Below are 120,825 nucleotides of genomic sequence, written 5' to 3'. Positions count from 1 at the left end.
ATTTCAAGATCTCCCTAGGCTTCTTTGGTTACCATTTGATGTAAAAATATTGATTGCTGGCTAGCTTTATTAATAAATTGAATATTAATTATCCAGAAACTCTATCTCTCAGGGTTTTCATTCATCTCATCTTGAAGATACTTTCATGTGTTTTTTTAAATTAGTTTTTTTATTTTTTTCTGGTTATATATGGATATTAACTTTTTAAGTACATTTTTTAAAAAATGAATCATGCTGGGAGAGAAAAATTAGAACAAAAGGGAAAAACTACAAGAGAGAGAAAAAAAAAAGTTAACATAGCATATGTTGATTTACACTCTATCTCCATAAATCTCTTTCTGGAGGCAGATGGCATTTTCTATAAAAAGTTTATTGGGATTGCCTTGGATCACTGAACTCCTGAGAAGAACCAAGTCTTTCATATTTGATCATCACACAATCTTGCTGTTACTATATACAATGTATTCCTGGTTCTGTTTTTTTTGCTCAGCATCAGTTCATGTAAATTTTTCCAGGCCTTTCTAAAATCAGCTTGTTCATCATTTTTTATAGAATATTTTGTTACTTTCATATATCATAACTTATTCAGCCATTCCCCAATTGATAGTCAGAAGATGCTTTCATGTTGTCAAAACTAGAAAGATAGAACAATTGTCTGTGGGTTTAGAAATAGCTATTTTTATTATTCCCAATGAGGAAATAATCTTTTTTTGCCCTCTACAACTTCTGAGCTAATTTATAAAAATGCTAGCACAGGTTTCTGGGCAGGTGTTCCTAGACTGGGGCTAATAATAATAGAGTTTATAGTAGAAAGAATGAGGGGAATGAAAGAGTCTGGTGAGATTTCTTTATGACTAAACACCATCACCCTTGGAAGTCTGGTTTCCTAAGTGGCAGCTTTTTTTTTTTCCTGGGTTTATTCTTCTGGGTTTTGTGTGGCCTTGGGGAGAGTCTTATGCAATGGGTTGTGCTACAAGCTTCTTGTGGTCTGGAGTGAAAGTCTACACCAATATTATTGACCAGCAATGACAAAATTCAGAGAGAATTTGTACTTAAAAACATATTTTTGAGTTCTTCTGTACTGTTTTCAGGTATACCTGTACCTGAGGCAATAAGACCCTTTGCAATCAAAGGTTATAGAACCTTTGCATTTTTTATAACAATCCAGTGAAGTAACTAGAGCACATATTATATTTATTTTATTATCTACATTATCCTTATTTTATGAAGAAACAGAGCCCTTTAAAGATTCAATAGTGCACTTATAGTTTTAAGGCTTTTAAATATTAAAGTTTATACTCTTGTTACTCATCCTTCAGTCTCAGGAGTTCAGAGCTAGTTCTAGTATTCTATTTCATTACTTAACTTTCTTAAGCATCAGTTTATATGCTTATGAAATTGGGATAAAACCACTAACCTTACTTACCTCATAAGGTTGTTGTGAGGATCAAATTAAATTTGTATGAATGACCTTGCTATTCAAATGTATTATTATTATTTTTTACTCCAAACTGCTTTAAATTCCAAAATTACATCCCCTAATCAAATCCCCTGCTCTCTCAGGGATGCTGGACTTATTTGATGTCAATAGGAGAGCAAACCCATTAAACTAATTTGTGCAAATTTATAAATGAGTGAAAACTCATTGTAAATTATGCAGGAATGGCAACAATTTGTGCATAGCTACAAGAATTCAGGACAAAAGTCACTCTATTCCTCCCCTTCAGGACAGCTAGTAAAGTTCTAGGGTAATCTGCCTGGCCTTGGAACTAACAGTCTGGGATTTCATAGGAACTTAAAAGAATTTATTCATGTCGATCTAAATATTTAGTGGTCATTGGACAATTCCCATAGAAAAAGAAATGAAGATGTCAAAAAGATAGATTTAACCCAAGGGACTGCTATACTTGTGGGCTCTGACTCACCAAAAAAGATGAAAATAACTCGAGTCTGTAAGTAAGCATAAAACAATAAAAAACATTTGCCTTTGCTTAATAAACAGCATAGCAGTAATTCAGTAGAGAAGTAGCAAATAGAAACTCAGTAGAGAAAACAACCTAGCCTATCATATCAGTATCTCCATGGAGGAACATATAAAATTAAAAATAAAGAAAGAAAAATATTATTTAGCATTTATTATGTGACAAAGACTATGAAAAAGTGAAGAATGCTTAAAAAAAAAAACAAAAAAAAACAACACTCTTTCCTTGTCCTCTGAGACTACCTGTATCCAATTTGTAAAAATGTCTGCATAGGTATCTGGGCTAACATTTCTATATTGGGTCTTAGGCTAGAAAGTTTATTGTATTAATAGTAGAAAATGAGGGAGAATTAAAGAGTCATTTGAGATTTCTTTATGACCAAACACCATCCCTGTTGGAAGTCTGTTTTACTGAGTGGTATCCTTTTTCTGTGTTTGTTCTTTTGTGTTTTTATGGCCATGAATCTCAGCAATCAAAGAATGTATATTTTAATAAGGGGAGATAACATATGAAGAGGAAAGGTGAACGAGATGAGGTGAGATCTTTCAAGACAGTTGTGAAAATCCAGTAAGGCTTCATCTACTTCAGAATTTGAGTAGGCCTGAAGGACTTTAAGCATTAAGTCAAGGGCATACTTAAGCCCCCTCCCTGCTATCCTCCTGAAGGCATACTTAAGGCCCCTTCTTGTTATCCTCCCTATTTCAGTCAAATATGGGCAACTATGTACTTATTGGTCAAGTTCAATTTCTTGGGTAGTTCCTGTGTTTAGAATATAAGATCCTCAGCCAATAAGGATTAGAGTCAGTGGTGGGAGGGGGTATTTGAGTTAGGGATAAAAAGTGTTGACCTTGCCCCCAGAGTGCCTCCTCCCTTCAACTGTCTGCTTGATGGATGGGACAGCCCGATTCTTGCAAGAACATATAATAAACTTTGCTTTGCTTCTAGATATCTCTCCAGCTATTTTTATTAAATGCTGTCTGAACCACACAAAGGTGATCAGGGAAGGTACTTTCACTTGGAAAGTTATAGGGATAATGAGTGGAGTCATACAGTAGAGTGACAGAACCTTGCCAGTAGCATTGGTGATATTGATTAATTTATAGTTTGAAGAAGATATAAAGGATATCTTTGGTGTCTGGAATGCAACCTTAGGAGCGTCTGCCCAATATATGTACATTGTCTAAACTTCTATTTATGATTTCTATCCCTGCAGATCTTGGCTTGGTAAAAAGCTGCCTCAATGCCTCCCTATAACTTCAAAGAAAAATTTTGGCACTTTCTTTACATATTTACTGTTTATTTATATCAAGTTATTTGTACATAGATTGTATCCCTTCCTTCTGTCTCTCAACTGTAATAGATCTTTTTTTTTTTTTGCCTCTTCATGAGATGTGATTTACCCCATTTTAACTCCAGTTTCCTCTTCTTCCAGTAGAATTCCCTTTCCTCCTCTTTTTTATATCATCACAATAAAATTGAATTATATCTGCACCCTCTAAGTATACCCATAACAGAGATACATATCTCAAGAGTTAAACATATCATCCCATATAGGAATATATGCTTTTTAACTTTTAAAAGAAAATTATTTTTTCCTTTTCTTTTTACTTTTTTATGCTTCTCTTGAGTTCTGTATTTGAAGATAAAATTTTCTGTTCAGTTCTGGTCTTTTTTTTTTTTTTTTTTATCAGAAATGAATGAAATCCACCTGTTTCATTGAATGCCCATCTTTTCCCCTGAAAGATGTTTAATTTTGCTGGATAGTTGATTCTTGACTGTAACCCAAGTTCCTTGTTGCAATATCAAATTTTAGGCCTTTTGATCCTTTACAATGGAAGCTGCTAGGTCCTGAATAATCCTGATTGTGGCTCCTTGATATTTGGTTGCTTGCAATATTTTCTCTTTGATTTGATAATTCTGTAATTTAGCTATGATGTTCCTTGGACTTTCCATGTTGGCATCTCTTTCAGCAGATGATTGGTGAATTCTTTCGATGGCTATTTTACCCTCTGGTTATAGGACATCAGGGCAGTTTTCCTTGATGATTTCCTGAAAGATAATAGCTAGACTTTTTTCATTATGGTTTTCAGGAAGTCCAATATTTCTTAGATTATCTTTCCTAGATATATTTTCCAGGTCAGTTTTTTTTTTCCAATGAGGTATTTTACATTTTCTTCTATTGTTTCATTTTTTTGGTTTTGTTTGACTGATTCTTGAAGTCTCATTGAGTCATTCATTTCCATTTGTTCAATTCTAATTTTTAGTGAATTATTTTCTTCAGTTAGCTTTCTTATCTCCTTTTGCATTTGGTCAACTGAATTTTTAAATGAGGTGTTTTGTTCATTTGATTTTTTTTCTATTTCACAAGTTCTGTTTTTCAAGGAGCTATATGCTTTTTCCATTTTGTCAAATCTATTTTGTAAGGAGTTATATGATTTTTCCATTTCACTAAATCTATTTTTTAAGGAGTTTTGTTCAGATAATTTCTGTTTTTCCTTTTCCAAACTCTGTTGCAAAGTTCTTATTTCCTTTCCCCATTTCTCTTCTAACTCTCTTTCAAGATCCTTTTGAATTCTTCAAAGAGAGCCTGGTGAGATAGACACCAACTTATATCATCCTTTGGGCTTCATCTGGAGATGATTTACCTTTAGAATCCTCAAGGTTTGAGAGCAGTTTTTCTCTTTCTTCATAAAAGCTATTTTTGGTAAGAGTTCTTTTTTTTTTTTTTTTTTTTTTTTTTTTTTTGCCAGTTGTTTTTTTAAGGTTGAGGTCTGCTCTTAGGGAAAAGAGCAGATTGTCCCAAGTTTCCTCTACAGAGGACAGCAGTTTTAGGTTGCCCTGGAGCCCACCCAGACTTCCAGTGTTGAGTGGACTGGCCAGGTCCTGCCTTATTCTAGAATTTAGAAGCTCACTATTTGCCTTTTATATTTGTGGTGGATATCTCACAGCTAATCTGTTGATCCACTGGCTTATAAGCAGAACAGAGTAGCCAATGCTCATGTATTTTGGCTAAAAGAATCCCAGTACACTCCCCAGCCCTGGGTCCCTGCACTGCACCTGCAATTGGCCGCCTACCCCCCCCTTCCTCCACCTTTTCTGAAATTCTTCCAAAATATCTTCTTCTGGAAATTTGTTACATTCCAAATATTTGTGGATTCTGTCACTCCAACCAGTTCAGAGGCTTGATCTGTTATTGATCTGAGGGACACCATGAAGAACTCAAATAAAGACCTGTTTACTTTCTGCCATCTTGGCTCTGTCCCTCTTCCTTTTTTGAATAATGTGAAAATGGAAGGAAATGCTAAATTTCCTCTAAGTTTAATGAAGAGAGATGTAAATTTTTTCCTGTTCAAATTCACAGACCCTCTAAAACTGATCAGGTCCCTGGCCCCAAGTTAAGAACTCCTACCTTATCCAATTTCTGTTTTTCATGGCTTCTTTTTCTCTACTCTGAACTCACACATTTTCTAACAGCTGTGAAACTGGGGGATAGAGGTAAAAGAGCAGTAGAATTTTCTTTTAGTTTTTGTTTTTTGTTTTCTTGGTGGAGCCATCACCGTGAAAACTATATTCACATTCTTTCTTTGCTCATTTTTAATGCAGTCTGTTCTTCTTAATGAATAAATAAGAACACAAGAATTTTTCAAAATGTGTCATCTCTTTCTAGTTGACTTCACTTCAAAGGGGGAAAGTAAAATCATCAAGGAAATAGCAACAAAAGATATTTTGAAATGGGAGAAGGAAAAAGGCTTTGCACATTAATGATATTTTTTTGTCATAAGCTTACTAGCCATTCAGAAATAGAAATAACCAAATGTACCTACAAAAATAAAGCCTTTAATCTCATATAAATCCTGTGGAAACATACTCACTTTACCTTTAAGAAATATTAAGAAAGCACTTTAAAATTATCTTGATCTGAAGACTGATAAAAACCTTTATAAATCTTTAACTATCAATTCTGAAACAGTCTTCTGCTCCCCTTTCTCCAAATCAAGTACAGAAAGGATTCATCCTTTGATGTAAATAGGGTGGTGGCCAACTAAGAACAATCAAAGGACCAGGGACCTTGGTTTGATCTACCTGAAAGAATGAGAGTAATAAATCATGTTTTTTACCATTTCCTGAAGGGACTGGGATATTAATCAAAAGCAACAGGGTTTTTTTTTTTTTTTTTTTTTTTTACTACTTCATGTCACCATTAAATGATAAGTTTCTTGAAAGCAGGGATTACTCTTTGTCTTTGTTTTTATTCCCATGGTTTAGCATAGTGCCTGGCACATAGTAGCCATTTAATAAATGTTAATTGACTGACTGACTTGTGACCAGCTGCAGGAAAGCCAAAAAATGGTCAAGGAGGAGTCAGGTGGTTTAGGAGGATGATCCCCCAAGGATATTTTTAGAGATCAAAGGACTCTTTTCAATTAGGTAAAGGAGAATGTTAATCCTGAACTGTGACATATTGTGAGATTTCCTTGTTCTTTGTTTAAGATTCTATAAATGTTACTTCAGAAGTGTCTATTAGAGACTGACAGAAGGCATGAGGAGACTCTGCAAGTTTGGAAATTTCTCTCCAGGCAGAAAATGCTTGAATTTGGAGGAATGTCAAATTAATTAAAATTGTTTCACGCAGGATTGTGGCTGAAACACAGACCACTGTATTAAATCCATAGCATTTAGCATCAACACAACTATCAGAAATGTGTTTTCTTTTAAATTTTTTATGATGAATTTATTAAACATCAACAAGTATAAGTATTTTCATAGAATAGAAAAAAGCAGACTGTATATGAAACATATATAGTTTGTTTTAAAGTATAGAATATATTTAAAAGATTTATGCCAGCTCTGCCCTACTTGCCTCTCTTCTCATCTGAACTTCATTCTATTGAGAAAATGCCACAAAGTTGACAAAGTTCAGATCACTGAATGCTAAAAAGTTTTTTTTTTTTTTTTTTTTTAAGCAAACCCATGGCTTTGGGAAAGTAAAGGGAATCACATTACCATCTTCAGGTTTTCTCTATTCCTTTTCAAGGTGATTGGAGGTGACATTAACTTTGGCTTTCTTTTTCTTTTACTATATACAACATAAATATAATTATGTTTATATTATGTCATAATTAAACATTAGCTAATAACATATTATGATAAATATAATGTTGACATTCATCATGTAGTCAATGGTATTGCTGTAGATAGTACTGGTTCTGCTAATAGAATGAGAGAAACAGTTAAAATCATTATGGCAGCAAAGAGCTTATTTTCTGAATCTTCTGAAAGAGCATTAAGCCAAGTGATTGTGATAAAACTGTAGTTATTTGATGCTCAACTTAATTCTTAATACTTATAACTTTTTTAAAACTGAAATTTCAGTAGTAATTTTTATTTTCTTTGAAGCTAAATTGCCCATTTAAGTTGATTTCTGAGTATTTCCAGAGAGGAAAAGAGTTAAAATATATGTGTGTTTATATATGTTATATATACACACAAATAAAACATGTACATATACATACATTAGAATAGTCCATACATATATACATGTTTCTATCTCTACTAGTATATTAACAATTTTTAAACTGCATGACCCTGGGCAAGTCACTGAACCCCAATTGCTTCAGCCAAAAAAAAAAATTATTAAAGAAGGAAACTGATGAAAAAAATAATGAAACAAAATGAAATTCTTTATAGCATTTTAAATTTAATTATTAGTGTTTTTCCATTATAGTACTGTGGCCTAGTGAGTGATTTTTTGGTTAGTCTGCCTGCCACAAGTCTCTCCATTTCATCTTCCATTTAGCTGCCAAAGTGATGTTCTCAAAATTCAGATCTGATCTCATCATTCCTCTGTTCAACAGCAGTTCCCTGTTATCACATTTAGAATCAAATAACTGGTTTTGGCTCCTAGAACTGGAAGGGAAACCCTCTAGTTCTGTATAAGAGAAAATTGAGGTGGGGGGGTGGGGTGTTGCCCAGCATCATACAGCTTATAAAGAACCAGAAATGATAGTCTTTGTAATTTTTGCAATTTTTCATTTATTTCAATGAATTGAATTTCATTTCTTTCTCCTATGAAAGTGTAAAAATAGATACTATGTTTTCAAACTACATTAAAAATTGCAGGGAATGTTTGTTGTGGTTTGGAGAAAGTAGAAAAAATTAATTACTAGAAGCTATGCATCATAAATCTAAATTTGCACAGCTGTCTCCCAATTCATTGAGAAGGAAAGCAGGAGAAAAAAATGTTTAAAGCATCCTAAAACAGTTTCACAAGAGTCTGAATTTTCTGCCTTGTTTGAAAATAGTAATAGTAATAGTAATATAGTATTACTATTACTATAGTAATACAATAGTATTACTATTAATAACATATATATATTATAATAGTAATAAAGTAATAGTAAAATAGAAGTAATTTATTTAGATGTAACAGGTGATGATTGATAGGAATAGTTATGATCCATTTAGTATTATTTAATATATTTTTAAGAAAATCTGCAAGTCAGCTGATTTATCAAGCAACCTGCAAATTGTAAAGTGCTCCACTAAGTGAGTTAAAGGCCAATATAAAGAAACCATTAGCCTTGGCCTTAGGAGGCTTACTATTTAGCAGAGGCGATAAGTTGATATAAATAGCTATGGTACCAATTAAACAATGATAAATGCCTGAAATTAATATACTGTATAATCTTAGAATTGAGAGAGACCTGAAAACTCATATACTCCAGCATACCTTCCATAACAGAATCGTCTCTGCAGTATCTCTTTCTCTTTTTCTCCATTTCTCTCTCTACATATAGATATAGATATAGATATACGTGTGTTGACTTTTTTGGTTAGTGAACTTTCTTTGGATCTCTCTTAGCATTTTCTACCTTGTATTTTAATTACACAAGTTGTATTTTCCCAATAAATTTTATATTCCTTAGAGATGAATGTTTTTCATCTTGATATCTCGAGGGCTTCACCTAGCTCCTTGCAAATAGCACATATTTAATAAATGTTTAGAAATTGAATCTAGCTAAATTAATAAATTTAGGAGGTGGTAAGCTGTTTAGTTTGCCTAGATCATCCCATTCGTAAAAGAAGTTATATTAGGTCAAAGTAGAAAAGTAGGTTGCAGGCATATTTGGGAGCATGGAATACGAGATTAAGAAGTTGGGATTCTATCTGATAAGCCAAAGAGAATTTAGGAGTGAAGTGATCAGAGCTTCCCATTCATAAAATTTCTTAATAATGTAGGCTTTCTGTCAATGGAGTTCTGTCTTGTGAAGCAGTGAGTTCCCCATTACTGGAAGTTTTCAAACAAAAGTTGGTCGCTCATATATTAGAGATATTAAACAGAACATTCCTGCATCAAGAGGGCCAAAATGGTTTGTATAGTACAGGACTTAAACTTTTTCCATGTGTGACCTCTTTTCAAAAAATTTTTATATAGGCATATAAAATATAAACCCCCATTCAATTATGTGACTCCATGTGAGGTTGTGACCCATAGTCTAAGAAGCTTTGGTTTAATGCATTTGGACTTAAGTCAGCTTTGTCCTAAATACTGCATCTAATTGTATTACTGTAATGTAATTACTAATTGTATGACCCTGGGCACATCTCCCAATTTCTCTTAGCTACAGTTGCCTCCTCTGAAAGAAGGGGATAGTATAGGTTTTTGAGGTACCTCCAAGATTTAAATACAGGATACCTTCAAAATTTTAACACAGTTTTAAGCTTTAGTAGCTTAATTAAGATTTAGTAATTTAACATAAACAGTTGGGATATCTTCTGTGTGGTCTTAGAAGTTCAGACTGGATGGTGTTTTAGATTCCTTCCAAGTTAAAGATTGTACAATGTCCTAAGATTACTTTGAAAGTTATATGTAGAATAGAACAGAGACTGGAGGCCAAGAAATCTGTTAGGAAATCCAGCTGAGATATAATGAAATAAGGTGGTTGCAGTAGGAATGAAAGTGGAGGAAAGATGCAAAATATATTGTGGAATTATGGTAAATTACATGCCAAATGATTGGATATGGGGGAAGGAAGGTGGAAAAGATGGCTCCAGGGTTTCAAGCTCCAGAGATAGACTGTGCTATTAATAGAAACAGGGAAACCAAGAAAAGGAATGAAAGCCCCCAGAGGGAATGACCAGGAGTTTAATTTTAACCATGTGGAGTTTAAGGTACTGTTGGACATATCTGTGGAGATATCTGTAGGTCATTTCAACTTATTCAGTCTTTAATTGAGAAGTGGTCAGGTTTTGAAATAGCAATTGTGCATATGGAGGACATAAGTGAAATTCTGAGAAGTTTGGAAATTGCCAAAGAAAAATATAGAGAAGGAACAGACAGAGCTTAAGAGAAGTCTTGACTAACATCAACATTTAGGATGTAGGGGGAAGAAGAGGTACCAATAAAACAGTAGTCTATTTAAAACCCAGAAAGGGAACAAGAAATGTACAACTATAAAATATATTTCTGTAAAAACAATCACTTTTTAGCAGAGCTATAGCTTAGGGCAACAGGATTTTTGCCATAGGGCACCAAATTTAAAGTCCTGATAACACTTGCAGTCTTTCAGCAGTACTTTAGCCCCAAGTTTTATTGTTGGTCTTCAGTGATATCTGATTTTTTTATGATCCCATTTTGGGTTTTTCTCCTCAAAGATAAGGGAGTAGCTTGTCATGTCCTTCAGTAGCTCATTTTTACTCATTTTATGAGCAAACTTAGATTACAGGGTAAAGTGACTTGCCTAAATTCAAAAAGCTAGTAAATATTTGAGGCCAAATTTGAACTCTGGCCTAGCACATCTAGGTTAAAAGCACATCAAGAATAATTAAAACAGGAAACCACCAGATGATAGGTTTGGGCGAGTTTCTTTCCTTTCTGAATCTGTTCTTTCTATTCTCTTCCCAATGAAAAGGAGTTTTTATCTTCTAATCTTGTCTCCTTCCCTTCACTGAAGATATTTTTACTCTTTTTCCCCCAAGTACAGTTTATGGTCCTCAACACAAGTGCAAACATTCCTAGTTATAATTCTGCTTGTCAGCAAACTCAAATCCTCATTAACAATCAATCAATTAATATTGTGATGCCCTTTATGTGCCAGAGGCAATGGTGGGAGCTGGGGACACAAATACAAAAGGGAGATGATCCCTGCTCTCAAAGTCTTTACATTCTACTGGAATAATTTGTTTTAAGATCACTGTCCTATTATTTTTTTTTTTCCATTTTTCCTTTTGGAAGCAATTGGAATGAAAGGATTTGAGCTACATTTGAACTCATGGGCTGGTGCTCCATCTGCTATACCATTTAGCTGCCCCTTGGTTTTTTTCTTGATTCAAAACACCAAATATGAAGAGTATTCTTCATGAGCAAGAACAATTTGTTGATCATGAATATCAATTGATTAATTATAGTACAATTTATCTGTTTTTAGTATGATCTTAAACATCTGAGTTATGTTGGGGAACAACATATGTGACATTTATGTGGCAAATGATCCAGTTCTTGGAAATCCATTTAGTTTATTGAGCTTTTACCAAACATACACATATACACACACAGACAGACACAGACACACATACACATATATATGTGTGTATGTATATATATATATATATATATATATATATATATATACATACAGATATAAATAAAATTCTGTTTCTGTCTTTAACAGAATTTACAGTTATGTCATAATAATCTGTATGTGGTTCCATAAGGTCCAAAGGTTATTACCCAGCAGATTACTTTAGCAAAGCAATTTATATTTGAAAAAACCCTATCCCATCTGTTTCTACAGTCCAATGTCCATGTTACATAATAGAATGAAGTAGAAATAACACCACAGCAAAGGGCTTCTGGGCAGTGGAAGATGTAAGCCAGTACCTGGAGGCCTGCCAGTGCCATCAAATATTTATAGCTGGTATGACATTCTGTTAGAAGGAGACAAGAGGAGACTTGCATGCTGAGCCATAACAACCTCCCCTAGACTTTGTATTCTAGGTTAGGACCACTGGGAAAGGACCTTGGAAGGAAAGCAAAAGTATAGTTTAAGTGTTCACAATATTATAGACAATAAATGAAAAACAATAAATTAATTAGACAATAAGTAATATAAATTTAAAATGAGAAAGAGAACCTTGGAAAGGAAGCAAAGATATAGTTTAAGTGCTCACAATATTATAGATAATAAATGAAAAGAATAAATTAATTAGACAATAAGTCAAATAAATTTAAAAAGTGAAAGGGAATAAGCATGTATGTGACATCTACTATGTGCTAAATACTTTTTTTTACAAATGTCTCATTTGTTACAAGAGTCACATTTAAAATTTCCATTAATTTTATATTACTAAAGCTTTCTACAGGGTGTTTCCCATACATAAAAATTTTCTTTTTCCTACCACCTCTTGGAACCCTTCAACTACCTTCAAGTACCACCTCTTTCTAGAAGTCTTTCTGGATATCAGAAAGGGGGGGAAGACAAAAAAGGAGGGAAAGGAAGTAGATGGAGAAAAAGGGGAAAGGAGAAGAAGAGAAGGAAAGAGCAGGAGGAAAGAAAAAGAAAAGAAGGATGGGGAAGAGAGAGACTGAAAATGGTGCAGGAAAAAAAATGAGGAGAGAAAAAGGGGGGGGAAGAGAGGAAGGGAGGAGAATAGGGATAAAAAGGGGAGGGGAAAGGGAGAGATTGGAAAGAGAAGGGTATAAAGAGGAGAGGAGAAGCAGAGAAACCCATTTAGTGGGTATGTCATTTCTCAAAAAGCAATGTTTACTTTTTCATCTTACCACTAATTCTAAAAAGGAAAAAGCCTTGGGAGCAGAAGAGAAATAGAAAGTGTCTTATGTGGGAGAAGGAAATGACTTTGGTGACCTTCATATCAGAATCATTTTGCTAACTGGAAAAATATTGAATAGAATGAAGTGCTTTGCCAGCAGGGCTGTATAATAAACAATAGTTGAAGTTCACTTAGTCCTTCAAGGTTTGCACAGAACTTTACATAATTATCTCAGGGCTTTTCACATAGTAAATTCTTAATACTCATTCATCCATCCATCCATATCATTTGAGCCTCATTAATAACCTTGGCGACACCAGTGTTAGTTCTTCCCCCATTTTAGAGATGAGGAAATGGAAGCTGCAGGAGGATAAATAATTTACTGAGGGAAGCACAGCCAGTCAGTGTCTAAGAGGGGATGAATCAAACCTAAATTCCTCACTCCAAGACTAGCACTTGAGACATTCCTGACAACTCGCTTCTGGGGTAAGATATTTTATCACAATGGGTGATGCACTTGGGCAGGGCAATGGATATTGAGCACTGAGCCTGGAGTCAGGTTGGAGTTCAAATTTGGCCTTAAACATTTCCTGGGTGACCTTAAGTAAGTCACTCAACTGCTTTCTGCCTCTTTATTTTATAGATGAGGAGAAGTGAAAGTAAGATGCTGGTCCAGGCTGTAAGCAGAAGAGATGGAATTCAAATCCAGGGCACTTCACTAACAAAGCCAGCCTTATTCCACTTCACCATTTTCCTAAATTGCATGCATCAGGGAAGGCACTATGGAGTCAGGGCATAGACACTAAGATTTTTGTAAAAAGTAAGGATCATTAGAAGCAGAGATGAGTAGGAAATGAATTCTGGGCATTGAGAATGGATTGTGCAAATATCAGGAGGCTGGAGATTCTATGTCAATTTTGGGGAATAGCTACTATTTAGGTTTGGCTGAAAAATAATGACCACATCCAGAATTTTTATAGAATGATATGGTTTGCAAATCACTTTACAAATATCATCTCTTTTCATCTTGTAGTATGTATGACGAAGAGTACGAAGGGAAAGGTAGAAAAACACTGTATTGATCTTGAATTCTTTTTGGGATTTATATTTTGTAGTCAATAGAATTATGGGAGGCTTTCAAAAAGGAGAGTGACTTGGACAGACCTGTGCCTTAGGAAGATTATTTTGGCATCTGTGCGGAGGATGGATTGAAAAGGGGAAAGTTTGGAAGTGAGGAGATGAATTAGGAGACTATTATAGTTAGGTGAGAAGTGATAAAATGGGAAGCTATTGAGTGGATGATATAAAAGGAAGGTAATGTAAGAGATATTGGTGAAATAGAATACATCAGAATTGACAACAGATTGTGTGTTGGGAGGTAGGGGATAAAGGGTAGGGGAGAATCAAGGATGAGTCTGGTGGTACAAAGTGGAAGTGGGCTACTCGAAAAGATGGAAAGCCTTCAATAAAAAGAGGAACATTTAACTTAAGGGGCAGATTTAGATGATGAATTCTGTTTTGCGTATATAACGGGGAACCTGGCCAGTGGGAGGCTCCACCATGCACAGCATGTTCTGTCTGCTGCCAGCCCATTTTGAAGAGGCTGAGAATCCTATTTCTGGAAAAGCATAATGAGAAAATAGAAGGCCCTGCTTCCCAATTTAGAACAGGCACAGGTGTTCTGATCGCTTCTGCTCCCTTTAATGTGTAAAGAAGTCTTTTGATTGGCTGCTGAATGAGAAGGAAGCTGGCATTTGGAAGGTACTAACAGCCAGAGCTTCTCTCGCTGGCTTCCATGGAGAAAAGATGCTGGAAGCCTCTGTGTGAGGAGAGGACTTGGACCTTTCATTTACCCACCTGGGCTTCTGAAATATAGCCAACAAAAACTGGTCTCGGTTCTTGCCTTTTTGCATTGGTCTTTTCTTCTAATAGGCCAGAGACAACCTTGTGAGCCTCGAAAAGGCAAGAGATGAGCAGAGAGCTAGGAGCTAAAGTCCATGGCAGATTTCTCTGACAGTCTCTAGAAGCCCTGAGGATCAAAGTCCTAAGCAATCTGTCTGGCCTGCCATAGAAGTGGATCAGAGGCATCCAAGAGGGTGTAATAAATTCATTGGCTCTGTCACATTTTCACATCATCTTGGCAGAGAAATCATTTAAACTCTGAGCTTACTTTCTTCAGAAATCAAAATTGTAGAGAGGGGAATGTGCCTTGACTTGGAGGAAAATAGTTATACCTCTGTTCTTGTTATAATTTCTTAGGAAATATCCCTTTGAATTAACTAATTTAAGGAAATGGTTGAACAATAAATCTCTGTTGGTTAAGAGTGGGGAGAACACACTGGAATGAATGTTTGACTTAATGACATCAGAGAGAATCACTCTGGCCCCTCAGGAGTTCCTATGGAGCCATGAGAAGGGAATGTCATCTTGCTTGGGGGGTGGGAAGGAAAGGACCTGAGACCTGGAGTTGGGATCAAGATTCTGGAATTTATAAAGGCAACAAATGTGTTGAGTTTGAGCCACTGATGAGGTATTTAAGCAGTCATCCAGCAGGCAGGCAAGTTGACAGTGTTAGACTGGATTGGAAGAGATGCTGGTCCTGGATATAGCTGGGGAGTATTTCTTCATGGGTTTAAAGGACATCATGTGGAAGAATGATTAGATGGACAGCATTATATAGCCAATCATGGTCTTGTTGAATAAATTGTTTTCCCGATTCTGATCATTATTCCCTCCATCAATTTATACCACTTTCCCAAGGTTTCTTCGAAACTGTCCCTTTCATCATTTCTTATGGTAAAAAAAGAGTGCACAAAAAGAGTGCTATATCATAACTGTTTCAGGCATTCTCCAATATGTAGAAATTCCAGGCAATTCCTACTATAAGTAAGCTGCTAAAAACACATTTATACATATTTTTCCCCACTCTTTCTTGATTTTTTTTAAAGAGTATAGGCCCAGTAGTGGGATTGAGTCAGAAAAGGATGTCAATTTTAACACTTTTTGGGGCATAGTTCCAAATTAATTTCTGGAACGATAGGACCAATTCAGAATTTGCCCAACAGTAGAAGTGCCTGTTTTCCTGCAGTTCCTTCATCAACTTTTTTTGTCTTCTTTACTAATCTGAAGAGTATAAGGCAGAACCACAATTTGTTTTTTTTTTCCTTTGTGAAAATCAAATTAACTAATAGTTTTTTCTAAAACAACTTTTACTATATCAATGGGCTTTTTTGTTCAAATTTTGTTAATCTCTTGCTTGATTTTCAGAATTTCTATGTTGATATTTATTAAAGTTTAAAATTTTTTTGGTTAGTTTTGTTTTTAGTTGCCTGCTCAATTCATTGATGTATTTGGAACAACAATAACACAAGTGTTTAGTGATATCAGTTTTCCCCTAACAATTGCTTTTGTTGCATCATCAATGTTAGCAGGTTGTCTCGTTGTTGCTCTTTTGATGAAGTTATCTATTGTTTCTGTTTTGATTTTTGATCTAATTATTCTTAAAAAATCAATTTTGTTTCCAATTAATTTTTTAGAATTATATATATTTTTAAATTAGGAATAATTCTGCCTTCCCTCTTTCCCACCAAAATTCTCTTTCCTCATTGAAAATAAAAAAAAAAACCCAACTATTTTATCAACATGTATCATTGAACAAAAAAAAAAATTCACATTGACCAAATCCAAAAAAAAATATTCTTCTCATTTTATGCTTGTGAATTTTTTTACTTCTCTATCAGGAAGTGGATGGAGCATGTGCATATTTCATCCTTCGTCCTTTGCAATGGTGGTAGTCATTCCATTTTTAGCAGCCTCTAATACTTTCAAAATTGTTTGTCTTTACCACATTATTATTATTATTAGATAAATTATTCTACTGGTTCTATTCACTTTACTATGCATCAGTTCATATATTTATCTGAAATGATCCCCATCACTTCTTATAGCATAATAGTATTATATACTGTAAATTGTTCAGCCATTTCCCACATTTTTGGGTACCCACTCAGATTCTCATTCTTTGCTGCATCATAAAGAATTGTACATATTTTTGTACATCTTTAAAGTTTATTTTGCTAAAGATTACTTCCTACCTACGTCTACTGTCTCTCTAATGCTCCTTTCTCCCCTTTCCCTACTATTTCCCAATCTATATGGATGTTCTTCTCTCCTTTGACCAGTTCAGATGAGGGTGACTGTTAAATGTCAGTTGCTTCCTCTTTGTCATCTCTTCCTTCTTGTTTATATGGACTTTTCTTTGTCTTCTTTTTGTTTATATAGACTTCTACTTGCACACCTTAATCATGTGGGGGTAATTTTCATTAATCATCCTTTCTCTTCCTCACTCCCCTGAGGTATTCCTTTTCCTTTCTTTTCAAGTTTTCTCTTAAGACCATCAAGACACAATGGAACCAGTCCCAAGTCTTTCTAATTAGAACTCTTCTGTTATCTTTTAAAAAATTATTTATTAATTGTTGACATTTAACTTATAAAATCTTGATTTCCATTTTTTTCTCCCTTCCTCCTCTCTCCAATATAGCAATCAATCTGACATAGGCTATACATGTATTATCGTATTAAATATATTTCCACATTAGTCATTTTGTGAAAAAGGAATCAGAACAAAGAAAAAAGTAGGAGAAAGAAAAAAAACAAAACAACAAAAGTGAAAATAGTATGCATTCAGACTCCATAGTTCCTTCTCTGCATGTGGACAGCATTTTGCATGAGTCTTTAGAATTGTCCAAGATTGCTATCATTCTATGCTTTTTGATGATATAGTTCAGAAGGGTCACATGTATTATCTCCCCATTTTAGAATGGAAGCAATTCTTTGTTTAATCCTTCATTATTTTAAGTTTACTTTTTAATGTTGCTCTTAATATTTGCATTTCAGATATTCTTCAGAGCTTCTATACATTTATGGTTTTTTTCATTAAGAATGTTTGGAAATCCTCTAATTTTTTTCCATTTTCTCCCCTTTAGGATCATATTTAGTTTTGCTGGATGAGGTAATCTTGGCTGTTAATCTATGCATTTTGCTTTCTGGAATACTGTGTTTTAAGTTCCCTCTTTCTTTATAGTAGTAGCTACTAAGTCATGTGTGATACTAAATATAGTTCTTTAGTACATTAATTCTTCATTTCTGACAACTTGTCATTTTCTTTGACCTGAAAGCTCTGGATGTTATTCCTGGGAGTTTTCATTTTGAGGTTTCTTTCTATAGGTGACTGGATTTTATTTCTACTTCTCAATTTGGTTCTAACAGATGTAGACAGTTTTCTTTTAAGATTTCTTAAAATATATGTAGGTTTTTTTTTTTTAGTCTTGTCTCTCGGGTAGTCCAATGATTTAAAATTTTTGCCCTTATGATGTTTTCCAGGTTAGTTGTTTTTGATATACTTTATATTTTCTTCTCCTTTTGTCTAGTCTCCTGACTTTGTTTTTTAATATTTCATGTTGTCTTTTAGAATCATTGGCTTCTATTTACTTCATTGTAATTTTCAGGTCTAGGTACTATGGTGAATAGAGCAGTGGGCTTGGCACCAGGAAGACATCATATTCATGAGTTCAGTGTGGCCCAACATACTTACTACCTTTGTGACCCTGGGCAATTCCCTTCACCTTGTTTGATTCTATTTTCTCACCTGTAAAATAAGTTGGAGAAGAAAATGGAGGACTATTCCAATATTTTTCAAAGAAAACCCCAAAATAGGGTCACAAAAAGTTGGATATGACTGAAACAACTCAACAATAATATAAAAATTTTCAGAGCATTTGTTTTTGTCAAATTGTCTGTTGTACCAAGATAATCTCCTTTTCCAAATTTGTCTTCCATAGCTTTCATTTCAATTCCAGTGTTTTTCTTTAGTGTTTTCATTTTATTTGTAGAAGCATTTTTATTCTGTGAAATTGATCATTGATTGATTAGTAAAGAATTTTATTAATCACAACAGTAATCATTATAAGCAATTTTAAAAGGCTTTGCTCCAGAACTATTTTATATAGGCCTTGGTAGTGTGATACTTGATAAATTATGCATATAAATTTGAGCAGTATAATACTTGACAGGAGAGTATATATGTAATTTAAGAGTGAACCTAACTCTTGAAGTGATTTAATCTGGTCATGGGATGTTTTGCTTTGGATTTCTTTAGTACAAAGGAGGGTGGAGTTAGGGACTTTCCAAGTAGCTGATTAATTCTGTGTTCTTGTTACCATTGGCTCTGGAGGACTCCTTTTGCAAGTCAGTGTAATTATGGACCAATCACTGTCTTAGGTTAGTTGGCACCAGTCTGACATTATGTAAGGAACTTCTGTAACCAGACTACATAAAAGAAAGTTCTCATTAGTTGGGTGGGTCTTTGATTACTAAGAGATCATTGCCCTCAATTATTGGTAATTGCTAGACTTATTAGATTATGTTCTGACTTTTGTGCCTCAGTTTCCCTTAATCTCAGATTTATCATAACAATTGTAAAAAAAAAATCCAAAATACTCTTAACTTCATCTCTTCCTGGAATTCTGTAGAGTTTCCAGCATTGATGAAATCTAGGTTTAGGCTGAAGGCTGTGCGAGTAGGGAGGAGAAGAAGTAATTATAAACAATGTGCTATAAATCTATTACCAGATTATAAATTCATTAGCAGATTGGGAGTGTAGAGACAAATAGTCTTTTATATATTTGAAGATTATTGTTGAATTATCCTTCATCCTTTTCAAAATTACTTAATTTCAGTTCTTTTCATCTTATAGACCTATTTTTCCTACCTCTCCTTTTTCCTTTCCTTTCAGCCTTACTAATTTGATTAAGAAGAGTAACTTAGTTTATGATGATCTTAGTTTTTCTCCTAATCAAAGTCATTGAGAAGTATTAGGCTGACATTAGGCTGTCAAAGCCAAACAAATAACATATGATTTTCCTCATTAGATTATTCCCCATTAGATGGCTGAATAAGCTATAGTATATGAAAGTAACAGAATATTATAGTTCTATAAAAAATGATGGACAAACTAACTTTAGAAAGGCCTGGAAAGATTTACATGAACTGAGGTTGAGCAAAACAAGCAGAACCAGGGGTATATTGTACACAGTAACAGTAAGATTGCATGATCAGCTATGAAAAACTTGCCTCTTCTCAGTGGTTTAGTGATCCAAGGCAATCTCAATAAACTTTGGATAGAAAATGCCATCTGCATTCAGAAAAAGAATGATGGAGATTGAATATAAATTAATATAGGCTATGTAAACTTTTTTTTTTCTATCCCATGGTTTTTCCTTCTTGTTCTTATTTCTTTCCAAACATGATTCATAAAGCAATACATATCGAAAAAATAAAATTGGGGGGGAAGATTATTTCTCATTAAACTGACTTTTGCTTCCCTACTCCCTTTTTGTATCTTTCTCTTTTTTATTTATTTATTTTTTTAAATAGCCTTTAATTTACAGGTTATATGTATGGGTAACTTTACAGCATTGACAATTGCCAAACCTCTTGTTCCAATTTTTCCCCTCCTTCCTCCCATTACCTCCCCCAGTGGCAGGATGACCAGTAGATGTTAAATACATTAAAATATGAATTAGTGTATCTTTAACTCTTAGCAAAAGTGTCCAGGGATATTATTTGACATAATTATGAATAATAAATATTAAGTATCTATTGTGTTTTATTTATATAGAAGGTGGTGCTTAAGATTCATTTTAAAGGAAGGGAACTTTTGAAGGGAAAAAGAAGGACATGCTAAGCATGTGTTAAGGACCATGCCTAAGTGAAGGGACAGGTCAATTCTCCTACAGTCTCCACAGCTGTGGATCATAGCATCTGAAGGAGTTGCAAAGCAGCTTTTACTGATGCAGATGTTGCTTGTGGACTGGACAGCCTCTCAGTCTCCTTGTATCATCATCATCATCCCCTCACAGGAAGAGATCTGATTTAGAGGTCTGAGTTAGACCTCCAGCAGCCACTGGCAGGTGGCTCCAGTATCTCAACAGGTATGTGGGGCGATCAGTACAAAGACAAGGAGGTGGGGAATGGGATGTATGTGGGGAGGGGTAGCTTATCTGAAACTTGAAGTATGGGAAGCATGTTCTGACAATGCTAGGAAGATAGAGCTGGGTCACGTTGTCTAGGGTTTTCAAAGCTGAACAGAGGAATTTGTTTGATCCTAGAGGCAATAAGAAAACCTGATCCAGTAGGGGAGTCACATGGTCAAATCTGTGCTTAAGCCAAATATCTGGCAGCAGTGTGAAGGATGGACTCAAGGTGGAAAGACCAACGGATCAGGAGGGTGTGAAACTAAACTAGATGAGAGGTGATGAGGACCTGAGCTAGAGGGGCAGCTGTGACTCCATGGCAGATATAGATCTTGTGAAGGCCCTGTCCCAGCCAGGTGTCCACAATAATGCAGAGATGATGAGCCTGAGATGGGGGAGGCTATAGATGCTATAGGAATAGAATGGGATAAAAAGCAGGGGTAGTCATCACTGATCTCAAAGTAAAAGTTAAAATAGTCAATCAAAGGAGAAAAATGGGGAGGTTATATGTCAGCCATATTCATGTTGTTTCAAACTATTCAAAATAACTAGTTAATATAAGGTTGAAGTTTTGCTGTGACATAGGAAATGATAAGTTGGTGGATTTAGAAAAATGTGGAAAGACTTGGGGCTAGGAAGGAAGATGTTATCTACCAGAGAAATAGAGGACAAATTAGTACAATCTTACATACATGCATATGAAGGTATATCTGTATGATTATATATATAGTATGTGTGCATAGGCATATCTATAAATACATGTATGTTGGAATCTTTAGAAAGTGTTAAGACATTGGAGTTGATAGAGACAATAGTTATCTGGTTTGGCATGGTTCAGTGTGATTGATTTGATCTTAGAAAGAGATATTTTGGGCCAGAACTTGAAACAAGGTACTAAGTGGAACTTATGGAAACAATGTTTGTGTTCACATCTTTAGAGAGCTCATAAGTATCTAAGTACTCAATGGAGTTCACACGTTTGGGAGAGTTCAGGGTTAGGGTTTTGCACTCTGGGAGATAACCCAGAATCCCTCTCCCTCCAGAAGGCAGAGTTAACCTTTGGGAGATCACATATATAAAGGGAGCTCTTGGAGCTTGGGGACTTACTGGAGGTACTTACTTGAGTTGGGGAGAACAGATTTTTTTAACCCAACGGACCAGTGTCCAGTGCAAACAGCTCCAATATAATTACCAGATGATAAAGAGAAAGACCTCAAAACAAAGGAGAAGATTCAAGAAACATTTGACACTGAAGGAGCATGGCTGACGACTGTTAAATAACTTTAAAATCTTCATGAATCATTGGATTTCTAACACAAGAAGAGACTGTTTCAAGTTCTTCAAAACAAAGAAGATTCAAGAAACATCTGATACTGAAAGAACGTGGCTGATAATGAGACTGTTAAAATAACTTTAAAATCTATTATTGGATTCTTGGCACATTAATGGACAATGGATTTCTTTGGGACTATTTCTAGAACTTACGGACATGTACAAATTCTCATGTTGATTCATGTTATTTGTTACATTGCTACTACACTGTGTTATATTGATGGACAATAGGTTCCTTTTGGACTATTTTTAGGACTTATGGACATGTATAATGTTGTATATGAAAAAAAAGCAAAAAGTACATAGCAGAGAACAAAGAAAATTTACAAGGAAGCAAAGAAAAGATGGACAGTTTGGAATACATATTCTATTATGATATACACTTTCTTGAAATGGAAATTTACTGTTACAGGTTTTGAATCCCCTCATGTTGTTGTACACATGATGTTTTTTCCTGTTTTATTCTATTTTGTCTTTGTTTCAAATAATTTTTAAAAAAAGAAATGGGATGTGATAGTCATAAGATTAAAGTTTGTGATGCAACACATATTTATCCAGGAGAATAATAGAAACACCATTACTATCCAGTAACATTTGCCTTCAGACTTGTATTTCTTAGCTTTTCCTGGAAACCAGTATGAAGAAAGAATGCCTGACTTGAAACTCAGTCATTTTATCTATCTATCTATCCCTCCCTCCATCTATCTATTTTCTTTCTTTCTTTCCATCTATCTATCTAGTTGTTATTTAATAGTAAAGATGTGTCTAAGTTTTTCCTGACCCTAAGGACTATAGTGTCTATGGGGTTTTCTTGGCAAAGATACTGGAGTGATTTGCTATTTCTTTCTCCAGCTCATGTTATAGATGTGGAAACTGAGGCAAACAGGGTTAAATGACTTGTCCAGAACCATAATGCTAGTTAGTGTCTGAAGACAGATTTAAAGGAAGGTCTTCCTAACCCCAGGCCCAGACTCTATCCCCTAAGCCACCTAGCTGCCTGCGTGTGTGTATGTGTGTGTGTATATGCATAAATATTTGATTTTTTTTTCATTTGATTATAAGGTTCATATGTCCTAATATAGTCACATATATTAGGTTTTGGTGAAGGTTTCCCTATATAGTTGAAAAAAAGTTATATTCCTTTCTATTTCCATTCAGTTTTCTTCAGAGGTCTATTATATCTAGCTTTTCAACTATTCTTTAATTTCTTTTTTAAGTTTTTATTATCATAGCTTTTTATTTACAAGATATATGCATGGGTAATTTTTCAGCAATGACCCTTGCAAAACCTTCTGTTCCAACTTTTCCCCTCCTTCCCCCCACCCCCTCCCCTAGATGGCAGGTAGACCAGTACATGTTAAATATGTTTAACCTCTTTCTTATTTATTTTATGTATAGGTTTATCTAACTCTTAGAGGGGGAAGTTAGAGTCACTCCATAGTTTTACTATCTATTTCCTTTGTATGTCATTTAACTATCTTCAGGTCTTAATCACTGAATGCCATGGCATTGTCTCAAACTGAGAACTGTTAAAAGACTTACAAAATGCCAAGGTCTCCCACTGTATCCAGGATCATCTCCAGTGGTCCTGATCTATAAATCACTGGATGCAGATGGCTCTGGAGGAGAGAGGCAGGTGACTTTGCAGAGAAACCTTTTGCTCATTTCAGTCCCTCTTGCCACAGCATCACCTTCCTGATCTCATGGTCCTCTTTCAGAATGAGGGACAAACAACAAACATATACATCATACACACATATGCAGACATATATCTATCCAATCATTTAGCCTGCTTAAGTCTCCTTTGTAAAATGAGATCATATAGAATTTGCTAATCCACATTCTATGCTTTTACATCCACTGAAAACTTTTCTTGGTCTAAAAAGCAAGACGCTAAACTAAAGAGTGAAGAGGAACAGAACAACTGTTAAATTTCAAGCCTATAGGTTTATGAAAGGACCTTTGGCAGTAAATAATATTGCAGATGAGTAAGAGTTTCTCTGTACTGCTGGTTGGAAAATACGGAGGATCCTAAAGTCTTGGAATAATTTTTTTGCTTTCATAACTTGAAATAGATGACCATTAATTAGTGCTACCTTCTAATAGTTCCTTTTCAATCATACTCGAGCCATTTAGAGCCACAATCGGGAGTGTACTGGAGCCAGCCCCAATCAACTCCTGACATTGTATGAGCATTAGCACTTTGAAAACTTGGCAAATGCTATAAATCAGGGCTTGGTTTAGGGTTTTTTTTTTTTTTTTTAATGGACTTAAGAAAGTATTGGAGAAAATGTTAATGTGCATACTGTCATTGGATCCCTGTAATATTCTGAGATTATATTCTTTGCTCTACAGTTTTTTTTTAATCAGGAAAATGAGAGCTGGTGATCTTTCAGGTCTCTTCTACCTTTAACCTTCTATGATTTTTTTTTTTTTTTTAACTTTTTCTAAATAACCGTTTAGGTAGCCAAGAGATTAATAGCTAGGCATTATGGAAACAGTCCTGGGTTTTTAAGTGAGAGAACCTGATTCAAATTCAATTTGCTGGCCTTAACTCTGCAACTAAGAACTTAGTTCCTCTGAGTGAATTATAAGGGGCAGAGAGGAAAGGGAGGTAAGAAAGCATTTTTGCAAACAGTAAAGTGGGATCTGGTCAGTATTTTGATCTTGCTAAGGGCAATGGGAAATCCATGTGCAGTACAGTTGACAGGTCAAGCATTGAATTAAGAAAAAAAAAAAAAAAGAAAAAGAAAACATAGAAACAAGACAAACGAAAACAGACCAGCCAGATATGAGGCAGAGAGTAGGTGACTTGGAGTTCAGAAATCACGAGTTCAAAATTAGCCTCAGACATTACTGGATCAGTATGATTGACTCATTCTTAACTTGTTTCCTCTTCTGTTGAAATAAGGATAATAATAGCACCCAACCCGACAGGGTTGTGAGGATAAATTGAGATAACAGCTCTATTATCCTGGTTATTATATGTATTATAGTGGATAGTAGTTTGGGGGTCAGAACATCCCAGCTCTCTTTCTTTGTAGAAGGATTAACTGTGGAACATTGGGATGGATAATCTGCTCTCTCCCACCTGGCCATAACCCATCTAGAGAATTGTATTCAGTTCTTCAAGGGGAAATTAAGAAGCATCTATTAGGGAGTTAATATGCCAGGCACTATGCTAAACCCGGGGATAAAAACAAAAGCGAAAACCAGTCCCAGCTCTAAAAGAGTTGAATGCGAACAACTACGGGCAATATTTGAGGTTAAATTGGGGGTAGTGTCAGAGGGAAGATCCCGGCATTAAGCGGGTCTGGGGAAAGCTTTTGGCAGAAGGAGACTTGAAGGAAGCCAGGCTTTAGCTAAGAGCTAGAGTAGAGAACGTCCATCGCGGTGATGAAGCCAGAGAGCTTAAGGTTTCGGAATAAGGTGAAGAAGTTGGGACGTTTGGCTTGGAGGAAAAAAAAAAAGAATTTGGCTCCGTTTGGCCCCAGAAAGCAGAACTAGGTACAATGGGTGAAAGTCGGAGTACTTTTCAATTGGAGAAAACATTCCGAGACAAACGAGCTACTCTAAAGTGGAACGGGCGGCCCCGGGGAGAGGGACTCGCTTTTCCTCAGCGCTTACTAGGTGCCAGGCAAGGCTGACAGAGGGTTGCCCTCCCTGGAAATCTGAGGGCGGGTTGCGGGATGGAGGCTGGGGGACTCGGACCACGCGATGCCCAGCATCGGACAGTTTCGAGATTCCGGGACTTCGGGATCCAGTCTCCGGACTCCTCCTCCGGGAAACAAACAAATGACCCAGCAGATCCCAACACGCCCCCCCGCCCCCGCCCCCGCCCGGGCAGGCTCGGCTCGGGGCATCTCGCCTCCCCCTGAAGCCACCTAGGGAGCCGCCTTCCCCAGGAGTCTGGCTCAGCCTCCCACGCATCGCGGCCCGCTCCGACCGTGCCCATGCAGCGGCCGGGGGCAGCCCGGGCGCCGAGAGGAAAAAGGGAGGACCTTAGCTGTGCGACCCCGGCGGGTCCCCCCTAGCCAGGGTCCGCATCTGTTAAATGGGTTCAGTCCAGTGCCTGGAGGCTGCCGCGTCTCCTAGGAGCTCCCGGGGCAGGCCGTCACTCCCTCCCAGCCTCACCAAGCGGCCCCTCCGCCCCGCCGGCTCCCGCCTTCCCTTCTGCGGGTCCCCTGTGCAGCTGGGTTTTACAGCAGTGAGGACAGCGGCAGCCCAGGGGCAGAGGCGGAGGGGAGGAGGAGGGGGCGGAGCCGGAGCTCGGCGCTCTCTTGACGGACAGCTCTCCTGACCAAGCGCTTTCCCCAGCTCCTCCCCGTCGTCCCGGGCCTCCACCAATGAGAGCGCTGGGAAGGCGGGATTTCCTCCTCCCGGCCTTGCTGTCGTCTCTTCTTTGGCTTCCCCACCGTTGGGCCCGCAGAGCGAGCTCCGGGGTCATGGATGCCGCTTAGGATCTCCTGACGCGACTGAGTAGGGATTAGGGACGAATTCGCTCTTGGCCAGGACGGTTCAGCCGCCCAGTCCCGGCCCCTCCTCCCTCAGGTGAGAGCCGCGCCTCGGCGGGGGCCTACACCGTCCGCTCGTCAGTCCGTCCGCCTGTCCTGTCGCTCATCCCGGGAGCGTGGGTTCCCCGCTCCCTTCCCCACCCCCCCTTCACTTCCCGGGGCGGGGCAGGCTGCGGAAGCCTTTGCGGGAACTGATCCCCGCCACGACCCGTCCGTCGGACCTCGCTTCCGCCCTTCCCCCCACCGATTTTTTTAAAGGGCGGAGGGGGTGTCCTAAAGTTTTAATTTGTTTGGGTTCCTTCTGCTCCGCCCTCGAGACGGCTGAGGGCCGCGGGGTGGGAGAAGGCGGCCGGGGACGCCCCTGACCTGCGTGACATTGTCTCTCCCCCACCCCCTCCGCGTCTGCTCGCCGTGGAGGCGAGGAACCCCGCGGGAAGAGGCGCGCTCTCCCCGCTCTCTGGTTCCCGGGAGGGGAGGAGAGGGGAGCGGAGCATCCTCCTGCTTCCGCCCCAGGCTTGGGCCTCTCCTCTCCGAGCAGAGGGGAGCGGAGCATCCTCCTGCTTCCGCCCCAGGGGGGGGGGGGCCTGGAGGCTCCCGCACACCTGCGATGCGCATAGAATCGGTCCTGCTCCGTGCGGTCTCCTCCTTCAGTGTTCCAGCCTTGGGGGCCGACAGCCGCCCCCTGTCGGGGGGTTTCCCCATCTCCGGCTGGAGTCCCGGAGCCGGGACGCACCGGTGGGGAGTGTGCCGGCCCCCGCCACCCGGACAAGGAGTGACCTTGGCTGAGCCTCGCTTTCCTCATCTGTAAAATGGAAAGCTTGGGGGAAATGGACCGTGGCTTAGCCTCAAATTGGAGAGGTTTGGGGGGGGCGCTGCCGAATGCCCGGTTCGAAACGGCTTTGAGTCCTCGGCTTTCGGGGCAGTCCCTTGGCTCTGCCCTGGGCCCTCTGAAGACTGGGGCTGGCCTGGGATGAGGACGTGGGCGGTGGCAGCTCCGAGACCCAAGCCTGGGGGCTACGGGGCGACTGTGCTTTACAGATGGTGGAAAAAAGTGGAGATTCTGGGCCCCTCGTCCCCTTAGCTTTCCAGTCTCCGGGCGGTCAGTCCAGTTGGTGCTGGCTCTTTGCTGGCTGCCCTCAAGTTCCCAGTAAGAGACACACCCACAGCCAGCGGCCCGGAGAAGGTCCTTGCTAAGTAGGTGTGGATTGGATAGTAATAAGGTTTACTTGGAAATAAAGTGAGTGCAGCCAGTTCCCACCCTAGCAAGGTGTTATGTCACATGGCATCGTGACGTGAGACGCTACAGAATGGTATTGTTTGGGAAGAGTTAGACGCTCCAGGAGGGCTAGAATTATTGTTTAGGAAAATCAATGTTTCTTAAGTATGTTTTATAGGACAGGAGCCATAATGGGCATGAGGGGTTCAATGAGAAAATAAAACATTCCCTTCTTGGGGAGAGTCTGTTTTTTTTTTTGAGACCACATAGACATAAATGAGTAATTACTTTCTCTTTGTAGGGAAGATGCTAGCAATTGGGTAGATCAAACTTTTTGTAGAAGATAATTTGAGCATAATTTTAAGGGGAAAACGAGTTTCTAAGACTTGGTTTGCATTCCACTCATGCAGAACTGTACACCTATAGAAAAGATGATGAAAAATTGTATATGACCCGTATACTAAAGGGAGGCTGGTTTGGTTTTATTGAAGGTATTTGAAATAGTCATAGATGATAAAGTTGAAAAGGCCAATTGAATCAGTGATATAGTACTGCTATATTGTACTGAATATCCTATGTGTTCTACTACTGAGAAAGAAATGGACATTTAGTAACCTGGATATTTAGTGCAGATGAGATTCGTGGGTTTTCTTGTATTTCCATTTTAGGTTTACTGTTTTTCCAATCTAGAAATCCTGACTCATCATTTTGAAAATGTGTGCATTTAGTCACAAGGAAGACTGGATTTGGGAGCCGGACAGGGAGTGGGAGAGGGAGAATGCTACAAGATTAGTGTAAATCTGTTGCTACTACTGGAAATGAAATCCAATTCTAGTTTTCTGCTGAGGGAAGGGAGGAGGGATTAGCCACATTTTCCTATTGCTGGGAAGCTGACTTTTTAGTTTTCTTTATTCATGCAGTCATTAGACTTTTAATAGTTAGATGTTCATGGGATAAGGTCACAGGATTTAATTCAGCAAATAATTAAGTGCTTGCCATCTTCATAATTGTATTCTAGGTATTGGATGGAGACAAATAGAAAAAGCTATTTGGTGATGTGAAAAGAGTGCTGCAGTACTTGGGTTTAAAAGGCTTAGTTTAAACACTGGCTCTACCACTTATGTTTCTGATTAAAATTTTAGAAAGTCTTATTGAAAGGATTTTAATGAATGTGTAAAACAAGAAGTCAGTGTGGCTGTATTTTTTAAACTTTAATTTTTTTCTTATCCTGAACTTAAAAGCTCCCACTTCATGGTATTTATTATCATAAAACAAGACATAGTATTACCCATGAAACTAAAGAGAATAATATATAGCTTGTTCTATTAAAGCATATATTCTGTCTGTTCAGCACATTAAGTGCCAACAACTGTCCCCTTGTCAGCATTCCTTTGGACATTCTTTTCTGTGCATATTAAAAATTGCTTCATTCATGTGCTTTTTCCCTCCCCATCACTGGCTCTCATCAAACATTTGTTAAGCATTATTATATGCTAGGTGCTGTGCTAAGCACTGAGAATGCCAGTATGAGCCAAAAGGTTGTTAAGGGGCAGGGGGTTTGCCACTCACCATTAGGAGTTAACAAGAAAAGGAAGCTGAAAAAGGGAAGGAAGAGGCATGTTGGAGAAAGCACTGACTCCATCCTTCTGAAAAATGATGACTGGTCAGTGGAAGCCCTGGGAGGAACTGCCCAATGAGAGGGAACAGCTTAGGTAATTCCTAGGTGGGGATTCCATTGCCAGAGTGGTTTTTCGGGATGAAGAGATTTCTGGGACATGGTGAAGAACCTTGCAGAGAAAGGAGCCCAAGTCATTCCCTCCTCATCCTATATAGAGTCCTGCACAGCTGCATCAGGAGGCCCATCTGGAGACGAGGTCACCATGGTCCCCCCCTTCCTTGTAGTTCACATTCGTCTAACCCTTCAAGTCCTTTCTTCAGTATGATCAATAAATAGGGTACCACTAGCACTTCTCAGATTTTCACCTTGATGTTAAGGTGCTGCCCCAAAGTGCTGAGGAAAGGTCTACAGGCAGATGTCTTCTTGTGGCCAGTCCTCCTCCATCATATAGTAAGGCTGGGAGTCTAGCACCTATAGAACATCCTAACTCTCTTATAACAAGTTTGCATAATCACACACACAGACACAGTCCCAAATACATCCACAAATCAATCTTGTCTAAAAATGTATCTGATTCTATACCTCTAATCCATCACTTTTCTGTCGAGGTAGAAACAATACTTTATTCTACCCGTCTTTTGGAATGGTGGTTGGTCATTGCATTTATTCTTTTTTTTTTTTTTTTTTTTAAATTTAATAGCCTTTTATTTACAGGTTATATGCATGGGTAACTTTACAGCATTAACAATTGCCAAACCTCTTGTTCCAATTTTTCACCTCTTACCCCCCACCCTCTCCCCTAGATGGCAGGATGACCAGTAGATGTTAAATACATTAAAATATAAATTAGATACACAATAAGTATACATGACCAAAACTTCCTTGTAGTTCACATTCGTCTAACCCTTCAAGTCCTTTCTTCAGTGTGATCAATAAATAGGGTACCACTAGCACTTCTCAGATTTTCACCTTGATGTTAAGGTGCTGCCCCAAAGTGCTGAGGAAAGGTCTACAGGCAGATGTCTTCTTGTGGCCAGTCCTCCTCCATCATATAGTAAGGCTGGGAGTCTAGCACCTATAGAACATCCTAACTCTCTTATAACAAGTTTGCATAATCACACACACAGACACAGTCCCAAATACATCCACAAATCAATCTTGTCTAAAAATGTATCTGATTCTATACCTCTAATCCATCACTTTTCTGTCGAGGTAGAAACAATACTTTATTCTACCCGTCTTTTGGAATGGTGGTTGGTCATTGCATTTATTCTTTTTTTTTTTTTTTTTTTTAAATTTAATAGCCTTTTATTTACAGGTTATATGCATGGGTAACTTTACAGCATTAACAATTGCCAAACCTCTTGTTCCAATTTTTCACCTCTTACCCCCCACCCTCTCCCCTAGATGGCAGGATGACCAGTAGATGTTAAATACATTAAAATATAAATTAGATACACAATAAGTATACATGACCAAAACGTTATTTTGCTGTAGAAAAAGAATCAGACTCTAAAATATTGTACAATTAGCTTGTGAAGGAAATCAAAGCATTTATTCTTTTAAAGTCTTTCTTTGTAATATTGTATTAAATCATCATCTGAGTAGGAAGTAGGACGAATTGGATGGTAATTTGACTAAAAGAAGCTTAAAGTTTGGAGCAGCTAGTTGGCACAGTGGATAGAGCACCTGCCCTGGAGGAGCTGAGTTCAAATCCCATAACACTTTTGGTTGTGTGATCCTGAGCAAGTCACTTAATTCCAAGTGCCTCGCAAAACAAAACAAACTCCCCCAAAACAGCTTTTATGTATTTACATCCTAGTTATTATTCTGTATTTTACTAATAACAGGGATGGGATAATTTCATCCTTCTTAAATTCAGTTAAATTGTCACAATTGTTAAACACTTATCTTTCTCTGCATATTTTTATATTAGTGAAATAACATGATATAAGTTGATTAGTTTTTGTACAGAGGACCATAAACATAGTTAATGAATTTGAAGATATTTGAATGTTTATTTATCATTGGTAGGAATAACTCATCTTTAGCATATATATATATGTGTGCATCGCTAAATACATATGATTTACGTATTTTATTGGCATATTGATTTTTACAGCACAATCATTTCCCAATTATCTGATCTCTTTTTCTAGTAGTAATGTCAGAGTAATTGTAAAGATGTTTTGTTATCTAATAGAACATAAAACTTCCAAAATGGTTATTAATTTTTAAATATTAAGACTCAGAATTTCATTATCAGATAGGTTAGTAATATAGAATATTAAGAAGTTATTGGTTGTTTAAAAGCATGTATTTAGATGAAGGTAGGAATGTGACTCTCAGCCTAGTTTTGTATTTGTAAATCTGAAGGTATATTTTTAAAAAGCTTAATGCATTAAGTTCTGAAAGACACCATTATATTTTTTGCATATAATAAATTATTAATTTTATTATTGAAATAAGGATAATTTGTTTAGGTTTTAGAATGCCTTATAGAATTAAATTTATTTCTTGTTCTCTGTACCCATACTGATTGGTGGAGATTCCCTAGAAGGGAGTCCTTTATAGGAGAAGCTTGATTATTGCTAGGGATACTTAACTGATTGTATTGATTTTTGGAATATCATTTTGTTACAATTACCATGAATCATCTGATTATTACATGTCTATGTAGAGAAGTGAATGTAGATTACAAAAAATTTTTTCTCAAACCAGGACCATAACTATTCTGATCAAGATACAAATGTAATATTGTTTGTTAAATGTATTGTGTACTTTTTCCTTTAATATCACAATTCAGCTAAGTACAAATCAATAAAAATTAAAACTCTTTGGTATGGTACTGGTTTAATATAAATTGGTTCATTAATACAATAGATTACACAACACATGGAAGAAATGAACAAAGCACTGATGTTCAGTAAAGCTAAAGAGGAGGCCAACTGTGATGAGAACTCCCAGCCTGACAAAAGCTGCTGTGAAAATTTTAAAGTGTTGACAGAAATGAGGTGCAAACCAACAGTTTTGTATATAAAATTAAAAGTTGTTGCACAAACAAAACTAATGCAGTTACAATTAGAATGATAAACAGTTAATTGGAAAAAGAATCTTTGCAGAGAATTCTCTAATGAAGTTGTCATTTACCACATGTAAGAAAATGATTCAGTTTTATAGCAAGAAATCCAGACTATCACTATATTAAAAAAAAAATGTTCCAAATCATTAACAATAGAAAAGTGAACATGGAAAAAACTTTAAGGTTTCCTCTTATACTCATCAGTATGGTAAAGAAGATAAAGGAGAAAACTTTGGGAAAATAAACATATTTATACGTGGTGGAGCTGTGAATTAATTGGTTCAAGCATTTTTGAAAGTGGTTTGGAGTAATATCCAAAAAGTCACCAACTCTGCATACCTTCTGATCCACTGAGAATCCATCAAGAATCCAAGAATCTGCATACCTTCTGATCCACTGAAAATCCAACAAGAAAAAAGAAAGGAAAAAAATCCATATGTCCAAAAATTGTTGTAGTAGCAAAGAACTGGAAACTGGGGGAAGGGGAAGGTACCCATCAGTTGGAGAATAATAGCTAAATAAATTATGATATGTGAAATAGAGTAGAACAGAACACTATTGTGGTATAAGAAATGAAGAGAACTCTTTCTGTTTTTCAATAGGAAGGGGACCTTTGAGGAAAAGTAGATGTTAGGGATAGACTTTTTCCCCTCTTCTGCCAAAGAAAAAATAAAATAAGAGAATAGAAGGAAGTCCAGCAATAAGATAAGCAAGACAACTTTGAAAATTACATGTTGAATTTATTGTATTTTAAAAAGTAAGCTCTACATGAAAGAAATTTGTAGTTTTAGGTACAATCACAGTGTTTTGGAAATGTTAATTTTATTTGGTGATTAATTACACAAGAATTACACAAACTGTTAGCTGTTTAGATGTTTTTGTTTTTGACAGGCACTGACACTCCTTGGATAAAGATGGATAAGTTATTAATAGTGGATGGGGAATTGGAATGCGCCTTTGTTGAGGAACAGGTCAGTTCACCGAGAACCTCCACAGATGTGGATCATAGTGTCTGAAGGAGTTGCAAGGTAGCCTTTGCCTGATACAGATGTTGTGGACTGGAATGAGATAAATTGGAGGCATAGGGAAGAGGAAAGAGGTCAGCCAATGCAACAGCATCTCAGTGGGGAGGTCAGGGAACAGCAACTGCCTCTCTGTCTCCTTGTATCATTCTCTCACAAGAGGAGATCTATTCTGCGTTGGATCTCCAGCAGCCATTGTCAGGTGTTTCCCGTGTATTCGAACACTCCTTGTTCAAAATGACCATTTCCAGGTCCCTCCCTCCCACTTTAATCACCCAATAATTTTTCCTCTTTTACTATTCTCTGTACAATTCACATCTTCCCACTTAATCAGAATCCTAGTAGTTGTCCATATATTTCCATAACACTGCCTTTCTTTCTTTAATGCATCATTTCTTGGCTCATAATATTTCTCTCCTTCCTAACTTCTGCCCTAATACCATGGGACTTCAGCCTACGTTTGACATTCCCTGAAACCCTCTAATTGTTTAGTTCTTCCACCTACTCATTTTTCATTCTCTAACTCTCCATCTCATCTCAGTTATACACAGTGATAGTCATATTATTTTCTTCCCATTTATTTGATTTTTCCCCCTCAGTTGCATGTAAAACAATTTTAAATATTTTTTTTAAACTCCAGAATTCTCTCCCTTCTTTCCCCCCTCACATTCCCATTGAGAAGGCACATGTGAAAAAAAAAAGATCACCCCCCCCCCCCAAAAAAAAAAGTATGCTTCAATCTGTAGGTAGACATAATTATTTCTCTAGGTATGGATAGCATTTTTCATCGTAAGTTCTTCAGAGTATGCTTGGAAAGTCATTCATAGTTGATCATCCCTCAACATTGTCCATACTTTGTAAACAATACCTTTCAATTTGCATGAGCTCAGGGAGGACTTTTTAGTTTTTCTTTTTCTTTCTTTTTTTTTTTAATTATACTAACTTTTTATTGACAGAACCCATGCCAAGGTAATTTTTTACATTATCCCTTGCATTCACTTCTGTTCCAATTTTTCCCCTCTCTCCCTCTACCCTCTCCCCTAGATGGCAAGCAGTCCTATATATGTTAACTATGTCGCAGTGTTTCCTAGATACAATATGTATGTGCAGAACCGAACAGTTCTCTTGTTGCACAGGTTTTCTAGTTTTTCTGAGAGCTCCCTGCTCATCATTTCTCATAGAGCAATAATATTCCATCATAATCACATATCACAATTTATTTACACATCCTCCCAGTTGATAGACATCCCCTCAGGTTTCAACTCTGCACTGAGAATAAAGCTGCTAAACATATTTTTATACACATAGATCATTTTTCTTTTTTAAAAAAAATGTATTGGAATATATGCCTACTAATGGTGCTGTTAGGTCAAAGGGTATGTATAATTTCATAGTCCTTTGGGCCTAGTTCCAAATTTCTCTACAGAATGGCTGAATCAGTTCATAGTTCTACCAACAATGCATTACTTCTCATTTTCCCCATATTCCTCCCAGCATTTCTCATTTACTCCCCTATGGCCCATTAGCTAATCTCATAGGTATAAAATTATTTTAATTTGCATTTCTCCAATCAGTAGTGAGTGAGCACTTTTTTTTACTATGGCTATAAATAGCCTAATTAGTTAATATGAAAAGTGTCCATATTTTTTGATGATTTATCATTTGGGGAATGCTTTTAATAAATTTGACTCAGTTCCCTATATATTTGAGATATGAGACCTAAAGTAGAGAAACTTCTTTCAAATTTTTTTTCACAATTACTATTGCTAACTATTTTCCTCTGTTAATTTTATTCTCTTTCCTTTTACCATGTCCCTCCTCAAAAGTGCTCTACTTTTGGTACTCCCTCCCCCAATAAATCCTCCTTTCTGTCATTCTCTAAAATTCTTGATTTGTCACAGTCATTAGCTTCCATTTGCTCAAAGCTAATTTTTAAGAAGTTATTTTTCTCGTTGAATTTTTGTACTTTTCCATTGACCAGTTTTGCTGTTAAGGCATTCTTCTCCTCATTAGCTTTTTGTACTTTCTTTTGTATCACTCTTGTCTGTCTTTATAATTTTCCTCTACTTTTCTAACTTGATTTTCAAAATCCCTTTTGAGCTCTTCCATGGCCTGAGACCAATTCTCAATTTTTCTGGAGGCTTTATTTGTAGGAGCTCTGACTGTTATCTTCTTCCGAGTGTGTGCTTTGATCTTTCTTGTTACTTAGAAACTTTCTATGATCAGAATCCTTTTCTGTTGTTTGCTTATTTTCCCAGCCTTTGTTTTTGCTTGGCTTTTGGAACGTTTCCAGAATACAGGGCATAATGTCACAAGCTTCAGGGATTTTTTGCATTTGTTTTTGGAGATCCTTCTAGGGACCTGGAAGTTCTTGGTTCTTCCAAGGTGGTGGGAGCCAAGGAGAAATGTGTTTACTACTCTTGTGGCCTATATGCTCTCATCTGTGAGTGACCACAAGCACTTCTCTGCACTCCGGATCTGTGGGGAGGGTCCTGATCCAGGCTGACTGGCTGTTCTGGTATACTAGTGCTCCTTCTTGCCCTGGGACTCTAAGCCAAAACTATATTCTAAACTTTGAGTATGGGCATTGATTTAGTGCTAGGAAAGACAGCCTCCTGAGTGACTATTTGATCCCCCAGTGTCTGTAGTCTGAGATCTCTTGAAGTCCCCTTGCTGTTGCCATTGCCATGGCTAAGGATTTGTTGGTTCCCAAAGCCTGATCTTGGTTGGCTGGTTTCCAAAGGCCTTCTTACCCTGGGGCAACAGACCTTTCCTGCCCTCCTCCTTTTATCCCCCTTTCCCTGATCTTGCCCATTTCTCTTTTGTTTAATGTATTTCTACCACAAGTATGTATGTTCAATTTTAGTTGATTGTTATTTTTCATACGTGAAATAGGTAGTGAGAATCCTGTTTCCCCCATTCCTGATTTAGTATCTATATCTTTTTCATGTGCTGTATTTATTGTGAAATCCTAAAATCTTCTTCCACATTTCCTAGTAAATCCTTTTTCCTTCTATTGTTTCTTCCATTTCTTAAGACCAACAAAATTAAAAAACAAAAACTCCAAACACAAAAAGCTTCACTTGTGTCTTTTTTGTGTTTGCCTTATTTAACTTACTCTGTGATGTTTGAAGATGTTAATTCTCTGAAAGAAAACTTGTTTCTCATCCCCCATTAGAATATAAGTACCTATATATAGCCTCTGTCTCACAAGGTTGATGTAAAACTCAAAAGAAATGTTATTTTTTTAATGTTAAACATGTACAGTTCTTCTATATACATTTCCACAGATATGTTACATAAGAAAAATCAGATCAAAAAGGAAAAAAATGAGAAAGAAAACCAAATGCAAGCAAACAACAAAAAGAGTGAAAAAACTGTTCTGTAATCCATACTCAGTTCCCACTGTCCTCCCTCTGAGTGCAAATGGCTTTCTCTTCATAAGACCTTTGGAACTGGCTTCTGGCTTCATCATGAGATGATGATGATACTTTTAAAAGTACTTTGCAAAGTTAAAGTGCTATATATGTTGACTTTTGATATAGTTACCAGCTTTTCTATTGGCTACTTATTTAATATTCCAAAGACATAGATTTTACCTTGTCACTAATCTCAGAAGTTAAACATGGCTTTCTTTTGTTTCTAGGAAAAAAATACAAATAGCTCAACCTGAAATAATCATTACCTGTCATGCACTTTCTCCTCATCTTCTGATTTTTAGAACTTCTAGCTCCCTTTGGTACTTAGCTCATGTATCACTGCTTTTATAAATCCTTTTATGAGTCTTTGTTTTCTTTCCCATAATCCTTTCCTCCCCAAAATTTATTTTACTTTTTCCCTCCTGAAATTACTTTGTATTTACATACTTCTACATGTGTTGTATCCCCAATAGATTGTAAGCTTCTTGAGGACACGTTTGTTTTTTCTTTTGTATGTAAGTTTCTTAATAGATATACTTTACACATACCATAATAAATGCTTAATATATATTATATGACTCTGATTAAATTGCAAATACAATCTGTAAAAGTGGGAATAAAAATAGTTTTACATGGAATTGTTATGGAAATTCTTTATAAGCCTCTTTTATCATGTAAATGTGTTATTACTAATTAGTTATTCATAATAAAGTTTTGCTTTTAAAATATGGGTTTGACCTGAAACATTAATAGCAATATGTTTGTAATAAATATACTTTAAAAGTTTAAGAATTTATGTAAAGAGATTTACATATTTATGTATTCCATTGGATAAGGACCCTGTGCTAGTAATAACATAAAACAGTGTTTTAAAATAAGTATTTGATTGCTAATGAATTTATAGCTATTTCTCCTCAGTAAATATATGGTAGATGAATAGTATTAGTTGACTATTGTGAAGTGCCACTTTAAGAAATCAGTATTTTTTTTGGCCTTCTCATCATTCTTATGTGCTTATTTTTCAGGTGATTAAGATGCTGTTATCCATAGGAATGTTAATGTTGTCAGCCACGCAGATATATACTATTTTGACTGTCCAGCTGTTTGCATTCTTTAACTTATTACCTGTGGAGGCAGACATTTTAGCGGTAAGTGTAACTGAAACAACTTAATGTGTCTGAAATAAGGGGGAGATAAATTTAACAAAATAACACCCAAACTGGTTGTGTGCGTGTTTTTTGACTTTTATAATATGCTTATTCTATGGGATAAGTAATTAACAATTAGAACTTCATGATTCTCCTAATGCTTTGAAATTATCTTGCCCATAGATATTTTGTGATTCAGGCAAGAGTAGTTTTTACTGAAAAGAAGGCATTTACATAAGAATGATTTATAGTTTATGTTTATAGTTCTGTTGTATAGTTAATGTTTTATTAATAGTTGTATTTTATTTTATAGTTGTATAGTTAATGTTTATGGTTCTGTTGCTTTTATCAGTTATAATATGAAGCTATGAAGATAGTCTAGGAAGAAAGTCCTCAATTTCTGGGATTGTTACTCAAACTTTAAGCTGATTTAAAAAGCATTTTAATTGACAACAAGTCACATACATCCAATAATATTGCTCCTTCTCCTCTATTCATAAAGCTGTCCCTTATAAGAGAATAAAAAAAAAATCAGCAAAATTAACACATCAACCAAGGCTGTTGTCATATGCAGTGTTCAGACATTCAGAGTTCCAACCCTCTGCAAAGGAGAAGGGGAACCTTAGTCTTAAATCTCTTTGGAATTGAAGCTTGCTCATAATTTCACAGTGTCACTTGTTATTTTTTTTCCATTTTCGTAGTTATTATGGGTATTGTTCTGCTACTTCTTCACTTTGGGACAGTTCATATATCTCTATAGTCATCATATTCATTGTTTCTTACAGTGCTGCAGTAATTCATAACATTAACATATGACAATTCATGTAGCCCATTTCTAAGTTAACAGTAATCTATTTTTTAGTGCTTTACTACTACTGAAAGTGTTGCTATAAATATTTTGATCTATAAGAGACCTTTATTTTTATTATTAATTTTCTTGGAATATCCATCTTGAATGGATCAATGGTTGTGGTGATTTTAGTTATTTTCTTAGAATAGCAATTAGGTAGACCATTTTTTTAAGATTTCTTCTTGCACTTGGAAATATTTCCCTAGCTTCATAACTTTGAAGTATTAATGTCACAAATAAGTTACAGTTTTATTGAAGAATTGGAAAAGTGGTAACATGATCAGGAACCTTTACAGCTAGCAAGAAGCTCGCCTATATGATCTTGTTGGACTTGGCTTATATAAATGCACCTTCTAATTGAGGACTCTGAAAGTCTTGGAGTTTTTTCTGGAAGATGAACTAGGGACACAGGTAGTCAGTGTCCATTGCATACAGCAACAGGGTAAGCCTTCCCTTTGTCCTATACAGCCTCTGGAAGAAGCTCATTACCTGCAATGGGGTACATATGCCTAGGTTGTGGGTTTTCTATGGCCCTGTGCCACCTGTCCCAAGGCTGCCTGCCATGGTGCTCTCCTCCTGGCCCAGTTGATGTCTGAAGTCTTTTTCAATTCTATTATTCTGTGAAATGTGCCACTCCCCAAGTCCCAACTTCCCAACTTTGTGCTTTTTTTTTATCCAGTAGAATGTAAGTTCCCTACACCTAGTACATAGTAGATGTAAAGTACATTTTTGTTGACTCCAGCACTATGGTCTCACTTTGTTTTCTTGGGGATCCTGATACTCTTCATACATTTCTCTATGACTTAATTCCTTTCCAACTCTCTGCAAGGATGCCCAGGACTACCCCATCCCCGAAAAATCTTTTTTTCCCTGAAGCTATTGTTACCTCCTGCTCATGGCCAAGTTCTTTCACATATCCTGGTTTCTGTCAAAGAGATCAAACTTTGAGTCACCTAACTTCAGAATCTTGGCATTAGTAGCCCCTTGATCTCCTTCACCTTACATATTAATATTCCTTCACTTTGTAAGTGTTTTTGATCCTATCTGGGGTATAGACTACACCCTATCATGGCATGAGAACCCAAGACTGGATTCCTCCTGCCAGTAATAATTAATAGCTTAACATGTATAGGAAATTACTGCAGCTGAGTGAGGAATTCTAGGCATGGAGATGATACCATTGGAAATGACTCATTAAGTCTTTTTTTATGAGATGTGCCAACATTATGACCTGGGTCTGTTTCCTTATTTGCAAATAAGAGGATGGATCTTTAAGGTCTCTTCTAGTTCCAAATTCTGTGATCATTTCCACAAATGGAGTCAGTACATTTAACTTTCTTTGATGTCTTTTTCTTTATAAAATTTTTTCTTCTCTTTCCTCATTTGAAATATGAGATTATTCTTCAGGTAAAAATCTAAAACCACAGAATTAAAGAAATTCAGAACCAGGAGGGCTCTTAAAAATTATTCAGTTCAATTCCTTTAATGTTTCAGATACAGAAAGTAAAGCTTAAATAAGCTTCTTCAAGGTCATCAAGCAAATTATGGGTAGAAATGGTATTGCTTTTATTTTGTTCTAGCATGAAAGGAGTGTGTGTGTGTGTGTCTGTGTGTGTGTGTGTGTGAGAGAGAGAGAGAGAGAGAGAGACTGTGTGTGTGCCTATGCATGTGCTGTTCAAATGTTGTTTAATAAATATAAACTGTACTTTTTTGCTGGATTTGCCTAGTGTTTCATTTTTCTTTTTTGAACCTTAGAGAAGCTTAAAAATGAATATGGAAGTATATTGAAACAGAATCTTTTTTTCTTTTAAAAGTGCATTTGGAACTCTTTTTCAAATTCATCAGGAAGTATAGTTATAAGAGTATTGATTGGGGTCAGAAAAACAGAAGTCTGTTTCTAGTAATCTTTACAAAAGGAAGAAAATCAAATGGATATTTTTTGAGAGGTAAACTGTGCGTAAATTAGTAAATATGTGTGTAAGTTAATGAGTTCCCATAAAAGTTGCCTATTATGCTAATTGTTTGCAAAGAAACCATCCTATTTTGAAAATCTATATTTGTGTGTTGTGTGAAATCACTAAGAATTTAGTGAAAATTTCACTTAAATCATAGGTCACCAAAAATAATGAATTTTAAATGGAAATTCTCTCCTTGTGTCTGTCCTCTTGTGCTTTGTGAGTGGCATCCAAATTCCATAAGATCCTACTAAGCTGTTAATATTTCATTTGTAGACCTCTTAATGTGTTCAATGACTAGCCTAGTTACATTTGGGGGGGAACTCATTACCAAGTTGGGTTCAATGTGTTGAAATTTTTTACCAAAAATAAAAGCCTCATGAATATAATCTAAGGTGGTAGAGAGAGTTTATGATCTGCACTGGTGATAGGAGAATGCCTACCACTGATACTGCAGGTGCTTGAAATATTTGTATTGACTTTGAATAAATGTTAAGCATATTTCTTGCCATATTTTATGTTGAAAATGCATTTGTAGATGAAATTAGGATTTATTTATATGTATATATGTATACACATGTATATGTAGCATAAATGAGGTAGCAGTAGAACTGATTAAATATAATTATAAATGTATTGCTTTCATTCTGTTGCATAATATGAATATAACTTAATCATTTTAATTTTCTGTATAGTATAACTTTGAAAATGTATCACAGACATTTGATGACCTTCCAGCAAGATTTGGTTATAGACTTCCAACTGAAGGTTTAAAGGTAAGAAATAGTATTTAGTAAATTATTAGCATTATTTTATGTTAGCATATTTTGTTGATAGTGTTTAAAGTATCTAAAATATGAATATATGTTTCCCTGAAAATTTTATAACATTTTGATCACTTGAACTTCAATTTTTGATATCCATTATAGGTTGTCCTCAGTTTATGTGAAGAAGTTATATTTCAGAAGTTCATTTTTAATGCCAACATTTTGAATCCTTTAGTTCATTTCCCTTTAATAATAATAATATTTAAATGGCACATTAAGGCTTACGAAGTACTCTCAACAAAATCATGAAATGGGTAGGACAGGTGTTGATATTTCATTTTTACACATAGAGTCTAAGGCTTTGAGGAGCTGAACAACTTGTCCAAAGTTCTACTGTGGGTGCTTCATGCCTGAGGTTGCATTTGAAGCTTAATCACCCAACTTATACAAGACTGTAGCAGTGATGGTGTAAATGCCAGTTGATTCAACAGACCTTCATACAAAGTCTGATTTAACTCATTGTATAGCAAATATTTGCAATTAAAAACAGTAAATAAAAACTGTAACAATACTTTTGGGAATTAAAAGATGAGTTTAAATATAGCAAAACATTGAAATAAAGTAACATATCCCACAGTGCCCTTATCATGACTGACTTGGCATTAAACCTAATAAGTCTTTGTGTTGTTTCCAGGAATCCACTTCCCTTTGGACTATGTCCAAGCCCCTTTGTTTTTGTTTGCTTCACTTTGCATCAATTAATATAGGCATTTTTATATTCTCTCTTCATCATTTTACATGCCATAAATATATTTGGCCTAGTTATTCCCAACTAGATGGACATCTCATTTGTCTCTAGTTCTTTGCTATAACAAATAGTTGTTATAAATATTTTGGTGAGTTTTTCTTGTTAATGATCAACTTGAAGTGTAAACCCAGCAGCAGAATTTCTGAGTCAAGGTACATATGTTTTGGTCGCTTTATTTGCAGGATTCCGAATTGTTTTCCAGGAATTTTCATACCGATTCATAGCGCCACCAACAGTGTACCAGTGTGCCTGTCATCCCAGGATGATGAGCTGAAAACATTGCTTTTCTTAAGAGTCTTGGTTTCTGGGTTCTGGACTGTCTCCATCAAGGTCTGAGGGGAGATGGTCTGAGGCCAAGGTGGTGACATAGTTTGACTTTTCCTGGCATGTGCAGCTGTATGTTTCTCTCAGGGTATGTTGCTGTGTCAGCTAGGCAAGTTTTACTGCTTTGTGAATGGCCTTTGCTTGGCAGTTGGTGGTTATGGCTGTCCCTTTTTTAAGAAAGGTTGCTTCCCCTGAGGATGGCTGTGAAGCTGGGCCTGGACATAGGTGTGGTGGTTTCGGGGACACTGCCATTCACAATTTTCTGTGTTCTGGGTCCTGGGCTGGTTTAGTCGTGATGGTGGTTTGACTTGCTTATATATACTGCTTCCTGTTATCAGAAATTTTGCCCTTGAAACATGAAGATAAAGTGAATTAAAATAAGAGGCTAGAGCAAAATTTATTGTAGGTTAGCTGAACTTTTATTTTATTTTAAATAATTAATTTTTTATACACATTGCCTTATGAATCATGTTGGGAGAGAAAAATCAGAACAAAAGGGAAATACTGTGGGATAGGAAAAAATCCAGAAAAAAGAAGTGAACACAGCATGTGTTGGTTTCTTGAGTTCTTTTTCTGGACACAGATGGCATTTTCTCTTCAAAATGTATTGGGATTGCCTTGAAACACTGAGAAGAACCAAGTCTTTCTTAGTTGATCATTGCACGTTCTTGCAATTATTGCTTACAATGTATTCTTAGTTCTGCTTGTTTCACTCAGTATTGGTTTGTGTAAGTCTTTCCAGACCTTTCTAAATTCAGCTTGTTACCTTCATGTACCACAACTTATTCAGCCATTTCCCAGCTGATAGGCATCTACTCATTTTCCAATTCTTTGTTATAAAAAAAGAGCTGCTACAAATATTTTCATACATAGGGGGTCCTTTTTCCTCCTTTATGATTTCCTTGGAATATAGACTGCTGAGTCAAAGGGCACGCAGTTTTTATAGCCCTTTGGGCATAATTCCAGATTGCTCTCCAGAATGGTTGGATCATTTCACAACTCTACCAACAATGTATTAATGTCCCAGTTTTCCCACATTCTCACCAAAATTCATCATTATCTTTTCCTGTCATTTTAGCCAGTCTGAGAGGTGTGAGGTGGTATCTCAGAATTGTTTTAATTTGCATTTCTCTCATCAGTAGTGATTTAGAGCATTTTTTCACATAGCTTTAATTTTATCATCTGAAAATTGTCTGTTCATATCCTTTGATCATTTATCAATTGGAGAATGACTTGTATTATAAATTTAAGACAGTTCTTTATGTATTTTAGAAATGAGACCTTTATCTGTAGAGATTTTTTCCCAACTTTGTACTTCCCTTTTAATCTTGTTTCTGTTTGTTTTATTTGTGCAAAACCTTTTTAATTTAATGTAATCAGAATTTTCCATTTTGCCTTTCATAATGTTCTCTAGTTCTTCTTTGGTCATAAATTCCTCCCTTCTCTAAAGATCTGATAGGTAAATTATCCCTTGCTCTCCTAGTTTGTTTATGGTATCATTCTTTGTGCCCAAATCATGTACCCATTTTGATTTTATTTTGGTAAAGCATGTGAGATGTAGGTCTTTGCTGAGTTTTCTGATATATTGTTTTTCACTTTTCACAGAAATTTTTGTCAATAGTGTTTTTCCCAGAAGCTGTAGTTTGGGGGTTTATCAAATACTAGATTATTACTGTGGGCCTTGTGTGTATCTAATCTATTCCACTGATCCATCACTCTATTTCCTAGCCAGTACCTGGTTTTGATGACTGCCATTTTATAATAGTTTTAGGTTTGGAACTGTTTAGCTGACCTTTGAAAAAGTAGCAGTTATTACCTTAGACCAAACAGCAGGCTCGCTTGAAGCTTTAGGCTTGATTGAAGAGGACACAGAAAAAAATCTGTTGTAATGAATTAATATCAATAAACATATGATTTCAAAGATGTCGCATCTAAATAGTTAAAAGAAAAGCTAAGCGAGATACAAGGAGAATAATCAGTATAACTGTAATAGTTGGGGGCATTATAGTCTAGATAAATAACCAAAAAATGAGCAGGAAACAAGTGAATGATTTGTAAAGAATTTTAGAAAAATTATATATAGTAGATCTCTAGCAGTTACTGAATAGGAATTGGAATAAGTGTATATACTTCTCAGTTGTGTATGGCACCTTTACAGAAGTTGATATGGTAGATCTCCAGTAATAAGAAGCATGCACATCTTTCTGCTATATATGACACCCTAACAAAATTAACCATATATTAGTACATGTTACACACATATACACAGAGTACCTTATAAACATGTAAAAAAGTGCAGAAGTATTAAACATAACTTTTATTGACTTCAAAGTAATAAACAAATAATAAACAATAAAACAAAATATAATAAAAAATAAAAAATAAATAATATAATAAAATAAAAAATAAACAATAAAACAAAAAAATTTATCCTTTAAAGAAAGAATTTAAGGAACTTAAGACTAAATAACTTCATTCTAAAAAATTAATGAAAGAAAGAATATATCATAGAAATAGTAAATAATTTATCAAAGAAAATTATAAAATTGAGGTTACAGGGTTATATAGCAAAATTCAATCCTTGGGGAAAATTTTATTTCAACAAATTTTTTGACAAAAGGAGAAAATCTAGAAAATAAATATCAAAGTAGAAATTCTAAAGTTTCAAGGAGAAATTAATTAAATCAAAAGTAAAAAAAAAAAAAGCCATTGAATTAATGATTAAAGCAATGCACTGTTTTTTTTTTTTTTGAATAAAATAATTAAGTAAATAAGCCATTACGTAATTGAATTAACAGAATAAGATTGAATATCCAATTAACAGAACAAGAAATAGAGAATTCAAATGCTGGAAGGAAGGTCAGGAGACTGTTTGACCTGAGCTGCATTGAGGTAAGCACAATTAAGGATGTTGATAACTTGTGGCAACCAGAAGGAAGGCTCATAAAGCCTCTGTCATGATAATTAGTAGAAAGAACTTGGGAAGAAGTCTCAGACGGACAGTTTTGTTCAAGTATTTCTAGGGTTGGCACATGAAAAAGGAATTGGATTAGTTTTATAAGGCTTCAGAAACTATGAAAAGAAGATAAAATTTGCAAAGAGGCAAATTTGAAGGAAAAACTTCTTAATAATTTGAACTGATAAAAAGTAGAGTGGAGTGCATAACGGAATAGAGATTTCCTCTCATTGGAGACATTTAAAGAAATTGTGGCAGAAGGATGACTTATCAGGTACGTTTTATAGAGAATTCTTTTTCTTGGACTTGAATTGGTCACAATATAGGCCAATCCAACTAATTAAAGGAATTGTGGGAAGTGTGAGAGAAATTTCCAGTTGGTAGAGCATAGTGTAAACAAAGATACAGAAATAGGTGGGGAAGAGCAGGATATGTTTAAATAAGTTTAGTTTTTTTTTTGTTTGTTTGTTTGTTTTGTTTTTTAACTTGTTTACCTGAAGAAAAGTAGTAAATTACCTGATTTTGCAGGCCCTTTTATACTAAATTAGATTTTTTTACTTGACCCTTTGGTCCCCTCAAATTGAACCTGTATTCCTCTTCCCTTTATTATCCAAATTCTTTAAAAAAAGTTACCTTCATTTGCTCTCTAGTGCCTCTTCTTTTTCCTAAACCCATAGCAGTCTGCCTTTCAGTCTCGTCACTAAACTGTTACTTTTCTCACCAAATTTCTCAGTGATTTTTTTTTTTAAATTAAATTAAAAACCAAAAAAACTTCCTTATCTCTCTCTTCTACCTTGGCTTTTCTCCACTCCAAAGAAAATAAACATCTTCCCTTTCATTACAATCATAGTCAAGCAAAACAAATTTCCATATTGCTTTTGTTTGTTTGTTTTTTAAAGTCACAATCTGCACTCTTGAGTTCATCATCTCTCTATCAGGAGGTGTGGATAGCATGGTTCATCATGAGGTCTCTGGAGCTGTGGTTGCATATTGTGTTTATCAGAGTTTCTGATTCATATTTTTTTCTTTTAAATAGTATTTTATTTTTTCTAATCATATAAACATATAAACAATATAATCTATAATACTTTATTAAGGGCTTACTAATACCGAAAGAATTGTATTAGGTAATGTGTATACAAGGATAAAAATAAAATGGTCTTGGCCCTCTAAAAGCTCACATTCCAATAAGAAAACATATCCACATTGAAGGACAGGGGAAAAAAAATCACAGTATGCACACAATGAATAAAAAATAAATGCAAGGAAATTTGAGGAGTGAAGCATTAACAACTGCATGGTAACGAATGACTTTTTTTTTTTTTTTAAACTTTTGAATTCCAAATTCTCTAGCTTATCCTCATACCAGCCCTCCATTAACAAGCCATATGTGAAGTTAATGCAAAGCATTTCCACAGTCATGTTGTGAAAGGAAACATAGATCTCCCATTCCAATAAAAAAAAAAATCCCCTAAGTGAAAATAAAGTTGAGAGAGAGAGAGAGAGAGAATATGCTTCAGTCTGTATTCAGATGCAATCAGTTTCTTTGGAATGGATTGGATTTTTCATCATAAGTCCTTCAGAAGAGTTATTGATTATTGTACTGCTGAGAATAGCATAGTCATTTACTATGGTCATCTCAGAATATTTCTGTTACTTTACAGTAGTACATTTCACTTTGCTTGACTTCATGAAGGATTTTTCAGGGTTTTTTTTTTTTCTTTTCCCAAAAGGATTCTGCTTATCACTTTACATCGAACAACAATATTCCATGATAATCATACGCTATAATTTATTGAGCCATTCCCCAATTGATGGGTAACCCTTCAATTCCAGTTCTTTGTCCTGAGAAAAAAGCTCATACAAATATTTTTTGTACATATAGGTCCACCCTCCCCCTTTTGTATTTTTTTTGTATTCATACCTAGTAGTGATATTGTTAGGTCAAAGGATATATATGAATTTATAGCCCTTTCGGCATAGATCGTATATTTGGACCATTTATCAATTGGGACATGGCTCTTTTTTTGTAAATTTGATTCAGTTCCTTCTATGTTTGAGAAGCTTTATCAGAGAAACTTGCTTCAAAATTCTTTTTTACAATTACTATTGCTAACAGTATTCTCCCCCCACCCTTATTTATTCTATTTTCTATCTCCTGTTAGTCTGCCCATCCTTAAGTGTTTTTCTACTAATCACTCAGCCCTCCAGCATCCCCTCCCCTTTTTTTTTTGCTGAGGCAATTGGGGTTAAGTGACTTGCCCAGGGTCACATTTTAGGAAGCATTAAGTGTCTGAGATCAGATTTGAACTGGGGTTCTAGACTGGGGCTGGTTCTCTATTCACTAATATCCCCTCTCTTTTATCACTCTCTCCCCCTTCCTGTATTCCATTCCTCTCCTATTTTCCTGCAAAGTAAGAACGATATCTATTCCTATATTGAATGTATTAAGTATATATTTAACATTCCTTTTAAAAATAAAAATTTGAGTTTCAAATGTTCTCTCTTCTTCTCCCTAAGATGACTTCTCCCTTCTTCCCTCTCTCTTCTCCCTAAGATGACAAGCAATTTTATATAAATTATATATGTGCAATCTTATAAAACATTTCCATATTAGCTATGTTGGGTTAGAAAAAACATAACAATGAAAAAAAACTATAAAAAATATAAAAAAATTTGAAAATGAAAATAGTATGCTTTTATTTGCAGACTACATCAGTTCTTTTTCTGCTTTTGGAAAGCTTTTTTCATTCTTTCGTCAATCCTCTTTGGAATTGTCTTGCTTCATCATATTGTTGAGAAGAACTAAGTCATGGTTGATCATTGCACAATATTGCTGTTATTGTGTATAGTGTTCTCTCGGTTCTACTTACTTCACTTTTCACCAGTTCCTGTAAGTCTTTCAAGGTTTTTCTGAGAGGATTCTGCTCATCATTTTTTGTTGTAGAGTAGTATTCCATTATATCTTATTTTGTATGAGTTGTTCAGTCATTCTCCAGTTGATGGGCATCTTCACAATTTCTAATTCTTTGCCACCACAAAAAGATGCTGTAAATATTTGTGCACATAGAGATCTTTTTTTCTTTTTTAAAAATCTCTTTTGGATACAGCCCTAGTAGTGATATTGCTGGATTTATCATTTTTCTTTTCTGTCAGATTAGCCAATCTGATAGTTGTGAGATACTACCTTTGGTTTATTTTAACTTGTATTTCTGTAATCAGTGGTGATTTAGAACATTTTTCATGTGACTATAGATAGCTTTGATTTCTCTGTCTGAAAACTGCCTGTCCTTTGGCCATTATTCAATTGGGGAATGATGTGTAGTTTTATAAATTTGACTTGGGTTTTCTATGAATTTGAGAAATGGAGTCTTTATCAGAGATGTTTGCTATAAAAATTGATTCCCAGCTTTCTGCTTTAGTTTTGGTTGCATTGGTTTTGTTTGTAGAAAAACATTTGAATTTAATATAAGAAAAATTTTCGTTTTCTAAGAGTTCCTGAATCTTTGAAATTTTTTACCTTTATAGTAATATTATTATTATATATACTGTTCTCCTAGTTCTGCTTATTTCATTTAAAATTATTTCATACAAGTCTTCTCTGATTTAGCTGAAATGAGTCTCTTAATTTTTTACAATACAATAGTATTCTGTCATATTCATATACCAAACCATGTTTAGATATTCCCCAAGTGATGGACATCTCCAGAGTTTCCAGTTCTTTGCTCATATAAATATTTTTATACATTTTATATATTTGCTTAAGGCTAATCTCTCTCCTCAGATCTGTTCTTTCTCTCCTCTGCCCTGGTTTGCTTTCTTCCTCCCCCTCCCCCCCCCCTTTTACCCTGTTAATTATATATGTTATATCTTATTACCATCCTAGCAGGAATATGTTTTGAAATCAACCCTTAGGAGGCAACTAATTTTTTCCTCTTGGAGCACTTTTATTTTCTGTATACAAATCTCTTTGTCCTTTCTTCTCTTCTTTGGTTCAGTTGAAAGTGAAGGTCAAGTGTAGTTTGCTCCCCCCTTGTATTCTTAGAAGCCACTATTATAATGCTGGAAATGAAGTCAGAAGGACCTGAGTTCAAACATGGCTGCAGACACTTACTAGGTAATGATCCCTGCCTTTCAGGGTTGTTGCAAAGCTCAAATAAAATAATATTTGTGGAAGCACATAACACAATACCTGGCACATAGCAGGTAAATATTGCATATTTTCTTCCCTCCTTATTCATATATTTTTCTTTTGCACACTTTGAATATGTGAGTTAATTTTCCCCCATTTTCTGTGTGCTCTCCCCTTGCCCCCAATTCCTTTTTCCTTCCTGGTTCAGTCTCCTTTTAAGATCCTCAGAATATAACAGAATTATTTATAAGCCTTCTGTTTCATTAGACTTTCTCTGACTTTCTGAATAAGATAAAATTTAGAGAGCACATATGTATCATTTTTTTCATTTTAGAGTTTAGGTGATTTTCCTCATTTTGTTATCATTTTCTCCTTATTTTTACCTTCCTCTATTGCATTTGATTTCTGTGTTTGCAGTGCGGAGTTTCTGTGCAGCTTTGGTCATTCCATCAGGAATGCTTTTGATGTTCTCTATTTCTTTGAACGTTTTATGCGATTTTGATTGGTTTTTCTTGATTGTAAATCTATCTTTTGCTTGTAGAATATCATGTTTTAAGCTGTGCTCCTTTACAGTGATAGTCACTAGATCTTGGATGATCCTCACTGTAGTTTCTTGATATTTGGAGTTGTTTGACTTGGAAATTAGGGATTTTGGCTGTAATGCTCCTGGAAGTTTGTCATTGTTAGATTCTTGTGGGAGGGAATGTCTCAGATTGTAGAGGGCTGCAGATAGTGGGAGAACTCTGGGTGAGGTAGAAGACCCTTCAGCCCAGAGGGAACCTGCTGACAATGTCTGGTTTGACTCTCCATCTGAGGGGGCACCACTTGTGTTCTACTTGAAGCAAGGATACTTACAGTAAGGATGCATTTACATATCAATTGCAGGGTGCTTATAGTTAGTACTTGCACAGTGTGATGTGGCGATATGGTGATGTAATGGTTCTATAGTTGGCACATGCTCAGTGTGCTACAGTGATAAAATCCTACTAAGGTATTTAGGGGCTGAGAGGACTTTGACTATCCTTGTGAATCTCCTGCCTTCTTCACTTCTCCACTAAGACCAAGGACTCAGGCTGGTCCCAAGATCCTCTAGAAAGCTAGTCCGGATGGTATATTTTGGCATCCTAGTGTAGGGGCTCTAGAAAGCATAGTACATCAGATCTCCCAGGCTTTTTGCCTCCACAACACCTTGAGCTCCTTCTCTTACATCCCACAGATCTAGATTCACCCAGTCTCTCCATTCTGCCTTGATGTCTTTATGACATTTCTCCCATCTCCCTCCCCAGATACCACCTTTGTTGCTTCTCATCCTCCCTTCCCTAGGTTATTTCAGCAGCCTTTCACTGATCATGGGATTTCCATAATCGATCAACTAAATGATTTTCCTTTGGCCTTGAGCCTCGACTCCAGTCTCTTTTACCTACTGCTGCCCAAATTATCTTTATTCAATGGAAATCTGACTGTGGGACTTCCATAATCAACTAAAGGATTTTCCTTTGGCCTTGAGGCACATTTTCACTCTGCCCAGTCTGAGAATTGGAAATTCAAGCTAAAAAACCCTTTTAAGTGTTATACAAGTTGGGGGGCAACGTCCACTCGGGTCACCCCATTGTTGGAGTCCAAAGGAGTAGGCCTTGCACCTGCCTTCAGAGACTGTCCAAGGGCTCGTCTGAACCTTCTGATTCTTGGGAGATGATGAAAGAACAGAAGCTACTTTTACTCATCCTCCACTTGATTTCCTAGTCAGTTAGAAAAATGGGGTGATCCAGGGCAGTGCCTTTGTTCACCCTTGTTTGTAAAACACCACCCACGGGGCAGCAGTGCTGCCCCCAAGAGAGTGTGGAGCCCCAGGTGTTGAAGCAGGACATGGACAATGCAAATCAGCCAGATCTGCTGGAGAAGAGCGATGGGCTCCAAAGTGCATCAAAGGCAGGAAGCCTCTGGTTGGGAAAGCCCTCCGCCATTCAATTTGTCAGTTAAAAGAGCATTGTGACCCAGTTGGAATCCAGATGTAAGAAGACTGAGACGTGAATAGGAACACAAGCACATGTAGGTCAGATCCAGCCTCAGGCACCAGCTGGGTGAGCCTGAGCAAGTTGCTTCACCTGGCCTGCCTCAGTTTTCTCATCTGTAATACAAGAAAGAAATGGCAAACCACTCCAGTGTCTTGGCCCAGAACACACCAAATGGTCAGGAAGAGTCAGAGATGCATGAAAATGACTGAACAGCAAAGCACAGGTAATTGTACCAAGGTGTTTATCTAAAGAGAAAGACAATAGGGATCGTTGGTTCAAGCCATAGTGGTAGCTTTTTATTTTCAAAACATATGCATAGATAATTTTCAACACTCATGCTTGTAAAACCTTGTGTATCAAATTTTTTTCTCCCTCCCTTTCTCCCCACTCCTGCTCCAGACAGCAAATAATCCAAAATACATCAAATGTGTGCAATTCTTTTTTTTATTTTTTCCCCTTTTTATTTATTTATTTCATAATTATACTTTTTATTGACAGAACCCATGTCTGGGTAATTTTTTACAACATTATCCCCTTGCACTCACTTCTCTTCCAATTTTTCCCCTCTCTCTACCCCCTCCCCCAAATGGCAAGCAGTCCTATACATGTTAAATATTTCACAGTATATCCTAGGTACAATATGTGTGTACAGAACTGAACAGTTCTCTTGTTGCACAGGAAGAATTGGATTCAGAAGGTAAAAATAACCTGGGAAGAAAAACAAAAATGCAAACAGTTTACACTCATTTCCCAGTATTCTTTCTTTGGGTGTAGCTACTTCTGTCCATCGTTGATCAATTGGAACCGAGTTAGATCTCTTTGTCAAAGAAATCCACTTCCATCAGAATACATCCTCATAGAGTATTGTTGTTGAAGTGTATAATGATCTCCTGGTTCTGCTCATTTCACTTGGCATCAGTTCATGCAAGTCTCTCTGTATTCATCCTGCTGGTCATTTCTTACAGAACAATAATATTCCATAACCTTCATATACCACAATTTACCCAACCTTTCTCCAATTGATGGGCACCCATTCATTTTCCAGTTTCTAGTCACTACAAACAGGGCTGCCACAAATATTTGGCACATACAAGTTCCTTTCCCTTCTTTAAGATCTTTTTTGGGTATAAGCCCAGTACTAGTGTGCGATTCTTTTATACTTATTTCCACAATTATCATGCTGCACAAGAAAAATCAGATGAAAAAGAAAAAAAAAGCAATAGAAAAAGTGAAAATACTATGTTGTGGTCCTCACTCAGTTCCCACAGTCTTCGTTCTGGGTGCAGATGGCTCTCATAAGATCATTGAAACTGGCATCAATCATCTTGTTGGAAAGAGTCAGGTCCATCATAATTGATCATCGTATAGTCTTGTTGCCATGTACAATAATCTCTTGTTTCTGCTCATTTCACTTAGCAATCGGTTCATGTCAGTCTCTCCAGGCCTCTTTGAAATCATCCTGCTGGTCATTTCTTACAGAAAAATAATATTCCATAACCTTCATATATCACAATTTACCCACCCATTCTCCAATTGATGGGCATCCACTCAGTTTCCAGTTTCTGGCCACTACAAAAAGGGCTGCCACAAACATTTTTGCATATGTGGATCTCTTTCTCTCCTTTAAGATTTCTTTGGGATATAAGCCCAGTAGAAACACTGCAGGATTAAAGGGTATGCACAGTTTGGTAGCCCTTTCGGGGCAAATACTGAGAGGCAGGTGGGGAGGGGCCAGATGCTGGGGGGCAGGTGGGAAGGAGGGGGGCAGGCACTGAGGGGCCGGTGGGGAGGGGCGCAGAGGGCAGGCACTGGGGGGCCAGTGGGGAGGGGGACAGGTGCTGAGGAGCAATCACTGGGGTAAGGTGCCTGGGGGGCAGGTGGGGAAGAGGGCGGCTAGTGCTGGGGGGCAGGCAGGAAGGAATGGGGCAGGCATTGGGGAGGCAGGTGCTGGGGGAAGATGGGGAGAAGGCAGGTGCTGTGGGTGGGGGCAGGTGGGGGCAAGGAGGAGGGTAGGCCCTGAGGGGGTCACCTGATATTTCCAGCCAAAATTGGATGACACAGGTTGGCAGTGGGGACTGGTTCAGCTGTGTTGATCTGGGTAGTGCCTGTCTCCAAATACAGCTTAGACACCACAGGCATTCATTTCAGAGGAGAGAAACTTAAAGTTTGGTGGGTTGCCTTTTTCCTGCATCGCTTTTTTTCAGAAATTTTAAAGGAATACTTTGGGTTTTTTTTTTTTTTTTTTTAATGTTTCTGCAACTTTTATTTGTTTTAATTTTATTTTTAGTGTTTTATCTCCCCCCACTTATATATAGAATCAATATTTTTAACATTTGTTTTTTAATTTTTAAGTTTCAGATTCTTTTCCTTCCTCCCTCCTCTCCTGCCCATTGAAAATGCAAGTTATTTGATACAGATTTTGTATATGTTTTATAACTCACTAATCAAATTTCATGTCCTAGAATTGCTAAAAGATACATTCTAATTTCTTAGCTCTGAAAAGTATCTGGGAACTTATTTTCATGGTCTTTTCCAATATATAAGGATAAGGGATCCTAATTAAGTAGAAAAAGAGGTAGTATGGTACAATGTCTGTTAGAGTATTGGACCTGGTATGATGAAAATCTTGGTCTATCCTTTGTCTCCTGCTTTTTTGTTATGTACAAATCATTTTACCCTTTTAAGCACCAAGTTTCCTCATATTTATAATGGGGATAATCACTTATTTTTGAGTTTCAGATGAGGTCTTATAAAGTACTTCATAAAATTTGAAAATGTTATAAAATTGTCAGTTACTATTTTTAAAAAATCAGATATGTCCTAGTCTTATTTTTGCCTTTGTACTAGAAAGAACAAATTTTGAGAATTTATTTTTAAACAATCTTATCATACCTCTCTTTGTTTTAGGGATTTCTGATAAACTCAAAACCAGAGAATGCCTGCGAACCCATTGCACCTCCACCATTGAAAGACAACTCATCCAGTGCCTTCATTGTGTTAATTAGAAGACTTGACTGTAATTTTGATATCAAGGTACTTGTATAATTTCTTATCATTTTTAAAGGACAATTTTAGATTATTGTTTATGCCAATTTATGTCAACTCTTATGTCAGCTAGACCCAGGAACTCTTCTGTTTCTAACTCTTAGTTTTAAATCTTGAACTTAACATGGAAACAAGGATAAAATTGATGATATGTGTGTTTTCTTCATTTTATTTGTTTCATCTAGGACCCCTGTAGTGACTAGACTTGGCTGGCTCTGTCTCCTGGCCGTTTGACTGGCTTGAATTGGTCAGGCTTCCAGTGCTACTTTATTTTTGGAGATGTCTGGTAGTAAATGAAGTGTAGCAGGAATCTCTTCTCATTGCTTTACAAGACAAAGAGCTCACTCCCCTGGGCTGGTTCTATGACAGATGTTATGAACTTCCATTTTACATGTCCTTCTCTCATGTTTTCAGAGAGGAGAGTCAGATGTTTGCTATAGGCAGATAGACAGAAACTATAGTATATTTCTTTTAAAATTGTATTGCTAGATCTGGGTTAGGAGAAGCTTTGGGGAATAACTGGTTAATTTAGTCCATATGAAACAGCTTTATGTTGTACCATTTTTTCGTTATTGGTCTAAGGAAAATTTTAACGTGTCATTACTGATGAAATGCAGCATAATATATGCATACATGGTACGTTATGTATGTATGTAGTAGATACTACAGTCTTTTAAAAAAATTTTCACAGCCTATCCTTATTTAATTCAGTACTAAAATTAATTTTTTATGGCTCCATTTGGATTTCATTTTTTTCAATATATAAAACATGGCAGAAATAATTTCTACACAATAATCGTGATGAATGAACTAATTATTGTGGAGTGATTCTACCCCATTTTCCAGCATAGTTATCATTGTGGGAAGTATTCCCTGTGGCAGTGCAGCCTAAAGACCTAGAAAAGTTTTTGTTATTCAAGTTCTTGTTACTATCAGAAAGTTGAACACCACACATAGGTTATATTTTAGTGGTAGGAAGTACATTAAAGAAAAGGCATGGCAATTTGTTTTGTCACTGTTTCCTAATGACCATGGGACTTTTCCATGGACTAGCAATTGAAATCTCCCATATGCGTTTTCTCCTTCATTTGAATATAAACTCCTTAAAAGCAGGGACTTCTGATTTTCTCTGCTGTTCACAAAAGCACTTCGTACATTTTTTCCATTTAATTATATTTTCATCATCAAAACAATATATGATTAACACACACAAAAAAGATGGTCTGTCATTTGTCAGAAGCAAAATATAACTGGTATTGCCAGTGTATCATCACATTGGTGTCCCCAGGTTGTAAAATGATTGAGAGGAAAGCTTCTAAGATGTTGAGTGAATACCTTGTGGAAACTTTATGCAAGAATATGAACAAAAGTCACAGAATTTAAAGCAGTAGACAGCTCGGAGTTTACATTATTTGAAATAGTATCTACAACAATGAAGTGACTAAACCATCTCAGTGAGTAAGAGTAAAGTGTTATCCTGCCCATTGAGCCTCTGTCCTTCAGAAGCTTATATTTAACCACCACATGAAAGACATTAGTAGAAGGTGATTTACCATTTTGATGAGTATGAGGTAAAACCTTCTTGATACTAGTGATTTGGGACATTCTTTTATAAGGTTCTTAATGGCTCAAAGTTCATTTGAGAATTATTGATTCATGGCCTTTTGCATTTATCTATTTGAAGAGTTGATCAGTAAGCATTTATTAAGGCCCTACTGTGTCCCAGGTGCTGAGAATATAAAAAAAAGCAAAAGATAATTCTTGCCCATAAGAACTTTGCAATCTAGGGGGGAAGCAACATGTAAACAAATATGTATAAATGAGTGTCATACAGCTAAGTAGAAAATAAGAAAGAAATGAATTAAGAAAGGGACTGGGAAAGGCTTCCTGTAGAAAGTGATATCTTAGTGGGGATTTAAGGAAAACAAGGAGAACAGGAGGCGTAGATGAAGAGGGAGGATAATCTAGAGTTGGGGGGCAGCGAGAATGAGGGAAAATTCTTTTTTTCTTTCTTTCAATTTCTTTCAATTTTTTTTTATTATAATAACTTTTTATTGACAGAACCCATGCCAGAGTAATTTTTTTTTACAACATTATCCCTTGCACTCACTTCTGTTCTGATTTTTCCCCTCTCTCCCTCCATCCCCTCCCCTAGATGGCAAGCAGTCCTATATATGTTGAATATGTTGCAGTATATGCTAGATATAATATATATGTGCAGAACCAAACAGTTCTCTTGTTGCACAGGGAGAATTGGATTCAGAAGGTAGAAATAACCCAGGAAGAAAAACAAAAATGCAAACAGTTTACATTTATTTGAGGGAAAATTCTGAACTGTGGAGCGTCTTCTGTGAGGAAAAAAGGGCCAGTGTTCTGGATCAAAGGGCATTTTGCAGATTGGAGGTGGGCAGGAAGGAATTCTAGTATGGAAGTTACAGACCTGCCCTAAGTCACTGGGGTACCTTGGTGGAAGACGGACCAGAGTGGGGAGAGATGTTGCAGGTTACTGCGGTAAGGTAGGCTTGGGGAGGTGGCTGTTGTTCTGGTATGAAGACAGACACATATAGACCTATGTGTAAGATAGAGATCAGCCTGTGAACTTCTGTGTAATGGAAACAAATTCTGAAACTAAGGTGCAGAGAAGTTGCCACACCTGTCTTGGCAGAGATCATTCTTATTCAGGAGCCTGGAGCCAGATCAAAGACAACATGTAGAGGGTTTGGTTCTGCAAGGAAGAGAATTGCCTTCATGTCTGAGACTGGAGTGAAGAAAGAGATATTAGGGAAAGATGACTAAATGATGAGAATATGTATGCTACTAGGCGGGCATTGATTCTGCTGATAAGGAAACTCGGGGGAGGGGGGGGGGATATAACCAACAGGCAATTGAAGATGTGAGACTGGAAGATGAGGGAGTGGTTGGGGTTGTTGAGGTAGCCCACGGAGTTCTCTACATAGAGATTACAAGTTGGAATGGAAGAACATTGAGTTGTTATGTTTTTATTTATTTATTTTTTTTTCCTGAGGCAATTGGGGTTAAGTGATTTGCCCAGGGTCACACAGCTAGGAAGTGTTAAGTGTCTGAGGCCAGATTTGAACTCAGTTCCTCCTGACTTCAGGGCTGGTGCTCTATCTACTGTGCCACTTAGCTGCCCTTGTTTTAAATTTTCAATATTTTATTTTTCCAATTTATAGTTTTCTTTTTCAACATTCATTTTTGTAAGACTTTTACGTTCCAATTTTTTCTTTCTCCCTTCCCAAGACAGCAAGCAATCTGATATAGATTAACTCTGTGCAATCCTTTTAAACATATTTCCATATTTATCATTTGTGCATGAAAAACCAACCAAAAGGGAAAAAAACCACAAGAAAGAAAATACTTGTCTGTATTTTTTGTTTGTCTACAAAAAAGGGTAAAAATCACTGTGCTTCAATCCATATTCAATATCCGTGATTCTGCTCACTTTGCTTAGCTTTAGTTGATGTAAGTCTTTTCAGACTTTTCAAACAGTAAGTTTTTTGAAGATTGGGGAAAAAAGAACATGTTTTTGATTAGTAAAGATAGGGAGCCATTGAAGATGAAGAGTGATAGGGTCATTTGGCTCAAGGAGAAGAGGAGTGAGAGCACTTGTGTAGTTATCTTCAGTTAAGTGCTTTTGGCAAAAAAAAAAAAAAAAAGAATCACCCACCTCTTATTGTGAAATGATGGAGGAGAAGACCCTCAAATCTCCAATTGTGGAAATAGTCCTGACAGTAATTAATGCTGGTGAGGTCTTGGGAACGTCACCATCGATTTTGCATACCACTTTCCTCACCTGTGAGGTGGATGGAGATATCTCCACAGCCCTAAGGTTGTGATTCTCTCACCAGAGGTTATCATCCACGATTTCTTGTGAAGAATTGTGTTGACTTCTGTTTGTCTTTGTTAAAATAATTTTTCATTTTAGATTCTACTTTCTTATCCAGTGTTAAAGTGAAATGAATCAGTCTGTAGTTTCTAGATATAAAGAGCTGCTGAGGATGCAGTAGCTGGAAAAGGATTGCTTATGCTGTAACAGAGAAATAGTTTAAAAGGTCTTCAAAGACCTTCAGGGAAGTAGATTGCTTTGAGCTAGGCAGCCTGCTTACTTAGTCTTTGCTGAGCTCGTGTGGGCAGTCAGACTCTTTGAAGTACATTTATGTCTCCCTCCACCCTCTTTGCTCTACATGTCTTACTTTGCCTTCTTTTATTTGTTTCCCTCTTGACACCATATGCTTGGCAAAGTTACATTTTATAAACTTGAAAGCTTTTACTTGCTTATAAAAAGATTTAGATTTTATTTCTGCCTCCTGTATTCTTAAAAATGCCAGCTGCTTCTCGGTTGAAAATATAAGTTAATTTGACTGACACATGTAATATGGTTTTTAAATTTGGATGGATTTTCCTTGTTTATATTTTGTATGCTTGTTGGTCCATATGTTAATGTAATTGTTGATTCTTTTCAGGATTGTTGAAGTTTTCTCACTTTCTGAAATTTGGAAAACATGTTTTAATATTTGTTAACATTTGCTTTGTGACTACTGAGTATGTTCCGATTTTGTTTCAATTTTTATTTGCCAATATTATTAGTTCATTATTGGGAATGAAAGATTATTTTTATTTTTTGAGAGAATATTCAGTGAATGTGTTGCTAGTAATAACTATATTCAAGTCCAATGGCTAGATTTAACTGCATCTTTAGCAATTTCACCGATTTTAACTTTGAATTTCACTGATTACGATAACTATTCTGAGTAAAAATAATGGTTAATTCTGCTCTTGACATGACAAATCTAAAGAATTGCTGTTGGCATTTGACAACATTAGTTACAAATAATTGAAAGCATTTCTTTCTGAAAAATAAGGAAAATTTGGAAAATAATGTGCTGTCACTTTGTTTATATAATCTACTCTATCATTTGAAAAATATTAAAAAAGAAATAAAAAGAGTTGGTGAAAATCTTTTGAATACTCTGTATACTTCTAGAATGAAATATGTATGTCCAGATTTTTCTAATTAAAATTTAACATGAAGACTTATCTCTAAATCTCTTAGAGTAGTCAGGTTTTTATGATTTACTGCATCCTCCATTGACCATCCAAAACCAGAAACCTAGCATTGATAGTCTCTTGATATTTTAGAACCTAATAGTGAATGAGAACTGTCAACATATAGGCTTTGGAACCTTTTTTCCTAATTATCTAAATTCAGACATTCCCATGCAGTTTGCAGATATGTGGATCCACTTGCTGGATTTGTCTAATTGTGACTACCTAGAAAATCTGTTAACTACTTATACTAAACAACCCAAGGAGATGAGTTAATCATTGGAAAACTTAGAGCTGAGATCATCGCTTCCCACTAGATCATTTTCCATCAGAGGGAAGTTGTTTTTACTCTTAAAGACTCAACCTGTGCAATTTACTGATGAGTTTGAAGACATTCATGTTCAGACCTCCATAATGTAGCAAACTTATTTGTCATTTTAGGAACCATATACAATAACTGTATGTGCCTTAAGTGTGGTAACATGATAAGGGATAAGTTTTTTTTCTATTATGATTCTACATTTCTTTCATAATGGCTCTCTAAGCAGTTGCTTTGTTGATAGTTTTGAAACATAAAGGAAGCATTTTACCTCAGTTCTTTTGCTTATGCTTTCGTTAACCTTCAGGAAATTTAAAATAGATATTCAAGGGAATAAACATTTATTAAGTGTGCCTTCTTGTGTGCCAGATACTGTACCAAGCACTTTATAAATGTGATCTCATTTGAACCTTACAATAACCTTTGGAGAAAGGTTAACATAACAGGCTAAGAGAGCTGGCTAGTCAGGGTCATACAGCTAGTAATTAGTTGAAGCTGGATTTGAACTTAGGCCTTTTAGAATTCAGACCCAGTGCTCTATCCCTGTACTGCTTAACGCCCTAGTATTCAAGCTACTGATAAATGAATTTTAACTACAATTAAATATCCTTTCTGTAGACTGAAGTACTCTTTTTCATAATTATCTTGATATTTTCTATGTTATGTAGATTCTATCAAGATTATTACAACTAAGTAATGGGATCTTTTAAACTAAAGTACCCTCTTAAAATTTTTCTTTTGCCCCCAAGGCAATTATTCCTAAAAAAGATAGCATTTTTTAAATATATATGATTCTTTTTGATAGAAAGCCATTTTTACTTTTGTCCAAGAAGCATATGCTCATGAGAAGAAAATAATAGACATGTCTTCTATTTTTTTCATTCATTCAGAAATATACCTTTAAGGCATTTTCTCTTATGTAATTTTCTTAATTTGTTAAATTGGGTTTTAATGAATTGTGTCTTTTTTGCTCTCTTTCCTCCACACATTTTTTCCTCCATTGCTTCATTTCATTCCATATTTTTACCATGTTTTGGTGTGCTGTTCTTTATTTAAATGATGCTATGGAACTATCATCTGCAAAATGTGTTCTTTGTCTGGAGAGGGATGTATTTGTACTGAATTATTCATACAGTTAACCAGATTCTTTCTTAACCATCCAATAACCATTTGGAGATAATTATCTACAGTCAAGATAGTAGAAACATTTTTTTTTTTTTTTTTTTTTAATGTTGAAGGAAAAACATTGCTCCATTTAAAATTAATCACAAATATTGGAGGTTGAACCCACAGCGTAATTTGGGTCATCATAATACCATATTTATCCGCTAAAATTTTGTTATAATGAGTTATGAAGATGACCTGACCTTGGCTTCTCAGAGGCTGTGCCTATAGGTCACTCCTACTTCTGCATACCCTTCTCCCTTTCCCCCAGCCTGCTGGGTCTTGGTGAGAACTAGGTTCTTGAGTGGGTACTTCTTCCCAATTTCTCCCCTCCTCCAAATACTTCTTAATTTATTGTTTTCTCCTGTTGGTATGTAAACTCTATGAAGGCCGTCTGTTAGTTGCTAATATTGTAGCCCCAGCTCTAAGTATAGTACCTGCAATGTAGAAAACACCTCATGGTCTGTTTGCCTGTCCTGTGGTATGTGATAATTGTTTATCTTTTCTTTGTAGAACCCTGTTATCAAGTATGGGGTCATTGACAGACTGTTATCTGAGGATAAACTTAACTAAGTCTGGAGAGACTTATATGATTGGTTGCAGGGTGATTAAACTTTCAGTCACTCTTAAAAACAATATGTGAATTTGTAGAGGAATTGTGATATGTGTCAGTAAATAAAAATACCCATGTTGACAACATCTCATATGCTAGAAGTATAAATAAAAATAGCTTTAAGGTTTATAGTTTTCTTTGTATAATCTCATTTGACCCTCACCCCAGTGAAGATAGATAGTATAAGTAGTGGTTTGCAAATTTTTTCAAGGAGGAAACTTTGGAGAAGTTGAATGACATATCTAGGATGACATTAATCATTGTCAAAAGCTATAACTTAATATCTTCTAATTCAAGGTATAGTTCTTTGTTTGTTTTTAAATAACACTGCCTTGCTAAGCTGATTAAAGCATTTATGCAAATAAGATTTTACTTAAGATTGCTTATTCTTTAAGATATGGTTAACTTTTGTTTTTATATAACCTCCATTTCCGATATATTCCTTTCCCCCATTCCTTACAGAGAGGTATCCCTTATAACAAAGAATAAAAAAAGAAAGAAGGTTTAACAAAATTAATCAACACATCAGCTAACTTTGCTGTCAAATGCAAAGTTCCACGTGCATAGGCCCTACATTCTACAGAGAAGAAAGGAGAGGTGCCAGTCTCATATCCCTTTCTGGGGAGAGTCAGGCTTGGTCAGTATAATTTCATAGCATTCAATTTCAATTGTTCTCTTGTCCTTTCTATGTATATTGGGGTAGTTGTGGCATAGATTGGGCCAGGGCTAGAAAAGTGTAACACGAGGATCCATGAGTCACAGAATCCTTGTAACATGTTTTTTTTCTGCCTGTGATTTTAGGAGGCCTAAAAATCAGGTGACATCCTAGAAGATGTTTAGGTATGAGCATGGTTACTGACGTGGGATGAAGATGAAAATTTGATTCAGATGGAGTTCAGAGTTACCTAGTACTTAAACTATTTATCAGTACCATCATCATCTGTCTTAAGAAGTCAGAGCAGGAAAGGAAAGGATCTATTTTTTGTACAGTATTTTAAAAGAAATAAAAAATTATTGCACATTAAGAAACACAAGATTTAAATTTTAAATAGGTGTAAATAGGAATCAGGGATGTATAGAAATAATTAGCCTTGAATTGAGGAACTCCTCTTTTCAGAGCCTGCCACTGTCTCTGGCTGCGTGTGATCCTGGACAAGCTGTTAACCCACCAGTGTCCTTGACTACCCTGCAGGGGTGGGAGTTGTTCACCTGGAAGCTTCTGGCCCTTTTCCTGCCCTTTCCTCATTACTGTAACTCCCTGGCTTTACCTTTGCTAATGTTTGGTAGCGTACAAGAAATCAGTATTCCTTACACTCTGTCCTCGCTCTGACTTGCAGGTGTTACATGCACAGAAAGCGGGATATAAAGCAGCCATAGTACACAATGTTGATTCTGATGACCTAATTAGCATGGGATCCAACGACAGTAAGTACAGGTATCACTTTTCTTCTCTCCTGTTTGAAAATTGTACTCAAATTTTACTTGGAATATCTCTTCCTTTCATGTTTCAGTTTGTAGTTATGCTTTTGACATTAAAAAGTGGCCCATACATGGGAGCAGCTAGGTGGCGCGGTGGATAGAGCACCAGCCCTGAAGTCAGGAGGACCAGAGTTCAAATGTGACTTTGGACACTTAATGCTTCCTGGCTGTGTGACCCTGGGCAAGTCACTTAACCCCAATTGCCTCAGCGGGAAAAAAGTGGCCCATACATTGTCAACATAATAATCTTGTTTATTATCCAGCAAATTCATTGCTTTTATGCCAGACTATTTGCCTTTTAGATTCCTTTCTATTTTTCAGTAAGAGACAAGTAGCAAAATGTCAAGTCAGAGGACAGTTGCAAAAGACCTTTGAGAATTCTTTTATTATTTATATAATTTATATATATTTATATATTATATATTATATTACATATATAATATATTATTTATATATATATTTATATAAGCAAGTATTGTTTTGAGAATATAGTAAAATAATTTTCTGCTTTATTTTTAAGTTTGAACATGAGAATCTCAGCTTTTTTTTATTGATAACTTTTGTTTTTACATCTTCAACAAATTTCAGACATCTTTTATAACAAAGAATAAGGGAGGAAAAAGAAACACATCAGCAAAGTCTTAAAATTGATGTTGCTTGTTGTCACCATGTTTATTGTTTCCTGATACTGCTTGCTTCATTTTGCATGGATCTATATATCTCTTCCTAAGATTCTCTAAATTCTTGTTTATCATTTTTCCTTATTTGGTTAGATTTATTTTGGCAAGTATGAACCTTTTCTTTCTTTTAGTCTTTTTGGGACATATACCTTACCATGGGATCGCCAAGTTAAAGGAGACGTGAATTTTAAAAATGTATGATATGTATTGGTCAACCTGCCATCGATCGGGGGGAGAGAATGAGGGGAAGAAGGGGAAAAATTGGAACAAAAGGTTTGGCAATTGTCAATGCTATAAAATTATCCATGCATATAACTTGTAAATAAAAAGCTATAATAATTTTAAAAAATAATTTTTTTACTTTCAAAAAAATGTATGATAACTAGCTATTAGTAATTTAACATATTAATATGCCTTAGGTTTTCAAGTGAAATATTAATCTTTGGGAAAAAGGAGCTAGTTTTGTTGAAATAGTTATACTTAAATATTATGGGTTAGGACACACCAATTTGCCAAGGCATTTGATCAAGGAGGGAAAGTTAAATTAGCTATTTTAATATCAAAATAAAATTTTTGTTACTTGAAAATAAGTATGAAAATATATATATATATATATATATATATATATATATATATACACATAATGTGTGTGTGTGTACCTACATATATCTATATCCTTATGGAAAGAAAATTGGACATTTAATGTGTCAAGTTAGAGAATGTGCCAGTATTATATCCAAAATGAAACTCATGGTATCTGAGAGTATCACCAAATGTCAGAAGGACCCAAGAAATTGACCCAAGAAAAAGCCTGTGAGTACATTGTGCTTTAATAATCTGGAAGATGAAATAACATAGGAAATTGAGAAGAAACAATTCGATAGGTAGGAAAACCAAGAAGAGTGTGTCCTGAAAACCCAGGGAGAGCAGAGGAGGAGGATGGTCAACCACGTCAAATCTTTCAGTGATAGAAAAGAATATGTAAAAAAATTAGGTAATTAAGAGTTTGTTAACTTTGGAGAGAACAGTTCCAATTTGAGTGATGACATTGGAAGCTAGAATAAAAAAGATTTGAGGAGTGAGTGAGAGCAAGGGAAGTAGATGCTGTTGTGGTTGACACCATAGATATCTCTATAGTCTCTCTGACTCCTATCCACTCTGTGGGTCTTTTGAATTGTCACTTTGTTTTCTACAATCTTGAAAAGTTGTGAATAGTTTTCTCACATTATTTCTTGCATTATGTTTTTATGTTTCTTGATTTGTCATGTTTGGCTTGCCAGACCTAAAACTATTATTTTTCCCCCCTGATAACTTTTCTCTTTTATTATAGATTTTTATTTACAAGTTATATGCATGGGTAATTTTATAGCATTGACAACTGCCAAACCTTTTGTTCCAAATTTTCCCCTCCTTCCCCCCATCTCCTTCCCAATCCCCATATGGCAGATTGACCATTGTTAAAATATAAATTAAATACAATATAAGGATCCATGTCCTAACAGTTATTTTGCTGTACAAAAAGAATCGGACTTTGAATTAGTGTACAATTAACCTCTGAAGGAAATCAAAAATGCAGGTGGACAAAAATAAAGGGTTTGGGAATTCTATATAATGGTTCATAGTCATCTCTCAGAGCTGGGTGTGGCTGGTTCAATTCATTACTGCTTTGTTGGAAACTGATTTGGTTCATCTCTTTGCTGGAGATGGCTACGTCCATCAGAATTGATCATCATATGGTATTTTTGTTGAAGTATATAATAATCTCCTGGTTCTGCTCATTTCACTCAGCATCAGTTCATGTAAGTCTCTCCAGGCCTTTCTGAAATCATCCTGCTGCAGACCTAAAATTCTTAGGTTGTTTCTATTCATCCTGTCTTCATTCAAGAGCTTTTCTTGTTTGGAAGTCTTCCTTCCCTCTCTTTTTTTCAGTGTCTGTCTTTCTCTTTCTCTTTCTCTTTCTCTGTGTGTCTCTGTCCCTCTCTCTCTCTCTCCCTCTTTTTCTCTCTCTCATGATGGCTTTTTTGCTTCTCTTTTTTTCAGATTGTTCTTCACTTTTACTTTGAGATTGGCTTTATGGATTCAATTGTTTCTATTCTGCCTATTATTTCTGCTGCATAGCCCATAAAACCTGCTTTCATAATTGAACTATTCATTAACATTCTGTGGTGGTTCCATTCCCACTTAAGAATCTACAAGGTCTGCTGGAACATCCGATATTGATGTATTATCCTTTGATTTTTGCATTAATTCCTAAATAAATAGATTCGTTTAGCTGATCCGGAGTCCATATTCCCTTCTGTTATTTATCTATTCCTTGTTGATTTACTTGCTTGTGCTTAAGGCCTTCAATTGAGTTTTCTTCCTCTTTGAGATCCTTTAGTATTTTTATTTTTTTTCATTATATTCTCTTGTTGCTCCATTTCTGACTCCTTTCCCTTTGATTGTGGTTTCTTCTAGTACTGGCCTTCAGAGCTGTCTCAGCTTCCTCCTGTGAGAACCAGTTCATGTTTTACCAGCCCCTATCCCTATCTGAAATGACTTTGGGGGCTGGGGAGGGGGGAATGGCCTCTCTTGGATGCTAGTTCCTCTTTCTCTTAGGCCTGGTGAAGCCCCATGCTCATCCTGGCAGTCTGTCCAAGGTCTCTCTGAGCCAGGTGCTCTGCTGACAAACAACACAGCCGCTTCTCTCTCGGGTATAACAACAATACTATCAGAGCTGCTTTTGAAGCCTCGTAGTCCGGGCTTGGGCTAAGGCAGAGTTGAGTTTGATTTCAAGTCTGTGAGTCCTGCTGGGAATAAAAGCTGACTATTCAACAAACTAAAAAGATTAGTCTTCTGGGCTCCTAGTTCATCAACCTCATTAGGGTTCTTGGTATCCTAGACCATAGAGACAGCTGAAACTTTTTTTTTCTTCTATCTACAATTTCTTTTCTTTCAAAATAGAATTTTCTCTTGTTACGGTTTCAGCTTTTTAATGCCGAAATCATCAATAAATTCCAGTAGATGTCAGGATAATTAAGGTTCTTCATCACTCTGTATCATGTCTCTATGTCAGGCTTGTAGTTTTTCTTAAACTCATCTGTTTCCTTTCTGTTCAGATGTTCTTTCAGATACCCAATGATATAATCATTTTGTTTCTTCTTCCCTAACCTTCAACAAAATATTTTCCTTTATTTTTCTCCTTCTGGTTCCTGGATTTCTTTATAGCAGGATGTCTTCCTAATATGTGGTACTTTACTTCTTCCTTTCATATCCATCCTGTAGAAGATTTTCTCCTACATGAGATTTTTTTTCTGCATAAGGTGAATCCATTAAGAGCCACAATCCTATGATAGATTTTTTTCTTCCTCAAACCTGTGAAGTTAAATTTGTCTTCTTTCCATAGGACTTCTGTTTCCTCATTTGTTACCTGAACTTTGACATGTATGTATATGTACCTGAATATGTGGGTTTTACTACTGAAGATTTTGTCTTCTTTTAGCTGAATGAATTTCCCCCCTTCTTTATGATTGGTGCCTATAGAATTTAACTTGTATATAAACATACATAGTCTTCTCTGCCTTCTGTCTTTTTTACTTTTAAGCCCATTCAATTAGATCCTCAAGATGGCTGGAAATTCTATTCTTGTCAGCCTTTGTTAGGTGTACTTCATCTCAGGCTAGAAATCTATTATATTGGCATTAAATGTAGACAGATGGTGATAAAGCTTATTTAAATTCTCTTTTCTATTTAGTTGTCTTTCCTGATTGTTAGACTAGAAGAAATTGTTCTTCCTTTGATACTGAAAGTTTCTAAAAAAGTTGGATAATTAAGGTTATAATATGTTAGTTCATGATTTTCTGTAAAAAAGTCATGAACAGTGGGGGAAAGAGAAGAAAAATCTAGCGTTTTACTTCTTAGTAGAAAGAAAGTTTAAACAAGTCAAACTGATTGTTTAAACAAGTCAGGCCTATGAATCAAGTAACTAATTTGGGGAAACTAGGAAGGGGACTTCCTATATATACTAGGTACTATAACTCGTGTTCTTTCTTTGTCTGAGGGATTAAGAGCCTGAAAAGCTTAGCTAGCAGTGTAATTCTGGGGGAAATCTCTGAAGAAGCAGATGTCACTCTTCTTAATAGTAGAGGGAAAATGGAGGATTATAGAGAGAAATAAGTAAAAAATGATGTCAGAGAATAAACTAACAGGCTTTTTGATGTGAAATCAGCTTTGAGTTGAATATAGGTTGCCCTTGGTAATATTAGAACAGAATTTTGAGAGTAAAATAGGGACAATAAATTACAGAGTTGGAAAAATGGAATGAAGAAAACTGTCATGTCTTCATCTGATACGTGTGTTTTGCATTAAAAAAAAATTCTCTTTTTAAAAAAGCTGCTGCATGGAATTATATTCCAAGTCCTACCACTAAAACTTGTTGTCCTAGGTCACCAATGATGTCCTGATTCCTAATTAGCTATAATATGAATATGCAAGAGTATACCTTATTTAAAATCTACATTTATGAAGTGTGGATCTGACCAAGTTAATTCTCCTGTACATCACTGAGCTTCTGTGATATACAGGATCAAATACAAGGTCTTCAGCATTTAAAACCCTAGGTTAGTCTCCTCTGCCCTACCTTTCCAGACTTAACTCATGACTCATTTTTGTTCATGCTGCTCCTCATGCCATCTCCAGTTTCTTTCTTTAAGACAGGCAATTCTTGCATGCTGGAAATTTTGTTCCTCATTTCCATCTCTCAGATTTTCCTAAGATCTTATAGGGCATGAGGACCTAACTCAGTGCCTGGCCCACAGTAGGATTTGAGATGAGACTTGGGACTGGGCTTGGACTTTGGAAGATCAGAATGAAGCACTGCAAAGCTGTTCAGTGATGTGCAGGTCTGTACTGTATCCCTAGAAGAACCTTCTTTCTGCCAGAGACAGTGCCCAGCCTCTGCCTAGAGACCTCTAGTAAGAGGGAAGTCCTTTGCACTCTTGCATAAAAATGTGTGAGGAGGCTCTTACTGGCATTATTCTTGCATTTACCCTTATGTCACTTCTAAGGCTAAGAAAGATAAATCAAATTTCTTTCTCTTGACATGTTTTTAAGTATACCTATCATTTTCAATTTGTTTTATTCTTCACTTTAATTTTAGTAGCCCTTAAGGTCATATGAATCTGGAAGTTGTAGTCCCTCTAAAATCTACTTTACTTATATCAAATTAGGATTATTATGTCTGAATCCAGAAAGGAGCTATTATTACTTGGGTGTTGAAGGTTATGGAACCCATACCATATGGTGGTCCACCCATCAATAAGCATTTATTAAATACCTAGGCACTATGTCATGTCGTAGAGATACATCACCTAACAGTGGAACTGTCTCTACTCTTACTGAGCTGAAATCTTAATTGAGAAGATGATGTATACATAAATAAACATATCCAGTATATATAGATGATGAAAAAAAAGTAATTTGGGGAGAGTAATACCAGCTGATCAAAGAGGGCTTCTCACAAAAAGGGGAGCTCGAGCTGAATGTTGAAGGAAACCAGAGATTCCAGATCCTGGAGGTTAAGTGGGACCATTCCAATGGAATTGCAACTATTGCAAAGTTACAGAAACTGAAGACAGAATATCTTTTGTGGAAAAACGGTAACTCAGGTAGTATGAGTATGTGGAGTTGATTAATGTATAAAAAGATAGGAAGGGTATGAAAGACAAGATTGTGAAGTGCTTTTAGAGGCATGGGCAATAATAAGACAAAGGAACAAGAGACTTCCACATAGAGCATAGGGTATGGTTGAATTAATTCACTAAGGGGTGGGATTGGGAAGGGAAGAAAGGAAGAAAGCATTTCATTGTTTATTTTATGCAGGGATCTGTGCTTAGTGCTGGGGATACAAATACAAAAAGGAAGAGTCCTTACTATTGAGAGAGTCAGAAGGCACAGGAAGCTTCCACCTGCAAGTCAGATGGAAAGGTCCCATAGTCCTTAGGACATAGACATAAAGTTAGAGGGAGTGTCTCTTTTTAATGTCATTTCTCCTAGTCATATTATATTTGCTTTTGTTGTCAAACAGTTTGAGAGTGTCAGAGACCTTGATGGCATGAACTTTTGACTGAGTCAGCTAGGCTGTATCTCCACTGGGTTTGCATTGCAAGATGATGGCAGGCAGCGGGGAAGAGGGAGGTTTCTGAGTGATGCAAAGCGGGAACAAAGGAGTATTCTGCTTCCCTTTTGGAGATTACTGAGTCAACATTATGAGAGAAGAAAGGCCAGGAGAGGCTGTATCTTCTGGACTTAGTCTGGAAAACCGGAAGGTGGAAGGAAGAAGAGGCCTAAAATGAAGAGAGATTTGTTCATTGCTTTGTAGCAATGTGACCTGTGCAGTGTTTTGTGTAGAATACTATAATATTTTTCCTTTTAACAGCATCTTTAATTATTCTTTCTCCTAATACCTAAACAGGAATACCATTATATCATCAAGAACCATTTGATTCAGAATATGTATTGAACTATAATGTGCAACTGTTAAATGATATCATTAAAGACAAAGAAGAATTGGGCATGGGATTATTGAGTTAATGGTTTATGCTAAATATGTTGGGAACAAAAAGTCCCTTTGATTCTTCTGAAATACTGGCTTTTAAATATTATGTTTGTATGATTCAGCGATGAACTAAATTTAAGAAGTTAAAAACCTAAGTTGAACTTTTAAAGTGGTAGTGTCTTCTGGCCATTTTATAAAATCCCTTTTTCCATTACTGATAAAAACTCTAGTTCTAGTTTTACTTAATATTATTAGAGAAGAAAATAAATTAAAACATGTATTGGGAGATAGAAACTAAAGACATTAGCATATCCATTAGACATTTTTAAAATTGATTGACTGTTAAAGAGTCCCTAAAATTTTTATGGTTTTTACCAGAAGGCTTTCAGATGAGAAGAGAGTTGTAGTAAGGAAAGAATTCAACTGTAGTCTTGGAGAATTTCTGCAAGTAAATTTTGATGTAGAATATTTGTGGCTGCCCTCTTTGTAGTGGCCAGCAACTGGAAACTGAGTGGATGCCCATCAATTGGAGAATGACTGAATAAATTGTGGTATATGAATATTATGGAATATTATTGTTTAGTAAGAAATGACTAGCAGGATGATTTCAGAAAGGCCTGGAGTGACTTACATGAACTGATGCTGAGTGAAATGAGCAGAACCAGGAGATCATGATATATTTCAGCAACAATACCATATGATGATCAATTCTTATGGTCGTGGGTCTCTTCAACAATGAGAAGAACCAAATCAATACCAATAGAGTAGTAATGAATTGAACCAGCTACACCCAGCGAAAGAACTCTGGGAGATGACTATGAACCACTACATAGAATTCCCAATCGCTCTGTTTTTGTCCGCCTGCATTTTTGATTTCCTTCACAGGCTAATTATACACTATTTCAAAGTCCAATTCTGTTTGTACAGCAAAATAACTGTATGGACATGTATACATATATTGTATTTAACTTATATTTTAACATATTTAATATGCATTGGTCAACCTGCCATCTAGAGGAGGAGGTCGGGGGAAGGAGGAGAAAAGTTGGAACAAAAGGTTTTGCAGTTGTCAGTGCTGAAAAATTACCCATGCATATATCTTGTAAATAAAAGGCTATAATAAAAATTTTTTCTTTAATTAAAAAATAATAGCAAAGGGGGGAAAAAAAAAGTAAATTTTGATGAGCCATAATGACCTACATTGGAGAAGTCCAAATTCCCAGTTACTCAGATCCCTCTCAAAAAATAACCAACAAAAAAACTAAAGAAAAATAAAGTAAGTTTTAAAAAGCACACCTCAGTCTGCATTTAGAATTCATCAGTTTTTCCACTGGAGGTGGATAACATTTTTTAAAATCATGAATTGTTTGGAATTGTCTTGTATAGTTATATTATTTTAGAATAGCTAAGTTACTCAGTTGATCATCATATAATGTTGCTGTTACTGTATATAATGTCTTCCTTGTTCTGCTCATTTTACTTTGTATCAGTTTACATAAATCTTCCCAAGCTTTTCTGAAAGCATTCTGATTGTCATTTTTTTATAGCACACTAATATTCCACCACAATTCTGTACTGTAACTTATTTGGCTAATTCCCCCAATTGATTCCTTCATTTCTAATCTTTGTCACCACAAAAAGAGCTTCTATATATATTTTGCACATATAAGTCTTTTTCCTTTTTTCATTTTTAAATCTCTTTGGGATACTGACCTAGTAGTGGTACTGATGAGTCAAAAGATACACATAGTTTTATTGTCCCTTGAGCAGAGTTCCAAATTGTCCAGAATGATTGGATCAGTTCCAGTTCCACCAGCAGTTTCCCCCTGACATTTGTTGTTTGGCTAATATAATTTTTTTAAAATGGCAATCTCATAAGTTTTTGTTTTAATTTGAATTCCTTTAATCAGTAGTAATTTTTTTATATTGACTATAGAGAGCGTTGATATCATTAGTCTGAAAGCTGTCTGTTCATATCCTTGACCATTTATCAAATATGGAATAATTTTTATTCTTATAAATTTGACTCAGTTCCCTCTATGTTTGAAAAGACTTCTTTCCCTCCCCCTTTTCTTCTTTTCAGAATGTCTGGACCATGTCACAACTTCAGTGATAATACATTAATATGTCTTTTCTTGTATACTTATCAACATTTATCATTTTCCTTTTTTGCCAGCTATGCCAATAAGAAGAGTGTGAGGTGAAAACCTCAGAGTTTTAATTTGTATTCCTCTAATTATGAGTCATTTGAACTATTTTTATCACATGGCTATTGACAACCTGAATTTCTTCCTTTTCATCTGGTCATATCCTTTATTTATTGGGGACTACTTTGTAAACTTTTTTGTGCTATACTTTTTATTATTATTATTATTGTTTTGTTCTTTTTGGGGACTAGCTTAAGAACCAAAATAGACCTTACTTGTCAAAGTATGGATATCTTCCTAGGATAGGAGTTATTCATGAATCCAAGATTGAGTGGCATTTTAGAAACCACTAAGCACTTAGATACCTAACCACAGAAATGTTTTGTTTTGTTTTTCCACCAAGGACAGAATAGTCTAATGTAATAAGTCATTAAATATGCTGTCTTTCATGTTGGCAGAGCTTCAGATAGTGAAGTAGCAATCCTCCTCACGACTTCCCACAGTTAGTCCCCAGACTGAAGAAAAGAGCTTTTTAATTTTCCTTAGAGTTTCCACAGTGAAAAGAAACCCTTTTGCATTAATTACATTATTACCATGTAATTGTGGCCAGAGACCACCAGTTCTTCCTTGTTTTAGGAGACTGTATAAAAGACAGAAGTAACCTTACCAGTGGTTAGTCACCTACAGAGTTTAGTAAATGTCAAAGAAGCATTTTTAAGAGACTTGAACTTCAGCTTGATGCTTTGATGATTAAAAGCTTTAAATATTAGTTATGTCAGCCTAGGGAAGTGTGAGGTTAATTCTAAGACTCTTACCATAAAAGGTTTTGAACTCACAGTATAGCTATTCTCTTGAGCATTTTCTATTTGGCTTTTTTATAGTTTCCCCTAAAAGTGGGTATTTTCATTTTTAGAAAAAAGACAGTTTTAGTAACTGGCCCGAGTGTGGAAATAAACTATAACGTTAAGAGATTGTAATATTGCTGATCTTAGTGAGTTCCCTTTCCCTGATATAAGTGCTTTCTCCTCCATGTCTTAGTAGGTAAGTTTCTAGAGTTGCTGTAATGAATAAGCATTTGGCACCTGGTGATGAAATTTTTTTCCCCAAGTGATGTCAGTGGTCTGGTGACAAAGCATTCAGTCTGAATGGAGAGTAGCTTCTCCAGCTTGGTATAGAATCTGTCAGAACGTGTACTTTGCTGACACAGCCTTTAACTGCAACATTAACAGTTGACAGCATTTATACAGCATGTTAGCTCTTCAAGATCTCAGAGCATTGTCACAGTGGTATTAGAGAAGATCTTTAGTAGAGGATAACTTTTTAAAGTAGTGAAATAAATAAAACAATCTAGTCTCCAATCCAGATAGTTCTCAGTCTCTTTATAAAAATATAAAAATTTGCTAGAACAAAACTCATAATGTCAAAAATCTCCCTGTGAATAATGAACTTCCTAAAATATTATTATTATCATTAGTCCAATTGAATTGATTTCATTTATAAATAGAAATGACATTCTTTTTTTTTTTTTAAACAGTTGGTATTTTAAAGAAGATTGACATTCCTTCTGTTTTTATTGGTGAGGCATCAGCTAATTCACTTAAAGATGAATTCACATATGAAAAAGGGTAAGTAATTGACAAAAATGTTCCTTTAAAATTCTTATTCTCTAATATGTTTGGATTAATCAGATCTCATGCTGATTCCCATATTGTTCATAGTGTCCAGCTTTTGCAATATTGTTTTCCGTGTTTGGCTTTAGTTGATAGAGGAAAAGTGAAATAAATTTGACCATTTAATTGTAATATATTTAGTATGATGAGAAAAGATTGATTGGGTAAGTAATTTGGAAAGTTGGAACAAGAAGGAAAATTTTACTAGAAAATTATAATTAGCAGCAGCAAATCCATGGAAAGAAAAATAAATTGGATATTTGAGCACTTAAGGTTCACCTCCCAATTGTGTTATTTGTTTTGTATATTGTCTTGAGCAAGTCATTTAATGTTACTCATATAATTTCTCATCTATGAAATTGGGGAGCTTGAATTAGGAGAGCTGAAATCCTAATAAGGACTTTGTTTCAGGCTCTGTGTGCTTTAATTTTTCTTTTTTTTTTCCTGACTCAGAGAGCTGAAAGTACCTGAGAGGCTTTTTAATCCAACTCATACTTAGCTAGTAATTATAAAACATGAGGGAATTAGACTAAATGACCTCTAAGGATTCATTTCAGTTTTAAGATTTTGTAATGTTGTTATCTAGATTAAACTTGTCACATGGTTATCAATAATTAATAATTAATTCATAATCAAAATTTACATAGTACTCCTGTTTCAAGTTACTGTGGGAAAAGTTCCTCTTTTCCTCACTGCATCCTAATATATCAGTTCCTCAAATAACATTTAAACTTATTTGTAAGAATTAATTATTGCAAGTAAAAACTTAAAATATGCATTTACTATGTGCCAAGCACTATACTAACAACTGAGAATACAAAGGAAGTAATAAATAGTTTCCTGCTCTCAAGGAATTTGAATAAAAATTCTAATCATGGAGACACTATATACATACTTGTTTATGTACTACATAGCAGATAAAAGTAACTTTAGAAGGCAAAACAAAGCAGCTTATGGGACTGAGAAAAACTTGCTATTGAAGATAGGGTCTCAGCTGAGTCTGTAAAAGGGAGCCAGCCAGATGGGAGTGGGGAGAATGCAAAGTAGGAGGGGAGGAGGGGAACATTCTTGCCTAAAGGGACACAGAGAAATGTGTCTGAAGACTGGCTGGGTTGGAAGGGCTAGACCATCAAGGGTATGAGTGCTGAGAAGTGGATACTGGATCTAGAACCTCATGCTCTCCCCTCTAGTCTTTTGTAACTGGCTTGTTCAAATGTTGATATTTCACCAGAGTACAAATCACAATGTAGCTTCCTCGGAAACTCCTTTATTTTCTCACCTACTGTGCTCCTTTGCTTTTTTGGGGGGAAAGAAAGGTATGTAACCTTCCTTCCTGCTGCCTATCAAGTAAGAGAAGTCTTGGCGATTATCTCATAGGACTGTGTAGTTTGCTGGTCCTGAGATAATCAAGCAGTCATAAGATATCCAAATAAAGGAGTGCTGAATTGTTGGTTTACTAAAAGAACAATTAATTTAAAGCAGATTTTAGGGTGCCATCTTCCAGTTCAAAAGGCACCTTTTGTTCTGAAACACTATTGCAACTATAAATCTTTCAAACACATTGGTGTGACTCCATGCAGCTCAGAGGGATTTATGCCAAGAATAAAACCATTAAATAATAATCAGCCTGATCAGCATGAGATCTGATTAATCTAAAACCTATAGTGTGGGCCTTAGCAAGTTAGTCAGTTAGTATTGATTGAATGCCTATTAATTTGCCATGCACTATATTGTGGCTTTATTTAATTTAATTTAATTTAATTTTTTTGCTGAGGCACTTGGGGTTAAGTGACTTGCCTAAAGTCACTCAGCTAAGAAGTGTTAAGTATCTGTGGCTGGATTTGAACTTAGGTCATCCTTGGTTCAGGACTGGTGCTCTATCCACTGTGCCATCTAACTGTCCCTTTTTTGCGGGGAAGACGGTGTTGTGTGTTTTTGACATGAAAAGGCAAAAGACAGTCCCTTTGCTTTTAAAGAGCTACTACTCTAGGGGAGACAGCTTGCAAATATTTGATATATAGAGGCTAATTTGGAGATAATAAATAGGGGGTATTGGGAAAGGATTCTTGGAGAAGGTAGGATTTGGCTGGTATTTGAAGGCCTCCTAACAGGGAAGGCAGGAGATGAAGAAGAGGGAGACAATTCCAAGTCTGGGGGACATTCAGTGAAAATGAAGAGTTGGGAGTTCTATGTAGAAGGAAGACCAGACAGTCTAATGTTACTTGATTGCAGAATATGTAGAGTAAGGTAGAAGAAGATTGGAAAGGCAGGAGAGGGCCACTTAATATTATTTTATTTTTTCCAATTAGATGTAACTGTAAATTTTTTCTTGCTTATATTTATTTTTACTAGTATTTTATTTTTCCAAATATATGCAACAATAATTTTCAACATTCACCTTTGCAAAATCTTGTATTCCAGATTTTTTTCCCTCTTTCCCCCCTTTTCCCCTCCCGAAGACAGAAATCATTCCATTATAGGCTAAGCATGTGCAGTTCTTCTAAACATATTTTCACATTCATCATACTGTGCAAAAAGAAATTAGATCAAAATGGAAAAAAAGGCAAAAAAAAGGAAAAAGAAAACAAGCAAACAAACAAGAAGGAAAAAAAAAGATTAAAATACTATGCTTTGATATCCATAGTTCTTTCTTTGAATGTGGATGACACTTTCTTTCATAAGTCTATTGAAATTGCCTTGAGTTAGCTCATTATTGAAAAGAATCAAGCCCACCATAGTTGATTATATAATTATATATGTATATATATATATATATATATATATATATAATATAAAACATATATGTGTTATGTATTTTTATATATATATATATATATGCACATATATATATATATAAATGAATATAAACAGTTATATATAGTAATTTTGCTGTTTCTGTGTACAGTGTTCTCTTGGTTCTACTTACTTTACTCAGGATCAATTTATGTGAGTCTTTCTAAGCCATTCTGCAATCATTCTGCTCATCATTTCTTATAGAACAATAATATTCCATAACATTCATATACTGTAACTTGTTTAACCATTCCCCAAATGGTGGACATCACTCAGTTTCCAATTCCTTGCCACTACAAAAAGGGCTGCCACAAACGTTTTTACATGTGGGAATCTTTGGGGATCCAGGCCCAGTAGAGACACATCTGGATCAAAGAGTATGCACAGTTTTATAGCCCTTTGGGCATAGTTCCAAATTGCTCTTCAGAAAAGTTGAATCATTGCACAACTCCACCAACACTGCATTAGTGTCCCAATTTTCCCGCATCTCCTCCAGCATTCATCCTTATGTAAAGATAATTTTCAACATTCACTTAAAAGATTTTGAACTCTAATTTTTTTTTCCTTTCCTCTTTCCCCTAACTCTTCTTCAAGATGGCAAGCAATCTGATAATGGTTATCCATGTACAATCATATTAAACATATTTCCACATTAGTCATGTTATGAAACAAAGAAGAGTCAGAGCAAAAAAAGGAAAAAAAAGTGAAAATAGTATGCTTCAACTTGCATTCAGACTTTAAAGTTCTTTCTCTGGATATGGATAGATTTTCTATCATCAGTCTTTTGGAATTTTCTTTGATTATTGCTGAGAAGAGTTAAATCTATCAAAACTGATCACTCATTGTTCCTCTTTCTGCATACAATGTTCTGGTTCTGTTTACTTCACTCAGAATCATTTCATGTAAGTCTTTCCTGTTTTAGCTGAAATCTACCTGTTCATCCTCTTATACCACAGTAGCATTCCATTACATTCATTTCACAACCTATTCAGCCACTCCCCGGTTGATGGGCTTCCCCTCAATTTCTAGTTCTTTGCCGTCACAAAGCTGTGATAAATATTTTTGTACAGGTAGACCCTTTTTCCCTTTTGATGCTTTATTTGGGATACAGGTCTAGTCGTGGTGTTGCTGTATCAGGGTAGTCACAGTTTTATAGCCCTTTGGACATAGTTCCAGATTGCTCTCCAGAATGGTTAGATCATGTCACAACTCCACCAACAATGCATTAATATGCAGATTTATACTTTTACTAGCTATGTGAATCTGGGCTAGTTATCTAATTTCTGTTAGTCTCAATTATAAAATCGAAATAATAATTACTTATATTACAGAGTTCTTGGGGAGATCATATAAGATAGTATTTGTAAAGCATTGAGTAGAGGGCCTAGCACAGATTAGGGACTTAGTAGATGTTTGCTCCATTTATCCATCCACCACAACCTTGTGCTACATAATCTCAAGTGACTTTTTACGCTTCTCTGAGTGATTTGCTATCCTGCTCCCCACATCTTTTCATTCCTCCATCTCCATCTTCAGTCTCAGATCTTTGATAGGAGGGGGGAGGGGGCAGGAAAAAGACAGGCTGGGGAAAGGCAAGACACAAGTCTGGGCCAAAGCTGTGGCCTTTGACCCAAGAACATTGGGATGAAGCCAAAGATCCAAGTGAGGGCGTGTTGCAAAGTGGAGTGAGCAGCAGGGGCGTGTTGCAAAGTGGAGTGAGCAGCAGGTGACACCTGACTGAAGTCGGGGATTTCAGAGTCCACAAAGGTGGAAGAGGCGTGTTGGAGTGCAGTGGGGCAGGGTAGTGGAGTAGGGGGGAAGAGTGAGGGGGAGTTCTGAGGGAAGAGTACTTGAGAGTGTGTCACTTACCTGCGACTTAAGTCCGCTGTAGTGCAGGTAGAAGAGGAGAAGAGGGAGACTGAAATCAACTGGAGGAGGAGAGTGAAATGCTGGAACTCAATTGGTGATACCTACCAAAATCTTGATTGGGTGATAAATATATATTGAAAGAAGCTTACTGAGAGAGGGAAGCAGAGGGAGAGCTTGGAAGTGGCAAAAGTTGTATTTTACCTCCCTGACCTCAACCAGTGAAAGTGAGCAGAGTATAGGATGAGTTAAAGTGTGGGAAGTACTGGAAAGGGAAGCCAGAGAGCTATATCTGGGATTAATTGATTTTGAGAAGATAGAAAGAGCAGGGAAGGAAAAGGTTTAAAATGAAAACCAGTTGGTTACCCATAGAGCAGGCACTTCAGATTTAGTGTGCTCTTTGTGTATGGTAAAATGGAATAACACAGTGGTTCAAGGTTTGTGTTGAGGGAGGGACCAGAAGCTATCATTGAGAGTGGTTCAGAAATAGAGCCTTACTCTTCTCATTGTATTGTGGGGTTTATATCTTATCTCTCTTGTAATACTTTGATATTTTACTCAAAGACCATTCACGGGAACCTTTATGTTCATTTTTCAGTGGAACTATTGTTTCATATACAGGTATTAATTATTTCCATCAATGCAGGATGTAACCTGTCCATTATTTTTCTTTTTTTTTGTAGTTCTTCCATAGAACTTCCATAGAGAATCTGCCCAGCCTCCCTGTGGTATTCTTCTTAGTTCTTTTTATATTTTAGGGGAAGTAGTACTTTTTTTTTTTTTTTTTTTTTTTTTTTTAATTTAATAGCCTTTTATTTACAGGATATATGCATGGGTAACTTTACAGCATTAACAATTGCCAAACCTCTTGTTCCAATTTTTCACCTCTTACCCCCCCACCCCCTCCCCTAAATGTCAGGATGACCAGTAGATGTTAAATATATTAAAATATAACTTAGATACACAATAAGTATACATGACCAAAACATTATTTTGCTGTACAAAAAGAATCAGACTCTGAATTATTGTACAATTAGCTTGTGAAGGAAATCAAAAATGCAGGTGTGCATAAATATAGGGATTGGGAATTCAATGTAATGGTTTTTAGTCATCTCCCAGAGTTCTTTTTCTGGGTATAGCTAGTTCAGTTCATTACTGCTCCATTAGAAATGATTTGGTTGATCTCGTTGCTGAGGATGGCCTGATCCATCAGAACTGGTCATCATCTAGTATTGTTGTTGAAGTATATAATGATCTCCTGGTCCTGCTCATTTCACTCAGCATCAGTTCGTGTAAGTCTCTCCAGGCCTTTCTGAAATCATCCTGTTGGTCATTTCTTACAGAACAGTAATATTCCATAATTTTCATATACCACAATTTATTCAGCCATTCTCCAACTGATGGACATCCAATTCAGTTTCCAGTTTCTAGCCACTACAAAAAGGGCTGCCACAAACATTCGTGCACATACAGGTCCCTTTCCCTTCTTTATAATCTCTTTGGGATATAATCCCAGTAGTAACACTTAGGGGAAGTAGTACTAAAGCATTTAGGATGTCTATCTCTTTGTTATCCTCACCACATGACTAGCCCCTCCCCAGAAGTCTTTTTAGGTCATATTTCATATTTCCTGGACACTATTTTGCACATATTGATCATTATGGAATATATACTATAGCCTTCTTGTGCTTACCATTTATTTTTCCATTCCCTATTGCCTCCCATGTAACTTTGGTTTTTAAGAACTCTGTTTTTTTGTTTGTTTGTTTTTTGTTTTTTGTTTTTTTTTTTTTTTTTGATTCACACCATACAGCCCTAGTGGGAGAATGTTTGTGGGTTGTTTTTTTTTTAAATGAATTTTTATAATAAGGAAAAAATTGTGATCATTAAAACATTGCACAGTTTCCAATAGCAATTCAGCCAGTTCTTTTTCTCTTACTCATTTCTGGGACCAATTCACTATCAAATAAAACCTAACCTAGATTTATCTCTTGTTACATAGATTCAATCTAGTCACATCCCTCAGTGTAGGCAGTAGGCATTTTTTTCATCCTTTTTCCCTCTATAAATTGTTATACTGAATTATTTAGACTAGTTTTAGATTTCTTCAAAAAGATCCTCTAATGTTGTAGGGCTTCATGCCATTGGCATAAAAGCAACAATTTGCTCTTGTAAACCAGAGAATATCTGGAAGATCTCAGTATCTGTTTGGGAATCCCTTTTTCATTTGGACCTTGTATAGAACATCTTTTATGATAGTGAGTGGTGAATGCCTGCTTAATAATCAGAGTCATTGAATGAAGTTACTTCTCTGGTTGTAGTCTTTGTTTAGGAATTTTCTATGATTTTAAGCAGAGACATCAGTAAACATTCTGGTACCTGAAAGACAAATTTATTTGAGCATCAGAAAATGAGTTGAGGTTGTGATTAGAACTGTATATCGTTGAGAAAGCTTAGTGAAAGGACTGGGAGATCAGTGTGTTATAAGGGCTTAAAAGAGAAATAGATTATAAGTTAAGTACTGAATGTATTTGGGAAGGAAAAGTGTGAACTGGAGGCTCAGGCTCTTCATAAATCACTTTGATTTGTTGGTTGGTAAATTTTACTATCATTAAATGAATCCTGCATTTCTTTTCTCCTTTCAATCTCAGACTTATCTTACCACTTCTTCCCCCTTCCTATACTCCTCTTACCCTTAATCCAAGAATTCATCTTTTCTCAGTCCTATATTTTCTTTGTCCTTTCATTCTCCTACTTCCCTTTTCAACTCAAATTTTCCTTCAATAACAGATACAGAATCGCTCCCAAATTTTCTATTACCTTTGTAGTTGTATGACAATGCCTTGAACTGAGTTGATTGGGTCAGAATAAGGATAGTTTGCTAAGGAAGACTGAAATTTTGTTTTTCAAAGTAACGAGAAATGCCTTTCTTAGTGGTAAAATTTAAATTGAATCCTACTTTGAGCAAGAGAGTAAGCCTAATGAATTCTAGAGGACTTTTATAGCCATGGATTCTAGAGTGTTAATTAGATATGCCTTCTGATCATCACCAGGCTCAAACTAGAAGCCTTTTGTGGTTTGGTAGCTGAGAAAATCAGAGAATTGAGAATCACCTTCACAGTGTAATGTGGTCTAAGAATGGTTATAATTCGTCTGTTGTACACGGACCAGCCCAGCTATATGCAGACACTCATTATCAAGTTAACCAAAAGGTTATGAAATTTTTGCTCAAGATAATTCTCTGAACACTTTCTCACTAGTTCCTCTTCCTTTTAATACTTAAAATAAGTAAAAAAAAAATTGCTAGTAGTTCTGCTTTAGACAGATCACGAGCTTTAGCGATAATTTAGATAATTGCAGTTCCTCCTCATTTATTCTACATTTGTGGAGAAGAGACCTGTTATCTTCACCAACTGCCACCAACAATTGCTTTAGCCTCTGTTTTCTCAGCTGCTGCAGCTACTGAAGATCTAGAAAAGAAAGTTCTTGCTACCAGTGTTAAATCTGCTTTGCAACTGCACCCAGAGAACTTTCTTTCTTTCCTTCTTATTCACAGCTCAAGCCTTCTCTATGTACCATTTATTCCTATTAAAAAGTGAAGTCTTGAGAATAGGGATTGTCTTGTTATTCTAACACATCTAACACATTGTTTTGCAAATAGTAAATATCTAGTAAGCTTTTTCATTCATTTATTAATTTATTATTCATTTTTCATTCAGTTTATTATCAATCATGGAGAGAAATTGCAGTCAGTTGATCTACCCTTATTGCAGTCAGTTGATCTACCCTTATCAACAACATTACATATCATTGAAATATTGAAACACCAATCCTAATAAATATATCATTTCTTGTCAGTCATTTACAGAGATATAATTTTCTGTTCCAGTGTCTGAGTGTTTTGAGCACAAATTTCATCATGTTTCACTAGAAACAAGGAGAGACATTGGAAAAATTGGAGAAAGATAACATCAAGTTAAACCAAAGGAGATACTAATGAACTGATGAAAAACTGAAATCACACTCATTCCTATTCCCTGAGAGTGTTTTTATGATCATTTGTGCAAGCAATCAAACCAAGAATCATGAGTTCCATTCTACATTCTGAAACAGATAGTAATCTATGGAGTTCTTCATTTAAGACTCTTTACACTATTAAAAAACCCTGCTTTCACAGTATATTATAATTTATCCAACAGTTACTTTTTATTGAGCATCTCTTAAGTACAAGAGAGCTGCTATTTAAAATTCAGGATGAAAGGTGACATGCACAGAAATAACAAAAAGTTCAGTGCAGCTGATTTTAGGTAGCTCCCCAGAGCATAAGTTTGGGGCTAGCATTATTTTACTCTATTTTTCAATTAAAAAGTATTTTATCTTCCTTTTTCAAGTATTCATTTTCTACTGTCTTGGAGGAGATTGAGTGCAGGGTCCTAGTCAAGGATTCAATGCCTATTCCCTTTTAATAGTCAAGTCCCTCCACTGATTGGGGATAGCATTGTGCTGATTGTTTCAAGCCCTGTAACATTCATTACAAAATTTCCTAAGATCCATGATCAGTTAAAAGCGTTTTTACCTAAAGAATTTTGCTTAGCTCATCTAGAGAGAAAAAAAAAAGTTCAATCTGAGTCCTGGGATAGCTTGTGAGGTCATCCAGGTAATAAGGTTGATGAATTGTTGAATAGATAAAATTTTGGATAGACTGCCAAGGAGCTATGAGTTAGACCCAAAATGAAAAGAAGGAAAGGGTGCTGGATTGTTTTGGAGAATTTACAAAGTTTTTTTTTAAGATCACTAGATACCAAATAGAATGTACATTTGTATGAGGCAGAACAGAAAAGAGGATTGTTTGTGCAACATTAGGCTTCTTTTTTTATGTACGGAGACAAGTACAGGGGTATAGAGGTAGTGAGATCAAGACAGATAGTGGTGTACATTCTTTCAGTGCTGTTGTGCAGCCATAAGTTAGGGAGATTGCAGTTTCTGAAAAATGTCATTTGAGGACCGTCCAGTAGAGAATTTCATGCTGAATTTGAAAAGGTTGCAACACATTAGAAGAAAAGAATTGCAAAGGAGAAGCTGTGCAAAAAATAAAATTTTTGGAAAGGAAAAGGGAAAAAAATGTAGGAACAAGGGATAACTAGTGATCCATTTATATCCTCATAATGTGGAGAGAAAGTGAGGGAGGCTCCAAAGCACATTAGGTAGACCACCTGGGGTAGATTTAAGCAGGGACATGGATAACATTTTTACAGGAAGGACAGGCAAAGAATGTATTTCATTTGGCACTGTTGGAGGCAGTAGGTACATTGATGTGATTACAGGTCCTTTTTGTACTTATGGATGAAATTGGGTAGCCCTTTTAACAGTTACTGTATTTTTTCTCTGTACTATTCACTATAATTAATGAATCACTTTAGCTATAAGCTGAAGACACACCTCTTTATGTAGTACTTTCTCCTAGATATCTAAGAGTTGAATATTTGGGGAACATTGTACTTTATCCCCTGGTCTTTCTAGTCTCTCAGTTATCTGAGGCAGCTCATTGTGACCCCGACTCCCAGGCAAGGCTGCTTCTCCAGGAGAGATGCATGAAGGCAGAGGACTCAGTGCAGGCTAGTCCCTGGGGACTGACTGGCCAGAGCAGTGGAAGCAGGCTAGGAGACCTGCCTTGTCGGCGGGGCCCCCAGGTCCTTTGGCCTTTGTGAGACCTTAGCGTGAGCCCTTAGAGATGGGTGCCCGAAGCAGATGGGAACCTCCCACAGGATTCCTCAATAAAGGCAGTCACGGCAGTAATTGTGGAGATGACCTGATTGGAACTTGGTCATCTTCTGTTTGTGCCCCAAGAAGCTAAAACAGAAAGCAAATGAAGAATCTCATGGTATTCAAAGTCTTAAGCATTGGCGGAATTGTATTGAATTAGGCATGAGGTCTTAAAACAAGAAGCTCTTCAAAAGAAATAAGTTGTTCTTATGTCTTTCCCTTCCTGTGGTTGTTTCCACAGTATTGGATGTGTAGGAAAGCCCAGTGGCTCCTTTTCCTTTCTCTCCTCGTCTGGTTTCCTAAGCGAGCATCCAGTAGGGGGGGCCAGAGTGTGTCTGGTACGTCGGCCATCAGGCATGGAATTTTGTTACATAAAGGCTGGGCACTGTATGCTGATTACAGGGTCATTTTCATGAAAATGTTAATTTTTTATAATAGTATTAGCTCATTAACCAATAGTATGGTTAATATTAAAGTGATCACAAAGCATTTTTAGTTTTTTCATCCAGCCAATTTACAAAACTTTGCCTAAGTGGTAGAGACATTTCATTCCTTTTAATTTTGTTTCCTCTTGTGGATTTTATTAAAGAATGAGGAATATGATACACAGACATCTAAGGCTCAATCTTCATCTTCCTTTTGTTATAGCAAGAGACTCTTTAGATGAGTAGTTTGGCTTTGATGCTGCTTTTCTGTATTAAAAACAAAAACAAAAAACAAACTTCCATGGCAAGTTACTTATCCTTTTAAATAAATGTATTTATAGGTATAATCTAACAGACTTTCTTTGTTTAGATCTGAAAGGAAAAAGAAAAATAGCCTCCCAACCTTAATATCCATAGAATATAATATGTGTGGGATATCAAGTTAAAGTGCTCTACTGTATTTCTGCTTTTTAAAATTGGAGCAATAGAATATTTATTATCCCTGTAGAAAGTATCTTTTGTTACTGTGACTTTGTGATCTGGTTTTCTGAGTCTAAGTGTGTATGTACTAGCCTTGAAGTGTAGAAATATTCATGTATAGGATTTGGAATTCTCATTACCCGGTTATTGTAGCATATTTATAGGTGAAAATTATATTCCATCATAGATAAGGAAACTAAGATGGCATAAAAACTACTTTTGATGGCTAAAAGTAACTAATTTCTAAATAATGGCATAATTTTTATTACTAAAGATAAAATTATTTAGCAGACAAGATTGAAACAGTTTGAAAAAATAGAATAGAAATAGATGTGTTTTTCTTAGGGAGGATTCCCTGTGCTAGTTATTTCTATATTCCTGATTTATTTAACAGAACAAATGTTAAGAAGCAAGGTGACCTGAATGAAGATGAGGATGAAGATAATAGCTAGCAAATGATTAAATAGCACTTTAAGATAAACAAAGTGTCTACAATATGATCTTATTTGACACAGTAATCCTCTCAGGTAGGTGATTACAGCTTTGTTATGAAACAAGTAAAAATTCAGAAAATATTGTTTAAAAAAATCATGTATTTTAAAAATCTATTCCTTTTTTGTCATTGTTGCCATTTTGAGGTTTTTAAATTAGGTGATATTCCATGGAATTGTGTCATATTTAAGTTTTTGGTAGAGTTTGACAGAATAGGCAAAAAATGATATTTTAAATATGAAGAGGTAAATACTTAAAATGAATAATCTTATTGATGTCACCCTATGCTCCAAATAAAATAGATTTTCAAAAGAGAAACTAAAATAACCTGAAAAGACAAATTAGCTTGTGTTTAGCGGAGGAAATCTAGTTCTCTCCTTCCCTCCACCCAGCACTTTGCCATCTCATCCTCCATCTCAGCTAATCCTTCTATTAATTTTTTCTCCCATAAAGTTAGCAGTACTATCTAGACCCCAGCTTTAGTGGGTTTTTTTCCTTAGTCTCTATTCACCTTAATCTCTTTGCTGCATTTGATAATGTTGATGACTTTCTCATCTCTTGAAGACTTGAAGGAAGACAAAGAGTTTCAGGCATGGGAGACAGCCAGCCAGTGAGAACTCAGACTTGGGAGATAGTGTTTCATGTTTGAGAAACAGCAAGCAGGCCAGGGGAGAAAGGGAGGAGATTATGAAAGGCTGGGAATGTCCGAACTAAGGACTTTTAAAAGACAGACCGAGGATTTTCATTTGACCCCTGAAGGTGATAGGGAGTCACTGAAGTTTGTTGAAGGGGATTGCCATGATCAGATCTGTGATTTAGGAGAATTAACTCTTAACAACCAAGTAGAGAATGGTTTGGAGTGAGGAGAGAGACGAAGAAACGAGACCAAGTGGCAAACCAGGGCAGTAATCTAGGTAATGAGGATGAGGGTGCCTTAGTGGAATGATGGTTGTTTCATGGGAGAGAAGATATATATATAAACAGAGACAGAAAGGACAAGGTTTTTCCATTTATTAGATATGGGAGGGGGGTAAAAAGAATGAATGAGACAGTGAGGTGGCTCAGTGGATAGTATAGGCTTGGAATTAGGAAGATCTGAGTTCAGATCCAACCTCAGACACCAGCTACTTGTGTGGCACCGGGAAAGTCATTTAATCTCTGTTTGCTATAGCTCTTTGTAGAGGGAAATGGCAAACCATTCCTGTATCTCTGCCAAGAAAACTCCATGGCATCATGAAGAGTTGGACACGAATAGATGACTGAGAAACAATGAGAGCAAATGCATGTGAGAATTACACTTAGAGGTTTTGATTCTGGGTAACTGAGAACTGGGTGGCACCTGCTAGGGAAGTTAGGAAGAGGAGAAGGTTTTTGGTAGAAAGATAATGAGTCCAGTTTTGGATGTATTGTGCTATATTTTATGTTTTTAAAAACATAATTTTGGGAAGGAGTCCTTAAACTGCACTAAAAAAGTCCATGAAACAAAAAGCTTAAGAAGCTGTGTCCTCCTTGATCGTTGTCTAGGGATTGTAAGGTCTGATTGCTTATCACCTAAGTCCTGAAAATAAGCTGCTTCTTAGTTGAAGTCCAGCATTAGTTAAATACCTAGTATACTTACTATCATATAGATAATTTTAAATTTAATTTCATATTTCATTGACTACTATTTGTTACACACAGGTACACATATACACAGACCTACATGCACACACAGACATATGTGTATCATTAATAGAGTTTTTGCTCCAGTTCTTTAGGGATCCATGTTTTCCCTGGATTATCCTCTATATCAACAGAGACCATATTTATTAGTTAAATCTCAAAAAATTACTCATTTGATGGTTAGCCTTCTGTTACTGGGCCTTCCTTCCTAAACATAGACTGCTACTCTCATGGCAAAGCTTCTTTTGTCAGGTTCATCCTATAATAAGCCTTTCCTGCCTGATCCTCTGTAGCTTGTGCTCTTTGGGCATAACCTTGGAGAATCTAGAAACACTTCTGAGGTCTATGTAGTACATAAGAGAGTAAGGGTTTAGTGAAAATTAATGGGAGTGAATTTTTGATGTCCAAAAGTGTACAATTTCATTTGTTGGTGTTTTCTTATGAAAATAAGTTATTATACTTGGCACCTTATGAAGTTTTTTCCATTGATTATTCCATTGGAGGTTCAAAACATTAATAAATGAAGAAACTGAATTTCAGGGAGATGAAGGGACTTATGAGGGATAATCCCTGGCTGTGAAGTGTCAGGGGCAGAATCTGAGCCTGAGACTTGTTCTACTGAATTAGGGATTTATAGAACATGATTTGACAAATATTGATGTTTTGCAAATATTGTTTTGTGTTTTTCCTTAGAGGCCATATTGTTTTGGTTCCGGAGTTTAGCCTTCCTCTAGAATACTACCTAATACCATTCCTCATCATAGTGGGAATATGTCTCATCTTGATTGTCATCTTCATGGTAGGTAATTTTAAATACTTTTTAAAACTAGAATTAAGGATTATGAAAAATTAGCATGACACTTTTTTTTTTTCCCTATAGGAATAACATGCCTAATAGTGCTGACCTTATGAAATATTTCTGCAATACGTACTTATTGTACCGGAAATTTGTTAACCAGCCAGGTAAACAGCTGGATAGTTGGTGAAAAGGGACTGGAACTTGAGAGAAATGAGGGCTGGATAGATAGATCTGATTGTCACCTACTTAGTAGGAAGTATAATTGAGCCCTTCCTGCAAGTTGATGAGGTTACTAATTGAGAAGGTAGTGAGAAAGCAATTGTTGATGAGTTGGTGTGATTCATGGTTTAGTTAAGAGAGATTGTGACAGAGCAATAGGAACAGTCATATGGTGGCACAAAAATCAACAGAGATAAAATTTCTAAAAACCCAGAGAGGAGAGAATTCAGTAGTATGGAAAGCTTTGTAGTGGTTTAACTTAAACTAAACTAAGTTAAACTGTAGTGTTAACTTAGTGAGAGAGAAGGAGAGGCAAAGATGACAAATATGAATGTGAAAAGGAAGATTTGGAAGTTTATAGAAGGAGGGCCATGGTGTTAGTATCAAATAAGGACATTTTTAAATATCAAGGCAAGAGCCAAGTGTATAGGGAGAAAGAAGAAAGTAATGTCCAAAATTGGGGTTCTGAATTTAGAGAATGTGGAGTCAGTCTCCTGAAGAAATTTAAAGATGATGATATTAAAGGTATATGGTTGGCTCTTGATGAGAAAGAAAGATCATCTTATGCAGAGGCCAAAGCAAAGGAGAGATCAGGGAATGAAGTCAAGGAAAGGCTATAACACTAGATAATTAAAGTTATTGGCTGTTTTGTCCTTTGAACCTAACCTATTCCAATGATCAACTAGTCTATTTCTTAGCCAATACCAGATGGTTTTAGTAACCACTGCTTTATAATATAATTTTAGATCTGGTACAAATAGGCCACCTTCATTTGATTTTTTTTTTTTTTCCATTAATTCCCTTGAAATTCTTGACCTTTTGTTTTTCCATATGAACTTTGTTGTTAATTTTTCTTGGTCATCAAAATAGTTTTTGGGGGGTCTGATTGATATAGCACTAAATAAATAGATTAGTTTAGGTAGTATTGTCATATTATATTTGCTCGCCCAATCCAGAGCATTTAATATTTTTCCAGTTGGTTAGATCAGACTTAATTTGTCTGGAAAGTGTTTTGTAGTTTTGCTCATAAAGTTTCTGATTTTCCCTTGGCAGATAGATTCCTTAATATTTTATACAATCAGTAGTTACTTTAAATGGAATTTCTCTTTGTAACTCTGACTGTTGGATTTTGTTAGATATAGAATGCTGATGACTTATGTGGGTTTATTTTATAACCAGCACTACTTGGCTAAAGTTGTGTATTATTTCTAATAACTTTTTAGTAGAATCTCTGGGGTTCTTTAAGTATACCATCATATCATCAGCCTTGGTAAACTTTCAAGCAGGAAAGATTATTAACCTTCTTTTCTACAGCATAGTCTTCTAAGAAAACTTCTATTAAAAAAGGAAAAGGGAAGTCAGGAGAATTTAGTGCATTTTTAAATTCTATACCATTCAGTTGTAAATTAATTAAGCCATCAGTATAATCAAGAAATATTATTTCTTTTCTATTAGTTTCATCTCTTTATTATTTTTATTGAACAGAAGATATGTTGTGTGTCTTCTGTAATCCACTTGTATAACTTTGTTCATCATGTTACCATTAAGAATTATTTAAGGATTAATTAATTGTTTGAATTTTATGACCCAATTTTCATTTGTTCTTCTGGTGATGGAATATGTGTCTTATTATTTTCAATAACTATAGCATCAGGAGGCAAGTAACTTTTGTTTATTCCATTGTATCCTGTGTTACTCTGTGTTACTAGTTAACCTTAAATCAGACTCATGGCCTAGAGGTCCCAACAGCCTTCAAAATTACCCAGTGTGACCAAACCAGATTAAAATGTAATTGTGAAATGTTTAACAAAATAAATAAAATATATAATGTAACATAGATAGTGGTATTTTATGGCTTTCTAAGTCAGTATGCATCCTGAAGGGATTCATTTCTATTTGGTTTTGACACCACCATCACCATAACTTACTAACTACTATGTAAAATATGAGTAGAATAACAGGCTGAAGGGACTTGCATTTATATCATCAACCAGTGCCAGCTATGAATCAGCAACATGTTGACTTTCTAAGAACAGGGGAAAGAAAAGTCATAGATGAATTTTGTAGTCATAAATACTAAGTGAGCATACTTATCATTTTTGTAGCAATGTGGTAGAGTAGAGGGGATATGAGTAAGAGAACATTTTTTCCCTTTAAGTTGCTTCTATCTTTATCCCTTTGAGTATCTGTTGCCGTAGTCATCATAACAGACAAGAACATCAACTTTGCTAATATAATCAGTTTTTTTTCACGATTCAATTTATTATACCTTAAATTGGCACAAATAACTATTCCATATCACCATGGGCAAGAGAAACTTTTGATTTATAGGAAATAGTAAATAATAATAAATAATAAATGGTAAATTTATAGGAAATAGTAAAAGAGTAAGTGTGTGTGTGTCTGTCTATCTGTCTGTGTTGTGTGTCTGTGTCTGTTTCAAATATTTAGAGTGCCTTATTAAAAATCAGCATAGCCTTTCACTGTGCTGGGTGGGTATATATATATATATATATATACAATGTGTAATCATTAACTTGGACGTTTTAGCTTTTCATTTCTTTTTAAACATCTTAAATAAACCAAATCTGAAATATAAACATGTAAAGATAAAGTATTAAAGAGTTCCCTTTTATATTAAATAATTTAAAATTCATGGTAGATGTTAGTTGTATCATCCTTCCCACAGAAGAAAAGAATCTCTCAAAACAGTTATACAGCTGTATTTTTATACATATTAGAATAGAAATTCTTGTGAGTTATTTAGAATATTGCTCACTACTTTTTGTCATCGTAATTATAGATGGAAACCACCCATGGTTCCTTTTTTTGATCTCTACTTTGATTATTTTTTTGTTTCTTCTCTCCTGCTTGTAATTGGCATTTAAACAGTGATCCATATATAATATAAAATGTTATATTGGGCTATTACAGTAAGGCTTTAATTTAATATTTTGATCTGTTCTTTGTTTTCCTTTTAAGTATACATACACAAACACATCTTGGAGTGTCAGTCTTTATACTACTTTGATGTTCCTTAGAAAAGGAGAAAGTTTAGCTCTTCTAGTTTATTTTAATAAACTCAACACAGTTTCACATCATTAAATGCTTAAATGCTTTTTGTTGAAAGTTCATTATAAACATTTTGTAATTTGTGATGTTTTTGCCAAAAGAAATGCTTGTGTTAGCCATTGTATTGGTTTAAGGTAAAGATAAAATTAAGCAAGTATGTATAATCACTGGTAAGTAATAGTGCTATTGTTTGTTGTTTTTTTAATGAACATTTTACTAAACTGTGGCCCAGGGGGTAATAGAATTATAGAATTCCATTGTGAGTGCCCCATTATGCCCCATTTATTTCCATTATTTTAATTTTAATCTGTCAGCTTTCTATTATACAAATTTGTATGTATTTTGTGATACATATATTTTTAAAACTTTTGGTAAATTAATAATGTCAAATACAATGCAATGCAAAGACTTTGGGAAACTAATCACTAACATAATTCAATTATATCCTATTAATTTTGACCCTTTTTGCAGCCATTTGTTAAGAAAACAAAAAAAAATGGATAAAAAGAAACTTATTAAGATGTCTTTAAAATAAATTCCTTTTCTGTTTATATATAATAATACCTTTCTTTTGATTTTTAGATCACAAAATTTGTGCAAGACAGACATAGAGCTAGAAGGAATCGACTTCGTAAAGATCAACTTAAGAAGCTCCCTATACATAAATTCAAGAAGGGTAAGTGAATATTTTTTGTTTCCAAAATGGCTGTCAGTAGGGTTTAAATACTTTGGAATTTCACTGTAAAAGTTGATTCTCCTGCAGCTTTCTTTTAGGAAATATGAACTTTTGATGTGGATAGTTTGTTAACAGAATACCATTGAACTATGAGTAAGATAGTTTCATTTTATATCAACTTCCACTTGATAACAAATAGTATGCTGAGGTTCCAGTTTAAATACTTGCTAGCTAAATCCTTTTCATTAAAGTATTTGTTTTAGTGTAGATTTTCTGAATCGGACAGATGAAAGTAAATTTAATATTTTTTAAAGTAGCACTATTGGGCACATTTTCTCTGCCATTTTCTGTCTGTGATGATTATTTTCAAAGTTCTGATATACTTTTTATTAGGTCTTATTTTAGAAATATTGATTATTTGGTAAATTGTTAAATATTAACTTTATAGCACTCCTAGTGTCATGCTCTCAACCCAATTCCATTGGTAGTTCAGATTCCTACTTATATTTTTCTTAAGGATTTTAGGAGTACTCCGGTGGAGCTATTCTTCCAATATTCCAAGCCCAATCCAGTGCATTCCTTCTACTGCCCCAGTATCGTTTGCCAGTGTCAGTTAGTATATCCTCAGTATCATTTAATCAGTTAATATTGGAGATGAGCAATTAGCATCCTTTGTTTTCATAAAAGGATATTTATTGAAAAGAAATAGCAAAATCCAAAGGACAAAAATTTGTCCCCCAACTGGGTCTCTTCCCTTCACCACCTTAGTTCCTAGGAGAGTGGGATCCAAAGTTAAAATGCCTGTTACCAACATTTGCCTCACACACTCATTTTTGAGGTCAAGCATAGTTGATGGATTAGTCACTCCCTTGCATGCAGGGAACTTTGATGTGTCAGCTGCTGTGCGGGTTCAATGCTGGGCCGAGAAACACAGATTCTCTTTCAGCTGTGGTCCCTGTGGCAGTCTTTGCTTGGAATTCCCAACAGTGGACTTCTGGTGGCTCTCCAACTTTTCCAGGTTTACAATTTTGCAGTTTGGTTCATTCCATCTATAATACTCATTTATCCAATATCAGGAAAGAATAAATTCGACAGAGTTGGAAGAAACAAAAGCACTATCCATATGTTCACGGCTATTTGTCAGATAGTCCGCGTAGGAATTGTCCATTAGTAGGACCTGTGCCTTAATCCTGAGGCTTATAGAGTTTACCTCAGTCACTACCAGGAAGAGAACTTGAGTTTTGTCTTTTCGTGATTTTTACATGCATACTCATTTCTGCCTTAGCAGCCAGTTAAAAGGCTTTTTCTTGAGGTAATAAGCAGAAGGAAATAGAGTATTTGAGTATGCTCTAAAGTGCAAGGCCAGCCCTTCCATTCTACCTTCTGGGAAACAGACTTACCAAGGTGATATGTGGATTGGCAGTAGGTAGAACAAATTGTTTGATATAGTCTAAGGAATAGGTTCTCTCATTACCAGTAATGACTTATCAGCAAAAAATGTTATAAAAGACAGTATCAGAGACTTGATTAGCCAGAGAGAGAGATGGGAATGTTATGTAAAGAAAGTAAGTAACATAAATGGGCAATCTTTTGCTGTGTTGGCATCCTGCAGAGTAAAGTTGTAATAGAATCAGAGAAATCTTTCCAGACAGTTTGGTGGAATCTATTACGGAAAATTTATAGAAAGGTATGGATGAGAATATTCATGAGAAGACACAGAAAGTTTTCAGTCTCTGATGAATGGAACAACCATACCAATACCAGTGAGATCACAGAACAAACTTATTTTGATGTATGTGATTAAAATGCTCAGTTGGAAAATAATTATTATTGGGGGTGTGATAGGAAGAGATGGGGGAAAGGGGTGTAGTAAGAGGCCTAGAGAAGATTTCAAATGTGTATATAGGTGGCTTTAAGAGAAGAATTGCTTTGTTGCAATGAGGACCCAGTCACCTGAGATCCATGGTAACTGTTCAGAAGCTTTGTTCAGAAACATGCGAATTAATTAAAGCAGAAGGGAGTTGATGGTTGGAATAATCCAGGTCTGAGATTAGCAGAGCATGAACGTGATGAGTTCCTTAGTAGAGAAGAGCTGAACTGGATAACCAAGGAGTTGAGATTGGAAGGGAAAAGAAGGTAGCCCAAGTTCAGGGATAATGTCCTGAAAAAATGTTGACAGTGAAAGGAGAGGAATTTATATGTTTGGCAAAAATATGAATAATGGATTAAGGGAGAAGTAAGGCAGATAGACTGATAGGAAATAAAACAGACAAGGAAATTTTAGAGTTTCACATTATGGGTGATAGCAAGATAAGAAGTGTTTCCATCAAAATTAAATACTATTTTTTAAAAAGTATAACTACCTATCCCTAAGGTAATTATGCCAAGGAGATTATGTGATCAGGCAGGTAGGAAAATCAGTAGAATGTAGTACCATGAAAGCCAAGGGATGAGAGAAAATGTAATGTCAGAAGCTTGTAGGGGAGTCAAGAATGAAGCCTATTGGACTTTCGATCTAATGGCAGGCTGTCCCTCTTTGTCATATTTACTTCAGGAAAAAACCTGGAATTTAGGCCTGTCAGTAATCAATAAATATTGACTAAGCATTTGCTTACTATGTACCAGGGTAAGGATGAGTGAGTGAAGGTACTCGACTTGGAGATGTAGTGGAAAAGTCCGAGAGGTCTTGGAGTAGTGAAGCTGGGTGAGAAATGAGGAAATGTGGAGCTCCTTTTGTAAGTGGTGTTTTGGTGAGTTCATGACTCTGTTCTTTCATCAGAGGGACAGAGACTAGGTGTGAGGTAGAGTACTAAGGCTCATGGGGTCTTACAGGATGATGAAGTTTTTCTAGTAATGAGCTTCCTGGATTATTATGGAGAAGTCAGAGTCATCCCAGAATAGATGGGAAATGAAGCAGATCAGATCAAAATATGATCAGAAACTACAGTGTAAGTGATTTCTACACCAGAACTGCACAAAAAATTTGCATCCCACTGTTAACAGAAAAAGAGGCCACCTGTAAAGCCAGCACCAGCAGCAGCTAAGAACCACAAACTTGGTAATGGAATCAGAAAAGGGGCAGAGGCATGTAGCCAGTTTGTCCAGAGGTAGCACTAGTGGAAATCCCCACAAAATGCCCCAAATGAGCCCATAACTGGGCGCCTAGGGAATGATAACAACCAGTACAAATAAGGCATCTATCAGAGTTACACTTCTTTACTCAGACGAAGACAGCCTCTGGGTGCTTTATATAATAGGGAGGAAGAAGAAACAAGGTCCCTTCAGAATTATTATCTCCAAAGGGCATTGGGAAAGTTAAATAAGAAAAACAGTGGACACTTGGGAATGGATTAGTTCTGTTCTGAAAGTTTTCAAAGGACAAAAGAGAGAGAGAGGAAGATTGATATACAAGTATAAAAAGAAAAAAGAAGAAAAAGAACTTACTATTTCTTAAAATGGGGTCCATGAAAATATGAGTATAGAAACATGCAGGAAGGGCTGGGAAATGGAATACCAAATGAACTTTAATATTATCTGAAACCAAAGCATTGCACGCTTGTGCACATAACACTTTGGTGTAGAAATACATCAAACTTGATCAGGAACAGATGGAGATGGGTGGGAATGGGGATAATAACTTGAAGTAGTTGCAAGCAAAGAATACTTTCGGTGGAGAATATTAAGAAGAAAATAGGCTCTTAGTCTTATATACATGATTTCTTATAAGTCTCATCTCTTAAGCACAATCTACCCATCTTGGTCAGCATACTGATCCTCACATGGTCTTCACTTTTGTCTTAGCCATTTCTGTTGTAATATTTTTTTGTTTTTGTTTTTAACCAAAAACTTTTTTTTTTAAATTAAGGAAAATTTATCTTCTCTTTTCTGGCCTCACTTCTCTTTCCCATTGAAAAAGAAAAAGAAAATGATTCCAGTCAAGCAAAGGATATTTCCTCATTAGCCAGATCCAAAAAAAATGCCTCAATCAAACTCTGGGACTGTCTTTTTTCTGTCAGGAGATAGGCAGCACATTTTTTTATGACTCTGGAGTCCCAGTTGATCATTGTGTTGATTGTCATCCTAAGTCTTTAAAAGTTGTTATAAATAATTGTATATTTCCTTGATTAGAGATTGATTTGCTTAGAGTTAATCCCTTCTGTGTAATCTATCCACTTTTATCCTTCCTCCCCATCCCCTTTCCCCCTTGTTTCCCTGAGTGAAATGCCTTTCTGTGTGTGTCTGTGCACGCACATGCGCGCGCGCACACACACACACACACACACACACACACTACTTTTTGATCAGTTCAGATGAGAGTGAAGTTCAAGTATTGCCTGTTTGCTTGTATAGACTTTTAGTTGTTCAGTTGAGTTACAAGAGGTAATTCCCCGTCCTTTTACTTCGTCGTCCTCTGCCCCACAGTGTGTAATTAATTCTGCTTTTCCCTTTTCATTCTTTTATGATCATCAAGACATCACAGAACTATTCCCTACCCCTTGTCTAATTAGACTCCCTATATGACTCCAGTGATTAGGTGCAGAAGAGGTACTTGTGTCATCTCATATTAGGAGTTTCTTATAATTGTTCACTCATGCTTGCCTTTTTAATGTTTCTTTTGACTTTTGATGTGTACTTCAAAATTTTATGTATCTCTGGCCTTTTCTTTTTTTGCTGAACAATTGGGGTTAAGTGACTTGCCCAGGGTCACACAGGCAGGAACTATTAAGTGTCTGAGGTCAAATTTGAATCCAGGTTCTCCTGACTTCAGGGCAGGTACTCTATCCCCTGCACCCCCTAGCTGCCCCTCTGGCCTTTTCTTTAGGAATGTTTAGAGATTTTTTTTTTTTTTTTTTTTTTGGAGGGTCCATTCTTTATCTTTTGTAATATCATATTCTAAGCTCTTTGCTACTTTATAGTGATAAATCTTATCTGATCCTGACTGTAAATTGAATCTTTTCATTCTGGAATTATTTTTTTCTTTGACCTGGTAGCTCTGGATTTTAGCTATTATGTTTCCAGGGGTTTTTATTTTGAGATGAAATTTTATTTATTTTAGAAGATGCCTAGTGGATTTCATTTTCACTTTTTCCTCTTATTTCCATGTATTTGAGTAGTTTTCTTGAAATATGTATAGGCTCTTTTTTTTTTTATCTTGCCTTTCAGATGGGGTCCATGAAAACATGAGTTTTAAATTTGTTTTTCCTTTGTTTTTCAGGTCAGTTTTTTTTTTTTCTTTGCTATGAGACACTACATTTTCTTCTATTTTTTTCTAGTAAATTTATTTTAGTAATTATCGTTGTCTCAAGAGTCATTAGTTTTTATTTTGTTTATTCTAATTCCCAAGGAGATTATTTCTTTCATCAAATTTTGTTATCTATTGTGCCATGCTACTGCTTTGCTAATTCTTTTACAGCTTTCACTCTTATTTAATATATATATATATTATATATATATATATATATATATTTTTTTTTTTTTTTTTTTTTTTTCCCTTCATCTGTTTCTCTTCTGGATTTGAGTCTAAACATTCCTGTGGGCTTGCTTGGTTGGAAGTTCCAATAGAGTGCTACATGAGTAAATCACTAACAGTCATTGCTAGGTCTGTGTACTAAAGTGCTAACATTCCATCTGGTTGAAATTCCTGCCCTGGTGATTTCTCTACAGGCATCAGTTGGGCACCCTTTTCTTCTTGATTACAGCCACACAGTTGCTGCTTGCTTCTGATCTTGGTTTTGTTTTTGTTTTTTCCATTATACAGCTTAGGGTCCATAACCACTTTTCAGACCGAAACATTACCTATTGATAGGTTCTGGTACCTCTTCTTAATCCATGCTAGATCTGTCACATAGAATTGAATGTATTTTTTTTCAAAACCTTTTAAGTATATTTTTATTTGTGAAATATTTTCCAGTTAGATGTAAAGAATTTTTAATATTAATTAAAAACTTTTGAATTGCAAAATTTTCTCTTCACTCACCTCTCCTCCACCTCATGAGAAGGTAAGCAATATGATATCGATTTTTTTAATATGAAGTCATGTAAAACATGAAATATAAGGCATATTACAAAATAAAATACATACCCAAAATAAGATAAAGAAAATTTAAAAAGTATGCTTAAGTTTGTGCTCAGAGTTCACCACTCATCTTTCCAGAGGTATTTAGGTATTCTAGAGGTATTGAAAGCTTTGTTTTCCTCTTCTGAAAAATGCCTTTTCATGTTCTTGATGATGCATCAATTGGGAAATGGCTCTTAATTTATAAATTTTACTCAATTTCCTATGTATGTGAGAATGCATGCACACACACACACACACACTTTTTTTAAAAGAGAAACTCACTTTAAATTTTTTTTTCATTTTTTCTTCAAATTTTGGCTACATTTGTCTTGTTTGTGCAAAAACTTAAATTTCATGTAATTGCAATTATCCATTTTACTTCCTGTGATCCTTTCTATCTTTTATTTGATCAGAAACTCCTTCCCTTTTCCATAGATCTGACAGGTCCCATGCTCTCCTAATTTAATAATATCACTCTTCATATCTAAATCATTTATCCATTTTGACCTTATATTGATATATATGGTATGAGGTGTTGGTCTATGTCTGGTTTCTGCCAAAATGCTTTCTTGTTTTCCAAGAAATTTTTGTCAGATAGTGAGTTTTTGCCCTCAAAATAAATTTGGATACATTCTACAAGATGTTAGGTCCCTCTAAATTGAATCTGGGGTCTTTTTTTCTATGGTACATGGCCTTTCCCTTCACCAGAATGCCCCAACCGTTCCTGGCTAGAACCAATTCCCAGTGTCTAGAACCTTCTGTCTTCTTTTGCTGACCTGGGCTGGGAAAAATGAGTTACTATGAAATTCTTTTTGAATTTTCTGATCGAAAATCAGTTTGGTGCATTTTTTAGATCTGTTTGTAATAGTTGTGAGATAGACTTCAGATGTGTACTTTTTCCAATTATTTCCCCTCTTGCCTCTGCAACCTGTTTCTTTATTTTGAACTTGTTAATCCCATAGGCACACTATGAGAAAAAGTTTATTTTCATATTTGAGTATTCTTTGAAGGGATGTGGAGCATACTCTTTATGTTGTTTTCATAAATTGGAGGCAGAAAGTAACAACTATCTTTTCCTAAATAAGGAATTTAGGTTATTAATAAGTAAGATGGTTAAAATGTCCAAAAAAAGTTAATATTAAACCCATCCAGATTATTCCAAGTGAAATAGGTACACAGGAATATTTTAATCCTGACTTTTTTGTGGCTTGAAATGATAAATTTTGATTGGAGGTTAATGTTTTGAATATAGGAGACACTTAATAAATGTTTTTGAATTGTACTGAGTTTAATTGATGTTAAATTGATGGATGTTAAATTGATTGAACAACTGTATGCATAGTATTGATTAATGGTTCTATATCAGATTACAGCTATGGTAAACTGGAATTGGATGCATTGTGGAGTACTATGAGGCTCCCTACTCAAGATTTTTCTTAGTGCTTTGGATGATGATATAGAAGAAATTAGTATTTATGCAATTAACACAAAGTTGAGAAGTGTAGGCATGTGAGTGATGAATGAATGAATGTTCTACATGAACTTGACAGACTTGATCTAAAACCAATAAGATGAAATTTAAGAGTGATAAATGTGAAGTCTTGTATTTAAGGTGATATGGTATTATTGAAAGAATGCTGGACCTGGAGTTATGAGAACTTTCATTGACCCATTAATTTCATTGCTCATGTAACAGTAGGAAAATTTTAAAAAAATTATTTATTATTTTTTCCAGTTGTATTAAAAAACAATTTTACATTTGTTTTTAAAACTTTTGAGTTCCAGATTCTCTCCCTTATCTCCACCTCCAGTCCCCAGTAATAGAATACTTGTGAAGTTACAGAAAATATTTCCATAAAAATCATGTTGTGAGAGAAAACATAGATCTTCCCTCTCCCCCCCCCAAAAAAAAAAAAAACTCAAGAAAAATAAATGAGAGACAAAAAGAAAGACACAATCAGTTCCTTCTCTGGGTGTGGATGGGATTTTTTTATCAAAACTTAGGTTTCTCAGAGGACTCATGGATGATTGTGCTGCTGAGAATAGCAAATTCATTCACAGCTGACTGATCATAGCTGATCATCCCAGAACATTGCTATTATTTTGTACATTTTGCAAGTTTTTGTGAGAGCATCCTGCTCATCATTTCTATGGGCACTTCTTAATCTGTGATGTGTTATACATAGGCACAAACTATTCTTCATTCAAATTCACCTGTGTGATGATTTTAGACCTGCAAACCCTAACCCTAATTTCATGCAAAATTGGCAGTGACTTAATTCTGTCTTCCCTTTGGACTCATAATCTTGTTTTTATCTGTATGAGCCCCCTGTGATATGATGTGTGTGTGTGTGTGTGTGTGTGTGTGTGCGTGTGCGTGCGCGTGCATGTACAATATGTATATACATACTTTTACTTTGTAACTGAGCATATTCTCAAATACTATGTTAATGTGCAAGAGTATAGTTTATAAATTAATAAATGGTACAATTCGTAATAATATGGTGGAATCAACTAGAACACAATGTAGTCTGATTTATATCTGTGTGTTATTTTATATCTGATTTATATTTTGCTTTTTCTGAAATAAAAGCATAACTTTTAAGATTATTACTATGGTTAGTTAAAACATTTTAAAATATCGGTGATTTTTATTTTTCCTTTTTTATTTTAGTATTTCATTTTCTTCATATTTTTTCATAAAGTTTCAATCTTTTTTTAAACCAGTTGTATTGCAGATCCTTACCTCCTACAAAACTTCTGACTTTTAATAGTCTCTAATATGTGACATCCAAATTTATTAAATAAAAATATAATCATAAGATTCTTTATATCTTAACATATATTTAATTCAGTTAATTGAAACAAAAAAAAATTCAATATCTTGAATTGAATTTAAACTTAATTCAGTTTAAGAACACATTTGTTATGAGTCACCCTAGAATTGATAATAATGCTATTTTTCTATTCCCAATTTTTTCAACATACCTGAATTTTAAGTCTTTTGTTATTCTATATATGTGAAGTAAAATATTTTGTCACAATTTTTATAAATTATTTTAATTATCATGAAACAGCATTATATTTCTATAATAGACCATTCATGTTTAATAATTTTGATTTAGTAAAATTTTCACTAATAATGTAACTAGTAGATAAATATCCCTGAGAATAGGGACTGTTACTTCTACAATCTTTGTATTCCTTGTGTTTGATATACAGTAGGTGTTTAATATTGAATTTACTGAATAAAATCAGAAATTACTGTTTTATTCATATGTGTAACTGGCAAAGTAGCAAATATTTGGAAAATATCTTAGTAGTTATAGAAAATAGAATAATTTTCAGTATGCATGAAAAATATGTTTAAGAAGAGAAAATAAATTAGTCATAGTTATTTCATTGTGTGCCAAATTTTGGGCAATTTTAGCCCCAGTACTTGAGTGATTACATAGTTTGTCTCTTTAAGAAGTACCTAAATTTTCTCTTTTGAGAAGGATGATGCTGTTTATTAAAAGTTCGACAAAATGTCATAACCAAGAAGATAAAGTCTATTTTTTTGGGGGCCAGGCTTTTCTTAGGCATCTAGTTTATAGTTCTTTCACCCAGATTTTTTTGTGTTTTCAGTTGTGTCGATTTTAAGGCACCATCTCTAGCCAGCTACAGCTCTGTCGAGGCTGGAGAATCAGCATTCTTCCTTTCTTCTTTCTAGGTGAGTGAGGCATATGACTGATGGGAGCATGTAGGTCCCAACAAAACCATTTCAGCCTCATGTCTTAAGAGTTTCTAGCATCTGTCTGTGTAGATTCAAGATTGGTATTTAATCATATTTATCTTCCTTGTTCACACTGGGGAGTAGTGCATGGAGCAAATGTCTCCCCAGAGTGGTAATTATATGTTGAATGTGTTCAGTAAGTATGTCTTTTGTTTTCAAGGGAGATCTTTGGAAGTAAAATTAATGGGAAACCCATGAAATCCATAGTTCTACTGATTTTCTAGTGATTATCTGACTTAATATCTAGATATAGGGTAAGGAGGGCAAAAGATGGCACCTGTAGTTTTAAGGGCATCCATTTTTCCTGTCCCTTTTAGCAGACTTACATGGTACTTCTAAGATGGAGCATTTAAAAAGTAAGATATGGGAGTTATAAAAATGTTTCCTCTACAAAGTAGAAATTCTCACAGCCTTCTGTGGGAAGTATTGATAAAATAAAACAAAAGATTTTAAAGAGCTTAACCACCTTGGTGTGCTGGGGGCGGGGGGTGTATTTCACCTAAAATGTATAAATATTTGATAATGACTGATTAGAATATGAACAGGTGTAGTTTATTTAGACGTTGCGTGACTGTAACATTATCTTTGTAGGGGGTAAGCATATGGGATGACATGGAGCTATCTTTCTTCAATGTGACCCCATGTGAAACCTAAGGTGATTTTTTTTTTGCCTAGTAGAAAATCATGACTCTTAAGAATTTATTGTTTTCTGCCTGAATTTTTATCATAGTGATTAATTTTCCAAGGTGATTTAATACTTCAAATTCAGAATTTAAGAGATATGATATAAATTGTTTATTTACAAAAAAAAAGAACAAACAATAGACTAAAACAAGTTTTTTTGTGTTATTCAGCTAGAATTGGAAGTAAAGAATTAAAATGTTAAAACCAAAGCAAATATGCAAACTGCAAAGGGATCTTAACATAGGAGTACTCTAGTTATTTATTAGAATGCTTTTTCATCCGATGCAGAGATTTTACAGAAATGGAGGCCTATAGAGTGTCTTGGCCAGTTGAAAAAAACAAGCATTTGTTATTATTGTTATTATTATGTTCCAGGCACTTTGCTATATGCTAGAGACACAAAGGCAAAAACACGGTCCCTTTGCTAAAGGAACCCATGTTCGAATTGGAAAGATAACATGAATATAATTATGCAATAATATACATAATGTATATATAAAATGGAAGGTGATACTCTCAGAAGGAAGAAGCTAGTAATTAGTAGGACTTAAAAAGGTCTCCTGTTTTTCTGAATTTGGGAAGAAGGAAGTCAAGAGGTGGGGATGAGGAAAGGAGCCTGCACTGACCCAGAAGATGGCCTGCCATATCTGAAGGACAGCAAGAGGTTGTGTTGTCAGCCTGCCCTGTAGAGTAGAGATGTGTAAGTTACAAGAAGACTGGAAAAGTTGGAAGGACTGGGCTGTGAAGGGCTTGGGCCTACGAGGAGTGGACTGTTATGGCCAGACTTGAGCTAGCTGAGTGGAGGATGAATTGGAGTGGGGAGAGACTAAATACCAAGGTCTTCTCCAGGGTGGAGGTGATATGGGTCTTGCAGCAGGATTGGCAGTTTTGTAAATGAAGAGAAAGGGATATTAATGAAAGATGTTTTGAAGACACACTTTTATAGATTTGGGAGTGAAAGGGAGAAGTTTAAGATGATTCAGAGACTGTGAATTTGAATTGTTTGGGAGGATAGTGGGAACCCTCAACAGTAATAGATAAGTTGGAAAGGGGGGAGGTTTTGTTGGGGTGGGGAGAGAGGAATGAATTCTTTTTTAGACATGTTGAATTGAAATGTACACAGGACATCCATTTTGAGCGGGTCTAAGAAGCAGTTGGTCACAATCAGGAGAGATGTGAGAGCAGATAAATTGGAACTGAGAACAATGGCTTAGAGGTAATAACTAAAACTGAAACCAAGTGTGATAGTATAGAATGAGAAAAGGAGAGGTCTGAAGACAGCTTTGCTGAACACCTACAGTTGGTGAGTGTGGCAGGAATGAAGATTGAACCAAGGAGACTGAGAAGGAAGGAGCTGGGAGAGAGCAGAGGACTGAAAATGCAGGAGGAGATTGTGATCAACATGCAAAGGCTGCAGAGAGGCCAGGATGGATGAAGTTTGAGATTTGGCAGTTAAAGTCTTTAGTTCTGGCAGTTAAGAGCTCATTGGTAACTTTAGAGAAAGCTATTTCAGTGAAGTAAAGATGTCAGAAATAAGATCATAGAACAGGACTTCTCAACCTTTTTATATGTACTGGACCTGTGGGGCAGTCTGATGAAACTCCTGGACCTTGGAGAATTGTGTTTTAAAAGTTTATCAAATAAAATACTTATAATTAAAAAGAAAAGCAATTGTTAGAAATAGTTATTAAAATTAATAAAACAATTTCACAGATGCCATATTAAATCCCCTGTTGTAGTGAGTAGAGGGAAGTGAAGGTGAAGTGGCAGAAACTAGGGATTGACCAACATCTAACACGCTATACTAAGATAAGGTCAAGTCTATCTCTCAGATGTGTGAAAGGAGGAATTTATGGCTTTTGGAGATAGAAGGGACCTCAGAGATTACAGATCGCCATGACAGATAATAGAAATGATTAAAAAAAATTTGAAATATTGTGAGACTTTCCAAAATGAAATATGATGTAAACGCATGCTGCTGGGAAAATTTGGTTGATAGACTCAAGAGTTTACATAAACCTTTAATTTGTAAAATCAATACCTTCAAAGTGCAATAAATGGAGTTATGTCTGCCTGTACCAAAATGTATTTTGGACAGACAAGGTTCTTTCCTATTTAAAAATATTGACATGTCATTGTTGGTGGAGTTGTGAAATGATCTAACCAGTCTGGAGAGCAATGTGGAACTATGCCCAAAGGACTGTCGAACTGCATATACCCTCTGACCCAGCAGTGCCACTACTGGGTCTATATCCCATGGAAATCATAAAGGAGGGAAAAGGACTCAGAGGTGCAAAAATATTTGTAGTAGCTCTTTTTGTGGGAACAAAGAATTGGAAAATGTATAGATACCCAGCAGTTGGGAATTGCTGAATAAGTTGTGGTACATAAAGGCATTGGAATATTATTGATCCATTAAAAAATGATGAACAAGCTGACTGTAGAAAGGCCTGGAAAGATTTACATAAACTGATGCCAAGTGAAACAAGGAGAACCAGGAATACATTGTACACAATAACAACATGAATGTGTGATGATCAACTAGGAAAGACTTGGTTCTTCTCAGTGGTTCAGTGATCCAAAGCAATCCCAGTAGACTTTGGACAGAAAATGCCATCTGCATCCAGAAAAGGAACTAAGGAGAACACATGCTATGTTCACTTCTTTTTTCTGTCTTTTCCCTTTTGTTCTTACTTTTTTCCCCCCCAATATGATTTTTTATAAAGCATTGTACATAAAAATAAATAAGTTAGGGGAACAAAATATTGACATGTATCTGGATGCATAGTGAATATTATGCTTTATGACACTTTGGCCTTAGTAGAAAACAAGTAGACTTTATTCAAAGGAGCTTGAAAGAAATTAGTATAAAAGGCTAAGCAAACTATGTATTTATTTATTTTGTGATAAATAATTTTCTGTAGCCAGTTAACTCGGGTTTCTAAGAACATGGTGCTAATGAAATCAAGGTCATGGGCTTGATTCCAGTATCTAGTAGCCACTTTTCAGTTCTTCTATCACTAATCCTCAGTTAGTTCTATGGCTATCAGATTGTATCGAATAACTCAAACTATCTTTGTGTGTGGGGATATGGCAAGAGTATGAATTGGTTATTATAAACTCCTAGAAGAACAAAATCCTACTAATAGGACGATATTATGATAGATTTCTTTGGGTCAGAAACATTTTTATAATTTTTTGGGGGGAAGAGGAAGAGATCTGAACCTATGATTTTTGGAGCAGCAATGACCATTAGCCATGCTTTTAAATTGTCTTTTCCCTTTGCAACCTTAATCTGAGAACCAGCCACTGTGCCTCTGCACTTAACTTTGCTCTTGAATTTCTTGGGCCCTTTGTCTTATCCCTGTTCATTTCCTGCCAGACCTTACTTGTAACTACATTGTAAATTCATTTTATCCAACCTTAAATGGACCCTGAGTACAGTAAAACAAGCCTTTTGTTTCTGTCACTCAAATAGTTATTTGTTTATTAAGAACCTGCTAGGTTGCAGGCATTGTGGGCAGCTCTGGCCATACATAGAAAGGCAAAACAGGCCCTGTTTTCAGAGATATCACTGTAGCGGAGAAACAAAAAGCAAACAACTGAGTACAAGTGATAATTAACAGAGGGAAAGCACTAAGCTTAAGAGGGAGTAGGGAGTTGGAGAAGAGGAGGGAAATTATTTCAGCCACAGGAATAGTAAAAATGCTTGGTGTTTGGAAACCAGAGTGTGGTGTTTAAGGAACACAGGGAAGTCATTGTTACTAGATCACAAATTTCATGGAAGGTGTGAGAAGAGGAGGCTAGTTCATAAAGGAACTTAAAAGCCTAACAGATGATTTTCTATTTAATCCTGGAGATAATCAGTTTTCACTGGGGGTAGGTTGTGGGGTGTCGATATGGTCAGACCTGATTCCCTACCACACTACCCCAGGAGCTATTTCAGACCTTTCCCTTACTCCCCCCACCCCTATACATCTTCCTCTGCACCTCTCTCAACTGAAGACCTTGCTGCTACTTTTACAAAAAAAAAAAAAAAAAAAGGTCATTTGAGGTGAACTCTCAAAACCCATTCATATAATCTCCTAGTCTCTTTTACTCTTTGCCAGCCCCTAGAAGATTGTGCCCTTAATCATCTCCTTTCTCATCAACTAATTTCATCTGTCCTACTCTCAAAGGTACCCAGAAAGGTACTCATCCCTAAAAATACTTTCACTGTCATCTCCTTGAAAATATTTTCCTAGATCTCTTCTCCTTCTTAGTCAAATTACTTGAAAAATTGATGTATATTCCTGCCTCCCATTTCCCTTCTCAACTTTTTGTAATCGACCTTTGCACCATTTCACTCATTGAAATTGCACTTACAATGGTGCCAGATCTGACCATTTTTTCCCCCTTAATCCTCCTCCTCCTTGGTCTCTCTGCTCTGTTTCCTGGATGCTGACCTCTCTGGGTTTTCTGCTATATATCTAATCATTCCTCAGTCCCTGTAGCCCTCTTCTCCCTTGGGACTCTGTCAGTAACCTTATTAGTTTCCAAGGGTTTAGCTATAACCTCAGTGCAAAGGATGTCTATCCAGCCCCTTTCTCTGCCAGACTTAGGTTCCAGATCACTAGAGACAGCTTCAGTCCTTATGTCTCTTGCCACCCTCCCGACAGCCCCTCGCTCACTGTCCCTCTCACCTAGATTCTCACACTCGCCTCCACGTGGTCTTGTCCCCACTCTGCTGCCAGCCTAAGTGACTCCTAGTCACTCTGTGGACGTGGCCTCTTGGGCCTCCAAGGTGACCTCCTGATGGGACCTGGCTTGGCCAGTTTGGTCTCATTGGCCTGGCCTTCGGACCTCTGTAAGGGCCATCCCTCGGGCTGGGACACAGCCTTGCCATCCCCTCAGAGCCCCTCTTTTCATTTAAGATGTGGCTCAGCGCCATCTCCTGCAGGCAGCAGGTTCCTGGTTCTTTAAACTGCTGATGTCCTTTCTCCTGACTACTTTGTTAGTGTAATCATTCAGTAAATACGTGTGCCTTGCTCCATAGAATGTAAGCTCATTGCACTTTGGTTGGAAGAATATCAAGGACACATTTGATAAATATTTGTTGACTAATTGATTCCACTGTTGCAGATTATGTTCTTCTATTCTTGGGGCACTCTGAGGGTAAGTGATTTGCTCATGTATCCCTACCCACAGCTGTATTTATCAGAGGTAGGACTTTAAAGTGGATCTTTCAGACCAGCTCTCTCTTTACTCTCTCATGTCCAGCTCTCTCTTTCTACACATGCAAAATATTATCCTGGTAGTACTAGTTTCCAAAATGTCATGATTTACACCCATATTAGGAGTATGAGTTCTACAATTTTTTAACCAACATCCTGAGATATTTAGAGATTTAGATTTAATGTATACCTGCTTACAACATTCCAGTAGGACTTCATACATAGGACTGCCATACACACTTTGAGAACAGATCCCCAGTTGGATATATTCTCCTCTCAGTAGCTTGAAATTAATGTGTCTTGGAGTTTGCCACTCTGTTGATCTGTCATTATTCAAATTCAAAAGTCAAATATTTTCATCAAAGAGCATCTACTCTAAATTTTTTAAATTTAATAGCCTTTTATTTACAGGTTATATGCATGGGTAACTTTACAGCATTAACAATTGCCAAACCTCTTGTTCCAATTTTTCACCTCTTACCCCCCACCCTCTCCCCTAGATGGCAGGATGACCAGTAGATGTTAAATATATTAAAATATAAATTAGATACACAATAAGTATACATGACCAAACTGTTATTTTGCTGTACAAAAAGAATCAGACTCTGAAATATTGTACAATCAGCTTGTGAAGGAAATCAAAAATGCAGGTGGGCATAAATATAGGGATTGGGAGTTCAATGTAATGGTTTTTAGTCATCTCCCAGAGTTCTTTCAAAGAGCATCTACTCTTTCTGGTTCTCCAAGTTTTCCTTAAGTGTTGTGCTTAAAAAAAAATAATCTGCCTAGGACATACCTGGGCAGCTTTTAGGTTTAGTTTTCTTTAAGGTTATGTATCATTCAGTTCAGCCCATTCTTTCCCCAAATTCCCCATCCCAGACTGGAAGTAATCAAGATCATCTCCAGTATGTCATGAATCACTTGGTCATGCTTTCCCCTTCCAAGATTGTTATCCGCTCGGATGGCTGAATATGGTCCGTGGTTCTGCAAAGCCTCTAGATTCTGAAGGTTAGCCCCTTATTTAATCAGTACAAAACCTCTATCCAGTGTCAAATCCAGCTCCACATTTAAACATCTTTTAGAGGTAGGGTATTGAGGGTACAAAAGCAAAATGGAAAACATGTTTACTCCATTATACAACACATTATACAACCAACATTACACCCATGTAATCGTTAGACTATTATTTAAGAATGTTCAACAAGAGGTTGCTATAGTTTACTACTAATTTCACTTCCTTCTGGTATTCTATATGAGATGAGTACTTTGTGCCAACTTTTACCTTGATAGTGGGACAAAAGATAAGTTTTCAGGTTTTTGAAGGATTGTTTGGAAAAGACGTTTCTGCTTGCTCCTAGAGAACTAAGACCTGGGAGTAGAAATTGCAGGGGAATGAGCAGATTTTGGTTTATAGAGGGCAGAAGTTTGGAAAATCTTAGCTGTCTGAAGTAGAGTTACTAGTAACTCTAGTGATGAGTTATCCTAACTCATAGTATTTTAAAACTTCTTCTTTACAAGTATATTAAGTAGGTAAGGCAAATATTATTGTATGAATAATGAAATACAGGTTCTGAGAGGTCTAGCTTGTGCAGAGGAATAGTTAAGTAACCAAGGTAAGATTCATTAGGCCACATTGTCTCTTAGATAGAGAAGTGCCTATTCCCCTTCAGTGAAGATCTTCCAAGTAGAAGTTGGATGACAGTTGTCAGGGATGAGTGAAGATTTTCCTGTTCAGGTAGAGGTGCCTTCTCATTCTGAATTGCACATATGTATGTGCATACATGCCCATGTGATCTGATGGTAGGAAAACAGCATAGGCTAAATGTCTTGACTTAAGCGGGAGCTGAGTGCAACAAGCTTTTAGGCCATGTAGCATTACTGAAAAACAGTATTCTTGTTGAAGCAACATTATAATTGCATTTAGCACAATGTATCTTGGCATAGTTAATACAATATATATTTAATATTTGACATTATTTATGTTTAAAGATCCTGAACAAAACTCTAACAATACTTGATAGTGTGTTGGAGTTTACAAAGAATTTTAGATTCTCCTTTGAGCCTTGCAATAACTTGTTAAGTGGGTATTAAAATTCCTATTTTACAGATGAGGTACAAAATTAAGTGGTGTGCCAGTTAATGCAATTTACTTGTCAAACATTTTATTAACCAGCTATTTGTAGTACATTCTTTAAGCATCAGAATAGTATTTGAACCCAGGTTTTCCCACTTCTAGATTCCAGAAGTCTGTTCACTATATATAGGCCACATTGCAACTGAAGCATATGTTTTACTCTTACTGTGGAACTTCTCATAATTACTGGAGGGGGTGCGGGAGATGCCTCATTTTGGTGTTGGGAGTGGGCTTAAGGTTTCAGGCATAAAGAATAGTTTTCTTGCCTCCTTTTTTACATACTTCCTGTGATTTATGAGAGCAACTCAATTGGTTGTGACATTGTTGTGAACATTAACCCTTCTCTTTGCAGGTAATATGTATTGGATCAACTTTGGAATTATAGATCAGTTTTTTTATAATTTGATTTTGGAGGATAACCGAGGAAGTATTGATGGAAATTATATTGTAAAGTAGTCAAGTTTTCTGGCCATTTGTAAGAGCTAAATTATAACACTGTTGCATACTTATAAGCCAAACAATCCTGAGTGAAACAGACAGCCAAAACACTATTGAAACGGAAAGAAACATGGAAAACTAGTCCTCCATCATTTTACGGATTTGGGCCATTATTTCCATATTAGTAAAAACGATAATAAGCGAAATTTTAGAGATGTCCTCTGGATTAAGAAGTACCAGTAATTTGAGTATTATAGGAAAGAGTAAATTTTGTTTTAAAATAAGAATTAACATTAGAATTCTAACAGCAATTTTGCAGATTTGTGGTTTTCCCAAGTCTGCATTGTAATAGTAGTAAATGTATTTAGTGCATTGTGCATGAATAAATAAATCCAATATGCATTTTGCATAGAAATTAATTATTTGAATGTAGATGCCTTAAGTTTTTAAAATACCATTAGCCTGTGTCAAATAAGAATTGTGTGTGCGCATACCCCCTCTACCCTTGATATTCCTACTGTAAAAATTTCTTAAAATAATAAAGCTCTAATTTGATATGCTTGAAATCTTATGGCAGCTGTCAATCTTATAATTTCAATTTACAACTTTCTAACTTAGGAGATGAATATGATGTATGTGCCATTTGCCTGGATGAATATGAAGATGGAGACAAACTCAGAATCCTTCCTTGTTCTCATGGTACGAGCAATTTCAAATTGATTTTTATGTCATTGTATTCAAAATATTTTAAGCATCTTAGATTTGTTTAGTTACAGTGCATATTTGAGATGTATTTGAGAAAAGCTTTACAAAAATAGGATGTCTCTTTTTTGTCCCTCCGTGAAAATAATCTTATAAAACCTACATAAATAGGTGAATAACTGAAAAGACATTTTAAAAGTGTTTGCCATGTGTCAGGCATTTTGCTATCAGCACTGGGGATACAAATAACAGTTATGAGAGTTCATGCCTTCAAGAAGATTACTTTCTAATAGGGGAATTGTAGAATATACTGGACTGAGCACCTGTTTTCAAAAGAAAATATAAACTGCAATTTCCCAGTATTCCAGTTAGTAATATAGGACATTCTAATGAAAAAAATTGTATACTCCAAGCACATTTTGCCAACTGAATAATGTGTATTTTCTCTCAACAGCGTATCACTGCAAGTGTGTGGATCCTTGGCTAACTAAGACTAAAAAAACCTGTCCAGTATGTAAACAAAAAGTTGTTCCTTCACAAGGAGATTCAGACTCTGACACGGATAGTAGTCAAGAAGAGAATGAAGTCTCAGAACATACTCCTTTACTTAGACCTTTAGCGTCGGTTAGTGCCCAGTCATTTGGGGCATTAGCAGAATCTCATTCCCATCAGAATATGACAGAATCTTCAGACTACGAGGAGGAGGATGACAATGAAGATATTGATAGTAGTGATGCTGAAAATGAAGTGAATCAAGAGAGTGTAGTTGTTCAATTGCAACCCAATGGTGAAAGGGATTATAATATAGCAAATACGGTTTGAACTTTCAAGTCTTTTCATCTTCATACCTTGTATGAAAAAAAAATGGTTTATCAGCTTATCCCTTTATGTGTATTTAAGTATATACTTTCATTGTCCACCTCCCTTCATTGACTTCTGTAGAGAGGAATCTTGGTGTGTTCTATGGTTTAATTTGATTGCATAATTTTTTTTTTTTTTCCTTAATCAGGTTTTCATCCACAAAAAGCACACTGCTTATTACTAACGCATAACATTATCAAGGTGCTGGACCTCAAGCATCATTCTCTTTTTGGAAAGGAGTATAGCCAAAAAGTTTGGAAAAGAAAAACCACTACAAGTATGGCTTGCAGTGAAGACTTGATTACAGTGTACAAATATATTTATTCCCGTGATGATTTCTGCTGCCATACTATGCACGGCCTAAGCCCAGCTTCCCAGAATTTTTGGTATAACTTGTGGGAACCCCCAAAACTGTCTTCATTATGGCCTTTCAGTATTTTTCTCATGAATACTACAAAATGAAATAGAAATACTTAGTAACAGAATTTTCTTTTCCTATTCACGGATAGTATTTAAGCCAGAAGACAGCAGTTTGTAGTAGAGTGCAGAAAAATTTGATATTAAAACAGTTCTTATATTAATAGTGTTGAATATTAGTTTGATGCAGATGCTAGCTAAACTAATATTGCCCCACATTAATTTTCAGAACTGAAGCATTGTGTTTGTGTGACCAAAGCAAAAAAATAGGCAATACCACATAGAAATTCTAACTAAAATTTTAGCATATGTTCTATTGATTTTCTGATCACACACTCGCCTCGCGCACACACCCCACCCCCTTCTTAATATAGAGTACCTTATGCTAATCTCCTAAACTATGTACAGAAAATTTTTTTTGAAGTATTTGATTTGAAAATGAGTGCTTATAAATATTTAACAAAACTCATGATGTACTTTAACAATGTATTATGAAAAGCTAAATTATAAATATATATGCCATTGTAACTATGTAGAAAGATGTTAGACTCATGTATAATGAAAATAGAGAATTTTTTATGGCCTTGTATGAGGGAAGTTTGAAAGTTAATAAACACGTTTTCCACTTTAAGTTCTAGCTGATATGCTGTACCAAAGTATTATAAACAATTTTCATTTTTGTTAACATTTTTTAGATCTATGGACAGTGCTCCAAAAACATAAAAAATGCCACATATATACACACACAGGTATTTATAAAGGCATGATCCTGATACTATACTATACTATATACTGGATATCTGAATTGTCTATATATGCTAAGAAAGCTAAAATTTAATTTTAGCTGATGTACTGTTTAAAGTACAGCTGTTACATCTAACTATGAAAATGATATATTCTTGAAAAATTACAGATTGTAATTTTCTTAAATGAAGCAATTCTTAACTTCATAAAAATGCTTTCTGCCAGATTGGGGAAAAACTTTTTACAAGAATTACAAGAATCTTATACAAGTTTCAAGGAAACACCTTCTATTTCGTGGTTATTATGTCTCAACACTATTGAATTATGGTTTTTACTTTTCTATAAATCTACTTGTAAAGAAATGACAGTGCAGTAATAACCATGGGAAGTTCCAATTTGTCCCACATGAAGAAGGGGATTGTTGGGGGTGTTCCTTTAAGTTCAGAGAGACCTCAAGTTGGAATCTCTTTTCCCTTTTTTGTCTTGACAAATGTTATTTTTAAAAACAAAACACTAGAATATAGGGTTTACTTCATGTGCATTTTCAAGTAACTGCCCCAGTTAAGAGAGCAAGAGAAATTCTTTGGAATTTTTAAGTCCCCAATAGTAAAGTCCAATTTTTCCACATGTGCAGATTTCTGCAAAGAAGCATTATTTAAACCAAGTGACACATCTGTAGAAAAATATGTATTAACCTGTCAATAATATAGCTTCTGCCATGTGTCAGACACTGTGCTAAGCACTTTATAAATTATCATCCCATTTAATCTTCACAACAGCACTGAGGTAGGGGCTGTTATCACCATTTTATAGTAAACTGAGGCAGACAGGTAAAGTATTTTGTCCACAGCTCTTAAGTATTTTAAGGCTGGAATTGAACTGTGTGTGTACTGGGGCATCTTCTGGCTGGTTTCCAACCTTAACGGTGACACCAGGATGGCCAGCCTTAATTAAATCATATTTCTCTGGGACTGTTTTCTCATCTGTAAAAAAAATGGGGGAGGGAGGAAATGGAATAGGTTATAAATTATTTCTAGCTTTAACAAATAATTTTGTTTCTGTGAAATTGTTGATCTATGCCCTTGACAGAGCTCAGTTGCGAATAGTAATAACATATTCAAGATTTAAAATCTCAATAGAAAAGTGGAATAATTCACCTTAGATCTGAGAGATTCAAATAAAACGTCAGCATTTAAAGCATAATTAAAACACCCTGATCCACACTCAAGTTCAGTGATTCACATTGTATCAGTTCATTTAAACATGCTATTTGCTGGATTATTCAAAGAAAACTCTTATAAAAAGTTATAATGTATAAAAGTTATAATGTATAATATGTAGTATTATGTAATGTGGGTGTAATAGATTATCACTAGTAAGAGAACAACAATGTCAAAAATAATATGTAATAGTGTGGAAAGGAATTTTATATCCCTTCAAAAAAAAATAGCAGTCTTAAGTATTACAGTATTATGGTCACTATACTAGTTGATAGGTTTTTTTTTTCCGCCATGAGAATAGACTTGGCTTGGGCCACTTTGCAATAGTAGTGTTTCTTGGACTTAGCAGGAAATCTAAGAGTAGTTTCTGAACCAGTTTGGATTAAGTAGGGCCAGAGAAAGAATGTAGTCACTACCATACCAGTTTTGAGTGAGTTATTAGTCAAAAACTATTGTTTCTACAGTCAGTGAAACTGTGAAACCACCAGAGTAATCATGTTGCCAGTGCCACCTGTATATTATCGACATAAAGCATATTGCATTGGCTATCCATCCCTAGTTGAACAGAGCAATTAGAACGCATCCGAGTTATTTCATCTTTTGAACTCTTAAATGTGTAATGAGGTCCCATTATCAAGTTATATTACTGCTGCTGCCTATTCAATTGTGTCTGACTCTGGCCCCAATCATTTGGGGTTTTCTTGGGCAATTAATTAGATTGCCATTTTGTTCTTGAGATCATTTTACAGATGAGGAAACTGAGGCACCCAGTTAGTAAAGTATCTGAAGGCTTCTGTGCTGCCTAGGTGTTCCTAATACTATTTGCTTAGCTATTTAGTTTTTTAAAAATTCTAGTTTTCAAATTAAGTGTCATGAAACTTTTGAGCTAAAAAGAGGACCTCAGTATCCTCATCATTCAAGTGGCACGTATTCCTACACAAATCTCTGCACCTCACCCTTCAAAAAAGTCCTGAAGATCAAACCAAAAAGGTGAAGATTGTTCTCAAGTCATTTTTATCTTTTGCTCCCTAGGGGGTAACTGCTTTACCTGGGAATAAGACAACTGGAATAACCCAGAAACAAACAACAGACGAAGACTGGATTTGTAGTTTTATTGGTAAATGCCTCTGCCAGTGCGTTTCGTAACTTAATCTTGAGAGGATCCAAAGTACAGTGATTGATAAGGTGCCCTGAGTGATGTGTGTCAGACCCAAACGTTCTTGGCTCTGAGGCAGTCTCTCCACTATACTGCCTTTTAACCTTAAGGAAGAGAAATACTTGGGAACCATAACAAATGTCAGTGTAGATGCCAAAAACCAACAACTGGGATAACGAATGGGCTGCCTACATGGTCTCTGGATTTTATATGATGTCAAAGCAACTCCTCAGCACCTTGGACAGAGCCCCCTCTGGATGAAGGCATGGGTGGGTTAGTGATAAACTGAGCACCAGCACCAGCGAGATTATAGTTCCAGGAATAAATCCCCTTATGTTTCATTTCTGTGAACTATCCTAACTTAGTATTGAATAAGTGGCCAGTCAGCTAAGGAGTTTTGTTATGATGGTTCACAGCAGGATTTAGTTAAGTGTATATTCCCATTTTTGTAGAGGAAGAGGAAGAAATATACATGAATATAGAAAGTCAAGCAGAGTAGGAAGTCCATATGTTACACAGACAAGAGCCTAGATTTTATTTGGTTGGAATAAATTTATTTCATCTGTCTGTAAACAAGGTGTTTTAATTATGGCATTTTTTGAAATGCATATTAAATCAGATGAGTTAGACTGTATCCCAGATGTAACAAAGTGCAGGGAAAGAAATGGATAAATCAGCAACAAGATTTTTTTTTTTAAAATCTGTACATTATCCACAAGGCCCAAACAATAGAAGCAAATACGAGAATGTCCCTAAAATAGTGCCATTCAAAATAAGAAACCCTTAATGGGTTAGTTAAGATCCATCTCACAATAGCAACAGTTCATTTTTAACAATAGTATGGCACAGAATACATATTTAAAAAATTCATCACAAGACAGCCAAGTCAGTTATTCCAACCAATACCATCTCCCATTTATTTTTTTATACAGAAGTCATTTGCTTTTTTATTTTTTTTAAAATGAACATACAAGTTAGTTCCGTGCTTTGAACTGACAGCTTGGTTACACATATTTTGGATGACTAGAGCACAAGGCAGAGTTACTCCACAGCAAGGGTGTGACAGGCCAAATGCAGGTTTTAGAATTTGAAATGTGTCTATTTCAACTATTTTAGCTTATAAAACTTCCAACCCTCATCCAAATATCGGTATTAAAGCAGCAATTCCATTTACTTTTTAACCAATCAGTGATCAGACCAAAATAAGTCAGTCTAGACTACCAGTATATATAGCTGAAGGTGGCAGTTTTCCCACAACAACAACATAATTTCATACGAAAACCCAAGCTGCAAATAAAAATTGGTCCTATGAAAAAATTCGGACACACTCCAGATGGTTATGTTGGGGTATCTAATGTCCATGATGGCAGCCTTTCATAAATCAATTTTAAAAAACAGAACAGGAGCTGATATGAAAAAGAAAAGACAGACACAGACCTCTCAAGTGCCTGAGCTATTGCAGTGACAGAATGTCCCTGGGGAGTCGATCCATAAGTTTCTGTAAGATTGAGAAGGAAGTGCGCCGTTTTGCACCTTTTGCTCTTGTTTGCCATTGTACTCAAAAAAAGTGTGTGCTCTAGACACTAGGAAAAAAAACTTTGTCTCTACTGGAGTACAACAACAATACTAAGGCAAAATGTCCTGCAGTTCTCAGCAGCTCATAAACAAAGATAGTGTTAAACTAGCTGAATAATCCAGGCACTGCATGAGGAGATGGAAGCAAACAAAGTATCGTATGTGGGAAGGGAGGAGAGGGGAGGAGAGAAGAGAGATGCATGCACTTTTTCCTCCCAACCATGCTCTATAAAAGGAAGACTAAGGGAGCTGTGTAATTGCTCAAAGTGCTGAAAAGACATTGATCAAATTGGAGATTGTACAACCGGCACCTCGCTTAATTAGTGTTAACTTATTTTAGGAGTCTCAAGATCCCACTAATTGCTAAAATAAAGCAATGCCCAAATTGGCATGCCCCCCTCCCCCCCAAATTTCAAGGTATCATGCATATCATTTTTATGCTGCAATGATGGTGCCAGATAAGGGTCCTATTACATACAGTGGTTAACATACAAATGATCCATTTGGGTAAACAGAATCATGACATTAGAAAATAGGTAAATAAAAACAAATGAACTACCATCTACTGTCTGGTAGTATTATGAACATAAGTGGGGTGGCGATGAAGACGGTTGCTAGGTGGATGGGGAGAGGCTGCTTAGACGTCAGACCTCCTCAGGTATAAAGCGAGTTCAAATGCTTTCTTGTTCAGTGTCCCTCCATGGACACCTTCCTTTCCCATGACTATAACCAATGCTGGAGTACACAAGGAAACAAAAAGTGAACAGAATTACTTATGAAACAAAACCAAAAACACCTTTCCCCACCAACAAAGGGATACAAAGAAGACACAGGTTCATAACCCCATCACCTGCATTGCTAATAAAATTTCCAGAATGAAGACTTACGCTTACAATTAGGAAAGTTTAAGAGCAATCCCCCTAATACTTAACAGTCTTGCCTAGCAGCTAGAACCCAGAGTCTCTCAAGTATTTGGCCATTGAGTATGCCTTCTTATTCAATCCACCTCCATGGACCCCTTCTTTGCCCATTACAAAGACCAAGACTGAAAGAGAAAAAAGAAAAGCGTTTCAAAAGAAGTGTTAGACCAGAAAGTCATGTAAGTTTTAGCAGACAGCACATAGAATAAAAATTAATAAAAGTTATTATATTAAGCTGGTTTGCCATGAGCTACCAAGCACTGGTGCCAAATGGATCATTTAGAAAGTTAAAATCACTCCAAAACAACTAGAAATTTTATTGATTTTTTTCAAACTGGCAAAAAGCTACAATCTCATGCACAGCAATTACTGTGATCACTAAAGAACCTCAAAATAGTTGGGAAATGAATTCTGTACAAATACAGTAATGGAGAAATAATAACCTGTATAGTATAGGAGAAAACCTATGACAAAAATGTTGAAATGCCTAGGCAAGTAATGTGCCTAGGTGCTGTTCTATTTAACAGGAAATATACATTTTCCTATTTTTTAAGCATTTTTTTTCCTCCAACATTTTAAAATACCACTTAAGAAATGACTAGGCTTTTATTGCTACACGGGATGCTAAGACGAAAAAGTAATTGAGTTACAATTTTCATTGGATTTTAACTATGGAAGAATTAAAGTTTTAAAATTTTTGTTTACTGATGTTCTTATTTAAGACTAAACCAAGTGAATTAAATCCAATATAATAAACAAGATGTTTATCTGTAGAATGTAAAATTCATTAAAAAAGTGAATGGATGGAAATTTTATATTGACTGCCACTAGATGTCAGTAAAATTATAACTTTTAAGTATTCACTAATTAATCAGTACAGATACTTCTTCAATGAAGAATATAGGCCTTAAACTTTTTTAATTCTCATCAAAATACTACATAAAACAAATGTTTCTATTTATGTTGTAAGACAGAAGACTGTACATAAGACCACGAGTCTCTAAAGACCTGGATTATAAAACTCCTTTAGAGGTGCTCAAGCTAAAAGACAAAATTACCATTTGGTGGTCAATATCCTGATGCTGATCCTTTCCAAATTTAGCTGGTCCCTGAAATTACAGATGAAGAGTCTATTGCCAGCCAGGGATGTGCCCAGAGGCATTTCTGGCTTCATTGGACCTACCACAACTTACTGGTATGGCCTTCAAAAACTCGGAATTCTTAATATACCAGGAGGCATCAAAAAGGGACTTTTAAAGAAAATGGTTCAAGAACTTTTAAGTATGGGGTGTGTCGTTACTGTTTTTAAAAGCAGTTTACACCTAACATGGCTCTTTTTATGTTATCTCATTTTATCCTTACAATAGGAGAATGAATCCTCTAGCCATCCTTCTAACTTCCCTTTCAGATCTAAAGCTATGATTTTAGAAATGAACAGCCCATGACACAAGCAGTACAGGTATTTGTGCCCAATGTTAAAAGATAAAATTGAGGACCTGAGAGACCATGTGTCTGACAAGGAGCCAGGACTCCTAGGATACTTCTTGAAATCAGTGTCTTCTTAACACCTCTATGATCTAACATGTAGAACCTTCTATTTCAGATATATTAATTATACTTAGCTAATTCTGTTCTACATTAAAAAAAAAAAAAATCCAAGATTCCAGTCATCTCAGCTACCAGAGTTGTAATCAATTTATATGAATAACTTTTGAGGCAATGACAATCTTAGTCATTAGAATCATACTGTAAAATGAAAAGCCAATTTAAAAGATTTATTAGATGATTAGTTTATATATGATAATGCCATTTTCACATGAAATGCTCAAAACCTGGCTATTTTAGAAAAGAAGGATTTTCCTTTTTTTTTTTTTTTAAAGTTTTTAATAACTCCACAATTTTATATTATAAATGGATTTTACAACAATTGAGACAAATACTAATTCCTCCTCCCCCCCTTTTAAGAATCATTCCCTAAAAAGCAGCAAGGATTTATTCCTTTTAAGTTTACTGAATAAA

General features: G+C 35.8%; 2 protein-coding genes across 3 annotated transcripts in view; one reads left to right on the top strand and one right to left on the bottom strand.

Moving 5' to 3' along the window:
• The first annotated feature begins 26,517 nt into the window (after positions 1 to 26,517).
• On the top strand, positions 26,518 to 113,822 carry RNF13 (ring finger protein 13). Its single transcript, XM_031957781.1, has 10 exons — positions 26,518 to 26,668; positions 38,014 to 38,136; positions 41,637 to 41,717; positions 54,851 to 54,976; positions 63,489 to 63,576; positions 74,527 to 74,617; positions 88,837 to 88,942; positions 92,816 to 92,909; positions 111,830 to 111,910; positions 112,368 to 113,822. Exons 2-10 carry the CDS (start codon positions 38,023 to 38,025, stop codon positions 112,733 to 112,735), a joined length of 1,149 nt encoding a protein of 382 aa, XP_031813641.1. The 5' UTR covers positions 26,518 to 26,668; positions 38,014 to 38,022; the 3' UTR covers positions 112,736 to 113,822.
• A 3,021-nt stretch (positions 113,823 to 116,843) lies between these two features.
• The window catches only part of PFN2 (profilin 2), a 9,778-nt gene continuing 5,796 nt past the window's right edge, over positions 116,844 to 120,825 (bottom strand). Inside the window, exon 3 of one of the 2 annotated variants that reach the window (XM_023500742.2) lies at positions 116,844 to 118,931. In XM_023500742.2, coding sequence (XP_023356510.1) covers positions 118,834 to 118,931 — 98 coding nt within the window. In that variant the 3' untranslated portion in view covers positions 116,844 to 118,833. The remainder of the gene's footprint in view (positions 118,932 to 120,825) is intronic. The other variant, XM_023500741.2, reaches the window with a different exon arrangement.

Source organism: Sarcophilus harrisii, chromosome 3 (assembly GCF_902635505.1).
Source record: "Sarcophilus harrisii chromosome 3, mSarHar1.11, whole genome shotgun sequence".
Classification (NCBI taxonomy): domain Eukaryota; kingdom Metazoa; phylum Chordata; class Mammalia; order Dasyuromorphia; family Dasyuridae; genus Sarcophilus; species Sarcophilus harrisii.
Note: the sequence above shows the minus strand (reverse complement) of the source record. Positions and strands in the feature narration are given on the sequence as shown.

Bases quoted from the DNA above. Each gene is read 5' to 3' on its own strand.
- RNF13 (XM_031957781.1), top strand. From the start codon at position 38,023: ATGCTGTTATCCATAGGAATGTTAATGTTGTCAGCCACGCAGATATAT. The intron at 38,137-41,636 runs GTAAGTGTAACT...TTTTCTGTATAG, and splicing joins TGGAGGCAGACATTTTAGCG to TATAACTTTGAAAATGTATC. The intron at 92,910-111,829 runs GTAAGTGAATAT...TTTCTAACTTAG, and splicing joins TATACATAAATTCAAGAAGG to GAGATGAATATGATGTATGT.